This window comes from Asparagus officinalis, chromosome 3, assembly GCF_001876935.1.
Source record: "Asparagus officinalis chromosome 3, Aspof.V1, whole genome shotgun sequence".
In the NCBI taxonomy this organism is placed as follows: Eukaryota; Viridiplantae; Streptophyta; class Magnoliopsida; order Asparagales; family Asparagaceae; genus Asparagus; species Asparagus officinalis.
Window position 1 is genome coordinate 61,131,761 of NC_033796.1, and position 105,902 is coordinate 61,237,662.

Genomic DNA, 105,902 nt, shown 5'->3' on the forward strand with positions numbered 1-105,902 from the left:
GGAGACTGCACTCCAGAATGCTGATAATGATGAGCATGAGGAGGTGGCTGACGCTGAGAATGTTGCTGCCTCTGCGGAGCCTGCTGCTGCTGCCTCGGAGGGGGACGCTCGACATTTAGGGACGGAGCTGCTAGGGTCCTGCTCTGAATCATGTGTGAGTCTTCAGGTTCCTTATGCACGCTCTCAATCTCGTGTGCCGCATCTAGCACTGCATCATGGGTCGCCAAAGCCCTACCTACCAGAGCCATCCTAATGTACTTATCCAGACCCTTCTGGAACTAATGCCTCCTAATCGTAGGGTCTGTAACCAAGTGAGGAGCATATCGGCTCAAAGAAAAAAACACGGCCTCATACTTGTCGACTGATCGACCCCCCAGCTTAAGCTCAACAAATCTACGCAGGAGCTCATCCCGAGCTGACTGAGGAAAACACTTCCTACTAAAGCGATCCGTGAACGTCTCCCACAGAATCGGCCTCTCTAGGTGTGTTTTCTTAGCAACCCACCAGATTCTAGTTGTATCTGTGAACTGGACGTCCATAAGGTCCACCCACTCTGCTGGGGCAATGCGGGTCACCGTAAGGATAGTCTCGGTAACCTTCAGGAATTCTTCTGCTGCTAGAGGTCCTTCGGCACCGGAGAAAGAAGGAGGCCATATATATCGGAACTCTCTAACACCAGGCTCCGAGCGAGGGGGATGCTGGTGCTGAGGCTCCTGCTGTAAATGCCCTACTAAGAACTGCTGGTTCGTCACCAGCCCCTAAATCATCGCTAAAAGCTATTGCAAATCTGCTTCAGGCATCTGACCACTGCTACTGGATGGGTTAACATTACTACGAGTACCCACCATGGTTCTAAAGAAAACGAGGATCAAAAGGAAAACTAAGGTTAAAATCAAACAATATATTTGGAAAATAGGAACTAAAACATAGTTATTAAGATAATAGTATAAGAACTTAATTGTAGTCTTACGGATGGAAAATGATATGTATTTGAATTGTCCAATACATTCTTACTAGTGAGAACTCGGGACCGGGACCTGCATGGGCCACCACTAAAACCTGTCACGCCCCGCTTCCCAAAATACCCGGGAATCGGAATGTGAACAAGTCCACGACGTATTAGATTAAGAAGAAATATACACTATTTTTTTCTATTTCTTTTCTTCTCAATCTAATACGCTAAGCGTCAAATACATAAATCTCAATCACAGGTCCCCGATCACAATAGCAAGAATATAAAGATAATCCAGAATAAGAAATAAACACATCATCCATAGTAAATCATCCCAGACATAAAAATATGGGTCAAACATACCCTTATTACAAAAACAGTCCAACTAGGAATAAAAACACATAGTCTATGATAAAAGAAAAATACTTATAAAATAACTAAATCCATCATCAAACTAAGGACAATACTATAAAGAGTTCTACTGTTTATCAGCTACTATAGAAAAGAAAAACACGTCTAGGCTTCAGTTTGTTCTTCCACTTCATCGGAATGACATTCCGGCTGGGCATACACTGGCTCGGCTACATCATCGAACCGAACCTGTTCGTCTCCTAAGTCTGATGCACACCAGAAAAAACAGGTGTACGTCAGCGTGCATAGCACACGGCAAAATCTCACATGGAAAATGAAACGGTCGAATGACCCATGCTATGACAGTAATAATACTAATGGAAAGGCAATGACATATGCAACTGGAAATCTAGTAAATCAAGATGGAATCCTATAGTAAACATGATAACATAAAGCCATACAATAACTGGGTCGAATACTAACCATCCTAAATCTCAATGGTCCATATCTCTCACAGAGTCATCGCTCATATCATAGGATAACTAACTGTTCACAAATCCCCTACGTGCATCCAAACCCGCGAAACGGTTCGGTGAGAGGACCACACGCAATCCGATTTCGGCATGGTTCGAACTCAAGCAAAACCCGGGTGACGAAACGATTTCACTAACCAAGTACGAAACGGTTCACTTGGCCCAATAAACTAACCCCAGTGTGAAACGGTTCACTGGTGCGAGTCTGGAAGATACATCAACAGTTTTATCCGATCACATGAACCATGTCTTCCTCATCCCAATTCTTCTTATTTTCTAAATCAACTATAATCCTCATTGGAACTCTGGTTCACCACCTAAACTTAGTCAACACACTTACACATGTCACTAAGTCTGTTCATGACGCACGAGGCCACTAAGTAATGAACTACTAAGGTTCTCAGCACATCAACAAATCATGAATATAGTATAGCATGTTAAACATGATTACGCGGGTTTATGTAGCAGAAATGAGAACTATAATAAACATGAAATGCATAAACAAAATACTATAACATGAATACATACATAAAGGACTTTATCACTAGTAGAATATCCAAAGTCCTCATGCAAAATCTTCGTACTTACGTATTTTCTAAGATAATAATACGGTAGAAAGGAAACTAGAAACCGATGTCGTTTTGCACATGAAATGTCGTGCTCTACGATGATCAGTCATACTATCATAAATGATAATACTCTTTTTCCAAAATTATTCTTTAAAACTATTTTTCATAAAAACTAATTTAAATAAAAATATTTATATAATAAAAATATATTAATTCCTTTCTGCATGAAAGTAATCTTTTTCTATTTTATAAATTTCCCTTAATTAATTTCTTTTGATAAAATTTTCATAAATTCTAATTTTAACATATAACTTGAAATTTCATGCCCGCAATTAATCACATTATTAAACTAATTTTCATCGTGCGCTCACAATCATCATTCCACGCAGATATTCAAAATTACATATTAACCACAATAAATAATTTAACTACATATAATAATCATACTAATCATAATATTAATCACAAAATAATTTATCTACATCCAATCATCCAAATAATACAGTATTAACCATTAATTAAGAAACAAAGGTAAACTCGAGATCTTGCCTCGGCGCATCAAACAGATCGACGTCGACGATACGGTCGGATCTGACACGGAGGAGTGCAGCGGCGAACTCGGGAAGAGCTCTGACGAGGGCTGTTCAGCGACGTGTAGCGGGATCTGATGTGAGCGGCACTATCGGGGAGCTCACGAGGAGGTCGTATCGGAGTCGTTTACTCCGTCTGTGTGGGCTCTCCGGCAAGCGGCGCGGCCGCGGGCGAAACAGGGCACAAGAGAGCGGCTCCAGGGGGTCTGTCGAGCTGGTGACGGTGGCTAGGGCGGTTGTCGCGATAGGAGGAGCAGGGCCGCCGAACAATGGGGCTAAGGGCTCCGTCGGAGGCGGCAAGCTCAAGGTGCGGAGGAGGGAAATAGCCGGCCTGGAGGCTGGGCTGGCAGTGTGCTATCAAGATTTGCCTTAGCGTAGCAGGCGCGGGCTGGTCGAGATTGTGAGGGGGGGATGTGAGCGTGCGACGGAGAGGGGAGCGGACGTTGCAGAGCGCGGTTCAGGCGGGGTTCGAAGGCTGGGCGGGCCGCTGGCGGAACGGAACCAGGGGTTCCGGTGAGCAACGGCGGCGGTCAGTTGGGCGGTGCCTAGGCACCGGGTAGGGACAGCGGCGGTTGCGATGAATGCTTTTAGCCGGGTCCTCGACGAGGTGGGCGTTCGGCGTGGCGTTGTCGGGAGCGCGTGAGAGCGGGCCGGTGGTTTGAGTTGCACGGGAGTACGGGGCTATTCGGCGGGGGTTTTGAGCGCTGAAGAGAGTATAAGAAGAGAGAGAGAAGAACGTAAGAGAGATGAAGAGGAAGATGGGATGATGGTGACAGGTGAGGAGAATGTGAGAGAGAGAGAGAGAGAGAGAGAGAGAGAGAGAGAGAGGAAAATGTGGGCGTGAAAACCGAGGATGGGAGGTGTTGTATACTGGGTATTTATATAGGGTAGGGTTTGAGATTTAAATCAATAAAATAATTAAAATAATTAATTACTAAAAAATTAAACTAATTACAAAATAATTTTCTACAAATAAAAACGTACCTGTTGTGCTAATACAACAGTTTATATGAAATAGTTGAAATATACACATATTGTACAATTAAACTAGAATAATTAATAATAAAAATATATTTACTTACATTTAAAACCAAATAATTATAGGACAATTACCTATACAATAAAACGTACCAGTTGTGCTAATACGACAGTTGATACGCAGTAATTAAAGTAAGACAATAATTTACACAAATAATACGTAATCAATAATTCAACATAATACACGAAATAATACGTAATAGTAACAATAATATAACGTATTATTTAAAATAATACGTAATAGTACCGATAATACAATAGATTAATTTCAGGAATTCTTACCGCACAAAATAAATTTATAATATTAATATCATTTAAATAAATATGAAACTTGGACATTAAATCATAGAAAAAAAATCTAGAAAATCAAGAAAAATACAAATACTCTTTTTAAAAATCATATTTAAATATTTTAAAATACTAGATAATTATTTTAATTAATATCAAAATTTTACGGTCCTTACAGGTGGCGTGCTCCCTTTCGTCACGATCGAGGTTAGGACTTTCCCCAGTCATCTCCGTGTATGGAGGGTAGCGCTGGTGAGGGCGGCTCAGCTTGCGTGGATGAAGAGACGTGTGCTCGAAGAGGCTTCTCTACTGTCTAGTATAGGCAGCATGCAGAGGCGGATGAGCCTTTAGTTGAGCTCCTATCAGAGGATGAGTCGTCAAAGACTGACCCCCTGATGGTTGAGGAGCAGCGGAGTGAGCAGGCTGGGGAGGAGTCATCTAATGGAGGAGTTCGGTAGTGAAAGCAGCAAACTGCTGCTAGAAGGCTTGAGTGATCCGCTGGGTGGATTCTTCAAGCTGAGCTTGTGTGACATAATTTGGCCGTAGCTCTCCAAGGATGAACTGATCAGGCACATGCTGAGAGTCAAACATGATTGCTCGGAGAAGAAAGAAGGCCACACGGTGGGCGCCAAACTGTTGATGTATGAAATCTCACAATCAAATAAGGGATTGATTAAGTTGAAGGAAGTCCTCTAACCCTCCAAAATGTCTGGTTCTTGAGAAAGCTGTCCTTTCCTACAGAAGTAATGAATCGTAAGAGGGCGGAGTCTGGTTCTCTAGTTGTTTTTTTGACGATCAAGTTAGTGAGTTGCTCGTGTAGAAAAGTAAAGAATTAACTGCTTAAACACAGAGAATAGTAGCAAAGAACTTACACTGTAATTGAAAATAGTATCTCCTTTATAGTAGTGACAGGAACATAGAATGGTAACTTTTGTCGAGTATGGTATGACGGTCACATCAGCCTCATTTTTACAGTTGTCGGCCGACGAGTGGATGAGAGGTCACTTCGGTGTTTAATGCGAAGTGATGTGGGGTGTGTGACGCCGATGTGATCTGATGTGTCATAAATACTATTGGGGACAGAGGAATGATGACACCCATAATGCAATTAATGATATTTATTATGATCGGTCACAAGTGCACAGGAGGGGGCTCGAGGCTCGAGGTATTTTGTCGCCTTTCTACTCGTCTGGTGGTCAAGAAGAACCGCCTTTTGAGTCGCCCTCGTAAGGTGTCGGTCGATGGGTCGGCTGAGTGGAGTATTTAAGCAGTCGACTCAGCCAGGGGACGAAATGTAATGCCTTTTGTGTCGTTGACATGTAATTAGGGGTGCTAAACCGTATCCGTATCCGAGAAAATATCTGTAACCGTATCCGTTAGGATACGAATATGGTTACTCAAATGTATAACCGATAGGATATGGTTACGGATATGGTTTTGTAGTGAAATATCTGTATCCGTATCCGAAATATCTGAATACATATTAGTCATACTCTTATGATAAATTCGATTCTTAGATTATTGATTTGTGGTTAATTTTGATAATCAAGATGTCTAATCTTAACTTTTCAATTATAATGGACATATTAACAAACTCTTTTGTATCACATGAACTATGTTTTTCTCAATATTATCTAGTTTTCTCATATGTGTTTTGTATCTGCATGCATATTCACTTATATATCTGCATGTATATCCGTAACCGTATCCGATTTTAGCAGATATCGTTATAAATTTTTCTTACCGAGTTATATCCGTATCTGTATCCGTATCCGAGATGGATAAGCAGATATGAATATGATAAGCATCATATCTGAGCCATATCCGGACCGAATGCACCCCTACATGTAATGCCTTTCGAATCGTCTTCGCAGGATGTCGGCTTGTCGAGTCGACCGAATTAGGCTTCTGACTATCTTGAACTGCTTGACTTGATTATGCATAATATGAGACACTTGTCTGCCATTGATTGGAGATTATTTCTCATTACTAAAATGGCTATTACAGACATGCTCTTATTTTTTTAATTTTTTAATGTATACCCTAGTAAAAGATCCTCCATAGACTCCTTGACATGCCGCAGAAGCCACGTGACAACTCTAGTTTCTTGTTGCGTAACACCCTCTAATTTACGCATATTATATTCATTCTATTAGATGTTAGATCTCTTTGGTACATGAATTGCTAGCTTCCTATTTCCAAGTGGAGCATGAGTGCAAGGTACTTATCATTCTTTGGGTCTAATTACTAATTGTTATTTATAACTATTGCGCCTAACAAGTACTTTGGAACATCACGCCCAATCTATTTCAATGTGCTTTCTCCTCCGTTGGCTAAGCGGTCTGAATTGCGCCTGACCTGTTAACGAGCCTTAATATTGTTCACCGAACACCATCTTATTAGATAGGCTATAAATGGCACTTACATACGCTGTTTCACATACTTCTCACTTATATAACCTAGCCTGTATTTGGTAGCAAAATAATATTCTGAAATTTTTTAAACTCGCTCGTATATGTCCTCACTTAAATATCCTAAAGGTTTTCAATCCTCCACTTAAACACCCTAAAAAGTTCTTAAATTTTGCACTTAAATATCTTCAAGTTTGCATAACTGAGGGTATGCAAACTTGAGGATATTTATGATCAAGTTTTAAGAACTTTAAGTTGTTTAAGTGGAAAAAATTTAAAACCTTTAGGGTATTTAAGTACCAAATTTGAAAACTTTAGGGTATAAAATTGCTAAAAAAACAAGTGAGGGTATATAAATGCAAAACTTTAGGGTATTTTCTCACTACTAAATACGAGTCAGGGAGGGTGAGGGGGGGGGGGGGGGGGGGTTATTCATTGGTGTAAATATTACGATAATGAGATAATTTTTGGAACACCATTTTTTGGTGTTATTCATTGGTGTAATTAAAACTGGAGCCAACTTTGTGGTGTTATTGGTTTGTTGGGGGTAATTATGGGACAAATACCTCACTTTCCCACAAATTACCCTAACTATATGAAGAGTTTTTAGCCCCACCCCAAAAATTACCCCATTTCGTTTTCTTGAACAAGAGGGGGGGAAAATTACCCACGATCGTCGTTCTCGAGCTCGATCGCTCGCTCCGCCGTCGTCGTTCTTGAAGTCGATCATCACCGTTTCTCGAGGTCGATCGCCCGCTCCGCCGTCGCCGTTCTCGAGCTCGATCGCCCGCTCGACGCCGTTCTCGAGCTCTAGTCGGACCCACTGTCGCCCCTAGCTAGTCGAACCCAATTATCCTCTGCCCTTTCTCATTTTCCCCTAATCCCTAAACCCTAGCTAGGGTTCCCTCACCCTAATTTCTCCGGCGATCTCAAGGCAGCGCCACCGCCGTCGTGGTTTTTGCAAAAAGGGTGATTTTTTTAGTTTATATTTTATGCATATTTACTTATAGGTAAATGCTTAACTTGTCAGTCTCCGTTCTCGAAGTAGGCAGCTCCCATAATGTAAAAAAGCATAGGTGTAATACTAATAACTGTTGGAGTTGAGGAAGCGGGATGGATTGAGAATGGAGGAAATAGGAGGGAAAATGAGAAGAGGTTAAGAACTTGAAGAAACTTTGTACGAATTGCTTCAAAACTTGTTTACAATGCTTACATCCATTGCCTATTTATAGGCACATATAGAACTGTCTAGAGCATAGATATTTTATATGAAACATTCTAGAGTATTGTATAATACACCACTCTTCTAGATATATCTTATTTGAATCATATTTCTAGGCCCACTTATTTCTAGAATCTTTGCATATTACAAGATTATTATAGAGTGTTCTAGAGAATTACAAATTGCTTCTAACACCCCTCCTTAATTTGTAATTCCCAACTCATTTCTAAATAGTATAAACTTTTTGAAGGGTAATGCTTTTGTGAAGATGTCTGCTAGCTGTTCATTTGTTGAGATGAACTCTAGCTCGATCTCCTTATCTTCAACAAGCTTCCTGATGAAATGATGACAAATCTCAATATGTTTGGTTTTAGCATGGAAGACTGGATTCTTTGTCATGGCTATTGCAGACTTGCTGTCACAATAGAGAGTAGTCAGTGACTCTTGGTCTTGTTGTAAATCAGATAAAATCCTTCGAAGCCATACTGCTTCACATGCGGAATTTGTAGCTAAAATATACTCTGCTTCTGCAGATGAGAGAGCTATGATCTGTTGTTTCTTTGAGGTCCAGGATATTACCTTAGATCCTAGAGTGAAGACATATCCTGAAGTGCTTTTGCGATCATCAATGCATCCAGCCCAGTCGCTGTCAGTGTAGCCAGATAATGCATTGTCTTCTTCTGTTGAGTATTTGATTCCCATACTCTTTGTTCCTTGAAGATATCGAAGAATCCGCTTCGCTACTTCATAGTGTAGCTTGCTTGGATTGCTCATGAATCTGGACACAATGCTTATAGCATACAATATGTCTGGCCTAGTGTTTGTGAGGTAGATTAGTGATCCGACTAGGCTTCTATAACTTGAGGCATCTACCTTTGGCGCTCCATCGTTCGATGATAGCTTTTCATTTAGCAATGCTGGTGTAGCTACTGGATTGTAATTCTTCATGTTGAACCTCTTCAGAAGATCTTTGCAGTATTTCTCTTGATTAATGAATATTTCTCCTTCAGTTTGTTTTACTTGTAGTCCCAGAAAATATCTCATAAATCCTAAATCTGTCATCTCAAAATCTTCTTTCATCTTTCTTTTAAATTCTTCAATCATCATGGTGTTAGTACTACAATAAATTAAATCATCAACATATAGGCAAACGATAAGGAAGTCTACACCTTTTTCTTCACATGTAGAGATGGTTCACTCGGGCTCCTTTGAAATCCATTCTCATGAAAATAGCTATCAATTTTGCTATTCTAAGCCTGTGGTGCTTGCTTCAACCCGTATAGTGATTTGTGCAACCGATAAACTTTGTTTTCTTCTTTCTTGACTATGTAGCCCTGTGGTTGCTTGACATAGACTTCCTCTTCGAGTTCTCCATTTAAGAATGCTGACTTAACATCTAGCTGAAATACTTTGAGCTTGAGCTGCGCTGCTATAACCAATACCGTCCTTATGGTCTCCATACGAGCAACTGGGGCAAATGTCTCATTGAAGTCGACTCCTAGTTGTTGAGAGTAACCCTTCGCGACTAATCGAGCCTTGAGTTTCTGAACGGAGTGTAGGGTGTAAATTTTATTTCCCGAAAACAGGGAGTTTCGTTTGTATTGATAAGAAAGCTTATTACAAACTAATAATCAAATGTTTACAACAGAAGCAGAGGGCATGCCCTCTTTGTTTAGTGTGGGGACTTTAGGTGGCTATAGGACGCTTCGCTCGATGCTTGTGTCGAGTCTGCTTCCCTTGGACCGTTCGATCGAGGTTGCTGGAGAGCTTCAGTACACAGTAGAAGCTCGAGTCGATGGAGTTCGGGTCTGCTTAGTTCGTCGGCGATCAGAGCTCAGAACCAGGCAGTAGTGCTGTGATGCAAGGATTATGCGAACAGCTTGGTCCCAACTGCTTTTCTCCAAGTTTTTCGACATCCTTCAAAGTTTGCTGGAAGAGGCTTTTAAATGGAAGAAGGACAGCTTGACTTCTCCTTGAATTATGGGATGTGACCATACATTGTTCGGAGATATCCTGCTACCCATTCATACCACTAGTGGTCATTCGAAGAGCTGTGCTCTGCATCACGTCACGTAGGAGTGGGAAAGCCCCTCCTCGTATGCGTGACAACGGCTGTCGGATGCTTGCGTGGCTCTGACCAACCACCGAGCGCCGGCGGCTCTTGCCTGTTGCTTGGACAACTGAGGTGGGTCGCATTTATGAGAGTGCAGGCTGCTTTGACATCTGTCTGCTCACTTGTACTATGGGCGGCTATTCGGCGGTCCTGGAGTGCCGTGCCTTCTCTCTTCAGGTCAAGAGAGGCGGGAAAGCATGTTCCTGGTACTCGAGTAGGTTTGGACAGCTCGCCGAATGCTGGCGGATCCGTCCCCTAACTCAGACAGCCGAGGTGAGTTGCATTTATGAATGCTCAGGTCGACTCGACACCTGCCCAGTCCTTCGTACTGTGAGCGGCCGCTTGACGGCCTTGGAGTACTGTGCCCTCTCCCTTCGGGTCGAGAGAGGAGGGAAAGCCCATCGCAGCACGTGGGGTAACAGATATCTGGCCATATTGGCAGCCTTGGGGTTTGCGGGCGGATTCGACTTTGGACTCGGGCAGGCGAGTTATGTAAAAAGTGAAATTCCGCTATCCCAGCTGATTCTGGCTCGTGCAGGCGAGTTGGTCATTCAGGTGAGTTTCTTGCAAGCTCACAGAGGTATTTTTTTACCGTCTACAAGACTCCCTTCAAAGTTTTCAAACCTAAACCGGCTTGCGTGTGGTCTGGAATACTTTGAATGAAGAAGTTTTTTGGTGAAGTAAGCGCAATTGGTTTCTTTTAGGATTTTTAGCAAACCCTCAGCAATCAACGGGTTTGATGTGCCTTTACTGGTTACCGTTTGAACCGGGCTAGCCATACTATTCCCCTCAGTATGATGAGTTGTCGAGTAGTTTCTATTAGACTTGATGCTAAGATTTCTACTCTCAACCTTAGCCGTTCGAGGTGTGGTTTTAAGCGAGGCCATCTCTTTGGCGTTTTAAAGCTTGGGACAAGTCATGTTATTTGTCGTTTATCTTCCAGAGCGAATGAGCCGTTCAGGCGAAGTTAGGTTTTGGAGGTGAAATTCTGTTCGACTTGCGGGTTTGGGTCGAATTTTCGCAGGCGAGACCTTTCTTTTCGGGCGAAACTCGGTCCGGTGTGGGTGAGCCATGCGTTCGCTGGTGGGCTTCGTGCTTTCCAGCTAAGACGGCGTGGTTCTGTCACGTCGCGTTCTGACGTAAGCTTCGTGCTCCCCGTTTGAATCGTGGCCGTGGTTTTCGAACCCAACCGTCAAATACAACCGTCGATTTCGGTTCAGGTTTGGGGTTTTTCGATCGACCCGTTTCCCGCCTCGACGTGGCACTTCGAAATGTCAGGGGGCAATCTGGACCGTTGATTTCGATCGTGGTCACGTTTCTCGTCCGCCAGTATTTCGCTTTTTGAGGGCGATCGTGGCCACGTTGGCAACTCCTCCGTTAAATAGGCCGTTCCCTTTCTTTGAGAGTTACCGTGCTCAAGAATCTTGAAAGTTTTCTAAAGAGAGAGAGTTCCCGCTTAATCCCCTCAATGGCGCCAAAATCCAAGATGTGTATTGCGAAAGGAGGAGGTCCCGGGCGCTATTCCGACCACCTCGCTGCCGGTGCACCCGTCCGCATACCTGAGACACACTTGGGTAAGTCCAGGGTTCATCTAACGACTTCGCGTGGGTTATAGGTGTCGGGTCGGGCAGATGAGCCTCGTTTATCCCCCTTAGGTTCGATCATCTTTGGTAGCTTCTCCGATTTAGGGCAAAGTCTGCCCCTTTTTGGGCGGATTTTGTATTTGCTCATAGAGGACGATTTCTGCCTCTACAGGCGAAATTGACTTTTGTTGGGTGGAGACGAATTCGTTCTTGATAGGCGAGTTCAACCTCTTCTCTGGTAAAAGGGGAGCGTTGTTTTCGCTTTCCGACAAGCGAATTCGTCCATTTTTACTGGATTGGCGGATTCATCCTTAGGGCGGATTCTATCCTGACTCTTGGGTTTTTTCTTGCAGCAACCTTTTCTGACGAAGCCCTTCCGAAGGGCGTGGCCATCGGTCTCGCCGGAGGCACAGGCTATACGGCGCCTCCTCGATTTTCTTCTTTGGATCCGATGCCCTCATTCGCTGCTGATAAGCCCTATAGCTTGATGAAGAGGGTTACGGACGGTCATCATTTGACATTACATGAGTTGACGACCGATGCGATGCTGACAGATGATGCCAGGACGGAGCTGTCGAAGCATCGGTTCTTCTTCGGCGATGCTATGACTGATCCTTCCGTTCTGCTACTCAAGGAGAGCAGGTGGTTCCGCATAGTGGAATGGACTCACTATTACCTCCCCAGCATGCCGAGGGGTTTCTCGATCGTTGAGCTATGGTCTCTCGCGGTTCCCCGAGTGATGAACTGGGATTTGACCCCAACTCAGGACGGGGTCACTTGTGGCGTCTTTACAGGCTCCACGGCTGGGTATGGAGTGGAGAGTTCTTGTAAGCACGTGACGGGTCTGCGCCCTGGCCTACCGTCCAACGAGCCGCCGGCAGGAGAGACGACGGCGGTCGCAGAGACGTTCCGCCATCGCTTCTTCCGAGTTGGCGGGAGATTTCCCCCAAAAGACTTCAGAGCCCCTGGGTGGGTATATTCTGCGCCCGGCAGCGACACTTGGTGGTCCAAGATCACTGACTACGTCCTGGCTGAGAATTCTGACCTTAAGAATTCGGAGCTGTATGTGGCCATTCAACCCACTCGACATGGTTTGAGGATTAATACTTCTCAGTTCCACAGCATCTTGGAACTGTATTGTGCGGAAAGTAGCACATTCTTCACCCCCAACGGCGAACTTGGCATAACCCACCATGAGATGTATGACGTGTCGGGGCTGCCTCTGGGAGACTTCCCCTACGAAGAGTACGTCCCAGGCCAAGAGGAGATCGACCAGCTTTCTGACTTTTCCCCCTTGGTAGTGGAAACTCTGTGGGAGTTGCTCTGCCATTACCACATCTGCCTCAGTACTTTAGGGGCTGCGGATCACAAGGGGAAGAAGAAGAGGACTCCGGGGATCAGCCACAAGAATTGGGCTGACTATCTGTTCCCGGGGAACGATGTCAAAGGGCAGCCTGCTCTTCCACTAGGCGAGTGTGACCAGGCTGAGGTGGAAAGGAGGATGGCCGAAGAGGAAGCCACAGTAATTCTTGAACGTGATGAGGGCGGATTCAAATCCGGAACGGTCCTCCACTCGTTTCACCACCAGGCCAAGTCTCCTATATCTGGGAAGGCTTTGCTTGCAGAGTATCTCATGTTGTGGCTCAAGAGGTGTGTAATCCCCACTCACTCTTTTGAGGCTATTCCCATAGAGGTCGTATATCCTGCGGTTTGTTTAGCCCACGGGAAGTCCTATTCCCTGGTATCGGCGATGATAGCGTGTATCCACCGGGGGCTCCGCACCCTGATGGCCTAATTCTGTCGTGTGTCGACTATCGATGAGGGGAATGGAGAGGTCATCAGGACTCCCAATCCTAGGGTGGGGCTGCCATACACCTACTTGATGGCGTGGTTTGTATACCACTGTGAGTGTTTGATGAGCGCCCCCGCGACTCTTCAAGGAGACAGGTTTGTTCCTTTCCTTGAGTGTTTGGAGAGGTGCTCTTGGAAATGTAGAGACATTCCCGATGTGCGGAAGATGCTCTCCCACTTTGTCCACTACAATTTTCGTCGCTTCTTCCCCTACTTCAGCGGAGGAAGATACGGTGAGTCTCTTAGGGATGCGCCGATGGCGGACCATCACACGGCTCTTCCTCGTGGCGCTTTTCGATGGTTGGTAAACATTCGGCTGGCGTATCACATCCTACGCACAGGTCCCGTGTGTTACCTCGAGCCGTATATCCCTTGCAGGTTTGCCCGCCAGTTCGGGTATGACCAACTATATGTGGGCAACGCCAATCCCCATCTGCACTTCGAAGGAGGGCTGGTGGATGGAGCTCGGGGATGGTTCTGGACTCATGCTGGTGGTACCCATGGCCGCTTTGAGCTACCCGCGAAGGACCGTGATTTGCATCACACTCTCCTGTACTGCCGGTGGTATCGGGGTGCTAGCGCTAATCCCGAAGGCTTCTGGTTTCAGGGTTCGTGTTTGGCGGAACAGGGGCGTCCCCCCATAAGGCCTCTCCGTTCTTCGAGACGGAGGGGTCGCCAAACTACTAAGGAGTGGCTTCTGGAGGACCCAGCTGAGGACGTTGAGGGCGGCGACGCGGGTCTAGACGAATCTGAGGTGCCTGAGACCCGAGCTCCCTCTCCTGGTCTTTCGTTGGACCCCTAGAGTAGGCGAGGGGTAAGGACGTTGAGGGCGGTGACGCGGGTCTAGATGAATCTGAGGTGCCTAAGACTCGAGCTCCCTCTCCTGGTCTTTCGTTGGACCCCCAGAGTGAGCGGGGAGAATCTGAGGAGTTAACCCGGGCGGGCCAGAGGCTGGAGCGAGCCCGAAGCGCGATAGTGGGGCAGATGGGAATGCCCCTTCTATCTCCGAGTAGTTCCCTGCACTCCAAGCGGCAGTGGGAGATGATGGCGGAGGGTTCCAGAGTGGAAGCGGCTAAGAAGACCCGTCGCGAGGAAACTATGGAGGCCGCTAGAGCCGCGGAGGGTCAGGATGATGATGCCTCTGGGGCTGGAGCTACTCGGTCTACCTCTCCTGCCGCATCGAAGGCGGCTCCGGCGTTCGAAGGACCAGGCGGGGGTCTCAACGACCCCTACGCCCGCACTCGGAGGTAATGATTTTTAGTACTCTCGAGCACAAAGCCGGATCTTGTATCTTCTGACATCAGTGTCTAATCTGAGCAGGTGCAGCTGAGAGAGTGATCTCTATCCCTTCGGACGAAGAGGAGGAGACCGGAGACGGAAAAGAGACTGGTGATTCAGGTAAGCATAGGCTTAAATGTTGTCGGTCTTCCTGAGCCGAAGGGGCATTTGTCAATCTTTTCCTTTGCATCCGCAGTCGGCCCTTCTCATGAAGCTATTGGCAAGGAGGATCCTCCTTCTTGGGAGGGTCATTCAGGCGGAGAAATGGGCGGATCGGAGGTAGATGACGACGTCTCGATTCATGAGGCACTGTCTAGCGAGGAAGAGGCGTTGGCTCCTGAGGACAGGTCCAACCAACAAGAGGAAATCTCCATTCCCACGGGAGCACTGATTGGTGGGGAACCCTCGTCGCAGGAACACTTGACTCAGAGGAGGACTCCTACTCGGTTGGTGGCCGCTTCCTCCTCTGTAGTGGCTAAAAACGCCACGGCTGCTACCCCGATGGCATCGGTGGCCTTACCGGCTTCGGCGTCGCCCACCCCCGTTTCCGCGGTTATGACCACCAGCACTTCAATCGTAACCTCGTCTTTGGCGGAGGGGGCTGCCCTCTCTCCCTTGGAACGTTTGCGGAAGAGGAGCACAGCACGAGCCTTGGTTTACTTTGAAGACACCTTGGATGACTGCATCAGACTCGTCCTGGAGGATAATTGTTCTTTCGAGGAGTTCAAGGAGGACCTTGATCAAAACATTTTCTTCTTGATCAAGAGGCTCGGTGCCACCGTGGCGAAGCCGTACTTTTCCCGTTTGAAAGAAGCGGAAGAGGCTGCTCAGCGGTTGCTCACCCTTCGTGCGCAGAGTTCCAGCGGCAGTGGAAGACCGCGATCGCCGCCTGAATGAGACTATGTCGCTGGAGACAAAGTTGGCCGTAGAATTGGAGCAGGCCAATGCTGAGGATGCACGAGTGGCTCTTGAGCAACAGACAGTCGATAACCGTCTTTCTCACCTATCCTCCGAGATAGAGGAATTGAAACGGGTTATAGCTGACGCACAGGCCTCTTTGGTCACTCGAGAGAAGGCTCGCGAGCAAACAGCGAAGGAGTTGGAGGACATTGGGTCTCGTCGGCAATTGGCCGCTGATTCTGTCGAGGAGAAGGATCGAGCTCTCAAGGAGGTCAAAGATGCCATTCAGGACTTAGTCTCGTATACCGAGGAAGATCTTCGCCGAGAGATCCTGAGGAGACTTGAACTTCGCCTAGCTGGATAAATTCGTGAGGCAGAACTGCGGTTGAAAACCTTGTAATTTGCCTTTAATTCGCCGTTGTAATAGGATTTCTTTATGAATGAAATTATCTTTCCGTTCTTGGTTACTTTTACTTCTGTGCATGCTCCATTTCTCTTTTAACATGCGTTAGCTAGAGCGTTAGTTGTGAGGGACGGTCTTCAGCTGTCGGCGAATTTCGACCGTAAGCTTGTCTCCTCTGCGAGCGGATTTCATCCGCAGGCGGATTTGGAATTGACTCAAGTTCCAGCGGGGCGATTGATTTTGACCCGCGGGAATCTCAGCGATGAATTCGCCGTCAGGTAGGCTCCGCTTTCGGTGGGCCACGTATTGGTCTATGCTTATGTCAGCCAAGAAGACGTGGGCACGTCACTTCGTATTGAATGTGGCGTAGTGGGGCTCTTCGTCCATCGCGCCCAATTCGGGCCGTTGTTGAAGATCGTGTCTAAAAACCGTTGGATCCTGGCTGTCCAGGTAAGATCTGATTTGTTCGGCCTTACCCTTCAACTGTTTTAGCCTTGAACGGTGCAATCAAGTATTGAGTAATCGTCTAGGGTTCTTAGGGTATTTAATGCCCTTACCCTCTATTAAGAGGATCTACAGCTTCCTTCATCGTCTTCCCCCAGAGGAAACCCAAATTTCCCTTCATCGTATCCCTGATGGCACCAATGGTGAAGAGGGTCGCTTCTAAGAAAAGGAAAGAACCGTCTTCTTTGGGCACTGCTGAGGCCGCCGCGATCGAAGGTATCTTTTCGTCCTAACTCTCGCGTGGGTTGAACAAGTATTCTTCCCTTGACTCCTCTCTGTGTTGTTGTTGTGTTTTACAGATCGAGGGGAGGCGCTGACTGCCGAGGAGCATGCGGTCGAGTCTATTCTGATTTTGGACGACGAATCTGAAGGTCCTGCGACCTCCGCCGCCTCAGGCTCTGCTCCCCAGCCGGGAGCCGAACCCTGTCTCGAGATTCCACCCATTATGGCGCTCGCTCCGGGTCAAGAGCCTGCTTCCTCCGAGTCCTTGCCCTGGCAGGCTCGCGTCGAAGAGTTTGAGAACGATGTGAGACAGGTGATTTCCCTCGTCAATCTTAGCATGGGCAGCTTTGACAGCTTCAGGCAATCCCTACTGGACCGCGTGGTCGACTTTTGGCGATCGGGCGAAAATCGGCTCGCTACCCGTTGCATGCAGGAATTCCGTCTCTTGGAGTCACGCATGATAAAGTTAGAGACCTTGCTACGGGAGGGTCCGGAAGCCGACATGGAGTCTTGCCTGGTTCATGTCAGGCATCAGGAAGCTTGGGAACAGGAGGTCCGTTCCAAGAAATAGCGGATTTGGAGTCCATCGCCAATTTCTGGGTGGGTCAACAACATTCGCTGGAGGAGCAAATTATCGACCTCAATCGTACTATAGCTCGCCTGAGGTCCGAATTGGGACAGGCGGAGGCGAACTTGAAGGGGCTCCAGTCCGACGTTGTAAGGGTCAGTAAGAACGCAGGCGGAGGCGAACTTGAAGGGGCTCCAGTCCGACGTTGTAAGGGTCAGTAAGAACGCTGAGGCGGAAACTCGACGCCTCCTAGGGTCAGTAAGAACGCTGAGGCGGAAACTCGACGCCTCCTAGCCTTGCGCTAGGCAGACGCTGCCGCCAGGTCAAGCTCTGAAGACCGGGTTCGGAAGGCTGCTGAAGACAAAGCTCGGGAAGACCACGCGAGAAAGGTGGTGGCGGCCAGAGAAGAGCTCTCCACTTTTAGCGTGTTCGACTGAGATCTCGGCCTTATGATTGTGTTAAGACATTTTGCTTATGACTCGTTTGCTTATGAAGTCATAACTTTGTTCAAATGTATTGTCTTAAAAACTGAGTGCATGTTTTGTTTTGTTTTTGAACGTAATATTATGACTTTCGCAGTTGCAAAAAGACCATAACTTTGTTCAAATGTACTGTCTAGAAGCATCTAATGAGGTTTGTATTTGCTCATTGTGTGTACACTTTCTGATACATCGCCCTTCAGTGTTTTGCCCTGTAATGGCCGGCAATCTCGCGTCCCAGGCGAAGTTCCCTTTGTGACGACGAGTTTACTTTAAGGGCCAAGCTCTATTCCAGCGAGTTTACACCGTTGGCGAAGTTAGGGAGACGATGAGTTCGCTTGAATGACAAAACTCGACTCCTGATAGGTTCACATTACTGTCGAAACTTAGTTGATTGTCGAGTTTGTCTGTAGGTGAGACTCGAACACGGCGAATTTTACTCAGGGGCTGAGCTCAACTGCTGGCGAGAAGGTCAAATTCGTCTGATGGCGAGTTTACGCTACAGACGAACCCGTATAATGGTGAGTTTGAGTTGAAAGCCAAACTCGATTGATGGTGAATTTACGCCGCAAGCGAAACTCGTATGATGGCGAGTTTACATAACAGGCGAAACTTTTGATATGTCAAATTCGTCCCCCAATTGGAGATCCGACCGTGGGCGAAACTTGTGCCACGCGTCTGTCTGCGGGCCTAAGTGCTTGCCAGCTAAGGCTCTGCGGGTGCATTAACGCTCATTAATGGTGAGGCGATGGAACGCCTCGCCTCCTGGGCTCAATCCGATCGGTCGGTTTGGAGTCCCGAGAGGAATGACCTTTATTGGCGTTGAGCTCAAAGTGTCGCAGGACACCTGGACCGCTCGATCGTCTGAGGGGACAGATCATGGCCGTCGAATTTTTGGCTATATATGTATAATGTACTTGCCGTCTTTTCAACAACGTCCTCTTTCTTTCGAGATAATTCGCTAGAAGAAGAAAACTGCTGCAAGACTCCTCTTTGACCCATGGCTTCTGACTCCGACCACAGCGTTTCTGAGGGTATTGGGTCTTCTGCCACCGTTGTCGACGTTGGCGCTCCGTCCGCTTCTCCTACGAGCTCGGTCCAGGGGTCTTCTTCCCCAGACCCTACAGCTCACCTTGCATTCGAGGCTCTCCAAAAATTGGAGGGCTTGGTGCATGGCATCAGCATTTCGGTCGGCGTAGGTGACGGGAGGTATTACGATGCGCTCCCCCTCGTGGAGTCGGGCCTGAAGGCGGTCCGCCGTGAGGGTGGCGCCTTGCTTGCACGAAAGTGTAAGCGGGAGCTTGAGCACGTGGAGGGGTTGATGTACTGCCTCGAGGAGCTGGCATACCGATGCACACCTTCCCGACGTGCGTTGTGCACGACCTATCAGGCGCATGCCCTGCTCGCTGCGCGCACACCGGTGCTCGCAGCGCCAGAGCCGGACGATGACGTATTCAGGCCGCGAAGGAGTTGGAGGCTCAGGCCGCGCTGCACAAGCGCAGTGCAAGGCGGTGCAGCCCTGGATGGCATGCCCCTCTATCTGGACGCCCGCTTTTCTCAAAGCACGCGCGGGGTCCCTTTAAGTGGGCAGGCGATGCTGCTGAAGCTCGAACAGATGGACGAGCAAAAGGCAATGGCGTCGTGCTGCTGCCGCCGGAGGTGGATCGATCACAATCTACAGCTCCTCCACCGAGGAGGAAGACGGAAGACGTGAAGCCACGATTGCCAAGCTGGCAGCAGCGAGCAGGCGAAGGTGGGAAGTCCTGGCGCTAGTTGCGGCAGCCTTGGGCCGCGGGCTTCAAAGCCCGAGGTTGCTGCCTTCAGCCTGTTGAAGCTCCTCTGAGGCTCGCCTCCTCTCTGCTCTCTTTTTTTTTTTTGTTGTGTTTATAACTTAGCTGATGCCGTGCGCATCATGACTAAACTAAAAACTTATGTAAATTTTGGCCCGTTGTGGCTCTTTTGCTTTGCTTATTCTTGCTTTGCATGCACATCTTTCTTTTTTCTTTGTCTGCGCTGTTTGGCACTTGAGTTGAACTTGGCGAGCCTCTGACCATTTTGTTTCGGACTTAGTCGTTTTAGGCTCTTATTCTGTCCTTGGTTGCTCATAGCGTGGGATCAGGTTAACTCCGCTCTTCGCGTTGTAGCTCTAATGGGATCGAGAGAGCAACCCTTGGCTTGCAGCGAAGAGAAATCGTTCGCTCATGCGACCAACTGAAGAACCCTGCAGCACAGAACAATCGTTCGCTCATGCGGCCAACTGAAGAACCCAACTTCGACTCGCCACTCGGCGAGTTGTTGCTTGGGGAACTGGCAGACAGGTCGTCTGTCGAACTGCTCTCGACAATTGTCGTCGTCTGGGTAGGCGACGACACAGGTGATAATCGAATCGTTCATAGATGTAGGAATGTGACGATTGATTGTTATAGGAGCCGTCGCGTGGTAGGCTACTACCCATCAGCTACCCTAAGGGAATGTTAGGCTATTTGGAATAGGTCAAATAGTTCAGGGACGTGGGAGTGTGACTATTGACAGAAGTAATAACACGTCGCGTGGTAGGCTATTACTTAGGCTGTGTTACTTGTAGGAATAACGGCGCCAATCATCAGAGGTGATCATTAACCCGATGGGATTTTTGTCACGATTGGAGCGACTGTGGGGACCTACCATTCTTCTGAAGAGGATTGGTAAGTGGGTTTTGTCAGAGGTTTAATGTTAACGTGACAAGGTCTGTCGTGATTGGAACGACTTTGAGGACCCACCATCCTTTAGAAGAGGATTGGCGGGGGACTGTGGCTCTGGTCCTAACTATCTGAAGGTTTGACCAAGTGGGCGTTTGATGTCGCCTTCCTGAGATGCTAGTCTCGCCTGCCTTGAGGGATTCGCCAAGACAGTGAGCTTAGCTCAAGAAGTGGATTTCGCCTAGACTGATAGGCTTGCTTGATATGAATGATTCTCCTGATCTGAGCGATTCGCCTGATCTGAGCGATTCGCCTGATTTGGGCGATTCGCCTGTACTGGTAACCTAGCTTAAGAAATGGAAGTGTAGGAATAGTTTTACCTCTTGTACTAGTTGGAGGGTGTGAGGGCCAGTTTAAACTCATGCACTCGTAGGAGTTGGTGAAGGAGAACTAGGGGTAGTACTTCTTCAGATACTTGCCGTTGATGGGCATCATGATCTTATCGCCATTCGGCTTGACGAGGCGATAGGCGCCGTTCGAGTAGACTGTCTCTACTACGAATGGTCCTTCCCATTTGGATTGGAATTTCCCCTTCTTCTTGGAAGTGAGGATCATCGGTCGGCGAACGGACAGTACCAGTTCTCCTTCCTTGAAGGCTCGACGTCTGACCTTTTTGTCAAAGTTCTTGGCCATTCGAGCTTGATTAAACTCAATGTGCTGTTGAGCTTCCAGCCGTTTGTCGTCCAACGCTTCGAGTTCTACGAGTCGTAGTTGGTGATTTTCCTCGGCCGTCATCCCTGTTGCTAAGGCGACGCGGAGGGATAGAATTTGAATATCTAATGGCAATACAGCTTCACAGCCGTATACCAATGAGTAGGGCGTGGTGCCAGTCGGTGTGCGAACCGTCATGCGATATGCCCACAGGCTCTCGCCTAGATTTTTGTTCCAATCGCGTTTGCTAGTGGAAGTCAGCTTGGTCAAGATCTTGATAATTATTTTGTTGAAAGCCTCGACCAAACCATTCGCTGAAGGATTGTAGGCCGTGGAAGAGAGGTTCTGTATTCGAAATTTGTCACAGAACCTGGTGAATGCATGGCTAACGAATTGCGTGCCATTGTCATGAATAATACGTCGGGGTACGCCATATCGGTATATGACATGGTGCTTGATGAATTTGATCACGTCATTAGTCTTGACTTCTCTTAAGGGGATGGCTTCGGCCCACTTAGAGAAGTAATCGGTGATCACGAGGATGAAGCGATGGCCTTTCGCCGATGGTGGAGATATTGGCCCGACTATGTCCATCCCCCATGCTTCGAAGGGCCAAGACGCCCTCGTTGGATACAGATCCTCAGGAGGCTGGTGCATGTAGTTGGCGTGGATTTGGCATTTGTAGTAGCGCTTCGCATAAGCGACTGCGTCAGTAACCATCCCAGGCCAGAAGTAGCCTATCCTCCGCAGGCGATCCCAAAGTTTGGGTCCAGGCTGATGAGCCCCGCACGCGCCGTCATGGGCTTCGCGTAGGGCCTCTTGTGCCTCTGCCTTTGAAAGACATCGAAGCAACAAGCCGTCGTATGACCTCCGATACAGCGTTTTAGTGGTTGAATCGTAGTAGAACCACGAGGCACGTCGTCGGATAGACTCTCGCTCCTTCGCGTCTTCGGACAATATGCCGTATAGGACGTAATCGATGATCGGGAGACGTCAGTCCTCCTGATCAGGCTGATCCGGGGTTTGATGAGTGGCGTTCGCCTCTGGGACGTCTCTTAGCCGAAAAAGTTTTCGGCTGGCGATAGTGACTCGTTGGGTCATTCCCAAAGGCTGGGCCAAGTTAGCCGCCAAGGAAGCGAGAGCGTCTGCATGCGTGTTCCTGGAACGGAGCACATGCTCGATGCGGAAACTCTCGAGTGACTCCACTAGTCTGATAGCCGCTTTGTGGAGCGGGATGAGATCGTCGTTCCTGACTTCATACTCGCCGGTCATTTGCTTAACGATGAGTTAGGAATCACCGTAAGCCTCTAGACGCTTGATTCCCAACTCTCTGGCCAACTCGAGCCCTATGAGCAACGCGTTGTACTCAGCCACGTTGTTGGTGCATGGTTCCGTCAAGGAAAAAGCCCGGGATAACACGTGGACATGCGGAGAGGTGAGGACCACCCCCACTCCTGCAGCGGTGAGATGCGCCGTCGAAGAACATCTGCCACACCTCTGGTGACGAAGTCACATTGGCTTCGGGTGGTTCATCTGGCAGATCTTCAAATAGATCGGTCTTCGACCCCAGCGGGTGACTAGCCATGAGATCGCAGATGGCCTATCCCTTGACTGATTTTTGTGGCATAAAGTGGATGTCGTATTGAGAGAGCAGAAGTGCCCACTTGGCCAGGTGCCAGTTTAATGCTGCAGGTTGTGTCATGAAGACCCGAATGGGATTCATCCGGAAAATGACGTGGATCGTTTGGCCAACCAAGTAGTGCCGCATCTTTTGGATGGCGAACACCAAGGCTAGGCATTCCTTCTCGACCATTGGGTACCGCTGTTCGGCGCCCTGCAAGGTTCTGCTCAGGTAGTAGATGCCTTGCTCGTGGCCTGCATCGTCGTTTTGTGCCAAGAGGGCGCCTAGAGAATGTTCCATGACCCTTATATATATGAGGAATAGCCTCCCTGAGATTGGCGCCGCGAGGACAGGCGGGTTTGAGAGATAAGCTTTGATCTCTTCAAAGGCCTTTTGGCATGGCTCGTCCCAGACGAAGGAAGTACCTTTCTTCATCAGCTTAGAGAAGGGTTGACATTTGCCCGAGAGATTTAAGATGAATCTTCGGATATAAGCCAGTCATCCCTGAAGGCCTCTTATCTCTTTAAGATTGCGGGGTGGCTGAAGCTCTTGAATAGCTCGCACCTTGTCTGGATCAATCCGGATTCCTTTCGTCGTGACGACGAAACCAAGGAATTTACCGCTAGACATCCCCAAGAATGACTTAGTAGGATTCATCTTGAGTTGATGAGTCCTCATGAGTTCGAACATCGCCCTCAAGTCTTGGAGGTGGTCCTTCTTATGGCGACTCTTCACGACCAGGTCGTCTACATAACACTCGACCGTCTTTCGCAGATGATCTCGAAAGATCATGCTCATGGTGCGCTGGTAGGTTGCGCCAGCGTTCTTGAGTCTGAATGGCATAACGGTGTAGCAGTACACCCCCATGGGAGTTCTGAATGCAGTGTGCTTCTCGTCCTCGGGGTGCATTTTGATTTGATTGTACCCCGAGAAGCCATCCATGAAGGACATCCTCTCGAATCCGCACGTGTTGTCAATGATGACATCCGTGATGGGCAGAGGAAATTCGTCTTTAGAGCATGCGGCGTTGAGGTTCCTAAAGTCGATGCAGATGCGGATCTTACCGTTCTTCTTCAAGACCGGAACAATATTCGCCACCCAGTCGGGGTGTTGCTCCTCTCTGATGAAACCGGATTCAATCAGCTTCTTTACTTCAGCTTCAATCGCCTCCATGATTTGGGGGCGAAACCGTCTCTGCTGTTGTTTGATTGGCTTGGCGTCAGGGCTGATGTTGAGGCGATGCGTGGCGACCCGCAGATCCAGACCAGGCATGTCCTCGTAATTCCAGGCGAAGACGTCAATGTATTCTCGTATGAGGGCGATGGGGTCCTCTTTTTCCTGCAGAGGCAGACTACCGCTGATGAATATGAGTTTGGGATTCGCCTTAGTACCCATGTTCACCTGGAGGACTTCGTCTTCGGTTGGCGGTTCGCGTTGTTCAAAGCGACTGTTCCACTAGGCGTTAACATGGCGATCCCATGTCTCGTCATAGAGTGGAAGTTGTCCGTCCTCCTCTTTTTCTTGAGGAGGCAGACTGCCGCTGATGAATATGGGTTTGGGATTTGCCTCAGTACCCATGTTCACCTGGAGGACTTCGTCTTTGGTTGGTGGTTCGCGCTGCTCGAAGCGACTGTTCCACTGGGCGTTAACATGGCGATCCCATGTCTCGTCATAGAGCGGGAGTTGTTCGTCCTCCACCATTTCGGCGGGGTCTACCGTAGCCATGTTGACTGTAAGGCTATCGAACAGATCCCTCACGCTGACGTCCGAGTCCCAAGCCGAGGTTGCTGATGATTGATTCCCCGAACATGCATAGTCGGAATCCTCGTTGACGTAAAAACACAAATCCGACGAGGAGGAGGAGTAGCCTAAGCCTCTCCTAGTCCTGTTGAAGTAGTTTGAGGGCTTCCCTTTGGGAACGTAGGCGGGTCGGATGACCGTCTTACGTCCTCGGCCGTAATTCAGGCCCTCTAAACGAGTGAGGTCATACCCCATGTCGCTCATCATACGTTTCGCAACTCGACTGTATTGCGAAAACTGGGGCGCTGGGTCCTCGTCCTCAGATTCATCCCATAGCATGCGCAGGGGATGATCGAGCCGACCGAAAATAATATCTTTTCGATAATTATTTCGGGCCGGCACGACGAACACAGCTTGCGATGACCTGATCGGCTGCGTCTTGGCGACGTATGACGAGCACACCGGCAAGTGTAGGAAAGGATCACTGTAGAGTGTCGACCACATGTTATTGGGTGCATCATCCTCAGATGTGGAGCAAGACGACAAATAAGCAAAGTCGGATTTCTCATTTATGATAATTTCTTCCGCCTGAACAGCGTTGGTTATATGGTGACTCTCGTAACCGATTATAATTGACTCGAAGTCATTCAGAATTAAGCTGTCACCGTACTCAGGCTCGCTGTCCGCCTCGTTGCCACTCTCTAGTTCTTCTGCTGGTGGCTCGTCGGGGTCCTGGTACAGCAGAGAATCCGCAAAGTAGTTTTTGACGCCTTTAAAGGGCTGCTTGTTGGCCACTACTGTCTTTACTCGCTCGTAGTCGTCCACGTACTTCAAGCACTGGTGCAGTGTGGACGGAACTATTCGGTTGCCATGAATCCACGGACGTCCCAAGAGCATGTTGTAGGAGGGTTCGGCGTCGATGACGTAGCACGTCACCTCCGTCTTCATGTCGCCTATCCGACATTTCAGGCGGATTTTGCCGAGCGGCCGAGTCCCCGTGGCGTTCGAGGCTAGGCGCTTTGACGGTATTCCCAAGTATTTGATTAACTTTAGGGGCACGATGCTCAGCGCAGACCCCGGATCGACCTGAATCCGATCCACTTTCGACGAGCCGACGTATCCTGTGAAGTACAGCGGCCGGTCATGGGATGTGCTCTTGATGAGCATGTCCTCAGGAGTGAAAGTGATGCACGGGACCCGTCTCTCGAAGACTTGGCAGCAAGTCGCACATTCCTGTTCCGCACCTGTCTCTTTCGAGAAGTGGGTAGAGAATGCCTCTGAGTTGGCCAACGCCTCTTGTAGGGCCTCCCGGGTAGATCTGGATAACAGGAGGAGGTCGTACATGGTGATTCGCGCGGGGATGCTTTTCAGTTGCGCGAGCACGTTGAACCGGAAAGGCTGGCGGCTTGAGCTTGGTCCGTCTGGATTAGGAGGCTGCCGGGTTCTCCGCCCTCGCGGGATATTCTTTCGCGAATTCTTTCCCTGCTCTCGTGACGAAGACGTTGGTGTCCTCTTCAGAGTCCGTCAGGACAGTCATCGCCGTGTTATCTCTATCCAGGATGGCAGAGACAATGTTGCAGTGTTTTCCCTTAGCCTCCTTAGAAGGCTGTGCAGTCCATTGCTCGTCATTGAGGAGGTCCGGATGGATCCACATCACCTGCCCCGATGGCAGAGTCTGTGGGACCAAACCCTTCCCCCGCTGATTGTGAGGATCGTCATTAGTGATTTTCAAGACCGCCTTGGGGATAGGAATTACCCCCGCTGGAGCTTGAACCTCTGGGAGATCTGTCCCAAAGCTCAAAGTGATCATGTTCGCAGTCACTTGCTTTTGGACTTTCTCTTTCTTCAAAACCCCCGCGTCGTAGAGGGCCTGGAGCTTGTCCTTGAGGACGTAGCACTTGGTTGTGTGATGGCCAAGGAATCTGTGATATGCACAGTAACTTGGGTCACCGGTTTTGTCTGCCTCCTCGGGCTTCGCAGCTTCTGGCAACTTAATTCGCCCACTCTTGAGTAGAGTGTCGAAGGTCGCCACCACCTGGTCTTCTTTGAAGTCGTATTGCCGTGGGGGGCGCTGTTCAAATTGCCTGGGTTTCGGCTTTTGAGCAGCCTTTGGTACCGGGGCGGAGTCGACTGACATGATCTCTTTTCCCCTCGACCGAGGAGGATTCTTTGGCGCAGCTGGCTCTGCTGCTCCCTTCTTGGACTGCGGCTCCTCGGCCTCCAGCCTCTTGATCATGTTTTCGACTTGCTCGCCCTGGCGAACAAGCTCCTTCCAAGTCTGGGTCTCTACTGCCCCTATCTTGGACAAGATATGGATCAACAGGTTATTGCGGCACATCTCAATCAGTGTCGACTCGGAAACTTGGTCCCGACAGTGGACTGATCGATTCTGAAATCTCTTCACGAAGTCATTGACCGACTCCGACTTCCACTGCTTCTCAGCAAGGAGAGTGGCCATTGACACTTCCGTGTCGTCGTTGAAGAAGCGAGCAAGGAAGAGCTTTTCAACGTCGGCCCATGCCTTGATAGAGCCGGGTTCCAGTTTGCGGAACCATTCAAAGGCCACCCCCTTGAGGGTACCTATGAATAGTCGAGTAAGAATGACGTCATTCCCCGTAAGGAATCTAGTCTGCGCCATGAAGTAGTAGATGTGCTGCGAGGGCGATCCCTTGCCATCAAACTGTACCAAGCTGATTGGCTTGAACTTCGATAGGTATGGGATCGTGTCTCATTCGATAGGGTAAGGACGTACCACCCCCAGCTTGTTCATGTTTTGCTGAAGCTTCAGCGCGTTGAGCTGGTCCTGGAACTCGTCGAATCTCTTGTCACGGATACTACCGGTATGTGACGTCCCCAGCGACGTCTTGGAAGAGTAATCAGATTATTGATTACTGTTGTCTTCTGTTTCAGTCGCCGGGCGACGAGGAGGTACCCACTCTTTGTCTCTAGTTTGCCGAGGTAAGGGACGTTGGGTCCTTTTCTTCTTCTTTTTCTTATTCAGCAGTTGCTCCATCATCTCTCTTAGAGAGTCGATGGTCGCCTGCTGCTCCTCTAGCTTTTGAGCCATTGTCTGCTCGGGGTTGAGTTCGGTCATGTGCACTCTCGCCAGCGCATCTTGACTTGAGCCTGAGGTCTGAGATGTGGCTGCCGCCGAATGAACCTCGTCTTCACCGCAGGAGGGAGGTACCAGGGTGGAGTAATCGAACCCAATACTTACCCCCCTGCGACTGCTTGTTCGCTGGAATATGTCGTCCTGCCGGCGTTGAGCGAACCGAGTGTTAGGTCTCAGGACGGAGTCCGAGTCTGGTGAGTCGGAGAGTACCGCCTTCCCCTTGTCCGTCATGTTAACTGTGGCGGATGCGAGCTCTAGGTCGTCGGCAGCGCGTCCTTTTTGGTGACGACGCCTTCGACGGGAGGGCCTTGGTCGAGAGGACTGTTGAGAAAGTCTCTTAAACATCGAAGGTTTCGCCGTTCCAATGCATTGGCAGTCGGCGAGGACCGTGTGGATGAGTCTCTCGCAGTGGCACTGAGGATTCACCTCATGGGTAGTGCATTTGCGAGTTAAGTATTCTCTGAGGTCTTCTGTGGGCGGTTGGTGACAACCCCCAACCTCGGAAGGGTCACTCGGGTGAGTGCACGAGAGATTTTTGGACGTGCTCTCTGGTGCACGCTGGGTGGAATGCTTTGGTGTTGGAGTTGGGCGATCTCGCCTTGACCGGCGGGTTTTCGCGTTTGGGCAAACTCCAGTACGTAGGCGGGTCTCAACCCTTCGTTTGGACGAGCGGGTTTGTGAGGTGTCACCTATTTCCTTGCCTTTACGTTTATCCGCCAAAGGGTTATGGCGAGGCTGGATTTATTCGCATCAGGGATATGACCTGAGAAGCGAAGTCCTCCTGAGCGGGTGGCCCTGCCTTCCTCGGTCGGCGCTCCTGACTTGGAGAGCCTTCCGACGTCGGGCAGTTTGCCTTCTCGTCTAGCGTTTCTTGGGCCTGTACAATGATTCAGGCCATTATGAGAAACGGAGGTTTGGACCTCCTGTCTGACGAGCGTTTGCCGTCGCTGTTGGCTAGCTCTCCCAGCGAGGAGAGCATCACCGTGGGCTGTGGCAGTGCATTTTGTGCCGGAGTGAACCGGCGTTTCTTCCGAGACAGGTGTCTGCGGGGACCGCTTGGCGATCCATTTGGCAGACCCTCGTCCCTTGCGCTCGATCTCCGGCTTGGCCTTGATCGATTGCGAGGGAGCGGGTTCCCCCGACGAGACTCGATCGGGTGGAAACCTTCAGGCATGGAAGCTTTAACCGTTTGAGGTGCGGCTTTCGGCGCACGAATGCCACTGCTGTGCGCCGTATTGCGGACGGCATCGCACAAGAGGATGAGGAAGAAAGTACTCTTCGTACTTGGCCTGGTCGAACTCAATCTCCCAGGGCTCTAGCAGTCGTTAACGACAGGCCAACTTCATCAAATTGAGGCCACCGCACCATTTCGTTCGATCCCACCTGGCCCGCGTGGCCGCGTGAAAGCAGCTCCCTCCCACTGTGGTCGCGGCATCTTCTGTAGGAGTGTAAATTTTATTTCCCAAAAACAGGAGTTCGTTTGTATTGATAAGAAAGGCTTATTACAAAGCTAATAATCAAATATTTACACAACAGAAAAGCAGAGGGAATCGCCCATCGTTTGTTTAGTGTGGGGACTTTAGGTGCTATAGGATAGCTTTCGCTCGATGCTGTAGTGTCAGTCTGGCTTCCCTTGGACGCGTTCGATGGAGTTCTGGAGACTTCCATTAGCGGCAAGTATGAAGCTCGAGTCGATGGAGTTGCGGCCGGTCGCTGCTTGAGTTCGCCGCAGACAGAAGCTCAGAACGCCAGGTCAAGTAGTGCTGTGATGCCCAAGGATTATCGCGAAGCAGGCTTGGTCTCACTGCTTTTCGCTCCAAGTTTTTCGGAGCCTCCCTTCCAAAGGTTTGCTGAAGAGGCTTCTAATGGAAGAAGGACAGCTTGAGCCTCCTTTGAGATTATGGAAGTGACCATGACATTGTTCGAGATATCCGCGCGGCCCCATGTTCGTACGCTACCAGTGGTCGATTCGAAAGAACTGTGCTCTGGCATCACGTCAACGTAGAGTGGTAAAGCCGGCCTCCTCGTATAGCGTAAGCAACGGCTGTCGATGCTTGCGTGCCTCTGACCAAACCACCGACTGCGGCTCGGCGGCTCTTGCCCTGTGCTTGGACAACTGAGGTCGAGTCGATTTATGAGAGTGCAGGCTGCTTTGTACATTCTGTCTGCTCACTTTGTACTGATGGGTGCTGTTCGGGCATCGGCCTGGGAGGTGCCGTGCCTTCATCTCTTCAGGCTGCAAGAGAGGCCGCGGATAACGCATGTTCCTGGCACTCGAGTGGTTTGGACAGCTCGTCGAATGCTGGCGGACCCGTCCTGCCTGGACTCCAGACGAGCCGAGGTGAGTTGCATTTCATCGAATGCTTAGAAGTCGATCTCGACACCTGCGCGTCCTTCGTACTGTGAGCGGCCGCTTGACGGTCTTGGAGTACTGTGCCCTCTCCCTTCGGGTCGAGAGAGGAGGGAAAGCCCATCGCAGCACGTGGGGTAACAGATATCTGGCCATATTGGCGGCCTTGGGGTTTGCGGGCGGATTCGACTTTGGACTCGGGCAGGCGAGTTGTGTAAAAGGCGAAATTCCGCTATCCCAGCTGATTCTGGCTCGTGCAGGCGAGTTGGTCATTCAGGTGAGTTTCTTGCAAGCTCACAAAGGTATTTTTTTACCGTCTACACGGAGCTATCTTCATTGTACTTGGTTTTGTATATCCACTTAAGGCCAATGACCTTCTTTCCTTCTGGAAGATTCACCAGCTCCCATGTTTTGTTCTTCTCGATCATGTAGATTTCTTCATCCATTGCTTTTCTCCAGCCTTCATCTTGGACGGCTTCTTCAAATTTCTGTGGTTCACAGGAGAAGAATGCTACGTCACAGGAGTCATAAATATCTTAAAGTGAACGCACCTTTTTAGGCAGTGAATCTGTGTCTGAAGTTGATGCATCTGAGGATCTTGGACTATGGGAATCTTAAATTGGTGTTGAGGTTTGATGCGGTTCACCGTTCCATGTTCCTGCTTCATCGAAGATAACATCTCTGGAGGCCACTAATTTGTAAGTATCAGGATTGTATAATCTGTAGGCTTTGGATTCTTCACTGTAGCCAATAAAGATGAGTTTTTCTCCCTTTTCATCAAACTTTTCCTTCCTTAGTTGTGTTGGTTTATGTGCATAGGCGATACAACCAAATACCTTAAAGAAATCCACTTTCGCCTTTCGCCTATACCAAGCTTCATATGACGTCTTGTCTGGCACAGCTTTTGTTGGTGATCTATTCAAGATGTAGACTGCTGTATATACTGCCTCAGCCCATAGTTTGTTTGGGAGATTTTTACTTTTTAACATGTTCCTCGCCATCTCCACAATTGATCTATTTCTTCTTTCTGCTACTCCATTTTGTTGTGGAGTGTACCTTGTTGTTAGCTCCTTTTTAATTCCATGTTTTTTACAGAAATTTTGAAATTCATTGGAAGTGAACTCTCCTCCATGATCAGTTCTCAGAACTTTTAATTTCTGGCCACTTTGCTTTTCTACAAGAGCCTTATACTCAATAAACTTTGAGAATACTTCTGATTTTGCTTTTAAGAAATATACCCACATCATTCTGCTATAATCATCAACAAATAATAAAAAATATCTTCTTCCATTTAATGATGAGGTTTGTGTTGGGCCACAAACATCAGAATGTACTAATTCTAACGGGGCTTTTGCTCTCCAAGATATTTTAGTAAATGGTAAGCGATGCATTTTTCCATAAATGCATCCTTCACAAACTTTTTTTTCTTTATTTATGTGTGGGAGTGCTATCACCATATTCTTCATTTTTAGCAAATTTAGACTCTTGAAGTTTAAGTAGCCATATCTTTGATGCCATAATAGAGAATCATTGTTTTCTTTTGATTTGGGTGCAAGATTCTCTATTGACATTTTTAAGGGAAAAACTTTGTTAGGAGCCATTTTTATTCTAGCCACTATCTGTTTATTCTTATCATCTATTATCACACATTCATTCTTAAAGAAATTGATTGCATATCCTTTTTGGATTAATTGTCCCACACTAAGTAAATTTTGAGTTAGCCTCGGAACATAAAGAACATCTGAGATGTATTTCGTCTTACCTCCCTTTGTCTGGACTGCTATCACTCCATTTCCTTCAATGTTTTGTAATTTTCCGTCTCCAAGCTTTATTTGAGAGCTTGTTTCATCCTTCAACTCTACGAAGATGCTCTTATTTCCTGTCATATGATTGCTGCATCCACTATCCAAATACAAGTATCTTTTTCTTCTGATTGTGCATTAAAACATGAATAAAGTAGGTGATCGGTTTCTACTTTTGTATAGTGGACTTCATTATTTTTCTAATACCAGCAATCTTTTTGGGAGTGATTAGCATTTCTACAGTTTGTGCATTTAAACTTACAGTTGTATGTGTTATGTCCAGACTTAATACATATTTTATAATAGGCGGTAGACTTACCTTTTGAGAAATCTTTGTCTCTCTCATTAATTTTTCCTTGTCTCCCAAACTTTCTTTCATGGTAGTTGCCTCTTCTATCTTGTACTTTCTGAGAAAATCTTCTTTCTTTATTTTCTTTAGTTCCATCTCCTCCTTTCCTTGAAAATATTAGTTTTGACTGAAATGCTTGCTCCACCCCTTGGCTTGAAAATCTGCTTCTTCTAACCTCATGTGACTCCAAAGAAGCCATTAGTTCATAAAAACTTAATTTTGATATGTCTTTAGATTCTTCTATGGCATCAACAATATGATCCCATGTAGGGGGAAGACTTCTTAGTATCTTCTCAACTATCTTCTTATCCTCTAGTTTATCCCCATAGCTTCTAATTTAATTAATAATTGAGGTAACTCTATCAGAAAATTCTTTCACAGATTTATTATCTTTCATCTTTATGTTGTCAAAGTCTCTCCATAATGATTGTAGTTTGATAGATATTACCTTATCGGAGCCCTTGAATTCTTGTTTGAGTATGTCCCATGCATCCTTTGATTTTGATGCGGACATTATTCGGGGAAAGATTACTTTGCTTACCCCTTGTTGGATAAAGAGAAGCGCCTTCGCATCCTTTTCTTGTTCTCTTTATACTCCTTTTGCTTTGCTGGTGTCCATGATGCTAACATTGCAGAGTCATCTGGACCTTCATAGCCTTCTTCGATAAGCTCCCAAAGTTCTTGAGAGATGAAGAGTGTCTTCATTTGGAGGCTCCAGAAGTCATAGTTTTCGCCGTCGAAAATGGGGACTAAGTTTTGAGAGTAATTAAAAGGAGAAGGGGCAATTGCTGATGAGGCTGCCATTTAGAATGGTAGTGAAAGACTAAATGCTTTCAAGATTGATTTGAGGTGGAAAAGGATGGCTCTGATACCAAATTTATTGGAGTTGAGGAAGCGGGATGGATTGAGAATGGAGGAAATAGGAGGGAAAATGAGAAGATGCTATGAACCTGAAGAAACTTTGTATGAATTGCTTCAAAGCTTGTTTACAATGCTTACATCCATTGCCTATTTATAGGCACATATAGAACCGTCTAGACCATAGATATTTTATATGAAACATTCTAGAGTATTGTATAATACACTACTCTTCTAGATATATCTTATTTGCATCATATTTCTAGGCCTACTTATTTCTAGAATCTTTGCATATTACTTCTAGATATATCTTATTTGCATCATATTTCTAGGCCTACTTATTTCTAGAATCTTTGCATATTACAAGATTATTGTAGAGTGTTCTAGAGAATTAATTTCTAGGCCTACTTATTTCTAGAATCTTTGCATATTACAAGATTATTGTAGAGTGTTCTAGAGAATTATAAATTACTTCTAACATAACTTTTGTTGTGAAAATATTTGAATGACAAAAGGGCATTATAAGCTGGCAACACATGCTTTCTTACCTATTTCCCATTTTTGTGGAAGTAGGAAATTTTAATTGCCATCTTTCCACAGCATTCTATAACAAGATTAGTAAGTACTAAACGAGAAAAATAAAGAATACCACATGCCACTACTACAGAAAATGTAAATCAAACAACCAAATCCAAAATGCTTCACAATTTAAAACAGTAGATGCAGTATCACTATATATGTTTTGAAGTTCATTTCGATTATAGATGAGAATTTAACAGCACATTCATTACAATAGAAGACGACAGCAGATGTTATTTGATAACCAATCATACCTTTTTTTAAAGTCAAAATATATTATAGTTTAACTTCCACGGACTTCCTGTGCTTGTCCTTGTCCATTTGAGGTGTTGTCCTGAAGAGGCATTTGAAGCATTAACCCACTGACAAGTTAAGCATTTACCACCGTCGCCCCATTAATTTTGAGACCAATTTATAAGTCTCCGTTCTTCCCATATTCTTCCATCCTGTAGTCATCTCCAATGATTTATAATTATGACCAAGTAAGTGAACTTAAATTCATAGGAGTTAAAACAAATAGCCTGACAGAAGCATTTCTTTCACATCGAAAAGCAAATGTATACATATTAATATGTTTTTGGGGCATTGCATCAATACTATGTTGTCATTGTGTATTTATAATCCTCTATAATGGCAAATCCCTTGTATGTGTTCCTTCAAATCAAGTACAATCCTACCTTATATAATGGCAAATCCCTTGTATGTATTTATACTATGCTATCATTGTGCATTTCTTTCACATCGAAAAGCAAATGTATACATATTAATATGTTTTTGGGGCATTGCATCAATACTATGCTGTCATTGTGTATTTATAATCCTCTATAATGTCAAATCCCTTGTATTGTGTCATTGTGTAGTTCATTATCAAGTACATTTTGCTTATTTGGATTCTATATGGAGGATATGAGGATAGTTTAAGAGAAATTGTTCGCAGTCTTATGGGTTAATTGACGAGAACAACTAAGTTTTAACAATATTTCTAGATTATATGCATAACTTGAGCTTTTCTCCCCCGCATATTAGATAACTATTTTCTCAGACAGGAAGCCCCCCCCCCTCATATTAGATAACTAGGTTCTCAGAAAAGAAGATGGATGAACATGATGTTATATCTAATATTAGATAACCATCTTTACATCTTGTTATAAGTGATCCCTCTGTTTTGAATGATTGTTACAGTCTAAAAGTTGTTTGTTATCATGAACATAAATGTTGTTATACGTGCTAAAGTTGTTTGTTATAAGTGATTCCTCTTGCGTTGTAGGATGAATTTTACTTCGGAATCTCAAACTATGGAAGAGTACTCTCAAGATGGTGAGAGGGCCCAAAAAGCTAGGTGTGACTATGTAATATGGTCAGAGCAAGAGAATAGAGAGCTACTAAGACTTTTAGTGGAGGATGTGAAGAATGGCAACAAGATGGACAATGGGAACTTCAAGAAATATACCATCACTCAAAACGTGTTGCCATTCATGAATGCTAAATTTGGAAGAACTTTTAAATTTGATCATATAAAGAATAAGATCAAGAGTGTTGCCATTCATGAATGCTAAATTTGGAAGAACTTTTAAATTTGATCATATAAAGAATAAGATCAAGAGTTGGAAGAGGAAGATTGAACCAATTGAAGAACTTTTAAATTTGATCATATAAAGAATAAGATCAAGAGTTGGAAGAGGAAGATTGAACCAATTGAAAATCTATTGAGGAACAATTCTGGGTTTGGTTGGGACCCAATATCTCAAAGAATTACTTGCTCCATTGAGGTGTGGGAAAATTACAAACAGGTTAGATTCTAGATTACCCAAAGTTTCTAACGACATAATATATTGTTATGTTTGCTAATTACAAAAAAGAAAAAATTAACTTGTTATCTTTGTTTTTTGACAGGCTCATCCTAATACACCAATGCTTAAAGATAAGTTGTTTGAAAATTTGGAGGATATGCAGATGGTGGCGGGTAGTCACTCAGCTAGTGGGAGAGCAGCTGAAGGCTTAGGAAGTGAGGGTGTAGAGAGTGCTTCATTACATAATGCATTGGGTGAGGGTATATTTGATGATGAGATTGGACTTGATGCTATAGGTGAAGAAGAACCTACCCAACCACCAGTAGATCCTCCACCACCTCCCCCTAATAGCACTTCAGGTCCTGCCACTCCCGTGGCTGAATATGTACCATCAACCTCTAGCACTAGTAGAAATGTTCGTAGAGTATCCTGCCACTCCCGTGGCTGAATATGTACCATCAACCTCTAGCACTAGTAGAAATGTTCGTAGAGTACCTTCCCGCACCACAGCTAACACAATGTCTCAACCCGCCGTGCAAGAAATGGTGAGTGGAATTATAATTATAAGTAAGGCTTTACAAGAGTTAGTCACAGAGGTGAGGTTATTGCGAAGCCGCAACCAACCGTGAGTCGAGGGAGTGGCTTTAATTCCAGAATTTACCGATGAAGAGCGATTGACTGTCCTTAGTCAAAATATTTCTCAAGACGTGAAGGATATGTTTGTAAAGATGAATGATGGTCAAAGGAGAAGGTTTATGATTTGGCGACTGACTGGAGTATTTCCAAATGACTATGCTTGTGGACCGTAGTTTGATGACTACTCTTTTGGAGTTGTATTTTTGGGAACATAGATGATGTTAGTTATATGATTTTGTGTTTTTATGGATTAGACATGAATGTTTTGATGTTGTTAGTTATATGCTTTTGTGCTTTTGTACTTTTATGGATTAGACATGAATGTTTTGATGTTGTTAGTTATATGCTTTTGTGCTTTTGTGCTTTTGTGCTTTTGTACTTTTATGGATTAGACATGAATGCTTTGATGTTGTTAGTTATATACTTTGATGTTGTTAGTTATATGCTTTTGGTCTAAGTATGTTTTGATTTCATGATTAATACAAGATGGAATCAAATTAGAATGTCTCTATTTTGCTATTTCATGGGGATACTGTTGATTATCTCCTTATCCGCATTATCAACATGGCTGCACAAATAGGAGGTCTAGTCATGAGTATCACACACATCATATCACAAGAGGAGTTAAATCTACGCATCTCCTAACTCAGACATGGCATTACGGACCTTGGTCTTCAATATTTGAAATCTAAGATGGAGAGCAACCCACGTGATTTTCGTCGAGTATATCGTATGTATCCGGATTGCTTCATGAAATTGTGTATGGTCTTGCGAGAACGTGGGCATTTACAAGATACACGGTATATCAGCGTTGAGGAGATGGTTGCTATTTTTCTTCTCACCGTTTCTCAAAATCAACGATATTGCATCACCATTGAGAGGTTTGATCGATCCCGATTTGCAGTCAGTGTATGTTTCAATAAGGCACTCCAGGCCCTTGTGTCATTAGCCCCTTGTATGATGGCTTCTCCTCCTACCGATCCACCATAAAAGGTCACATCCGAATCTCGTTTTTGGCATTATTTCAAGGTATTGATATTTAAATACACTATATAAGTCTCCATTCATCATTATTATAATTTTAAAGTCACATTTCATATATGTTAATGGGAATATATAGGACTGTATCGGTGCTATTGACGGGACCCACATTCCATGTATGGTGTATGACGAGGACCAAACTCCATATCGTGATAGACATCGCTATCTTTCTCAAAATATCCTTGTAGCATGCACATTTGATCTTAGATTTATTTATGTCTTAGTGGGATGGGAGGGATCTACCAATGATTCACGGGTCTTGAAGGATGCAACGAGTAGAAGTGCATGCAATCTTCCACTCCCAAATGGTAAATATTTATTTTATCAATTTGTTAGATTTTATATTTATTTATTATAATGCTTAAGAAATGTTAATGCAGGTAAATTTTATCTAGTTGATTGTGGTTACCCAAATAGGCTATAATTCTTGGCTCCTTATCGGGGTACGAGGTACCACCTTAAAGAGTTTGGCCCAGCTAACAACCGTCAACGACCACGCAATACTCATGAGTTATTCAACCATCGACATACATCTCTTAGAAATTGTATTGAACGTTTTTTGGCGTTTTGAAGTCTAGGTTTACTATTTTTAAGTCTCAACCTCCAGGTTTTCCATATGAAACTCAAAAAAGTATGATCTGGGCATGTATCGGTCTGCATAATTTTCTGAAGATGGAGAACTCTAACGATGACTTTGAAGTATCTGATCTTCCTCCAGAGGCACCACACAATGTTGCTCCGATTGATGGTGATTCTGATGAGGACGATGACCTACAAACTCAACAAGCACAGCGGACAGCTGCATCACGTTGGAGAGAACAAATGACAAACATAATGTGGGAGGATGAGACAAACGTAGCCCAAAGAGTTTAGAGCAAAGTTATTTGACGGTAGATTATATTTATAATAATTAAGATTCAAGTTACTAACTAAGATTTTATTTGTAATAATTAAGACTTTATCATCATCATTGTAATAAATGTAGGAATGATTAAATAATTATTGTAATTAAAAAATTTATTAATATAGCATAATATTTAAAATAAACTTCAAAATATTCAAAGTTTGATTAATATTAATATTATTATATTATTTTAATATTTTATATTAAAATAATTTTAAACATAATATTATTATATATTATTATTATTTATTTAATCATTTGATGTAATATTAAGTTAAACTTGTACTTAATTAATCTATAAATATCATATTATAAAAAGATATCATATCAATTGTCCCACTAATTATCCAATTTTATACCAATTTATCCCACTCAAATTATCCTATTGGATAAATTTATTCCAAACAATTTACACCAATTTGCCCCAAGTGTCCAAATGAATAACCCCGCTAGGTGAAAAGTAGATGAAACGGGCCGTTTATCCTACTAGAAAACCCAAAACCCTAATTCCTCGCGGTCCCTTCGGTCCCCTGCCGTCGCCTCTCTCTTTCGTCCCCATCAGTTTCATCTCTCTCTCAGATCAAAGCGGCGCGCGGGCGATTCTCCATTGAAAAAAACAATGGAGGACGTCTGCGAGGGCAAGGACTTCTCGTTCCCAAAACAAGAGGAGCAAATCCTAGACCTCTGGGAGTCGATCCAAGCCTTCAAGACCCAGCTGAAGCGCACCGAGTGGGGATCGTCACCAGGTACGTGGCTGAGTGGGAGGAGGTCATTACGAGGACGGGGAGGTGGATCGACTTCAAGAATGATTATAAGACGATGGACCCGAGTTTTATGGAGAGCGTCTGGTGGGTTTTTGCTCAGCTTTATGACAAGGGATTGGTGTACAGGGGTTTCAAGGTATTCGGACATTCTCGGATTGTTTGTTGCTTGCACTTTAATACCTCAACCTTTCGGTCTTTGTTAACTTTGTTCAAGAATATCAACATCGAATGTTAACATTGAAAAGGTGAATGCGAAACAATTTAATACCCTAAAATTTCCTAAGGGTTCATCTATTTTTAACTTTGGTTACCAGGAAGCTTAGATTTGCACAAACGACTACACCAAATTTTGTCATTTTTAACTTTAATAGGTTCGGTTGCAGCACCATTTAGTTTATCTTTAAAACGCATCCCGTGCTGATAACTTGATAATATTTGAATTTTTATGCCCTAGGGGTTTCCCATTGTTTTTCTCCTTCAGCTGTTTGAACCCGTACTCATTGAAAATAAAAGTATTTGTCCATCTCTCCAAGTTTTCATAGCAAAACAACCATGTTAAGCAATGTTCACAACCAAAACTGAATTATGAACAATGAAGGTATTGTAGTTACAAGTGATGGAAACTTTGGGATACATTTTAGGGGAAATTTAATTGTATTGAAGTTAAACAAGGACGAAACTTTGGGGTATCCAAAGGGCAATAACCTTCTTTTAATTATAAATCTAATTCATTCCTTGTTGGTGAGTGATACTTTCTTTTACTACCTTACTTGATTGCACCAGAAGTACTACTAGTCATAGTCTTACTTCTTATGCAGGTTATGCCTTACAGTACAGGTTGCAAGACTCCTCTTGCCAATTTTGAAGCTGGGCTCAACTACAAGGTATGCCATTTTTCTCGGAATAAAATTATTCCAATGTTTATTTCTCTGTCAAGCAATTGTCTTTGACTATGTAGGAAGTGTCAGATCCGGCAATTATGGTGTCTTTCCCTTTAATTGGGGACCCAGACAATGCTGCTCTTGTCGCATGGACAACAACCCCATGGACGCTTCCCAGTAATCTTGCACTCTGTGTCAATGCAGGTTTCCAATATGTTAAGGTAGTTATGTTATTCATATGAAAGAATCAAACTTATACAATATCGTTATAAATGGAAATGATTGATTAAATGATGTTTGGAAACCAAAAAAATTGTTGTAATGCTGGTAAGAACATTAAGAGTACTAACTTATGGGTTTCTGATAAATACTTCTCCTATGTCATTAATGAGTCCATGGACACTACTGATCACTCTTACCTTCTGGACAATTATAATGCCAATTTTGCATGTTTGGTGAGCCTTAGGCATGTTACACGAGTACTTAGAACTTTAAGTAAATCGTTTTGTGCAAATAACGAACTGGTGCAATTACAATACGTCTATGCGATGCCAATAATCCTGTTGATCACCAAGGTTTAAGTGAACATAACTACTTGACCTAAACATTAAGCTATAAAATAAGACCAACTAACCGACTTTAGCATGAAAAGAGCTATCTCATTTATGTTTTGACTGCTTAAAGCTAATGATATACTTACAGTTCTGCATACTATATCCTTTGAGATGTCAAATTAAAAAGATATTTGCAAACAACCTATTGTTCAACTTGATGCTAGACTTGTAAACACCCTTTTGATTAATATGTAGACCAAACATAATCCCACAATCTATTCTGTTAAATTTCTAGATAGTCAACTGACCTCTGAGACAACGGATGGATGAGCTTTCTAGAGAGCACCATGAAAGTAATATGAGAGTTTATATGACTTTCATGCATTTTAAATTTAATTGATCATTCACAAATATGTCCTGGATTGTTATCATGGCCCATTGCATTCCTCACATTTTGCATTTATTGAAACCGCATCGAACTACTTTCTTGATATCTCTATAACTCATCTCAATGAAACAACTCAAAAGTTAAAAAATTTACCTGACTAGGTCACTGCATGTTCTATTAATGTATTAATGAGGAGAATTCATGGCTATTTTCAGTTTATCAATGTTTACTTGAATCACCAATATCCATGTGCAATGCATATAAAGTGACAATTCAGCAATTCTGCAACATACTGTAGGCGCGCGCTACTTCCCTTTCAGTGGGTAGTAGTAATTTAGACCCATAGATCGAGAATAACCTGCTTTGCCAGGAACGAAGTATTGGAGAATTCTTTTTCCTCATGTTTGTTTTTTTTCCTCATGATCAAAAAAGCCTAGTGCTTTTGCATCCTTTTTTCCTTTTCGAAATTTGCTATATGGTAGCCTTACTTTTGTTTAATTCCTTTTGGAATTTTCAGTAATTATAAGATGCTCTTTTTTGCACACTACTGTTAGTTTACACTTGGCTTGACAGAATATAGTTTGATATTCTTAATTAAATCATTTTTACAATTTATGATGTGTTGATCGGTATTACCACTACCCTGTAGCAGCTAGGAATCTCATTTTACTGTGAAATCATAACAGGTTAGGGACAAGTTGACTGGTGCAACATATATTGTTGCAGAATCTCGGCTTTCCCAGCTACCTGTAAAGAAACCAAAAGGAGATGGGTCGAGCTTGAAGCAAAGCTCAGCAAACTCAAAGCCTAAGAGCAAGGACACTCCAGATGGAAAAACTAAGTGCACAGTGGATACTGGATCATATGAAGTGTTGGAAAAAATTTCAGGCGCTTCCCTTGTGGGCATGAAGTGAGCACTCACCACTTTCTGTTTGATTATTATCTGCATATCACTATATCTGTTTCATGCGCAAGCTACTTTTCAAGTGTTTGTCACTCAGTCTATATTGTTTCCTTTAGAAAGTCAGGTTGTGGTAATACTTCTGTATGCGTGCTACCTATACCAATATTAGTTAGGTTTTTTTTTATCTTTGCTTCACAAGAAGTTAATGCATGATTAGTTTGTATAGGGAAGTAACACAACCAGAATTTGGTCTCCAATATTTCAATACTGACTGCACACATAATTACTTTGGTGCTGCTATTGTTGGCTATATATGGATGGTGTTATAATAGTTGGCTATTGGCCGCTTCTGCTTGTTGGATATAGCACAAACTGGAATGGGATATCATTACATCACCATTTCTTGATATCTCATTTAGTGATTCAATCTATGAGCAGTAACCATGAACTGATAATGCGCGCGCGTGTATGTTTGTGTGTGTTTAATGTACTTCTGTGAAGTGAACACGCATTGACAATGTATTGCATTCATAGTCCAATTGATCACAAGCATAGGTGGACAACTTCTAGGACCCAATGTAACAATGTAGTGGATATAATATTCATTGTTACAGCGGCCAATGTTGGAGCCGTGGCAAGTGCAGAAATATATTAAGCTCTAACTGGGTCAAGTTAGCAAGGGTTCATGGTGTTATTTCTAACACAATGTGGGCTCTTTGATTCATTGCTGAAAGGAACGTTATCAATTTATAAGCATTGCAAGTTTAAATAAAAGAAGACTCTTAAAACAGCTTACAGTTTCCTTCGAAGGGATGAATAAAGGGGTGTGACTTTGAAATATTGCCATAAGGTCTGATATGTTTCGGAACATGAGGGTTATCTACTGCCATATTTCATAATCAAATCAAATCCTCTCTAGTTCTTTTCGTAGATGTTAGGAATTATTGAGTCATGCTAATTGGTTTTCTCCTTTTGGATATTATCCTCTGTAGTTACTCCCTCCAGTTCTGGTTTGACGATAACATTAGTGTCGTAAAAATGTTCTTGGCTTATGGACAGATAGTTTATCATAGAATGTGTTGTATAGAAGTTCACTACTATCCTTATATAAATATCTTAACACATGTTCCTTTTAACTATTTTGATGTGTTACACTTGATATTATGTAATTTTAGACTAATATTCAACTTTAAATTCTGAGTGATAGTTGTTGGAAACTGTTCCGATGGAATTTTGTGCAGATCATAATGAAAATTTTGAATTTGATTTGCCTTGATTCTTTATGTGTTTGAGGAAACTGAAAGCTGGTAGTTTTCTGATACAGGTATGAAGCTTTGTTCGACTATTTCAAAGAGTGCGCAGACATGGCATTTAGGGTGGTTGCTGATGATTATGTCACAGATGATAGTGGGACTGGGGTTGTCCATTGTGCTCCTGCATTTGGTGAAGATGATTATCGTGTTTGCATTGCTTCTGGTATAGTACGTAAGGTAGGGGCTTTGTTGATATGCCTAGATAATTAATAATTTGATTCAGCAGTTACCTCTGTTGGACATGAGACAGTTATCAGAATCGCCATCAAGTATGTAGTCTAGGATGTTTCCCCCTGTTTAGATTTCACTTTTACTGTTGAAATTGTGGTCTTTGTAGCAAGGCTCAAGTTCTTTTGGTTGCTGTTCTTGACAAATTGACACAATTAAATTTAACATTCTATCTAACTTTCATGGAATCTGGTTCACTCTACAATCTATAGTCTTTCATTCCTGTACAAACCCACTTTTCCTCTCTATGCTCCACTGGAAAGCTTTTAGAGTACTTCCCATGTTTATGTCACGTGGCATGAGTTCATTGTTGGAAAAGTGGTAAAAAGCGATGGTATAAAGTGGAAGCAACCCTTGGCCACTTTGCTTTGCCTCAAAGCAGTGGTATAAAGCGCAAGTGGTGCCTTTTGCTCACGAAAGCGTGAAAAACGGGTGAAAAGTAGTGTAAAGTAGAGAAAAGCGCTAGAAGGCGCTTATTAGCGCTTTAAAACGGCTAAAACTCATTGTATCCAACCATCCCTCTTTCTCTTTCTTGGTTGTGACCCCAAAAAGAAAAACCCTAAGACCCCAAATCATCCTTTGGCTCTATTTCCTCCAAGCCCCAAATTCTCCACCTCCTGCCACCAATTCTACCTTTAGGAGCTTCTCTTGCCTCCACCACACATCCAACACTTTCTCTTCACCGCCTCTCTTGATGAGTTCCTACTCATCGTCTTCACCAAGCTTCTCAGCGAAGCTTCAGTCTATTGCTCGCTCTCCTCCACTGCCTTGACAAAGCACCGATACTTTGTTAATATTGTGTGTTTGTTACACATCTATTTTATGCTTAGTTCTCTATAAGTCTTCAAATATGCATTTATAGATTTTTTACATTTTCATGAATTTTTGTTTGAATATTTATCCATATTTAAAATGAAACGTCTTTTTAACTTGCTGTTTTTTTTCCACTTTAATCTGCTTAAGCGCTAAAAGCCTAAGTGCTATCTCACTGTCACCGCTTCGCTCTGCTTTCCGTTTTTCACAACCTTGCATGAGTTACACATTTCAACTGCTTTTCTAAGGTCCACTAATATGCTGCATTTAAACCACTACTGAATAATCCCTTCTCTTCTAGTTTAATATTTCCTATTTGGTTCTCTCCCTCTTGGGGTGCTCTTTTTCTTCATTGTTTCTTTATTGTTGCATGTGTCATACCATGTGGAATGGGCATACTAAATGAAATTCTTACATTATCAGAAAGCCAATATATTACACAATAAAGATACTGCTTTATGTGCATGAGCATGTACAAGCAAGTGTGTACATTCATACTCACATGTTTCTCTATCATACATCCAACGTGCATCTACCTAAATGCCTTAGGTCAACAGTTTTGTCTTCATCTACTTTTTTTGTGTGCATGTTATATATTCGTTTGTTTGTCACTTCATCTACTTCCACCATATGTGTTTTACTTATTTTAAAACATGTATGATGGACACCAGACACAAAACAATGAAATTACATGCTATTTATAAAATTATTTTCCTTTTAATACAAAATTATTATCAGTTCGTTTGGTTCCTTGTCCAGTTTGTGAGAGAGATGGTAATATAATAGAGAACCCACAATAAAAAATAAGCACTATTATTTGTGTGAGATCTCCAGCATAATCATATTTCTTAATTGATAAAGAAGAAATTGTAGTCACGTATCCACAAGAAAAGTTGGCAATGAAGCCAATATTATGAATAGTATAATTTCTTGGTCTTGAATGTATCCTTAATATCGAACATGTTCGTGCATTAGCGAGTTGTTGAAAATATGGAATTTCACGAGGTATATCCGAGATAGCACCAATATAAATTTATCCATATATCCAATACATGCCAACATGGGTAGATTTCTTTTTCTTGAAATATATGTGCTTTTAAATTCCTCTTGGTTTTGGAGAAGAATATATATTTGCAAAAGAAGTAAGATGTAAGTTACTTATGCGGGGCTACAATATATAAGTTAGATAGGTTAATATATGTGGGTTTTTTTTAGTTTCGTTGAAACATGTGTGTCAAAGAAAAGGAAGATAAAAGGTTGCTTCCTTGCTTGCATGGTAATGATAGGTAAAAAAACAAAGACAACAACAAAGCCTTTATTCCAAATCTTTTGGATCCACAACATGAAAATCCTATTTGTCTATTCACTTTTGTAAGTCTTATCTCTTTTGGATCCTCTTGTCCTTTTCGCTCCATTAGCTATAGTCCTTTCAGGTCTCCTAATTAATGTCGTTTAGTGGCCTTTGTTGCACATGACCAGACCATCTTAATTTTTTCTCATTGTATCTTTGGATAGATGCAACCTTTAATTTTCTACAAATGTACTAATTTCTTATCTTATTTGTTAGTTAATATCTATGTGTACATTTTAACATTCTCCGTTCTCCCCCAATCATTTCCGGCTCATGTTTAATAGTCCACCATATTCATAAAGCATTGTTGGTCTTATTGTTAGAAGCATCCTATACAATTTCACCTTCAGTGCAGTATGTATTTAACAATCACATGGGACTCTGGGAGCACTCCTCGAATTTAGCTCATCATGATTGTACTCAATGAATCACATACCAAAACCACTCCATAAAAAGTTGTCCATTGACAATCTCACAATCTTAATGCAATGATTCTAAATACCTAAAGTGATTACAACCAGATATTTCTTAACTATCAAATGTATTTCATGGTCATTCTCTTTCATAGTTTTACTAAATCCATCTATTTTATTTTTGTTTCGAGTACTTCTTTTCACCTTGTGCTTTGGAAAGTTTCTTTTCCCAGCTCTCATTAACTAATACTATGCCTTTAGCAAATGATATACACAGTAGGTAATACTATGCCTTCAGCAAATGATATACACAATAGGACTGTCTTATATATATCTACTACGCTTGCACAACTAATGCAAAAGATAAGGGTTTTAAAGTTGACCCTTGCTGCAAACCTATGTTAATAGAAATAGTTATATCTCTTAATCAGTTGTGCATGTTTTAGTTGTTGCTCTATCATACATATCTTTGATGAATAATGCTAACTAGACTATCCTCTTCCAAACTACTCCCACACTTTTCTCTCCTTGAGAAGTGTAGGCTCCTTTTATGAGTCATCAATGTTGAAAAAAGTTGATGTGAATGGACCCACCTTTCTCTCTTGTTAGTGTGGGAGTAGTTTGAGAAAAGTAGTCCAACAACCAGTTATCTGCTAGATACTTATTTCTTTTTGAAGACCCACCAAATTATATCCTTGGAACTCTACCATAAGCTCTTTTTCAAGAACAATGAAAACCATGTAGATCATTTCTCTTCCTTTAGTACCTCTCCATCAGTTGTCTTAATCTATAAATATATTTCATAGTTAACCCCCTTACATAAACTGATAAAAGTAAATTGGTTATCCGATACGTTTTCTCTCTCATTCTTTGCTCAATTATCCTCTGAAGTTTTATAATGTGACTCCTAAGTTCAAAAATTTGAAGTACTTCATGTATCTTCTTTATTCATGCCTATGAATAGAAAGTACTAATTCTCCATACATCGTGCATTTACTTCATATCTATAATCTTGTTGAGTTTGTCAACCGTCTAAGCCTACATTTCCAAGAACATATTCAAACTTTGGTAGCAATATCGTCAGGTGTCCTACGACTTTTCCAGTTTTCATTTCTTTAAAGCATTTTGGTCTCACTAACCCTAGTTTTTTGACAGTACTTGCGGTTCCTACAAGCATTATGGTGTTAGGTTCTAACTTATGTTTTCCTGTGTGGTTGTGATTTAACAATCTAAGAAAATAGCTGCTCCATCTCTCTTTAATTTTATGATCAATTACTAACTATTTGTTCCTCACTCTTTGATACATGTAAAATTACCTAGTTCCATACTCTATTTCTTTATATATGTGTGTATTAGTGTTTAAAAAAATATATTATATAACTCGTTATAACCCGTTTTGTAACTTAACGGTAACCTCTTGTTAGGTAACACACCAATTTAACCCTGAAACTGTTTAACCTAAAAAAAACGTTATATTGCGTTAAATGTGCGTTACGTTACATAACCAGTTAACATAGGTTTTTTTAGGTTAAATTGCATCTCTGATTAGGACACATTGATGCATCTCCACGTCCAAATCATTTAAACCCTAGCCCTTTTAGCCCCGATCACCCTATTCTCTTGCTACTAATATGCAACCTCTTCGCCTCCTCCAACAGAAACCCTAGCTCTTTGCCTCTTCTCAAACTCCTCTAGCTATAAGCTGCTTCGGTGAGGTAAATTTTTATTTTTTAGTTATATCGGGCATCTTAATTTATTTCTTTAAAATAAATAGTGATTCTGAAAATTACCTTCCAAATTCTAATCTTTTGTATTGCCAATTTACCATAAATCAAACTTGTTGCTCCATTACTTTACCCTTCAACATAATTTTTTAAAAGATTTGTCATAGAATTAGAGTAACGAGATTAATTAGTGGGTTCATTGTGTTGATTAGATAATTACTTTCAGTTATTACTTGATTTTTTATTATGTTTTAGTTTTCATTAATACTTTGTGAAATTAAATTTGCATGCATCTCTGTGTATGCAAAATTTCTTACTGTTGTTACATAACCATGTTTAGTTTAGTTGATATAGTGAACTTAATTAGGAATTAGAATGTTTTTTTGATGTTCATAACTCCAGAGGTGGAAGTGTTTAGACTTGTTTTTATTGCCTTAAACTTAATGACGTTAACGTATTTGATCATTTGATGATACTTTTTGGAATGGTGGTTAGTCATATATGACTAACTTTTGTTAAGAAATTGTGATACTATATTTTTATATTTGATAATTGTGATGTTATGTTTGAAAAATTTGATGATTCTAAGTATTAAAGTTATTATGAATTGTTAGTATTTATAGACTATCTAAATAATTAATAAACAATATATATTAGACTCTAGCTCCTTGCACAAATTCTCATAAGCCTTGTACTTAAGTCTCCTTTCCTTCTTTTTTTGCTTTCTTTTCTGCTCATTTATATTTATTCAGAAGTCTCAAAATTTTCCTCATTCTAAAATTTCTATCAATTTTTTTAGATTTTCTCTTCTCTTTAGTTACTTATAAACTTCTTCGTTCTACTACACACTCTGTTTCCATACATATACTGGTAAAGTGAATTGTTGGTAGATTGAAGAAGCTCAAAAAGTAATCGGAGTGGAGAACATTTTGTAAAGTTTGGTGGAAGTGGCAGGTTGTTGAGTCGTGTATAAGATGTACAACAATGGAAAGGCTTAAGCCTTTTTCGTAACTTCTAAATTCAGTTACATGAATCTTTTCCTTCCATTCATCTCCATTGAGGACCATCTTCTATTTATTACCAACTTATTTATAGTCATAGTTGATTTCGCCTACTCTTTATATAATTTAGTTGTGCTTAAAGGTAATTTTCATCGAATTTGAATTCATATAATATTTATTTATCTGTTTCTTACTTGTATAGGATGAGGAGCTCATAGTTGCAATTGATGCTGATGGACGCTTTATTGAAAAAGTATACGATTTTCAAGGACGCCATGTCAAGGATGCTGATAAGGACATCTTAAATGCTGTGAAGGTGAGACTAGCAATTAAGAATCATATATGTCTTCAATTTGTTCATCGTGACTTGATTTCCTGTCAAGTCCCTTGCTTTAGTTGTTGTGAATTATTATATTTTTCATTGTGGGTTGTCATCTTCTGTATTTGTTCAGCACTACTTATTATCATGTCTGCTAGTTTTTTTATTTACCTCATAGGAAAATCTCAAGTACATTGGAATAATGGGAATGAAAAAAATATTAATAGATTGTTCAGAAACAAACTCTAAAGATATTTTATGAAAGAAGTGATTAATATAAACATACAGTATCACTTTTATTTGTTCAGTTCCATGAGATTCTAGTACTCTAAAGTGAACAATAAATAGCATTAACCAATAAATAGCATTAACCACTATGTTTCCAGTATAGGAAACTTTTTAGAAGGAAACCATGATTATATTTCCATGGATGGAGAAACTAAGTGCAACTAGATAATCTTAAGATAATTTTTTTTAAACTCAAATGCAGCTTAGAAATGAACCTTCACGATCCACAATACTTTTCTTTTTAAAGTGAGAATATCATCCAGAAAATAAGATATCTACTGTAGTACTGAACTCAAGATGAAGGAAGTACGCATCTTATCACATCATCCTGTTTCACTACTGGTGTCTTTTTTTTCCTCCACTGATGACCTTAATTGATCATTCCTGATAATTTGCATCTTAGGAAGTCTAATATTTGCAACTTCACTACAGGCAAAAGGAAGACTTGTAAATTCAGGAAGCATTATGCATTCTTACCCATTTTGTTGGAGATCTGAAACTCCACTCTTGTATAGGGCTATTCCGAGTTGGTAAGTTTTTATTGGTTGTGTTACACTATTACTTAAATTCAATTGGGTTTTAGATCTATGATCTTTTACAAGATGTAAACTTGTATATAATCAGAATTTATTTGTATGCACCAGTTATCTTTGTCTTAATAGTAATATGACACGTGAAAAAGTTTGTTGGTTATTAGTGTAATAATTCTTTATTTTCTTTTTCCCCTCTGGGATATAATATTGTATGCCTATTTCCTTGATTTGTTTCAGTAAGAATTGGTGTTTGGTGACATTTCGCCAAAAACCAGATATGTGCAGCTGCATACATCTATTTAATTAATATTCATGTGAACTGTGTGCATATTCCGAGTAAGACATTATGAGCTCTTAGTTATGATTTCTCATGACTTTACACCATAAGTTCTGCATCACCTTGTTCATAACTTTTTTTGTTCATAATTATTCATTCTTGCATGCCCTTTGATATACTTATGTCTCATCCTCGCTTTATCCCTTCTAGTTCACTACTCATCTTAACAGCAGTATGGAGAAGGTTTATTTAGTATATGATTTTTGCATTCACATTATCAGCTGTTTTCCACACCGTAATGTTATGTACATCCTTTTTACATTTAAACCTTCCTGTCTCAAGAGCATCAGCTGTATTTTCTATATTGAACTTAAGCAAAGATTTAACGTGCCTAATTTTCTGTAGAAGAGCTTAAACTTCTTCATTGTTCAACTGTTTTCTTTAAGTACAGTTATATCATGTACGCATCTTATGGAGAATTGCTGCAATTGCTTCTGACAACTTTGCTCTGTGCTGTTCAAAGCTTCACATATTTATTGAATTGTTTCTGGACTATCTGAAGGTTTGTGGCGGTTGAAAAGATTAAAGATAAATTGCTTGAGAGTAACAAACAGACGTACTGGGTTCCTGATTATGTTAAGGTTTGTTGTTTTTTCTTTTTATTTTTTTTCCTATCGTTCAAATTATTATTATGGATTGCTGGCTGTCTGTTAGTGCTAAATTTCGTTTAGTAAGTTATTGAGTTTTCATTTCTATACAAATTTGCATATATATTTTGATTTCGTCTTTAGATTTTGGGATGTTCAATTTTAATCTTATTTAATCTACGGTACACAATGTGTGTCCCCATGTTGAGTAACTGTATTGGTTCTTGACAGGAAAAGCGTTTTCACAATTGGCTTGAAAATGCTAGAGACTGGGCTGTGAGCAGAAGTAGGTTTTGGGGAACTCCTCTACCTGTATGGATTAGTGAGGATGGTGTGGAGAAAGTTGTAATTGATTCGATTGATAAACTTGAAAAGTTGTCTGGTGCAAAGGTACCTTCTTTCTTAATTCCTATTTTTCCGTCAATCATTTCTTGTTGTTTTCTCATCAGTATTGTTCTTCTGTTGTATATGTTTTATGTTTTCCTGAATCTTGCTTTGAGGTATCCTTTAAAAATTTTCTATCAGCCAAATGTTTGCTTTTGTTTTTCGTTTTTTAATTACATTGTTTTCTTTACAGATTGCATTAGGTGTGATATGAATTTGAATTTGATGTCAAGGCAGGTCGTTTTTCCTTATTTTGTTATTGGTTTGTGCAGGTTACTGATCTGCACCGTCATCACATTGATCATATCACTATTCCCTCTAATCGTGGTCCTGAATTTGGTATGCTTCGGCGTGTTGATGATGTAAGTTCTGCAGAGCACCTCTTATATTGCCGCTGGAATTGACTAATTGTAGAGTTAGTTCATCATATTTCAGAGCTAATAATCATCATCAGAGTAAAGACTTAGATGTATATTGATAGTATATTGTTATGAAAGTTTATCATTTTAGATGATTGAACTCTATACATATGTCCCTTTGTGAATAGTTATTTTACATATGTTACAAGGCCCGCATAACTCTTGCACATCTATTGATTATTTGAACCATTTACAAGGTAGTAGGACATGCCCGGCATATAGATGTTTGCTTTATTGAAGGCCTTGGCATCTTGTATCCTTTAATCAATCATTTAGCAGATGGTAATGTCAGAAATGAGACTTGTGTATTGTGTTCTTTCTGGAAGTGTAATTGCACTTAAAGCCATGTCGGTTTGTGCCTGCAAAAGTCCTTTGTTCAGAAATGTACTGGATGGCCTCAGGAACTATGAGTTGATGCCTTGATGGTATCAGGGGATTCTAAAGATGGTGACAACTTGAAATCCGCTGTAGATTTAAGAAATTTCAGCTCATGGAGAAAAGTGATATTCAGAAAAGACACAAAGGAAAATTTTGCAGATCTGAAGAAAGTAAACAGGAAGAAAAGGTGGCACTCACTGGAGATAGAAGAGAAGTTAAAAGGAAGAGGAGGGTGATCATACTGTTAGTATATCCTAATAAAAGTTCATTCATAATGAACACTATCCTGACTCCCTCTCTTTTTCCGCCTTTTATCAAACATATCCAACCATATCTTCACTTTCTTTCAAGTATTGAGAACTTATCAGGGTAAAACGAATACCTGCAAGAATATTTTCTTGATAAAGGAAAATTCAAGGAAAAATACAAGTGGCATATTTATCCTTACCGCCATTCTGTTCTCTTTGCATTAACTATCAAGATGTATGCCCAAATGCAGGTAATGGAACCCCTTAAAGTAAACTTTGGGATTATAAAAGTTAAATTTCTTTCTATACCTTATTGGTTCATAGTGGGCCAGCTCAATGTTCAGAAGTTTGAAAGTATTAAGGAGATATAATACAATCAATTGCATTTGTTGTGTTTGTTGCCATCAAATAAATATCAGTTTCCTTAATGTTCTCCCTCTTTGATATTGTTTCAGCTCCAAAATTGTTAACTGGTTTCCTAATATTGCATCTGCGTTGTCAAAATGAGGATGAGTCATTTGTTTGTATTCTTATATATCCTTGCACCAAGTAAACAAGATATATTCTATGTTTTGTAAAATGCATTTCTAGAGCTTAAATTTCTAACCATTTGAACGAACTGTGGTCTGGCCATGTTTGGGTTTATGATTAAAAACCAATTCTTTCAAGCTTTCCTAAAACAAGTACCATCAAATTCTTCCATGTGTGATATTACTTCATATCTGCATCAGTTCTTTTCCAGAATAACTTAGAAGATTCTGCTGCAGGTTTTTGATTGCTGGTTTGAGAGTGGCTCTATGCCATATGCTTATATTCACTATCCATTCGAGAACGTTGAACTCTTTGAGAAGAACTTTCCTGGACACTTTGTTGCCGAGGGCCTTGACCAAACTCGTGGATGGTTGGTTTCTTATCCTTTAGTATGTTCTAGATATTTATATGTTGTTTTTTCCTTTGTTTTTGCTATTAATCTTGGTCCTGTTCTATCGCATTACATCTTATGTACCTTTATTGAAACCTCTTAACTGTTAGGATATTTCATTTCAACAATTGAAGTGAGTTTTGATGGATGATATGAATGGTTCTTCGCTGCGGTTTCTTTATACATCTTTGTTTGTGTTGGCTTTCTGCTATTCGTGAGTCATTGCATTGGAAAGGGTCAAAATCGGGTTTGTTTGGACAGTTGATTTGTTAGCTAATTATTTAGTCTTGCTATCCCACATCCAATTTCAGCTGTTGGTGTTTACTTGTGGTCTTAGACCAAAGATGAAACAATGGTCTAAAAAGACAGTAATAAAGGTCAAGTAGTATAATTTGGAATTTTTATTCTTTTTTACTTTCTTCTGTTCTTGGTTGAATGTTTGGCTGGCTAGGAGCCTACAATGATTTTTGAGTACTAGGTAAGAGCGCAAGGTGGTCTTTGTTACCTAAGAGGTGCCCATTTGGGATGATTTATCTTTTGATTAATATACGTCTAGGTAATCTGATCCTTATTTTATTTTTACTGAATGAGAAACCTATATTTATTTCCCATCCTGTTGGTGCAAAAATATTCTATTGTTATGAATTAGAGTTCGATGTTCAGAACTACTGGTTATAAGAACTTTTGTGTTCAACAAGCGAGTGCTTGTTTACCTTGAGGGCAGATTTGTTAGCCCATGGTTTTGAGGGGCAGAAAGTGTGAAGTCTCTCTCTCTCTATGTGTGTGTCTATATTATATATATATATAATATATATATATATATATATATATATATGATATATATATATAATATATATATATATAATATTTATATATATATATATATATAAGATATATATATATATATACTATATATATGAGATAATGCGGTAATTTCCTTGATAAGGCGGCATTTCCTTCTTGACAATGCCATGTGGCCCACATGTGCAAATCTACTCTCTCCTACTTTATTCTCTTCTCCTTCACATGCGTGCGGGATCTGCGTGCCTCACATCATTGTCAAGGCAGGAAATCCCCTCACTTGTCCAAGGATACCCATTAATATCTCTCTCTCTCTCTCTCTCTAATATATATTATATATATATATATATATATATATATATAAAACCCTTTTTTATAAATAACCAATTTGGCATGTTGAATCTATTAAACCTTTGCCTGTGGATGCTAAAAAAATTTATATTTACCCTTTCTATCTATTGCAGCCTGTGAAATTCTGAATTCTATATTTTAAACAATTTTGTGTATCCTTTTATCATCTCTGGTTTCTGTCTGGAGAACTAGAGTAAAAGCTACTTCTGTGCTAAAAAAACTGAAAGGCTCAGGTGGCCAGCCTCTAGAGTGTATGCTGCAACTTGTTTTAGCGGTGCTTTAATGTTTAATAAATGCTAAATTGCTTAAATTTTGTTTTATATGCAAGGTAAACCTTTCAAATCCTAATCAAAATTTAATCCCAGCTCTTTTTTCCGCCATCTCTCTGTTGTAACTCTCAATTTCTCTTCTGCTCTTCCTGCCTTTGAACCTTTTAACTTATTGGCCCTACTTCATCCATTATCATCATTTTCGTGTCATCTTAACATTGACAGACATAAATTTAAGAATGAAACAGAGATCTAAGACAAATAGGCTTCTCATATGTGCTTGTCTGTCATTATATCCGTGCATCATGATATCCATGCAGGCAAGTACTGTCAATAGTTTAGTAAAGGATGGAACCTGGTAGAAGAGGATAGCAGAGGAAGTCTATTTGCCTTGATAATGTTTCTGCAGGTGTACAGTTTGCACTACTTTAGTCATAGAAGCAGCTGCTCTTTAATGTGGAGTTAAGACTATAACCCGTCTTCTTCCTGCACTTGTCTTACTTCTCTTAGATCATCTAACAGTAGGAACCTCGTGCACTACCCTGCCTTTCCTCTCTAGGAAAAGTGATATATAATTAAAAGTAATTCCTTTTCCTGCTCATGGCATTTTGAGCATAGAAGATCATGATTGTGCGAGTTGTATGTTGAGCACACAGCATGCATGTGTGTTTTTCTTCTTTCTTTGCAGGAGCATTTTGTGTTTTTTCTTTATGCTTATGTTGTTCTTTTTTGGTCGGTGGAGGAATGAAGGACTTGTGGCAAAAAATTTATGCTGAAGTCAAGTTAACGGTGGAAAACATTAAGTTAGATAAATGTATCAAATACAACTGTGGGTATACAAGTGAAAAGTTGGTGAAACTCTTGAGGTATTCAAGTGCTAATTAGCCAAAAATATTTAACACGGTTCTGGGTTTTTGCTCAATATTTTAAAGCAATAACATAAGCATTGATAGAGGATATTGAGCTCAGTTGTACGTAAGCATTTTGCAGAAAAAGGTTCCATGAAAAGAGCTTTAGCAACAGAACAGGAGAGGAAAGTAAATTCCTAAACTGCAAGTGTTCTCTTTTTAAGCAAAACATTTATTCAGTTCAATTGCTAATTTAAGTAAAACAAGATATAATATTTAACCCATATTGTTTTTGCCCCCTTCAAGGCATTACACCCCTTTATTAATCTACAAAACAGGTATCAGGCAATGTGGTTACCGCGAAAGCGATTTACTTCCACTATAGTTGCCTCCATATTGTCATAGATGAACTACAGAAGATAGGCAAAGGTATAGATCACCTTATGTGGTATCAGTTGGAACAACTTTTGAGGACGATCTAGCCTTATAGGTTCTAGCTTATGTGGTATCAGTTGGAACAACTTTTGTGCAGTGCAGATTATGCTGTTATCTCAGTTGTACTTGTTTTTTATATTATAAAGATTACTGCTACTATATATTCATTTTATTTTTTGTCTTTTTTTCAGGCAATTCTAGCAAATTATCACCTAAATGTTGAGCTAATGACAACCATATTTGCCAACTTAAAAAATTGAAATTATTCTTCTTTTGGCCTCCAAATTTAAAACATTCTTCTACATATGTGAATATATTCATTAACACAAATTATTGTCATCACTATGTCGATGATTCATTTGATTTTGCTGGGCTGTCGTGTTGTTTGGTTAATCAATATCGTACAATAAAATGTTTATATTACATTGGTTATTAGATACTATTGCACTGGTGTACTGAAATAATGGAACTGAATAAGTAATGCTATGGCATTCTTTAGTAGCGTAGTTGAAATAAAAAATCAGAAGCTTTGGCTTTTTGTAATATTTTTATGATAGTCATTTTTCAATTGTGTGGGTTTTGCAGGTTTTACACTCTTATGGTGCTCTCTACGGCTTTGTTTGGAAAACCTGCCTTCAGGAATCTGATCTGTAATGGTCTTGTCCTGGCTGAGGATGGGAAAAAAATGAGCAAAAGGTTGAAGAACTATCCCTCACCTATGGAAGTTATAGGTGAATATGGTGCTGTAAGTTGCCATTAGATGCTAAGCCATTCTTTTTGTGACTAGAAATTTAACGAGATTAGCTCCATACAGATTAGCATCTGCTTGTATTTCTACTCTCCTGATGTGATTGTAAAGTAGAATGCCATGATTACTATTTTCCAATTGATGTTTTTTCATTTATGCTTATAGATGTTAGTTTTGCAGTCAGTTTTTTTCTTAAACCCCTGCGAAAACCATCATTAAACTCATAGCCTTTGGTATGTCATGTGTGGTTGTTTGCAAACAAGTTGGGTTAAGGAATAATATTGAGGAAGAACAAAGAGACATAATCCATTCGTCTCCCCTGATCTTTACCAGTAGGAGAAGATACTGTCAACCTGGAGCCTGATTTTGTTAGACTCATGGTTTCCATTAGGAAAAAAAAATATAGGAAAGTTAAGTTAATTTTTGGACTGAAAATATGGCAAGCAAATGTTAACTCTTTTCCTCACATGGCTCTTCAAACCACATGGGAAAACTCCAGCAGAAACATGTTTTACTAGGAAAGGCAGCATAAATTTGTATGATCAAAGAAAGCTTTAATTTGTCAACCCCAAACTTTAAGGACATCTTGAAACATAGTGATGTGACACGCATAATCGCTTTCATGCGAAAGGTTATCAATACATAAAGCATAGTTGATAGTTTCTCTGCTCTTTGGCTTCTGCTAAACAAGACAAATCAATTCCTTTTATTTCTTTCTGTTGCTATCGTCTTCAAAAAGATCTGGCCTTGTGCTCTCTTGGCATTTTGCAATCGTGGTCCATAATATACACATACTAGAGGATCAAATTTTATATACTCTAATCCTGACCTCATGGTATTTCAGCCTGCTTGATTTATCTTTCATTTGTGTTGTGCAGGATGCATTGCGATTATATCTAATTAATTCACCTGTTGTGCGTGCGGAATCTCTGAGGTTCAAGAAAGATGGTGTATATGGTGTTGTGAGTGTCGTTTTACCTTCTTTGATTATTATTTGGCTTCTATTGAATTATATATTCATGCCTTCTTTTTTATGATGCATTACGTCTTGGTTTATATTTTTTCAAAAATATGAACAAGGAATACATTTCTTGCTTGACTATGTTGAAATGGCCTTAATGATCTTATGTTCATGCAGATCAAAGATGTCTTCCTTCCCTGGTATAATGCCTATAGATTCCTTGTTCAAAATGCAAAAAGACTTGAGATTGAGGGCTCTGCACCATTTATACCTATTGACCGCCAAGCTCTCCAACTCTCTTCAAATGTTCTTGACCAATGGATTAACTCTGCTACTGGAAGCCTTGTTCGCTTTGTTCGCCAGGAGATGGAGGCATATCGATTATACACGGTTGAATTATTTACCTTTGAATTGAAATGTTTTCTTTATGCATAATATACATTTATGAGAAGCTCTATTTTTTTCCTTTCCCCTTTTGTAGGTGGTACCGTATCTTTTGAAATTTATTGACAACCTTACAAATATATATGTGAGGTTCAACCGCAAGAGACTGAAGGGACGTACTGGGGAAGAAGACTGTAGAACATCACTCTCAACACTTTACCATGTATGGACTTTCAATCATTAGTTTCTTATGCATTGTTATAATGGTTTTATCAGCAGCCGATATGTTTGATTGGTGCACATTATATTTTCTTGTTATGTTTTATGGTATATACTGATGCTCAAATCTGAACACTAGGATAACATTTATGTCATTTTTCTGAAGTTCAACTCAAGAACATATATGTATAACGTAGGATGTACTTGTAGATCTCTGTGTAAGTCATTTACTTTATTTCGTGTTTGGTACATTTTAAGAGTCTCGGAGCATTTAATGCGCATCTTAAGCAGTCTTGAAATATTTGGCTCGAAGAGTCATAATTAGGGATGCAGATCAGTTCGAATACACCCTAATTGATCTGAAACTGTATTCGAATGGATGCGGATTCAGATATTAAAATCCAAAACCGTTTGCGTACGGATCTGGATGCCGATGCAACAAAGAGGCGGATATGCAATTGGATACAGTTTTGATAGAAAAAGTCTGATCCTAATTCGGATATCCGAGTATTTAATGAGAAATTTGACATGCAACTTTCACCACATGATTCTGTCGCGTATGGAGCCCGATTCCCAAGTAGGCAAGTGCCATTTCCTAAAGGCACAATTTTTTTTCGAAAACTTAATTTCTTCCTTAGAGAAAATCTGAAAACTGCTGGTGTTCTCCTCCTTTGGCGCTGTCTTCCTCCTATGCATCCTCCCTTCTATGGCGGTTTCCTCTTCCTCTAGAGGCAGTGTATATTCTTCTGAAGACGGTGAATTTCTTTGGAAATCATGAATTTTCTTATCAAAATAAGAAATGCTGCGGACCATTCACTTCACGAATCATGAAATTTTCTCTTGCCTCTTTTCTTTCTAACTTTGTTTTGTTTTTACTTACCGGACTTTTGTGCATGTGTTGTGTTATGGAAGTCTTTTGTATAACAGTCTTTAGTATAACATAACACAACATTTAAAAATTACACGTGCAATATCATGTTCCATGTTTTGATGTTTTAGTTAACAATGTATCTTTTGGTCTATTCAGTAACAGTATACAACAATACTACCAAGTCTTAGTCAAAAATTTCTTTTTCTCATGATTATTTTTACTTTTTACACTTTTATATCAATTTTCTAAGATATCTTTATGTCAAAATAGAAATATTTTATTTTGTGTTTATATTTGAACAATTTCTGTTTTATATGTATATCTGGATCATATCCGTATCCATATTTGTCATATCCGTACGCATGGGTTTGGATTGCAACATATATGGTTATGACTTTTTCTTACTGAAGTATATCTATACCCGTATCCATAACTACCAAGTAGATATGGATATGGTAAGCGTCATATCCGATCCAAATCCGAGCTGTTTGCACCCCACATCTAAAGCAGTCCTGTTGCCTTGGCCCTTGACTTCACCTTTCGGCATTGAAAAATTGTGCTGATAACTATGTTGTGTTTTAGGTATTTGCGAACCATGTTGTGGTTCAGGTGTCTATGTACCCATAATACTGTGGCTCAAGGCTAGCAAATGGAGTCTGAGGCGGCGCCAGTGGAGATAATTGAAGTCATTCTTCTCGTGAAAGTGACAGTATTAGGCCTAGAACTAGGAGGAAGTGACGTTATTAGGAGCTGTTTGGTTTGTTCAATTTATGGAATACACATGGAAAACAAAGAGAGAACAAAAAGTGCACTACGTGTCAAAATAGGATTGCTAATTTCCTATTCTATTGTTTGTTTCAAGAAAAATTTCAAGAAATGGTTTCTGTAAAGTGGGGAAAACACCCATTTCTAAGAAAAGCCAAATCCTCCTTGTTTTTGTAGAGGATTTGGGCTAGAAAGCTGACAAATTAACACCACCTGAGCATTTCCCCTCCCTCTCTCCTTTTCTAGTTTTGTTTTCCTATTTTTTTTTTAGTAAATGAACCAAACAGCAGATTATAAACAACCGCCCTACAATTGCTTTCCTCCTTGTCATGCCGAAACAAACAGTAGATTAACATGTCCAATAAATGTATGGAAACCAACGGAAAAGATTTCTTGCACCAGATTCCTTTTACTACATTTTCAGGAATTGAACCAAAAATAGCCTCTTAGCCTAGAACTAGGGGGAGCAACCTCATGACTACTTATATCAGTATAATATGCAGCTGATGAGTAAGGTGTACTGCCATTGGTATTAGTGCAGTCTGAAGATGATGAATAAGGGTCCATTCTATTATGCAGAATTGTGAAGAACTGAATATAAACTGAAAGAGTAAAGAGAACTTTACAGAGGCGAAGAGAGTATGGAGAGCTTTTACAATTGTTGCTGTTGTAAGCTTGAAGGAACCTTATAAGCTTGTAGAGAGTAGACAACATTCACATCTAAGCATGGGGGAGAGACGAGTTGTGAGAATGAGCTTCGCATAGTTGAAGATATTGTGAATTGGAGTGAAGTGAGGGGTTTATGCGATATTTATAGGAGAAAATGGGTGTAGGGTTTAAATAAAATCAACCTATTTCACAGACGTCGCTGAACGGCCAAAACACTGGCTGTATCGTGCCATGACAGCCGGGTCCAAGCATGCAGACACATTTTTTTGGGCGAGAAACAAACAGCCCATGCCCCTGCCAACCCTTGAACAGTGTCGATGCGGGATTCATGCTGCTGGCATAGGATGGCTTGTTCGCATGACACACCACCCATGCCAAATATGAAACACCCTCTTTGTTGGTTTTCTTTCGCATGTTTGTCTCTTCAATATCTTATTGGTGATGTTACATTTATGAATTATATTTACTCATTCACATTATTGACTACAGGTGCTCTTAACCACCTGCATTGCAATGGCTCCATTTACACCATTCTTCACAGAGGCTCTCTATCAAAATTTAAGAAAGGCTTTTCATTCATCTGAGGAAAGCATTCACTACTGTAGTTTCCCTTCTGCTACTGGGAAGGTGCTTACAATTTATAAACTTCAATGAATCAAACTATAACCAATTGATACTTTCGTTTGTCCTTTATATTAAAATGGTGATGGTTAATGTTTTCAGATAGAGGAGCGCATTGAACAAAGTGTTACTAGGATGATGACTGTCATTGATCTTGCTCGCAATATCCGAGAGCGTCATAATAAGCCTCTCAAAACGCCACTTAAGTATGCTCCTCACACATTGTAGAGTATCTGATTGTCCATTTTTGTTGTTCCTTATAGCTGTTTCTGTTTGCAACTTCAGGGAGATGATTGTTGTCCATCCTGACGCTGGCTTTCTTGAGGACATTGCCGGAAAACTAAAAGAGGTTAAATTCTATTACACTATGGTTTTAATCCATATAGTTAATTTGATCAATCTTCTATTATGGTCCAATTAGTATATTTGGTATAAAGAAATTTGATACGAAACATCGTCTGTTTATTCACTTTGTCTATCAGATAAAATGTTTTTGGCAAAGCATATCTCGAACAGATCAGCTGTCAATCAACATTTGTCGAGTATTTTGATATGTTCACCATATTTAACTTCTCATTTGGTTCCAGTGACTGATAATGTTTTATGTTTCGTCTATTTACTTTTTCTGTTGTTTTTCTGTATTTTTTTTCCATTTTCAGTATCGATTTTGAACTTTCAGCACCGCTGACATTCTCTTGCCTGTGACCTTATAAGCTTCTCTCTGATGCAGTATGTGATGGAGGAACTTAATGTAAAATCAGTGGTTCCATGCAGTGATCTATTAAAGTACGCGTCTCTGCGTGCCGAGCCTGATTTTAGGTATATTCTGAATGCCCTGTGCTAGACCTAATATTATTCTTGTATTTGTTTATACCTTTTCCCCCCCTTTTGTCTTAGTGTACTTGGTAAAAGATTGGGAAAGGCTATGGGATTAGTTGCCAAGGAGGTCAAAGCTATGTCACAAGCTGACATCTTAGCTTTTGAGAAGTCTGGTGAAGTTACCTTTTCTGGGAACTGTTTGAAGTCAACTGATATCAAGGTTCGGCCTCAGTACTTCAATCGTAATCCAATGGCCTTTTTTGTAGTGATATGCATTGATAGTGCAGTTTAATGGTGAATTAACTTTTTTCCCTTTAAGCCTTCAAAATTAACGTTCTTTCATTCACGAGTTCGTTCCTAAAAAACATATGGTTGTCTGAGTTGGATTTCTTGCTCACGATTACAATATTTTTTATGTTCAGATAAAAATATGTCTCTGAAGTCAATACTTAGATTTGTCTAGCACTTACCAGATTAAATGGCCTGCATGATTTTGACTGGTTATTAATCATCCATATCCTTATTATCAATGCATTACTCAATCAAAGTTGGGTCAGTTAGAGCATGTAAAGCTCCAGAATATAATTGACCTGTATGACCCACTATCATTGTGATGATATTTTGTCGTGTGGTCGTGCCAATTTCTTGGCAAGATAGCTATTAGTAAGAGGAGGTCCTTGCATAGGAACTTAGAGCAGGTCCTTCCATAGAAACTTGATGGCCAGTTGGCAAGAAGTTAACCTACCATTCTCGTCATAATGTTTAGGCTAAGGAATTGATGGTCCACTCCTAAAGCTATCTGTAGAAAAAAGCTTATATTGATTATATTATTTAAAAATAATATTTATTTCACGAACAGTTGATGAATGGTTAAGGGGATTAAGGTTCCATTAGCTTTTTTTACTCAAGCATGTGAAGGCATATGATCATGATGAATGCATTGAATGGTATTTCCTAAGATTGTCTCTCTTAGGAATACCTTTCCTATATTATATAAAAAATGTTCCTAAGGTAAATCCTAGGTAACTCTTTGAAGCAAAATTAAATCGCAGTCCATCTCAACTGATGATTGGCATTATTCATTGTGATCCCACGGCCTAAGTGGTCATGTATAATAGTTCAACTACTTGAGGAGGGAAAACTTTTAATTTAGAATTTTAGAAAAGACTATAATCCACATGCTACCCAACATTGATTATTCAAGTTTTAAGTCTTTAAGGCGCAAATCCAAATTTACACCAACACTACTAGTTAAGCAAGTTTTAGGATTTAAAGGTTCCTACCACCTTAAGACTAGAATGTTTGGTCAAGAGGATCAAGTTTCCATGAGTGTTTTGTACACAAGCAGTTTATGGCACATGATCATTACACAGTATCTCCTTAGATGCCTCTCTTAGAATGCCTTCCTATGTCATTAAAAAAAATTGTTCTCTAAGATGACATCATTAAATAACTGTCTGGAGTAAAATCAAGCCATAATCCATCTCAGTATATGATTGGGCCATTGTCATTGTTAACTGTGATCTTCATGGCCTACATGTTCATTTATAATTGTTCAACTGCTTAAGTTGTAAAAGAAAAAAAGGTAAATTTAAAGTTTTAAAAAAGCCTAGCGTGAACATGTTACCCAACATCAATTCTTCAACTATTTAAGTCTTTCAAGTGGAGTTTAGTGTCAGAGCTTTAACTATAAGCTTAAGACTAGAATGATCGTTTGTGTCTGGACAACATTCTCAGCCCCATTGTCTTATAGCTCCTCATTGGAATGTTGACAGTCTTAATGTCATTGAAAGCATTATGGAATTGATAAACATTGTTCCACAGGGAGCTTTCACCACTAAGTTGATCAACATTGGAGATTGCTATCGCCCTCCCTTCTGGCTGATATCAAATTGCTTGTGCACTTGCTTAGTAGATGAGCTCTCAAATAACAATAGGTGCAGCAAGCTTTGACCAAAAGTATCTAACAAATTTCAAAATTATCCCCACGCTCTGAAAGCGTGCTGCAGTAAATGCAAGCCCACTTGATATCAAAAGCTACCAATAGCTTGGTGAATCTTGTCATTGCATTGTCACTGCGTGTTTGCCCAAACTTTTCTCCTGCCATTCCTTTTCCACTTCATATTCAACCGTGACAAGCATATATAGGGCCTTTTTTTTCCTTCTTCTCCATAAACATGTAGCTGGTTTCCCTTGATGACAGTGAACACACTTACTACAAGCGGATGTTTTTTCCCCTTTGCTATTGGTGATAATCGTGGGGCAAACCTCTTGTTGTTCTACTTCCTTAAGCATGAATACCTAGCCGTCAATTGAAACCCAGAGTGCAGTCCTGCATGGCTTGTCATCAAGTGGGCACTTTTTTCTCTCCCTTTGTTTGTTGCTCCTCCTTTACTACATCGGGGCCTTTTAGCTTTAATGAAGATTTTTTGGGTCTTTTTTCCTTGTGGTCCCACTTTGAGTTCTCCTTTTGCCTTGAAATGCCCCCTTTTTAATCTACCTTGGAACACAAAGGTGATTTGTGCTTATGGGTCTTTTCTGTATCGTCTAAGATAATGTACTTTTATTTTGTCTCTTACATTCTAGTTATTGACCTAGTTTTCAGTTCTTGGATTTTAATGACCAATTATCAGTCGAAGCACGTGAAATTCACAAACATGCATGATAACCAATAATAATCATCATCACACTAATTAACATTTATGAAGAGTGATGGTAGTTTCATGAATCACAATGTTATGATGATGTTTACACTAGAAGTTCATGACCATTTTTCAGAACATAACAGCTAGCATGTTGTAATTTGCATTCAAATGAATAGAAAGCTGATAATACTGGATGGAAGCCATTATACGTCAAAGCAAAGTATTGATTTCTGGATGTTTCTGTCAGAGTTATTCCCACCTGAAGATCCAGAGTAGCCGCTACATATATAAACCCAGTGGAATTAGCAAGGGCATAACCCTAGTTGGGTATATTAAGGGAGGTGGCCTGAGCTAATTGGGACGGTTTACAGTGTCATGTATTCCATTTATATCAATTCCTTGCATCTTGCACAAATCGCAGGAAATCATGCGCTTCACTGCTGCTAAGTGGCACTGAACCTGTGTGGATCATTGATATTATGTGAAGGCAAAGATTTCAGCTACTAATCCATCAAGAGGTTGCATGATGAATTTTACTAAAATCTTATGATAGATGATTTCAGCACACGCAAAGGACTTTCTGAAGTTTTTTTGAAAACAACCTACATCATCTCCACATTGTTATCCTGCCGAGACATGCTTGTGTACATGTCATGTTACATCTGTTATACACAAACAAATGTGAGACCATATTATTCCATCCCCTGACAGTATCAGGTACATTTTAGCTAGCAACATGGTGAGTTTTATAAGGCCATATTCTCAGGACTAGGGAAAGGACAATATTTGTATAGGAGTGTGATCTGTTTTCACTGATGTTTAAAGATCTGTTGTTAAGTATTCACAAAGCAGTTGGTCTTCAATCTTGCTTCCAGGTCTTGCGGGAGTTCAAACGTCCTGCTGATGTTACAGAAAAAGAAATAGATGCTGCAGGAGATGGTATGGATCATATTAGTATATCTTTAAGAAATATTTTGAATTGAACTATGTGGAGCCATCATATTATGTTGCCTGATTAGGTGATGTCTTGGTGATCTTGGATTTGCGAGCTGATGAATCACTGTATGAGTCTGGAATTGCTCGTGAGGTAATTGGTGAATTTTTTTTGGAAAGCATCTATTAGTTATCTTGTAATTTGATTTATTTTTATTCTATGACCAGCTGCAAAACAACCTTCTTGTTCACATAATAGAATTCTTTTGGTTTTGTTGTCTTTTATTCCTACTGAACAAGCTTCTCCGCATAAGGATTGCAAATTCTAGATGAGCATATATGCCAAAATTGTGTTATTACTCATACATGGTGAGCTATCTTTAAATATATATAACAATTGACAAGAAATAGTAGTTAAAATATAAACATCCAGCTTTAATCAAACCTCAGAACTTGTTATTTTTCCTAGTCACCACTTTGCTGTTGGCTTAGATTCCGCTTGCCTCCTTTATAAGTCTATCTCCTCGCAAACAGGAGAAATTACTTCTTCTGAATTATTGAAGTGTTGATCCTTCATGGTTTAATTGCATCTTTTTTCGCTAGGAGACAATATTCGGCAGTAATCTTGGTTTCTTGTCATCATATGAAAAACTGAGATGCTCAATAACTGATATCTAATTTTGAGTCAGCTTCTAATTCCTAACTAATACTACATTTTGTACAAAACATCTCTGTAGGCATACATGATTTTGAGTCTTGAATCTCTTAAGACCTATTGTCTACACTCTAGAATGTGTTAGAATGTGTTAACAGTTAAGGCTGCGTTTGGCAAAGGGTTAGTGGAGGAGTTAAAAGGGGTTTAACCCTTCACTAACCCACCAAACGCCTATTTATGGATGAAGGATTTGTTAATTCTTTATAAGCGGTTAACATCACTTCATCTGTAGTTTCGACAGGGTTACAATTCTGCAGGGGAGACCATTTACATTTAACCTGCCTCCCTGTGAAGGGTAGTGGGTGTAATTTTAATTTTTAATATTTCAATGTTCACATAGTTAACTAGCTTGTTTAATATTTCAATAGGTTATCCATAGCAACAAGATGTTTTAAATTTATCTACCGTTACCGTATTAAAACATCTATAGCAACTAACAGTACTGTTAAATTGCATCCTTTTGTAAAAGAAGATACAAGAAAAGATAAATAGTGAAATTTGCTATCGACTATACCTTATTTAAGAAATTCATATAAATCTTAATTATCTGTGATTTGTACAATGTAAATTTTATTATTTATTTATTTATTTATGATAATTCTCATTTTAATGAAAAATTAAATTCCTTTTAAATTTTTGTTAGATCATTTTACCTCTTTATCATTTAATTTCATACCGAAGTGATAAATTAATTTTACAATAAGAATTGCTATTGTTTTATCCCTATTTAAACCAGTGTTTTAAATGTCGGCCGACATGTCCGACATGTCGGATTTAGGGCCAATCGACATGATATGGAGTTTTTCAATGCGTATTACGTTTTCAGGGTCATGTCGGATATATCGGGGGACATGTTTGGCGGATATATCGGGTGATATGTCGGTTATGTCGGCCGGTTTTTCAGTCTGAAAAATTAGCTGTTTTTTTGTTATGAGGGGTGGAAATGAACCAAATAATTAACAAATAGTTCGATAGTTCGAGTAACTATTCGGTCATATTCAATTCGGTAATTCATTTACCACTAAGCAAATATTTTTTAGTATTCGACTTTACTAACAAATAGAATTTAACTAGATGTAATCGATTCGTTTGTCTATCAAATATTCATTTAAAGTTTGATCACTTATTATTTGCATTATTGCACATGTGATGTCATATTTTTAACCCACTTATAATTTCTACTCAATTTTTATGTACTGATTTTAAGACTTAAATAAACTTAAATCTGTTTTCTAACAAAAATTTTGATTGAAATATATATACATCTTATATTATAAAGGAATAAGTTTTACTTATGAATTTGAATAACAACAACAATAACAACCAAGCATTTATTCTAAATATTTGGGGTTGACTACATGAATCATATTTTTTCATTCTGTTCTGTTGCGGGTTATTTCCTCCGTTACTTTAGTCTTAATTATATACTTCTTATTCTTAATTTTTTCTGACCAAGTCATTCTAGATCGACCTCTAGATCTAGTCCCGTTAACTCTTATATTATCATTTTTTCTAATCGGTGCACTAAGGGGTCTCCTTTGTACGTGACCAAACCATTTTAATCTATTCTCTCTCATTTTATCTTCAATAAGCGCAACCTTTAATTTATTACGGAAGCATTCAATTCTTATCATATCTTTTAATGTATACCCACAAGACCATCACAACATTTTTATTTTTGCTACACTCATTTTTTGAACATGTTATTTTTTAATTGCCTAACATTCTGACCTATTAGGTATAGTTGGTCTTATAACTGTCTTATAGAATTTTTTCTTTAGGCTGCGTTTGGGAACTTTGATTTGGATTTGGGAAGTTGATTTAAAATCAAGGGATTTTAAATTTAGGATTTGAAATCCATGATTTAAGAAATCTTTTATTTGGATATCTTTATTAAATGAAAGGATTTGAAATCTGTGATTTCAAAATCTAGTGTTTGGGTATTTTATTATACATGAATTTGAATTTAAAATTGATGAAAATTTATTCTCTTAACACATCTTGTTTATATCAAATGCAATGGAGATGTGTAAAATAATAACAAAAAAACACAAATTTAGGTAATTTTGGCGATGATAGGTACATTTGCTAAGTTTTCAAATTCATTGCCCACCATAACTTGCAAGAGTTTCAACAGAATAAAAATAAAGAAAAATCTACAAACATATCAAGTATCTTACAAAAAACATCTAAATAATACATTACCATTGCATATTTCATAGATATCCAGGCTGGAAAACACTTGAGACTTGCTTCATATTTCATACATATTTAAAGTGAGAATAAGTTGATATCAGAGCAAATAAGTAACAATTCCATTATCTTCTCAAATGCATTTACAACTGACAATTACATAGTCAATTTGGTCTTTGATATACCAAGAGAAATGTTAATAAGAAAAAATACAAAGAGTTGCAAACTGAATAGCATGTGAGAAGAGAAGTATTCTTGATGTAAAGAAATTACAACTGAGAATTCAGAAGTGCTTGTATGATAAACCCTATCCGCAACAACAAAAGAGTAATTCATATGCCATCACGATATGAGCCCAAAACCTTCAAAGAAAATGAGCAGATCAATAAATTTTTTTAATCAAGCTAACAAGCTAACAAATTAAACAAAAATGTCGGATAAGTGAGACTGAATAAGATAAGCATAAAAGCATATGGAGACCTGTGAGAGTATTGGTTAGGGAAATCAATAAACTAGATGATACACAAACTAATAACAAACATGAGAACTACATTTGCGCACACTTTACAACTCAGCCTAATATCATACATGAGACTTAGTCACTCAAATCTATCTAGCATCATACATGAACCAAAGGAAGAGCATAAACTGAAGGAAATGCAAGCCCCCCAAAATTAAACAGTCAAAGCATGTACTTCGGATCTCAAAACTCAACACATTCAGACATACGTTCAGATACTCGAATTAAACAGTCAAAGCATGTACGCTGAAACATAGAGGCTGAGAAAGCTATATTGGTATAGACATCCTCTAGGAAAGAGAACAATTTGAGGCTAAGAGTAAGATTTAAGAAAATGGCTGGCATTAATTTTAGTTAGCGATTACAGGGAATATAACTTGAGGGAGTATAACTTGAGGGAGTATAAAATGACCATGTTGTGTTTTGTGAAAGCAGTTTCGATCTTTAAGATATAACTTCTTAAATTTCCTGCGCAATGTTAACTATAATAATTGTAATGAGGCAACTTTGATAGAGGGTAATCAGTAATAAGTTTAAATTATTGCCTTTCACATCCTTCACTTAAATTTTCCCCAGGAAAATTACAGCTAAAGGATGTAATAAGTGTAAACAAGTATGAGGTCATCTATGATGAAGGTTGTCGATTTAGACAGTAATAAACAAGTATTATTTGTTGACATTGTTGTAACTGATAAAAATTTTAGTACGATTGGGTTTAGGCTCATGTAACAGTTTACAATTTCACTGAAACAATAGCAATAAGATCAAATTTCAACAATAGCACGCAAGCATAATACAGAGTTCAATTTTTGGCCGAGGGAGAAAAGGAAATGAAAGGTCTGTCTCCTTACCTTTTGTGGTGTATCGTCACTGTTCTCACTCTTCTCCTTCTTTCCTCCAAAGAAAGGTCTGTCTCCTTACCTTTTGTGGTGTATCGTCACTGTTCTCACTCTTCTCCTTCTTTCCTCCAAATAAACTAAATACTTGAAGAGGCTTCCTCTGTATCGTCACTGTTCTCACTCTTCTCCTTCTTTCCTCCAAATAAACTAAATACTTGAAGAGGCTTCCTCGTATGAGCTCTTTTGTTATATGTCCATAATGAAGATGGTGTGACTTTCAGTTAACCCGAAAGAATATCAAACACAATAATGTATGTGCAGAGAATAGCTAAAAAATTTTAAGTCACAAATTGATCATTTCCATAACCAACGACCAATAGATTTACCTATCGATCACAACGTAACATAAAAATTATATACTTTTCTGTGTTATTTCAGAGAAGTTGATACCAGAATAGTGCTCTAATTGTTAGCCAAATGTAAGTTAGATACTTAGAGAATATCCAACTAAATGAAATCCAAATGAATCATGCACGGAACAAGCAAGATGCATGTACTTTGAATTATGGAAGCATGGAGAGATTGCATGTTCACATGCTCATATGCGCAAGATACAGAACTTACCTATACATATCCATGAGAAAAGGAATACAAGCATAGGTCATTAAGTGTAAAAATAAATGGGAATGACAATGTAAATCCATTAAAATAAATTCAAATTGTTCAAGGATGAGATAATACTCCCTGAAGGTCAAGTTCATAAGCAACGAAACAAGAATGCCAGGGTAGACTAAGAAATATCTTGGTTCAAAAGGCATTTTTTGCCTCAAAGAATGGGCAACTCTTTGTCACAGAATATCAATATTTAGCTAAAATGTTGAATGGCTTGCATTTTGCAGACAAGACAATTGACTCTTTTAAAAACAAGACCCAACTTTAAAAAATAAAATAGAACAAAAAATAAACTACAGATATCGTAACCTTCCAAATCTTATGGTTCAAAGTATCCATGACACGTCACTAGCTTCCATTATCCAAATAGGGGGAAAACCTACTAGTTCGACTTCGATCTTTATTTGGGTATAAATTGACCTAAACAAGTAGTATTCAGCCAATCATAACAGCAAAAAACAACAAGCTATAATGTCAACAAATAACTTTCAAGCTGCATATATAATTCGGCAAGAAATAACTATTAACTAAAACCATTTCTAATCTACAAATTTCATAGATTTTTAGTGCTTAGAGCCTGAATGTTGAAGGGTTATGTAATTCTCTAAAAAATTCATGCCTTGATCGAACAAAACAAGGCAAAATGTCATTTTTATTACGAATTTTGCATCTGCGTAGAAGAAAATAATCAAAGAAACAGGAAAAAGTGAAATCCGAAGGCAAAAGCCCTAGTTCGAAGTAAAGGGGTTTACTTACAAGATCAGATCTAAAGTTCCGACTGTAGGGGGAGAGGCGGGGGGTGGGGGGTGGAGAGAGACTTTACCTGTGAGCGAAACCACAGAGAGAGAGGATCGAGACTTGAAACCAGAGAGAGGCAGGGGGAGAGGGGGAGAGCGGGGGTAGGGGGAGAGAGAGATCGAAACCAGAGAGAGAGGGGATCGTGACTTGAAAAGAAAGAGAGGATCGGGTCGGGATTTGATAAATAACAAAGGCTGGGGTGGGATTTGAAATAACTTGTTTTGGGCTTTCAAATTCCTCTTTGTTAAATCAATTGATTCAAAATCTAGGCCTAAATCAGAACCTAATCTAGATATTTGGATTTAAAATACCCTGGATTTTAAATCCAGACCCAAATTCAAGTTCACAAACACACCCTTAGTTTCATTGATATTGTACGATCACATAAGACTCCCGAAGCACTCCTCCATTTTAACCATCCTGATTTGATTCAATGCACAACATCATCTTATATCTCACCATCTTGTCTAATGATAGATCCTAAATAGAGAAAATGATTAGTTTTAGGTATTTCTTGGCCATCAATATGTACCATAGGCTTTCTTTCCTATTTTTATTAAAAATGCATTCTATATATTCTGTTTTTGTTCTACTAATTTTAAAACTTTTAGACTCAAGAGCTTGTCTCTATTTTTCTACTTTAGCAATAATGTCTTTTCTAGTTTCAACTAATACTATATTATCAACAAATAACACACTATGAAATTTTATCCTGAATGTGCTTAGTAAGTTGGTCTATAACTAATGCAAAAAGATAACATACACCATGAATTTGAATACTATTTAAAAATTAAATTCTTTAGCAGAATAAATATACCTTAATATTCATTACGTATTCGTGAATATTCATGAATATTTATCAACTACCAAGTATTCGAGTTCGAATTCGAAAAACTTCATATATGAATATTAATATTCATGAATATTTATCAACTACCAAGTATTCGAGTTCGAATTCGAAAAACTTCATATATGAATATTAGAGTCCGCATTCGAATTCGATAATTTAAGTATTCGAGTTCGAATTCGAAAAACTTCATATATGAATATTAGAGTCCGCATTCGAATTCGATAATTTGAAACAAATATAAATACAAACACCTTAGTATTCGATTCGATTCGATCGTTTACCACCACTGTGTTTATCTAAATAGGTTTAGGTTTAAATTCTTGATTTTCTTAATATTACTTCTAAAGACAGACCGATAAGTTAAGGGAAAGAAAAAAAAAGACCAAAGTAATATCCGTCGCTCATCTTCCGTCTCTCCTTCGACATCTCATCGGTCTCTTCTTCGAGCTATTCCTTCGATATTAATATTGAGCGATCTTCTCTCTTCTTAACCGCTAATATCAGAGTCCTTTTTTCTCACCTTTTTCCTTCAACATCAACCATAAGCATCATAATTTATTTATTTTTTTTATATGTTTAGACAATAGAATTTTTTAAGTCTTTTTATATTTTATTTATGATATTTATATTACACATATGCACACCATCCGATATAGCAATTCGATATTTTTTTCATGTCTCTCGACATATCCCCGATTTTTGTTATCCGACATGAATTTTAGTCGTCCGACATGAACCTGACATCCGACATTTAAAACCTTGATTTAAACTCAAGTTATTATTTTTCTAATTTAAATTGTTTTTTATTAGCCTTTCTGCAATCATTTATTTAACAAATACAGAGATAGTAATATTTTTTATAGTTCAAATGATTGCAAATTCTAATTGAATTTTATCTCAATGCAATAATTTTTTATTAAATCTCTTACTTTTGATACGATTAAAGTTGGTCTTTTAAAAAAGTTTTGAGGGTTTAACCTGCTTAACTCTTCTTTTATTTGCCAAGCACAAAAAGTGAACCCATCAAGTTTAACTATCTGATCCAAATGGAATTAAATTATTTTTAACCCCTCATGTTGAGTTAACTAAGTTAATCATTCTCGTTGACCCTTATATCTTCATCCCTGGCGAAATGGCACCTAACAGTCAAACCATGATTCCATATGATATCTTAAAGGTTTATATTTCCTAACATGCTGATCCTGAACTATGTTAAAAAAACATTTTCAAATAATATGGTTTTTGTGCTCCTCTTATTTAAGGGTCATATTTAGGTCATTATAACCCGGTGCCCTTTCAAACTTACAGTCCAACCTGCACCTCTTAATCTATAAATTATTCAGCGATTAATCCTAAAAATCATCGAAGTAGGCTTCTTTTAGAAGGATTTGGGTTAAATCCTTCCTGTCCAAATTGAGTGATAAACTTTTCAAATTGCAAATCCACTATTTCCTTTGTTGAGCCATAAGCTTTATAGTCATGAAACTAAAAAGAAATGATTTAAACTTTTCTTGCCCCTCTTCTGAATTGTTTGAAAGTACTGTTACAATAGCATATTGATTAAACTTGTCAATGTGAAATATCCCAGTCACTATGTACGGGTTCTGGAATTATATCCACTTACCGATGTTCTCACTCAAATCATCTTAGAGGTTTCTTTGGTGTAGACATCAGATTTTATGTGCGTCCTACATGTTTAATTATAGGCTTTTATTTATTTCAACAAGGTATCCTAGGATGATGTTTCTGGTTCAATCATTTAAAAAAGGATAATTGTTGTCGTATCCCCATGGTTGATGACAGTAAATAGAAGTTAAATGCATTGGCAAGTGGGCATGTAGCAAACTGATACATGCATTGTCTTTCTTACTGTTATTTTATATTTATCTAAGGGAATACCTGTTAATGTTCATGCTTCTTTTCAGACTGTTAATAGTTATTCGTGATTAAGGCCAATCTTCTATTTCAGGTCATCAACAGAATCCAGAAATTGCGCAAGAAAGCTGGCCTGGAACCTACTGATATTGTTGAGGTTTATTATGAACCTTTGAACGATGACAAGCATGTTTTGACGAATATTGTGAAATCACAGGTATAGTTTCTATAGTTTGTGACTGAAATGTAGACAAGTTTTTTCTAACCTTCTGATATTATTTGTTCAGGAGCAATACATCAGGGATGCACTAGGATCTCCTTTGCTTCAGCATACTATGGCTCCTGATTATGCTGTAAGCAATGTGCCAAAACCCCATCTTTTATACTGAAAATGTTTGATATCAGTGGGTTCTTTTTCTCTATATAGAACTTCCTCTAACCTACAAGTTGAAAATACTCCATTTAGGGTTTTAATAGGCAGCATACCTGGGATTCTAGTTAATCTGAAAATGTGAAAGCTGATTAATAAAATTAGATGGGTGTTTGTTTGCTTTGATAGAAGAAAGGAAGCCTTGTCTCCTTGTGCACTCAAGTTTTATTTCTTTGCTTAAGTAATAAGTAATATGTTTATATAGATGTATGCGTAATATGTTTTTATAGATGTATGCGGTGGCCGAGCCAGGAGGGGTTTTCCCCTTTTTATCCTTTAGGTTTGTTGGCTCGTTTTTCCTTTTTTTTGGGGTGGGGTTGGNTTGGGGGGGGGGGGTTGGGGTCATGATACATAAGTGAATCTCATTTATTCTATCGAAAAGAACAAACACTTCAATCTAAAATAAATATCCTTTTTCTATACATATACTAAAGTTAATGGGAGCTCGTGAATAGTATCTCCCATTTCCTTTAGTATATAGTTATTATAATAAGAAAAGTATAGAGGATTTCTTTACCTATAAACCCAAAATTTTATCTTTATTTATTTTTAAGCCCGATCACTTACCAAAATCACTTTTGTTAGACCCTAGAGGGGGGAGGGGGGGGGGGGATTAGGGTCTTATGCTCTAATCTAATCCGATTTTATGCCAATTAAAACTAATTCAAATATTATTCTTACAAGATAGATATACAATATGATATGAGCAAGAATATGCAATATGAACAAAGAGATATATCCTAGCAAAGAGGTATATGATGAAATATATGTAAGGATATATAAACTAACACAAGGATGAAATAAACATAAACAAGATAAGAGTGATAGTGTAAATAAACAATGCAAACACACAATATGATCACGGAGTTCGGACCTTCCGTCCTACGTCTCCGTTCTCCACTCCCGGGGAGAAATCCACTATCACAATCGGGTTTTCTACGCTTACCCGAACAACGTTTACACTTTACACTCGATTTTCTAGCTAACTGAAAACTTTACAACTACACAATTGTAATCACATTCTACACCCTCTAAGTATTGGCCTAGTCCGTGTCCTCCTCCTCAAGTGTTCGGGTGCGACCTCTCCCTAGGTTCGTCAACCGATGCCACTCCTCTTGGATTCAACCCCGTCTCTCACCAACCTCTCCTCTCGGTGTACAAGTGTATTACAAAGTGTATCCTCACAATGAAGCTCACAAATACAAATAATTTGTTTTCTACAATAGATGAGAACACAATGTAGGCTCAATCTCTAAGTTATACTCCCCACAACCCAAATTATATTATGTATGAAATACAATAAGCTTAATGGTTGTGTGTAAAAAAAGAGATACAATAAAACAAACTAAACTCAAATAAATCTAGCTTATGAAAATTAGAATCAAAACAATAAATAGCTAGAATGAGTTTAGGAAAACTTCTCTATAGATCAAGAGTGAGAGTGAGATGAGTTGAATGCCCAAACTTCAATTGATGATCTCATCAAGCTCTTGTGAAATTGTTTTCACAAAATCAAACTCTCAAATGCTTAAAAGCTTTTTAAACAAATTTAAACCAACCATAAACCCTTGCCAAAACTTTTTTAAATTTGTTTAAAATACTCTCATTGTTGTTACTGGTAGAAGGGGGTTTGAGGGGTTTATATAGGAAGAGAAACCAACAGCAGAAACCCCAAACAAAAGATCAGAAACCCCAACGAATCAGAAATCTGATTCTGTACAAAATATGACCGTTGGGCGATCGGCGGTCGACCGCGAAGGTCATCAAAACAGAGAAAACGATCAAAAAATGCTACGGTCGACCGTAGCGGTCGACCGCAGGAGTTCCCGAGAAGACGGTCGACGTCACGGTCGACCGCAAAAGTTCTTGCTGGCTCCTAAGGAAAAAACACAGGCGCGGTCGACCGTGGCGGTTGACCGCAAACAAATATATGAAATAACAGGTTTAGAAGCAGTTTGATGATTTTAAAACCCTATTTAAAAATATCAAATAAATTTTAAAAAATATAAAACTTTGAAAAATGATTGTAGACATGATAATACACATGCTACAAAAACTGATTTTTAGAAAGGACCTCCCAAGTGAAAAATATCATCATTTTGCAAAATAGTCCAGAACATGAAAATGTAAACATATGAGTTTTGACATTTTAGCTTAACCATGTTTTGAAACATTACAAAATGATTATATAGGCTTAATAAAAGATGAATATGATTGTTATTAACTTCATAAACCAAGAAAATAATATTTTCACAAAATTGTATATTTTGCAAACATATTCTGAAACATAATAGAATATGAAACAAATAAAAATGTAAATAAATTTGTTTGTTGTTTCATATCTATGTAGCTAAACCAAAACACAATAATAAATATGAAAAAAATATAATTTCATATTTATAAACATGAAAACTATAAAATCATGTACGTATATATATAACTATATATATACATAGAAACCAAAACTAAAATGTGTGTGTGTATATATGATTGAGCTTAAGGTACTAACACACATAATATAAATTCTAAACTAAATTACCCAAGTTTGATCTTGATCTTCAATAGCTTGACTTGGTAATCTTGTGGATGAAGCTTGAATTTGGATCTTAAACTTGAATTGTATTGCTTCAATCACTATATCCGCCAACCTCCATTTGATATGATCGTTATGGCACAATCCATCCAACTTCCAACTTGTTGTTTGTCTACAATAAATAACAAACAACATTAGAAGTAAATTGTTTGTTAAACATCATCAAAACAAGAAGGCAACAACTTTTACACCATTGCACTCTACCTAAATGGTTAGGTGTACGTTTATTTTCAAATAAAATGCTCAAAATATATTTTTGGCATTTTCATACTAATGTTCCATTATCGCGAACTGTATATAGGTTTTTGCCCCTTATAAACTAAAATTTTTTCCCCAATTTATGTTTAATGCCACAATTCCAAAGAGGGTTTTTTTGGGTTTATGAACCTAGAGCTTTACCTTATTTATTTTTAAATCTATCCGCTTCTGTAATCACTCATAGGCCCAAAGTACTGCCCCACTAGATTAATTTTGAACCCTCTTCAAGTTTCAGCGGTTTCGTATACTGTCTAATTTGTTGTATTTCTCCGTATCATGCAATCTTTTCGTTCTTATGGTTATATTCTGTGTATTTTTAAATTAAGTGCTTAACCCATTACTTCTTTTGCTTTTTTCATAATAATCAACATTGCGAACTGTGTAAAGATTTTTTTAACTAAGGACCCAAAGTTTAATCCCCATTTAATTTTAAAATTACCCACTTTGGAAAACGGTATTGACCTATAAATCCAATGTTCTCATTATTTCTAAACCTACACATCCAAAATCAGCCTTAGACCCATGATACTACACCAAATTAATGTTAAACCCACTTTTTATTGTAGCATTTTGTATGCAGTGTAAGTTTCTATTTTTTGTTATAACATGTTATAATCTTGTTCTAAGCATAGCTGCATAGAACTCGGTTTGTTCTGGTTCACGGAATAGGAAAGGAGTGTGGTACGCCACTTATTTAGAATTTGGGTATGAGGGGGCAGGCTTATATAGTACACTAGGAAATGTGGTACATTTTAGGTTCTGTGTTATATGTGGGATTATGAGTGTCTTAACGTACAATTTTTTGCAAAAGTTAAATTCAAGGATCAATAATGGTAAAAGAATTCTCTAGTTGCGGTTAGTGGACACTTTTTGTTTTTTCTTCTTGTAAATGTTTTGTTCCCCAAAATATTAACTAAATTAGAGTTCTAAATCGGCTCCAAGTTGCTAGTATACCACGTTCCGGGGCAATTGAGTTCCGGGGCAATCGAGTCCTGATCGTGGTTCGCTATAGTGTCGCATGTTCCTCATGTCTATGGTTCTAAGTGTTTATATATACTTGGTATGTTTTTTAATTAAATGCTTAAATTATTAATTTTCTGGTCTTTTTCACTATGTCGTGATTCATGAACGGGAATGGATTTTTTGGCTATAAACCCAAAGTTTTGCTCTCATCTGTTTTTAAATGCGCCCACATCCGAACTCACTCTTAAACTCAAAATACTCCCCAAATTAATTTGTTCCTAAGCGATTAGTTGAAGTATAGAGTTATCTTTAAATCAATTGCATTAACCATTTTTTAATCTTTCACCCGAGTGTCGCAGTATCACGTGGGTCAACTTTGCTCCTTTCATTCAAAGATATTCATAATAGAATCCAAATACAAAATATCAAACCAACTTATGAAACAATTAAAAAATATAGTGGATAAGATACCTCTTAAGAAAGATGCTGCAGTTCAAGTAATTCAAGCTCTCAGACTGAACAACTAACACATGTTGTGCTTACATATGGAATTGGTTGTATTCTCTTCCTATTTTCTACTCTAAACAAACACATGTTGTGGATAAGATACCTCCTAAAGTGGACGGATTGGTTCCATTCTCTTTCTATTTTCTACTCTAAACAAACACAAATTATTTCCATCACACTCTCTCCCTCTCCATTCATAAGTTGTCTATCCAAACACAGTTTGTTACTTCACACTCCCTCCCTCTCCTTTCTCTCCTTGTGGTTAGTTCGATGCCCCCCCCCCCCCCCCCCCCCACAAACAAACAAACAAAAAAGAAAAAGAAAAAAAAACCCTCCTCTATCCAAGCCAGGCCTTGGAAATGCCAATTTGCACTGTGTCTGATATTTTATGTGATATCTGTAGGTTAAATTCTGCACTGCTTATATTATAAAAAAACTTGTAGGTTGTATTGTGCGGTGAGGAGTTTCAGGGAGTATCAGGACTTTCATTTTCTATCAACATAGCAAGGCCTGCTCCAGTGTTTGTTTCTGATGCCATTCTTGATTTATATAATGGTTTGTCTTCTCCACAGAAGTTTGTACATTACGCTGCATTCATTTTTTCTTCTGACACCATCACGCATCGTTATTTCAGGGAACAAAAAGCTGGCTGAAGATTTGGAAACGTACTTGTTATCTAGGGATCTTTTGAAACTGAAATCAAAGTTTCAAGTTGGAAACGGCAAGGTTTGCGCCGCAGATAATGTTTTCTTTTCTAGTTCACTGACATGATTTTACTTTTTGTTGCTCGACTGCTTCTCTCATCCTTTCGTCTTAACCGGCAGTAGTGTTTTTGTTTGGACTTTTGCAGATCAAAGTAAATTGCATCGTGGATCATCCTGCGGTTGAGATTGAAGTGGGGAAACATTTATTTCTGAGCGTTGGCGATTACTTCTTGAGCAGAGCAGAAAATTTTCATCAGTAGAAGCCCGACTTTTGAATTTAGGATACAAGGAGAGGAGAAATGGCATGGCCATCTTAGCCACGTAACAGTTCATGTCATATATTCTATCCACTACATTCAAACTTACACGATTCTTATTAATACATGAATCAACTAAAGTAAAGAAGAAAGTGGGAACAGAGAAGATGGTGATAATAGTGACGATGATGATACGCAAATGGTTATGTTGTTTTTTTATTAATGCATTATTATGATAATTTCCGATACTGTTTAAATTGTATATGACTAAAGCATTTAACGTTTATAGAACAAATTTTTTTTTGCCCCCAGTTATGCTGTATTCTATAGTCAATTTTGCGAAGTTGGAGCTATTTGTGGTGTTTGCTTCAAAGCAAATTATAAAATTGGTCACGTGGGAGACACTGCAGAATATTGACAACCTGAGTTAACAGTTAGATTTTTAATAATTTATTAGAAATGCTTTTGTTTCCCTCATATGAAGTTTAGAAATGACGATTTATTAAATCTAGGATATAAAAATCTACAACTTACCATATAAGCATGAGAGTTTCTGTATATCACTAAATCTAATGGCGCACATCAATATAAGCAACATGTTAACGGTTTCGATCTTAGCAGGCACATGAGTATAATCATTTCTAATATTATGCAACGAGGGAAAGTGTTACACCCTACCATAGGATTAACACTCTGCAAATGCGTTATTTATTTATACCCCTCAATAGGATTTACAGAGATTCTTATTTTCCCCTAAAATCTTTGAAATTACTCCCTCAAATCACAGAAATTGATGAGGTCTCACAATTCTTTTAAGTTGGTTCAAAAATAGCTCTCCAGTTAAAGAATAGATGTAGCAAGATACAAAAACTAGAAAACCTAAAAAATAACTTTTATTATTTATAAGGGACTAATTCATGATATTAAAGAATTAAGGGACTGATACTAAAAAAAACTGAAGAGATTATTGTATTTCGCTCTGTAAAGAAAGAAATCACAATGATTGTATTGAATTTCTAGATTATCTCAGCATCAAAAGATCATTTAGGATATCAGTAATTAAAATGATATCTGCATCAAGCTCATCATTTGATCATCTCATTAAATGGTGTGATTTTCTTAATAAGATTTTATGTTGTCACTCAAAATGCAAAATGATTGACAATAAAATTAGAAGGGAAAAATGTTTCAAGGCCCCAAATAAAGAAACTGATGTGGCTTAGCCCCATCAACTTTTTTCCTTACTCTTTAGCTCCAAAAGAGCCTAAAAAGTGTGACCCAACCCCAAAAGTCCACTTTATACATGTATTCTATGTATTTTCACAAGTCTACCGAAAATGCCCTCTTCTCTCACCCAGGAAACCGTCTCCTTCACCATGGAGCCGTGATATCTGCCATCGCAATTAATGTGATTCGACGGCGAAAATGGAGGAAAAAAACGCGAGTTCCCTTCATTACTGGTCTAACTCATCATGAGTTATATATTTTATAGTTTTATCTCTCACTCTCTCATTTATGATATTAATGTTTTTATTCTTCAACTTTCAACAACCCCTTATACCCTAAAAATTCCCTCAATTACTCCTCATAACTGTCCTCAGAACTTTCAACAACCCCCAATGACCGCCAAAGACTTGATTTGCATGGTCTCATTAGGCGAGAATGCTATATTCTTGATGCTAAATTCTACAACAAGGTGTTTTGAACTGAAATTTGATGTGTCTGAAAAACCGAAAGTACCTCAAGATGCTTTATCATTGATATATAAATCTAAGAGGCACCCGAACCTGAGTTTTTCAGTTGATAATGAAGATGATTTGAAGTGCATGTTGGAGCACAATCAAAATATTGGTTGTGCAGAGATTCACATGTAAGTTGTTGTTAATATAAATAGTTATACTTCTGAAAAAATCAGAAAGTTCTTACTGAAATGTAAGTAATCAATAAACTTTTTTTAAAACTGTGCTTTGTGTGATGTAAGCTTTGTGATTTCAGGTTTCAATGCACAGGCGAACATAATTGTTATCTTTAATGGTTAGATGTTAACTCTTCCTATAAAATGTTAAGTTTCAAAGAGATATGTTAACTTTCACACGAACATGTTAACTTTCACATGAACATGTTAGTTTTTTAAGAAGTTGTTAACTTTCCTCCAGCGTGTTAACTATGCGTATAGTCTGTTAAATTCCACTGCTCTATGTTAAATTTTACCGAAACAAGTTAATTTTACTCCTAGTTAGTTAACGTTCATAGTTATCTGTTAGTTTACATAAGAAGCTGTTAATTTAAAATATTAAAAAATAATATTATATTATATTTGAATATGGTATTTCACTGGTTCATTAATTTGTCCAGCAGTGATACCTTTTTCAATGCAGAATATAGTCATCCTCATCTAGAAAATGTTTCTAATTTAGAGAGAATCTAAAATGATTGCCCGTCTGGTGAGAATGTAATGAGAGCTGATGATATTCTCAACAACACTTCCATCATTTCTCAATGGTGGCACATGACATTAACTGAAAAGGGATAACAATTTGAAAGTGTAATTGAATTGAGACTAGCTTTGCAATACTATTCTATGACGAAAAAGTTTGATTATGAATTTGCAAAGAATGAATCCAAACGTATCCGAGTTTATTGTCAATATAAGGAGACATATGAATGTACTTAGATGCTGTTTGCCTCTCCTGTTAAAAATAAAAAAAAGAATTGAAATCAAAAGTTTCATGAATGAACACAGTTGCAGACAACATACTAACTTATCAAGGCACTCACAGGCATCTCGCAAATTCATAGCAGTCCAATTGTGACCTGTATTGAAGATTTGACCCGAAATCTACCCAATTGATGTGCAAAAGGAGTTTCTCACTTGATATGGATTGAGAATTGAATATAGTAAGATATGGTGGGGCGAAAAAGAGCACAAGAGAATATGTACAGTGATAGATATGAGTCTTATGATCAATTAAGATAGTAAATTTTATAGTTCTTTTATTAAATATACAAATTTTATTGGTAGCTGCTTATAGTACAATGATAGTTATTGATTTATTGTGTAATATATTAACCTTAGACGTTTCATGTTAAGTTTCATTGATATATGTTAACTGTCACCATGGGATGTTATATTAACTTTCACTATAAGACAATAACTTTAAAAAATTAATACATATTTTCTCCAATGTATTATATTTACATGAAATGTGGTGACATTGATGTACACGTATGAGCACATGGTGAAGGAAACGAATCAAGGAAGCTACGTTTGCATTGAACAGAAAGAAGGAAGGTTTAGAAGACTGTTCATATGTTATGTTGCTTGCATCATTGGTTTCTTAAATGGAAGTAGACCACTATTATTTTTGGATGAGACCTTTTTGAAAGACAGATACAAAGGCATGCTCCTCAACGCCATAGTATACGACGGAGACCGAGGGATATTTCCACTTGCGTATTGCATATGCGATCAGGAAAATGTAGCTAATTGGAGATGGTTCCTTCAAGGGCTATGGTCCATACTGTATGAAAAGTCAGACCCATACAATCCTCCCCACCAATTGATAATTATTTCTAATGCTGACAAGAGGATTCGAGAAGCTGTGAGAGAATATTTTCCTAAAGCAATTCACTCAAGATGTGTTCTACACCTGGTTGAAAATTTTAGATCAAAGCTAAAGGATTCGGGAATGGGAATGAAGGCAAAGTACACACAAATTTTGGGAAATTTGCTCCAATATGCTTGCTATAAATACACTACAACAAAATGGAACGACTACATGAAGGAAATTTATGAGATGTCTCCAGCTGCATATGAGATTGCAATTAATTATTCGTCAGAGCAGTGGGCAAATGCATTCTTCCCTAGAATTAGGTACGGCATTCAATCATTATGACATTTTGCAGTTGATGTTAACTCTCTCACATATATGTTAAGTTTCCTTTGTACATGTTAACTATAGATAGTAGATGTTAACTTTCATTACTATGTGTTAGGTTTTGGGTTTATATGTTAACTTTCACTCTTAACAGTTACATTTTGTAGTTACGTGTTAATTTTATTATATATTGTATATATTATATTTTTTATTATTTGATGTTTGCAGATATGGTCATGTAACCTCTAATGTCGCAAAATCTTTTAACAGCTAGATACGTGAAGCTCGATTGTTATGTGTACTACAAATGGTGGAGCATCCGAAAATAAATTATAGTTTGCATGAATAACAGACGCATAATGGCTGATAAGTGGAGTGGTTTTCTTTTTCCTAAAACTGAGCAGATTGTTAGAGTAAATATGGGAAAATGATATACTTTAGAGATTAAGCAATCTAGAGATGATATATTCGAAGTGCAATCACATAGAACTACTCACGTTGATTTGGAGAAGAGGACATGCAATTGCCGAGCTTGGGACGTAACACGTATTCCTTGTGTGAATGCTTGTGTAGTCATTATTTATATGAAAAGAGATATATATCAATATTGTGATTGTTTTATGTCCGTAGAAATGTTTAAGAAGAGCTACGAAGAAATCCTTTATCCCATACCAGATTATGAGAAGCGGGGTGTGCCAAGAGATGAAATCCTGGTATTGCCATCAATTACCACTAAGAGGAAGGGAAGAAATAGAACTAGACGTATAAACAACAGAACCATTTACAAACGTCCAGTGAAATGTTCTCGATGCAAAGCTGAGGGTCACAATCGAGCAACTTGCAACGAGCTAATTGGTGATTAGTGTGGACTGCTTCTTACAACATACTTTTGTTAGAAAAATATAGGTTGTCCAAAATTTTACAGTATTTTAGGGAAGATTTTTGTAATCTGTGAAGTTGTAAGACTAATCATATTGCATATTCAAGCAATATCAGCTGTAAGAATGCAATAAGTTTTGTATAATGTACTTGTTTCGTCGAGGTATTCTGTTTGTGTTTCTTGTTAAATATCTTGGTACTATAATAACTTTCAGCTAAAAAACTTTTAGCTGAACATGTTAACTTTTATTTGACTATGTTAACTTTCAAATGAACATGTTGGCTTTCAACTGTACACATTGACTTTCCGACTATTTAGTTAACTTTCAAGTGAAGATGTTAACTTTTGCTGAATATATTAACTTTCATCTTAAATGGTTAACTATAAGCTTTACATGTTAACTTTCATAAGTATATATTAACTTTCAGTCGAATATGTTGAATTTAATATGAACATGTTAACTTTCACTTGAACACGTTAACTCTTAGCCGAACATGTTAACTTTCAGCTGTATATGTTAACTTTCAGCCGAATATATGTTGTATCAAGATAATGCTTAAATTTATGATGGTGAAAATGACAAAAATGAAAATAAAATGATAATATGCTGCTGTGAAAATGATATTGTGGAAGACTTTTGTAATATGTGAAGTTAAAAAACTAAGTATTTACTGCGTATTCAAGTAATATCAGCTGTAAGAATGTAAGAAGTTTTGTGTAATGTACTTGTTTAGCTGAGGTATTCTGTTTGTGTTTTCTGTTAATTATCTTGGTTCTAAAATATCTCTAAGCTGTACATGATAACTTTTAGCTTAACATGTTAACTTTCAACAGAATATGTTAACTTTCATTGTTACATGTCAGTTTTCTTCATAACATGATAAATTTCAGCTGAATATGTTAAATTGTCAAATGTACATGTTAAGTTTTGACTTTTTCTGTTGACATTCAGGTGAACATGTAGCTTTTTATTTGAACCTGTTAAATATATGTTGTATCAAAATAAAACATAGATATACTGTAGCAAAAATACCAAAAATATAATAAGAACAATAAAGGTCAAGCTTGTTGCATTGTTTGTCATCCACATCATATGTTTGCACAACTAAATTAATATACACAATATAAACATGCACACAAGTTTTAGTTCAATCAATCAATTTTTAGAACAACTTTCTCCCATCCTTATCTAATGTCTCTGCTTGATTCTTCTGTTCCCATCCTTCTATTAGAAGTTTAGCTGTATGTCAGACACGTATGACATTAGATTCATCATCGGGAGTAGTTACTTGCATTGTATCAACACCATGGATTATAGGCTTCATATATAAGGGAACGAAAAAATTAAATTACATAACAGCATAATGTAAAAAATAGATATGCATATATTTAAACATATTAAACTTGCATGGTCATGAGACAGCCTCCACGAAGCAGATACAGAAGCTCCAAAGCTTCAATACTACTGTTCGACGTATTAACAATAATACACAACCTAAAATATAGCAGTAAGATACAAACATTAACAGTTGCTGATAAATGTTGACATGTAACAGTGAAAGGTAACATATACGAGCAAAAGTTAACATAAATGTCCATAAGTTAACATATATTGGGAAATATTAACATTTATACACAAACATTAACATGAATGGATAAAACATAACGGGTAATGTGTAGCCAAACATGAATGAGAATTACTAAACTTACTGATAGAATTTCTGATTGTAAAAATTTGAGACCCATTTGTTCTCATCTGGTGTGAGCTTTGCCTCTACATGATGAGATATTCTAAAGTTGTGAATGAATGTTTCTTCACTATCAACCAAGCGTATGCCAAAATCAAAAAAATAGGAATACCATCGGATAAAAACTTCAGATTAGCCTCCTCCTTCTTCTTGATTTTTGTGTTCTTCAGAAAATCCCAAATGCATTCATCAGACTTACAGTAGTACCTGATTTTTTTCTCTCCTCATCCTTCTGGTGTGATACTATAATTATCTCTTCATCAACTTCTTTTTTCTTTTCTTCAGTGAATGGGGTTCGGACTAGCTATGATCGCATTCTAATCCTGCTACTTGGTGCCCTTGTCCCCATTTGAAGCTAATTTCTTCGTTCTCTTCCGAAAAACTTTTGCCTCCGGTGCGACAATGAATTTCTTAATTGATGACTCTTCAACATTCTCCTTTTTATCTTCTTTTTTTCTTCTTCTTTCTTCTCTTCTTCTTTCTCTTCCTCTTTCTTCTCTTCTTATTTCTCCACATTCTCACCATCCTCTTCTTTCCCTTCTTTCTTCTCTTTCTCTTTCTTCACATTCTCAACATCCACTTCTTGCCCTTCTTCTTTCTATACTTCCTTCTCTTTTTGTGCAGTTTCTTGTTTTTTCTCTTCTACTTCATCTATTTCCTTCTCCATTTACACAACCTCCTCCGCAATATGAGAAGCTTCTTATCCAATATTGGTTACATCATCATAATCGAAGCAACCAATATCATCACCCCTATCAAAAGAATCCAAACTACTTTTCTTCCTCTGTGCAGCCGTAGTATGCCTATCATTCTATGCCATAAGATTCTTCACATTATTCTTAAGGTCTTCGGGATCAATGAGATTACTAGTTCCTTCATAGATCTCTAATTTCTTGTTAAAGTCGTTGTATCTCCTTGGTGCAAGCATCCTATTGATATCGCTTGCTACGCTTGACAGCATGAAGCAGTTTCCAATTTAGTTTGACGGTATTCCTCCAAAAATAAATTTGCTCATCACTTGATAACTTCTCTATCTCATCTTCTTTTTCAAGAGCATCACTGATATGTTAGGAGAAAATCTAAAAAAAACCATATACCCATTATACTTATATAAACAATAAATTTTTTTTAAGGATAATAGTTATGAAAATCAACAAAATTTAAAATGCTAACATGTAATAATAAAAGTTAACATGTTACTCTGAAAATTAACATATACAGACTAAAGTTAACATGTAAGAATAAAAAGTAACATGTAAGCATGAAAGATAACATGTAAGGATAAAAGTTATCATGTTATGCTGAGAATTCACATGTTCTGCTGAACACTAACTCAACATTAATGAAGGTTATCATGTAAAGAATAATTGATTCTTATGTAGCCTATTGATGAGCTCTTAGATCTATCATTCACCTTCTCTGGCTTCTCATCCTTAACCCTTCTTGCTTATCCTTCTTCTTCATCTAGGCAACCTTCTTCGGCAGTGATTGCTCCATAGATTTATTCCTATCAGAGACGAGGGGGGTTCTTTTTTCCCCCGATGAGAGATATCATCCTTCTTAAAACTAGGCTCCCTTTGAGAGTATTTCTCACTCCGTGGGCTGCTAGGAGAAATTGGTTTCTCTATGATTTTAATGCTTACTTTCCTTGCCTTGAAAACAATTGTATCTCTCCTTAAAGATCCAGCCGTCCCTCCAACCCTTACCCAATTAGTCAAAGGAGGCTTCCATCTCAAGTTAAGGACTAGTTTTTTAATGTCCGTCATCTCTTAGTATCATAACTATCAAAATAGAATGAAATAATTTTTAAGCTTTTATAAACTAGTAAAACTACAGATAACATGAAACAGATGAAAGAGAAGCAACAAATGTTTGTCATAATTTTTCTTTCTAACTTTCAAAACTCTTTGTTCAACTTTAGTCTAAATAGCAAACTTTCACACTTAAATGTTAACTTTCACTATTATATGTTAACATTCAGGCGTACATGTTAACTGTCATATTTTAATGATACCTTTCATCTTCATATGTTAAGTTTCACGTTAACATGTTAATTTTCACCATATCATGTTAACTTTCAATCTTGTACATGTTTTCTGATGCATGTTAACTTTTATCATAGTTATCAAAACTGCTAATAACTAAAACAAAAATCAAACCATATGAACATACAACTTACATGAATGAGTGATATGCATCCAGGTACGTATGTAACCCCTCACTTTCTCATTTCTTCCATGGCAATTTGAATGCCTCTCTTCGTCTCATGAAAAATAAATTTAGCCCACGCAATATTTTTTACCTCTCATTGCTATCCACATATTGAAACAACAGTCTTAGGATACCTTGTGAGATGTTAGAGCACCAAATCATTACACACTGGTACAATATCTGAAGCAGCACAAAATCCTCAATATCCTTCTTTGAGGCTAACTCAACAAGTGTCTCTAGTAGCTCTTCAATATATCTCTGCATGCTATCCACTTCTTCTTTATCTTTGGCCTTTGCCTTTACATTTGCCTTAGCCTTTATTATTATTTTTCTCTTCAAAGTACTCCCTCCAGAGCCGGTTATGCGGGTCTCTATTTCCATAAATCAACTCCCCATCAATGGGGAATCTCGTGTGATTTTTCACCCACTCCTCATCAAATTTAACTGAAAACATCGACCCGATTTTGGAATCGGGAAAAAAGAATTCATCCTTTTCGCCAACATAATGACTTAGCATGTGCTCTAGTGCTGGTCGATCACATGCTGGAGGTCCAAACAAGACGTAGTGCTTAAAGTTACTTCCCTTGTAGGCATCCCAGTGCCACTTCTTCATTCTTGGTTGAAGGTTTTTCATGAACACATAGTACCATCCAAAACATGATATAGGCCTGATATCACCTACAACATCAATTTTCCTCCATAAACAAATATTTACTCTTAACAAATCATTCAAATTCTTAATGTCTATTATACTAATTAACATCAGTGGCAAATATTAACATTAAAGGTTAAAACTTAACAACCTTTTGTGACAGTTAACACTTACGGATGAACGTTAACAACACTCAACAAAACATAACATTTGTTCGTACAAGTTAACATTCGTTTATGAACTTTAATATCTAATGATGAAACATGTATGTGTAAAAGTAAACATCGTACAAGTTAACATTCGTTTATGAACTTTAATATCTAATGATGAAACATGTATGTGTAAAAGTAAACATCAGTTATTTACTTTTTTTTTATGAACTTTAATATCTAATGATGAAACATGTATGTGTAAAAGTAAACATCAGTTATTTACTTTTTTTCATGTAATGCTATCACTTAAACAAAAAATTGATGTACATGCTATACTTCTCAATATATAATATATGACAAATCCAATTGCAAATATTCACATACTTTTTATAATTGTTGGATGTGATTATATATTGTAATTCATATGCTATGATTATACTTCTCAATATATTTTATATGATAATATAACACAATGAACTAAATTCCAAACAATGAGTCTATATGTCATACAATAGATCTACACTTCATACATAATAATTTCACTCAGATTAAGACAAAAATTCTACAAATAAGGTCCCCGTTTTATCCACTTTTATTATCAATAAATTGAATATCAAACTATAATAGTTATGACCTTAGCCTAGCAACAAATGATTACTTGATGTAGGAGATCAAGTATTGGACAAACCGAGAAGAAAAGCAACCAAGTCGATTGAACAGATGGACGAGACGAGACTCGACTTAAACCAGACGAGACGATAATAGTGCAGACGAGTTGAGATGATGACAGGATGAGTCGACATAACCCAGCCGAGATGAGCAGATGACTCGAAGCAACATGGTGAGATGATAGGCGACAGGACGAGTCGACATATGCTAGTCGACACGAAAGGAGGGATGACTCGACATGCTTAGTCGATTCAGGTCCAATCGATACGAAAGGCGGTGCTAGTCGGGATGCCTCGTGTCGACTCGGACTTCAGATTAGTAAAGAGTTCCTTTTTTTTGGTTATTTCCTTTTAGACTTAGAGTTTCTTTTTATTAGAGTTAGGATAGATTTAGTTGGCTATAAATATTAGTTCATTTTGTAAATTGTGAATCAACTTTTCAATTATTCAATCAAGAGAATTTTTCTCCTTGTTTACGTTCTCAACTTTGAGAAATTTAGAGATTGTGGATTCAAGCTCGTGAAATACATGCTGTTGTCAAGACTTGTCAACATCAGAATGATATCTGATTGGCCTCCTCGTTTCTACGTCTGCGCCAAGTGGTATCAGAGCTTCGGCTTCAACATCTTCGACAATGGTAGGTGACGGCGAGAAGAATCTTTCTCCATAGGATCTTTTCACGAGGATGAATTCTATGGATGAAAGATTTGACACGTTGGAGACGTCTCTTCAGAACCTTCAACAAGCCATTGAATGACTTACCCTTCACCTTAACAATGGGAATAATTTCACCGACGATCTTCACCTAAGCAAACCCAGAGTTAGGCTACCCCGACATCCACCCCCGTACAATCCCCAACCCCCTCCAGTTCATCCCCCTTCATATCAACCACGTCCAAACCAAATCCCTCCATATCAGCCCCCTCCGCATCAGCCTCCTCCATATCAAACACCTACGTATCAACATCCTCTAAATCAACCCCCTCCACATCATAGACGACATCCCAACCAACCTCCTCTACATGATTATTCCAGTGACGAAGGAGCAGACTATGATGCCTAATTTAAGGAACCATGGTATGACAACGTCTCGAGTGAAGAAGAAGGAGGGCGACCTTATGGCAAAGGTTGGGGCAGAGGCTTCAACCCTCGTCGTAACTATCACCGACAGGGCGGACATCACTATGTTTGCGATGAAAGTTGATTTTCTCATTGCCAAACTCATTACAACTTCTTTTGTTACAATAAGTTTAAAAAGTAAAGTAAAAGTTGATCTTTTTATAAGATCTCTTTACACAAGATTACAACTTTCTCTTAAAACAAACGCATATGACGTTTATCACTCACTACTTGTGTGAGATTTTTGCTTATGTCGGGGACGTATTAGTCTGTGGACCGTTGTGGATCAGATCCGGTTGACAACAAAGTTATTCAAAGCTCTTAATTCACAAAGGAAGTAATCGCAGAAGCGATAATCACAGCCAAGCGAGATTGTGTCTCTTCTGAGATCAAAACCAAGTTTGATACGGAGGAAAAAAGGGAAAAAGAGTCTCAGATCTTTTGAAGGCTTCCTCTTTATGATGAAGTTCGCCAAGATCTGCCAACTCTCCTCTGAAATCCACGGTTTACTGCTCAAATTGATAGCACCTCGCCCTCTGATTTTAGATCCTCTCAAATGAAGACCACGAGCTTCTATTTATAGGCTTTTGTTGCCGTGTTTTCTGATAAGATCAAGTATTTTAACATTATTTGCAATTGATAACCGCCCAGGCGCACTTAAGGATAGCTTCAGAATAGTTGGGGAGATCCTGGGATGAAATAATTCTAACAAAACATCAAAATCTGCGTTTTGGAGAAGTTTAGGAGTTAGTAGTGCCCGTGGTGGCTTGGAACTGTGCGAGCCGGGCCACGATTTGGTGGCTCGCACTCACACAAGCCTCCTGGCTTGTTTTTTTCGTCTTTTTGACATTTTGGTTATTTTTAGCTCATTCAGTTCGCTTGTTTTGGGCTTGTTTTTCCTTTACGCACGTTTCGTCGCTTCGTTGACTCGTGCGCTTCCACGATTTGCTTCATGCGTTTCGTTAACTTGGAGGTGGACAGTGAGTGTGTTGGCCACTTGGAGCTGACCAATGAGCGCGCGGACTCATTGTCTTATTCTCAATGTTTCTCCACTTCGTTCTGTCGATGATTCATTGCCACATCGTCTTGAACTGTATTCAGGACCTATAGGCAGTTTTTAACACCTACAGATACCCCCTCTAAAGTATTTTAGTCTCATTTCTTTTATAGAAGAAGTTGGGATACTTTGGATATGATACGCTTAGTCTTTAGTCCTTTGATTTCTTCTGCTTTTAGTCTATTCAGTTCTTTGTTGAATAGCTAAAATTCCTTCGGTTCTGCGTTTATCGTCTGACCGTTGTTGAAATTTTGGGTTTAGACCAGCATGTTGATATCTGAATTGACTCGTGTTGTTGAATCAATCTTGAGCCTTGCCTTGATGAGGCTATGGATGAACTGATTGGCATTGAACTCTCGTCGTTGCATATTTGGACGATGTTGATTCGTGTCGATTGGCATTGGCTGACATTGAATTTCTTCGTCACGTGTTGAAACACGTTGGGTCAATTTGCGCTTGCATTCCCCCGGGAGCTTTATGAATTGGTTTAAACTCATATATCCATTGGGGCCCATAGGCTATCCTTAAGAATACACCATACGATATTCTCCAGGAACTGCCCGTTGAAGGCATGATACAGTTTAAACTCATATACCTATTAGAGTATGAATACGGGTGCCGAATACGGGTGCCGAATACATCAAAAATACTCAAAAATGGGCAAAAATGTAAGCGAAGTACCCTCAAGGCTCACTACACGTGCGAGCCAACATTTTGTGGCTCACACGTGTGCGAGCCAAGGGGGAGCCAGTGTTTCGTGGCTCGCATGCGTGCGAACCAGCGTTTGCTGCTAGTCGAATTAGGTTCAAGGTGGTTCGGTTCAAGTTTATTTGGGTACGGTTCAGTTCAGAGCTCTTTAAAAACCCCGACTTCTTCATCTTCTTTTCTTCTTTTTCTACCCGAACCTAATTCTTTCCTGGCTCAAAAACTGACTCCTTCAAGAACCCGTATCAGAGATTCTCCAGATCCTCCTTAACCTCCATCTCCCTAACTTCGAATTTGGCCGAACGAGATGGTCTCGACCTAGGGTTTCTGACATTCTTCAAGGTTCGAGCAATTCCCTCGGTCTTTTCTTCTCCCAAGCTCTGTTCTCCTTCATCTACTTCGGCCTTAGGTAACACTCTCTCCCTAGCTTCAATCTTGATTACAATTAACACTTGAATCTTAGTTTTGGGGGAATAATCAAAACCCTAATCCTTGAATTTGGAAAAAGGACCGAACTTTGGTTTTGGTTTGTGCCTAAAAACCAACCTCCACCCATGATATTTGGTTTTGATTTGTTTTCTTCCCTTTTTTTCACTCTTCAATTTTCAATTTTGGGGGCCTCCGATTTTTGGTTTTGATTTTCGGGTCTTTGGTTCTGATCCTCAGGTTTGTTTTGGCTGAGAATGGGAATCGAGCTCATTAACCTGTATTTAGGGCTTGAACTGAACCCTTTGCTTGGTTGTTGAAACTCTCCATAGCTCGTAGCATATATATACCATTTGGCTTGTATATTTGGAATGTTCTGTTGTGTATACCCTTGGTTGAGACTTGTAATCATGGCCCAACCCTTGTATGCACGAATTTGGCCGAGCTTAGGCTTGCGATCCTTGGGCTTTTAGCCGTGCATGAGAATCAAATTTGTAGGCATGTCGAGCTTTCTTGTTTGGCCACGTGCATGTCTTGAACCAAAATTTTGAGATATTTAGCTTGATCTGTTGCATGATCTGTTATGGATGAAAATCGAACCTGAATTAGGCCCATCACATAGGTTTAATTAGATTTTTAACTGAAAAATCATATTTTAAGAATTTTAGTCAAATATCACAATTTCCTTTTATATTGGACTGATACTTCTAAACTTCTGACGTAATTGAATTGTTAACTCTCTTTGTAGATATGTCCTCTAAGAGATCCCGTGTTGTTCGAGGTCGTTCGGCGACTCAGTCGCCCGAGCCGATGCCGTTCAGTTGCACATGTATAACTTTGTTTCCCTTCTTCTTGTTTATGAATTGGCATTATATATTGTACCCCGCTTTGTTCTCCTTGGTGAGGCAATTGGGAAGAGCCGCCACCCTCCTTCGTAGGGGTGGATGCTTCACAAGACGTGTTTTGCTTGGTCAAGGCATATCTTAATTAGTTTGGGGCGATTTCATGCTGCATTATACTCCGGAGAGCAGGTATATTGTCGCATTATTCATGTGCTGATATATCCCGTGCTTCGTGTGTATAGTGCAGCTTTTGATCGTCTCTCCAATTATAGGGTCGTGACTCTGTCTCACAGCTCGTGAGACGAGTTCAACGTATGTATTGCCTTAACATAGGTATTTTATAACTGTGTTTAACGATTGTGCATTGTTTACCTCAGTCGAGTTTTCCTCGAAGGTGTTTAATGCTCATGCGGTAGAAGGCTGCTGTAGTGAGGCTTATGCCTCTACTGATGAGCCAATTACCGTTCTGGCGGTTCCCCAATTTGCTCCGGCTGCGCCGAAAGAGCTCCCGCAGCTAATATGGAAGGGAGAGTGTCGTACTTTAAGGCAGCTTATCATGGATGTGCCTTTAGTGAAGGACCCAAGTTCTACGCATCCGTTGAGGAAGCCGGACTACATATTCGATGATTCTATGGAAGATCCGGTTGCAGTGTTTCTCGGAGCTAAGCAGTGGCTACATTATGATGACGACGACCACCTATACCTCTTGCCGATTCCTCGTCATCGTTCTCTGACTGAGCTACAGTTCCAGGCCGTCCCACGAGAAATGTCGTGGGGGTTAACAGAGGAGCATGACCATGTTCATTGTGGCTATATCACCCATGGGGCGATTCCTGGGTCAAGTGATCGAAATCGGATAACAGGACAATATCCGGGGGTCCTAGGATTGAGTGACCCCCCCAGAGGTGAGGTCTTTACTTTTGTCAACACCGTGAAGAACCGGCTAGCGAGGTTGGGTCGGAAGATGCTAGCAACCGGTCACCGATGTTATGGATGGGTGTATTCATCGTATAAGCTTTGGTGGGCTCACTTGAGCAATTATATCTTGGACCGGTTTAATGCGGAGTTGAGGCCAATGGCTTGCATGAGGCTATCTGCACCACCACTTATGGGCTGATAATCAGCGTTCCTCACTTCCTGGCGCTGTTGGAGCTTTACAATCCCGACACCAACACGTTTTTGAAGAAGTATGATGAGTTGGGGTTGGCGCTGCACGAGATGCATAAGATCTCCAGTCTCCTGATGGGTAATATGATCTATCAAGAGTATTATCCTTCCAATCGGGAGCTGTAGCAGTTGAAGACGTGGTCGCCCAACTGCTTCAACACTTTTTGGGACCTCACCTGCCACTACCAAATAGCTCTGGCAGGTGCTGATCTGTTATCAAAGAAGTCACAACCGCAAATAAGTTTGAAGAGGTTTGCGGACTATTTGTTCAAGAACCTAGATAGCAGCTCGGGTGAGACGGTATATAAGTTAACACCGTTGACCCCTTCAGAAGTCAATGAGCTGATCAGAAAGTCCAATGCCCAGTCTTACACCACAGCTAGCATTGAGAATGATTTTGCTGCTGGAACCAAGTTCTAAACATTCTTGTGGAAAGCGATGAAGCCAATTCAGCCTATGACGTTGCTTGCCGGCTACCTCACCATATGGTTGAAGAAGTGTGTGGTGCCGTATTAGTCTACTGATGCCTTGCCTCTTGAAGTTCTTTATCCTGTAGTTCTGCTCGCTCATCGAAAGAATTTATCTCTTCTTCCAACGATGATCATTGATATTCACAGAGGGCTTCGTTAGTTTGTGAGTGTGTTCACTCAAGGGGAGAGTAAGCCGTCAACTCAGATCCCTCTCACAAAGGTGGAGCTCCCCTACACTTATTTGATTGCTTGGTTCATCCTCCACCGCTTAGATATGATATCGGCCCTAACTTCTGCAGACTCATCCGTTCATTTTCTCCAATTAATAGAAAGCTGCAGATGGAAAGGACGTGTGATCCCTGAGATCAAGAGGCAGCTTCAGAACCAGAAGTGTTGGGTTTTCTCGACTTGCTTCCTATGATTCTCGGGTCAATATGGTGACTCACTGGTTGATATAGAGGAGTCGGGTATGGGTCAGACTTCCCTTGATTATGGTTTCTTCGACTGGCTAATCAATATTTGGCCAGGCTATGTGATCTTCCGGGTGTGGAACCACTGTTATATAGAGCCATACTTGCCGTGTCAGTTCGCCCACCAATTCTTGTGGAAAGCGATGAAGCCAATTCAGCCTATGACGTTGCTTGCCGGCTACCTCACCATATGGTTGAAGAAGTGTGTGGTGCCGTATTAGTCTACTGATGCCTTGCCTCTTGAAGTTCTTTATCCTGTAGTTCTGCTCGCTCATCGAAAGAATTTATCTCTTCTTCCAACGATGATCATTGATATTCACAGAGGGCTTCGTTAGTTTGTGAGTGTGTTCACTCAAGGGGAGAGTAAGCCGTCAACTCAGATCCCTCTCACAAAGGTGGAGCTCCCCTACACTTATTTGATTGCTTGGTTCATCCTCCACCGCTTAGATATGATATCGGCCCTAACTTCTGCAGACTCATCCGTTCATTTTCTCCAATTAATAGAAAGCTGCAGATGGAAAGGACGTGTGATCCCTGAGATCAAGAGGCAGCTTCAGAACCAGAAGTGTTGGGTTTTCTCGACTTGCTTCCTATGATTCTCGGGTCAATATGGTGACTCACTGGTTGATATAGAGGAGTCGGGTATGGGTCAGACTTCCCTTGATTATGGTTTCTTCGACTGGCTAATCAATATTTGGCCAGGCTATGTGATCTTCCGGGTGTGGAACCACTGTTATATAGAGCCATACTTGCCGTGTCAGTTCGCCCACCAGTTCGGGTACGATCAAATTTATATTAGGAACCCAAATCGACAGCACCGGACTTGTGGTGGTTTGATAGATAAGGCTCGGGCATGGCTGTGGAGCATAACCGGCTGCACTGGTGCCGAGTTCAGCCTCCCCGGTGTTGAGCACAAATTAGAGCTAACTTTCCTACAATACTGGTGGCTTTTGGTGGCAAATGAGTAAATTCTCGTATGACCGATAACAGAGTTAGCGTCTAAAGAAGCTGCTCGGATCGCTACTCAGATGGTGTACGAGGCTAAGTTTCAGAAGAGGAGAGGAAAGGAGTCGGTGGGTCCTTCTGGTCACAAAATGCAGAGGGAGTCTATCTTTCCTTCTGGTGAAAAAGTCTCAAAACCTTATACTATCGCTGGCAAGGAGATTAGAACCGGTGGCGAAGAAGAGAAGCTGGAAATAGCTGTGTCGCATTCCCTCTCTTTAGAATTATTTGAGTTAACAATATCTAAAAGAACTCGCCGTTCCCAACTGTCTAAACCTTCGTTGGCTCTGAAGAAGCCGAAGATGCAAGTTTTGTTCACCTACCCTAATAAGATGTCAGTTGAAATCCCAGATGCAGCTTCTGAAGAGGAAGATAAAGAAGGGCCATGCCTCATACATCGGACGAGATCTCAGCCTACAACTCAAGTCGTTTATGGGCTAGAGTCGCGTTCTAAATTCATTCAAGAATGAGTCGTCGATCTGGAGGAAGCTCATCCCACTAAGTGCAAGAAGCTAGCTTACAAGCGACAGAGTGGGCCTCTAGCTTTTGAAACAGGGCCCACCAGTGACGTGCCTACTGGTGGAGAAGGTAACACTTCAATTCTTTGTGGTCTTTTGATTCTTCCACTTATTAGTTCTTAGACTTAGCAACTACTGTATTTTAGGAGGTCGTGAAGAAGGTGAAGAGGCATACGGCCCTCTTTCTCCTAACTTTGATTATTTCGAAGGACCTAGCTTCTCACAACAGATGGATGAGGTCATGGCCGAGGAGCCCGCGGATGTGGAAGCAGGTATAAATATTAGAGCTGGTGCAGGCTCTGGTGCTGGACCTGATACAACTGAAAGGGTTGAGGATCCAGGTACATCTAACACTAGTAATACGTCCTTCAGGTGGCAGGAATTGAACGATTCAGAATTCGTATCTCCGCTAATTATTTCTATGCTTCTTGCTCTCTTAGAAAAATTGCAAAGAGTGGGCACGAGTGCTAAGGCTGCAGAACCTGGCGTAGTTGCTGGAGGTGAATTTGACTTCCACTTATCATAAATTCTTGACTTTTCGTCTTTCTGGTTTAACACTTAGGTTTTCTGCAGGTGTGTCAATGGAGGATCTAGGTGAAGAGGAAACTTTCCGTGATGCGGCCCTCGGAGAGATAGGTGCACCCTCATTTGATCTGACACTAGCCCCTCTAGACTCTGACAACAGGCTATTTGCTGATATGCTGTCTGAACAAGCTCAACATGACGCCGCCGAACCAATAAACACAGCTGCTTTGCCCACAAGTATGATTCTTATTCCCATGTTACGCTCATTCATTTGTTAATTTTTATTTAACCATAGGAGAGTTTCAATCGTAGGACCAGTCATTGAGACTGATACAACTACTCTTACTGGAAAGTCTGGTGAATCTGAGGGTATCAATTTCTTGCTGTTGGCAAGGATTATTATCGAGGCTCAGTCATCGTCTTCTGAGACACAACTCCCGATTCCTTCAGAAACACCTACTATAATAACTGCTACAACTATTGGCGAGAGCTTGATTGAACAAGTCGTAAGACCAACTGAAGAAGTTGGTACTTCAACAGCTGCTATACCCACCGTGCTTCCTGTGACTCATCAAGTTGGACGAACAGAATCGGGTGTGGTGCGTTCAGCTGAAGAAAGCTATGCATGCATTGGTAATTTTTGTGTCATGTTTTGACTTAGAATTATTTTATATTTTGGAATATTCATCTCTTCTCCTTCTTATAGGGTTGTCGTCTCAGCTTCACAATGTTGTCAAGGCGTTTCTATCAGATAATAACCCTAACTAGACCATTCTTTGCATGGAAGTTTGCCACTTCTTCTCTTTCGTGAGCCCATTGATCGATAAACTTCTCCAGAAGAGGCTGTCTTTTGGTCAATTCCGACCATTCCTCGAGAGTAAAATAGTCTCAATAAGGAACACGGGCTCGCTAGATATAGCGGATGTCATTGCTAATGACTTGGATCGGTTGGAGCTCGAGTTCCAAAGATTACAGGAGTTTCGAGCTGCCGGTGCTCCTACTTATGTGGCCGCTTAGATGGAGAGCCGATTGTAAGCATGGCATGATGCTCGAGCTTCCGTTGGACTCGAGATTCAGGCGCAAAGAGATCGGGTTGATTGGATGAAAGCAGTCCTTTCTGAGAAGTTGGCCTCTTTGCGAGACCTTGATTCCTCTCTCGCCTTAAATGATGCTAAGATAGCATGACTTAGGCATGAGCTTGAGGCAGCGGAGGAGGCTCGGACTATCTAGGAGGTGGTGAGGACTAATGATGAACACGCCCGACTTGTAATATCTGGAAAACTAGAGCTTTTAGAATAAAAGTTAGCCAAGATGGAGGAAGAGGCTACGGGAACCATGTCTGTTAGTGAGGAATCCTTCAAGGCTGAGTTGCAGCGTGAGCTTGAATGAGCTTATGCTGAGGAATTGTCCGAATTAGAGCAACAAATCCTTAGTCATAAGCTTGATGTAGAGTGACTGCAACTATTGTACCTGAACACTTGATTTCATCAACGATATATATATTTTTTGTTCAATGTACTTTCATTCTTATTATAATTTCTCATTCTACTTAGAATAATTAACCATAATACTTATAGGATTTTTGCCAAATCCTTAGCCATCAACGAATTTGATGTGTCTTTACCGATTATTGTTTGAGTTGGGCTAGCATGCGGATTGTCTAAGTCCGTTTCACATATAATATTGTGCTAAAGGAATGAACTTCTTTAGTCTTAATGCTACGACTTTGAATACGTAAACTTGGTCATTTTGACGGGAACGGACTGTAGGCGTCAAAAATTGCCTATAGGTCCCCGCACATGGCTCGAGACAGAGAGAAAACGATGAACGTCGCTATCTGAGTCATAGAAGCTTAATCGACATTGACAAGTACATGAAGTGAGTCAACGAACCATGCGAAGCAACGGAACTTCGAAATAACGAGGATACGAACTGATCGGGAGCCCAGTGTCGCTTACAAAAGGCGAAACGCCGCTCGTATCCCAGTTTAATCCACAATGGTCTAATCATCAGAGCTTATAGATCTCCTCGCCGGCTTTCCAATGCACTTTGAATCATTCAAATCTGAGTTCGGATGAAGAAGTTACGGCGAAAACGGACAAGTGTGCAAAACGAAGTGTCTCAGCATGAGTTGAGACACCCCGAGGTCTCTCGGCCCAACCGAGACACCCCAAGGATGTCTCAAGCCCTAAAAACTGGCCGTTATGTGGTTTTAACTATCCGGACTTCCTGGAGCCTATAAATACAGCCCCAGGACTTTATTTTTTTAGGGAGATCTAGAATTCTCGAGCGTTGGCGAAGCCCTACCGGACTGAAGACTGAAGGTGCATGAATTTCAGAGAGGAGGAGAGATCGGATCGAGTTCATCGGCATAAAGAAGAGGAGCTCGTCAGATCTGCAGCTCTCTTGTTCGTTCCTTAAGATTACCCCGTTGTGGTGATCTTAAGAAGAGCAATTATCTCGCCATTGCCGAGATAAGCGCTACGGCTTCTTGATTCCTTCGCGATTCAACGAAGCTCTGCCCAATTTTTCAGCAATCAGATCTGATCGACGGTGGTCCACGGATATCAACATCCCCATCACAGGCCAAGATTCCACGCAAGCAGCGGGCGATAAACACCCATTGCGTTTGTTTGAAGAGAGTTGTATTTTTTAATTATTTTTTTATTGTGTAAGAAAGTCTTATAAAAAAACTAATTTTACTTTGAATCTATAATCGATAAACGTGTAATAGATTTAGCAATGAAGAAATTAACTTTCACCGTAAATACGGACCACCTGACAGCATGTGTTAGATGCAGACTTATCTCCATTTAGGGATCGAGATAAGGTCCCCCGTGCGTGTAAAGCATGGATTATGGTATTGTCGAAAGATTATATCTTTTCTTAGGGCAAAGATGAACCCAATATCGAAGAGAAAGAATTTTATATTCTATCCCTAGGCCTTCTTTTAGAGTAAAGACAAACCCGATACCGGAGAGGAAGAATTTTATATTCTATCTCCGGGTGTAAAAGAAACTCAAAGTGAGATCTCCACTTCGAGAATCTGCCAAGTGAAACTAAGAGTGGGATCTCCACTCTGAGAATTAAAAAGATCCAGATAACCCTAACTTTTATAGGATTGGTTACCTGACCTAAAGATGACTTTCTTATTTATCGAAATGAAATTCCGACTCCAATCCTAACTTTTATAGGTTTGGCCGAAGGGAAAAAATGGAAGCCTTTCGTTTATCGAAAAGGAATTCCGGCTGTGGTCCTAACCATTCGATGGTTTGACCAGGTGGGAGTTATTGAGATGACCCTAACTTTTATAGGTTTGATCGTTCAATTTGGGTGGAGGCCTTTCATTTATCAAAAGGGAAGTCTGATTTGAAAGTGGACCTCTTGTTCATTGAAGGAATTGAGAAGGGATTTTGGCTTTGGTCCTAACTATAGGAAGGTTTGACCAAATGACTAGTGGGAGTGGAGTACAAATAACAGTAGGAATGTTGATTTGTATGACTCACTCAGTTTGGGTTTTCGATGTCAAGTGATAGGGACTTAACGTGAAAATGGGGTTTGTTAATTGCCATGGATTGGCAGCTTAAACTTTGAGTACCGTGCTGGGACTTTAACATTAAGAGTGTTAAGTGCATAATCATAGTGGGAGTTTGGATGGGCTCAGCCGAAAGAATTTTATGGACCCACTGTCAGTTAATTTGATCAGTGAGGGACTTTATGGCGGAGGACCGTAAATCATCAAGCACTCCATAGTTATATTGTGAGAATTTTATGAGAGAAGATTGACCGAATTAAATCTCATCTCAGCGAAAGAGTGCTTGGAAAGTTACAGCGGAGGTTCAGTCACATTGGAAATGATTAAGTAGCCACAGTAGGAGGTTCTTAATCACTTATTATTTATGATTAAAGATGAATTATTCAGATAACGGGTCTTCATCTTGAACTATCGGCTGATCTCGGGTTATCCTTAAGAATACAATGTACAGTATTCTCTAGGAACTTCCCATTTAATAAGTTATCCTGAGTGTACTAAGGATAATACTTTTTTAGGAACTTCTTATTTCTTGACATCATGATCTTATCACCGTCTTTGGTGATTAAGCGGTATGCATCGTTTGAGTAGACTGTCTCTATCACAAATAATCCTTCCCATTTGGGTTGGAATTTGCCTTTGTTCTTAGAGTTAAGTATCATTGGTCGTCGTATAGCGAGAACCAAGTCTCCCTCTTTGAAGCTTCGTTGTCGGACTTTTTTTTATCAAAATCCCAGGAGATTCTGGCCTGGTAAAACTCGATTTGCTATCGAGCTTCCAAACGCCTTTCGTCTAACATCTCAAGTTCTTCTAGACATTTCTGATGTTGTTCCTCCGTTGTCATCCCTGTTATGAGAGCAATACGAAGGGATGGAATTTGAATTTCCAAGAGAAGAACAGTCTCACATCCATATACTAGAGAGTACGGAGTCGTTCCTGTAGGCATGCGGACTGTGGTGCGATAGGCCCAAAGAGCTTCGCCGAGTTTTTCATCCCAATCTCTCTTGTTGGTTCTCACGAGCTTTGACAAAATCTTTATGATTGTCTTGTTGAATGCCTCAGCCAATCTATTTACCGTAGGATTATATGCCGTCGACAAGACATCTTCAATTCTGAACTTCTCGCAAAATTTGATGAAGACGTTGCTCATAAACTGAGGGCCGTTGTCATGTATAATTCATCTTGGAACTCCATATCAGTAGATGATATGGTGTTTGATGAACTTGAAGACGTTGCTTGTCTTCACTTTTTTAAGTGAACTGCTTTAGCCCACTTTGAGAAATAATCAGTAATTTCTAAAATGAAACGGTCATCTTTGACTGATGGTGGGAAAATAGGATCAACAATATCCATTCCCCATGTCTTGAATGACCATGAAGCAACCGAATGGTGCAGATGCTCTGGGGATTGATGCATGTAATTTGTGTGTATTTGACACGCGTGACACCGTCGGACGTAGTCGACTGCGTTCTTGACCATGGTCGACTAATAATACCCCATTATTCTAAGTCGATCGCAGAGCTTGGGACCAGGTTGATGTGCACCACAGGTTCCATTGTGCGCTTCTTTGAGAGGCTATTTTTCCTCTTTGGTTGAGAGGGATCGGATCAGCAAACCGTCGTATGCGCAACAATATAGTGTCTGGGTCGTCATATGCGCAACGATACATTGTCTGGGTCGTCGTGTTATAATAAAATCTCGGCACCCTTCATCGAACTGAGTCCCTTTCTTTTATATCTCGCAGCCAAATACCATGCACGACGTGGTCGATAATGGGGGATTACCAATCTCAAGGCTCGAGTTCAATTTTGGCCGTGTGCACCTCCTTGATGTCCAAGGCGCAACTTGGTACAAAAAGTTGGTGAGTTCTGACAGTGATCTATTATTCTGTGTCGGGAGGCTGTGCCAGAGATACCGCTAATGCTGCCAGTGCATCTGCATACACGTTCTAGAGTCGCGGAATATATTTGATGAAGAATTCTTCGAATGAACCTGCCATCTCAATGGTCGCCTTATGGTACGGTATCAAGTCTTAATTATTAACTTCGTACTCTTCTCGAATTTGGTTAACTATCAGTTGAGAATCACCAAAAGCTTCAAGATATTTGACCTCTAGCTCTTCGAGAATTCTTTGATAGTAACTTTTGCCAGGTTCTAGGGGGGCTACTCTACTCCTCTTTTTTGTCGATCGAGCCGCTTTCCCTCATTCTACTCGTCCAGCCCTCTTCACGAACTTGTACAATCAATGCCACAGAGATAGCCAACTATATTATCAAAGAAATAAGGAAACAGGCGACGATTTGGCACCAGATATCTGGAGACTGATCCCAATAAGTAGCGCGTTGTATTCGGCTACATTATTGAAACACGGTTCGGTGAGTGAATAGGCTCAAGGCATCACATGTTTCTCCAGGGAAACTAAAACGACCTTAACTCCTGAGGAGATTTTAGAACATCCGGGGGTATATGGTACATTGGTTGCTCGAGAAGCGCCATCAAAGTATAATTGCCACACCTTTTGATGAGAGGTAGTGTTGACTTTGTGGGTTTCATCTGGCAAATGTTCATATAATTCGGTTGCATCCGTTGTAGGGTTAGCTACCAAAAGATCACAAATTGCCTATCCTTTGACTGATTTCTATTGTTTGAAGTGCAGATCGTATTAGGACAGGAGTATGGGCCATTTTGCTAGTCTCCAATTCATGGAGGCCGGTTACGTCATGAATACCCAGACTGGGTTGACGTTAGAAATGACATGGATCGTCTGTCCAATGAGGTAATGTCGCATCTTTTGGATGGCGAACACTAAAGAAATACACTCATTCTCAATCATTAGATACCAAGATTCAGTACCGATCAAAGTTCAACTTAAGTAATAGACGGCCTGTTCGTGACCGTTGTCATCATCTTGTGCGAGCAAAGCACTTAACGAGTTGTTCATCACCTTGATATAAATCAAGAACGGTTTACCCGACTTCGGTGCTACGAGAATAAGAGGATTCGCTAGATATGCTTTGATATCCTCAAATGCCTTTAACAGGCGTCATCCCAAATAAAAGATACGCCCTTCTTTGTGAGCTTGAAAAATGATTGGCATTTCCCGGATAGATTCGAGATGAACTGATGTATATAGGCTAGTTGTCCTTGCAATCCTCGGAGTTCTTTGAGGTTTCTCGGGGGTTGCAACTCATGTATCGCTTTCACCTTATCGGGATCAATGCGTATACCCCTCATGGTGACGACGAATCCTAGGAACTTACCGCTAGACATTCCGAAGAAAGACTTGGTGGGATTCATCTTTAACTGGTGAGTCCGTATAAGATCAAACATCATCCTTAAATCTTTGATATGGTCATCTTTGTTATGACTTTTCACGAGCAAGTCATCGACATAGCATTCAACAGTCTTCAAGAGGTGTACCTAGAAAATCTTTGACATTGCTTGTTGATAAGTGGCTCCTGCATTCTTCAATTCGAAAGGCATGACTATGTAGCAGAAGACACTGAGGGGTGTCCTGAATACAGTATGTTTTTCATCGTCCGGGTACAACTTGATTTGATTGTAACCCAAAAAACCATCCATGAAAGACATTCTCTCAAATCCACACGTGTTGTCGATAATAACATCTGTGATTAGAAGAGGAAAATCATCCTTTGGGCAGGCCGTGTTCAGGTCTTTGAAGTCAATACAGATCCTGATTTTCTCGTTCTTTTTAAGGACTGGTACGATATTTTCCAGCTAATCGGGATGTTGCTCTTCCCTGATAAAACCCGAGCCAATTAGCTTTTTAACCTCAGACTCGATCGCTTTCGTAATTTGCGGACGAAACTGTCTTTGTTGTTGCTTGATAGGTTTTACATCCGATTTGATGTTAAGGCGATGGACTGCCATGTTTGGATCAAATTCTGGCATATCTTCATAATTCTAAGCAAAAATGTCTATGTATTCTCTAATAAGGGCAATCAATTCTTCCTTTTCGTCTGGTGGAAGACTATCAATGACAAATATAGGTTTCAGATTTGCTTCGTCACTTATGTTCACCTGGATTACTTTGTCTTTGGCGGGAGGTTTCCTTTGCTCGAACCGATCCTCATATTGAATATTCAGGTGATGAATCCATGGGTTTTCCCAAGTTGGCAGTTGATCATCTTCCTCTATTGTGGCAGGATCGATAGTGGTCATATTCGACATCAGGCTTTTGAATATTTCTCCAAGACTGACATCGGAATCCCAATTGGAAAGTCGGATGAGTATCCGTCCTTATTTGCTAATTGGTTGATGACTTGCCAGCAACATTCGTCATCGGATGAAGAGGCGTAGCCTAGGCCTCTTTTATAGCCGTAATAATTATCAGATTTTTCTTTCGGTACATAGGCCGGACGAGGTGGAATCCATGGGCCTCAACCAAAATAGAGACCCTCTTCGAGTGCAAACTTGTATCCCCATTTCTTCATGAAGTTTCGTGATTTGTTGACTGTATCTAGATAAATGAGGACCGGGTCTCTCATCTTCACTATTTTTCTTTAAAAATAGATCTGATGGTGGAGATGTCTCCCCTTTGCCAAAAACTAACTCCTTTCCACCCCCTTGCC

General features: G+C 39.9%; 3 protein-coding genes and 1 long non-coding RNA gene across 4 annotated transcripts in view; 3 read left to right on the forward strand and 1 right to left on the reverse strand.

The window, feature by feature from the left end:
* Positions 1-253, forward strand: part of LOC109835186 — a 20,670-nt gene extending 20,417 nt beyond the window's left edge. The window contains exon 5 of the mRNA XM_020403173.1: positions 17-253. Within this exon, the coding sequence (XP_020258762.1) occupies positions 17-253 (237 nt within the window). The remainder of the gene's footprint in view (positions 1-16) is intronic.
* Positions 38,538-79,599, forward strand: LOC109834225 (isoleucine--tRNA ligase, cytoplasmic). The gene is made up of 27 exons (XM_020402204.1): positions 38,538-38,926; positions 39,609-39,674; positions 39,749-39,892; positions 41,300-41,523; positions 42,842-43,007; positions 48,563-48,676; positions 49,400-49,497; positions 50,340-50,418; positions 50,656-50,814; positions 51,081-51,170; positions 52,621-52,754; positions 56,065-56,224; positions 57,106-57,189; positions 57,366-57,578; positions 57,670-57,795; positions 60,586-60,723; positions 60,820-60,923; positions 61,003-61,066; positions 61,448-61,536; positions 61,615-61,756; positions 65,057-65,120; positions 65,201-65,268; positions 73,671-73,793; positions 73,864-73,929; positions 78,771-78,882; positions 78,962-79,053; positions 79,178-79,599. The coding sequence occupies exons 1-27, from the start codon at positions 38,846-38,848 to the stop codon at positions 79,289-79,291; spliced, it is 3,114 nt and encodes a 1,037-aa protein (XP_020257793.1). The 5' UTR covers positions 38,538-38,845; the 3' UTR covers positions 79,292-79,599.
* LOC109834226 lies at positions 68,184-69,547 on the reverse strand. The gene is made up of 2 exons (XR_002245503.1): positions 69,464-69,547; positions 68,184-68,384 (listed from the first exon to the last, which is right to left on the reverse strand). It is a non-coding gene; the product is annotated as an uncharacterized LOC109834226 (long non-coding RNA).
* On the forward strand, positions 82,525-83,184 carry LOC109835187. The gene has a single exon (XM_020403174.1). The coding sequence runs from the start codon at positions 82,525-82,527 to the stop codon at positions 83,182-83,184; it is 660 nt and encodes a 219-aa protein (XP_020258763.1).

What these genes read in the sequence shown, in the direction of transcription:
- LOC109834225 (XM_020402204.1), top strand. Translation starts at nt 38,846, where the DNA reads ATGGACCCGAGTTTTATGGAGAGCGTCTGGTGGGTTTTTGCTCAGCTT. An exon ending in TTGCCGGAAAACTAAAAGAG is followed by an intron (nt 61,067 to 61,447) that starts GTTAAATTCTAT and finishes TCTCTGATGCAG; the next exon opens with TATGTGATGGAGGAACTTAA. An exon ending in CATTCTTGATTTATATAATG is followed by an intron (nt 78,883 to 78,961) that starts GTTTGTCTTCTC and finishes TCGTTATTTCAG; the next exon opens with GGAACAAAAAGCTGGCTGAA.
- LOC109835187 (XM_020403174.1), top strand. Translation starts at nt 82,525, where the DNA reads ATGGTGAAGGAAACGAATCAAGGAAGCTACGTTTGCATTGAACAGAAA.